General features: G+C 45.9%; 13 protein-coding genes and 1 pseudogene across 13 annotated transcripts in view; 5 read left to right on the top strand and 9 right to left on the bottom strand.

Annotated features, from left to right (window-relative positions):
- LOC129401772 (olfactory receptor 7A10-like) overlaps nt 1-447 on the bottom strand; it is a 930-nt gene extending 483 nt beyond the window's left edge. Inside the window, exon 1 of the mRNA XM_055124625.1 lies at nt 1-447. This exon is cut by the window's left edge and continues 483 nt beyond it. Coding sequence (XP_054980600.1) covers nt 1-447 — 447 coding nt within the window.
- Nucleotides 448-14,308: 13,861 nt separating this feature from the next.
- On the bottom strand, nt 14,309-15,256 carry LOC129401773 (olfactory receptor 7A10-like). Its single transcript, XM_055124626.1, has one exon. It carries the CDS (start codon nt 15,236-15,238, stop codon nt 14,309-14,311), a length of 930 nt encoding a protein of 309 aa, XP_054980601.1. The 5' UTR covers nt 15,239-15,256.
- A 7,965-nt stretch (nt 15,257-23,221) lies between these two features.
- Nucleotides 23,222-24,169, bottom strand: LOC129401774 (olfactory receptor 7A10-like). The gene has a single exon (XM_055124627.1). The coding sequence runs from the start codon at nt 24,149-24,151 to the stop codon at nt 23,222-23,224; it is 930 nt and encodes a 309-aa protein (XP_054980602.1). The 5' UTR covers nt 24,152-24,169.
- Nucleotides 24,170-30,453: 6,284 nt separating this feature from the next.
- On the bottom strand, nt 30,454-31,246 carry LOC101538126 (mortality factor 4-like protein 1; annotated as a pseudogene).
- A 6,613-nt stretch (nt 31,247-37,859) lies between these two features.
- Nucleotides 37,860-38,849, bottom strand: LOC129401775 (putative olfactory receptor 7A2). The gene has a single exon (XM_055124628.1). The coding sequence runs from the start codon at nt 38,847-38,849 to the stop codon at nt 37,860-37,862; it is 990 nt and encodes a 329-aa protein (XP_054980603.1).
- A 5,310-nt stretch (nt 38,850-44,159) lies between these two features.
- Nucleotides 44,160-45,134, bottom strand: LOC129401776 (putative olfactory receptor 7A2). The gene has a single exon (XM_055124629.1). It carries the CDS (start codon nt 45,132-45,134, stop codon nt 44,160-44,162), a length of 975 nt encoding a protein of 324 aa, XP_054980604.1.
- A 7,099-nt stretch (nt 45,135-52,233) lies between these two features.
- Nucleotides 52,234-53,199, bottom strand: LOC129401777 (olfactory receptor 7A10-like). The gene has a single exon (XM_055124630.1). The coding sequence runs from the start codon at nt 53,104-53,106 to the stop codon at nt 52,234-52,236; it is 873 nt and encodes a 290-aa protein (XP_054980605.1). The 5' UTR covers nt 53,107-53,199.
- A 13,083-nt stretch (nt 53,200-66,282) lies between these two features.
- LOC129401778 (putative olfactory receptor 7A2) lies at nt 66,283-67,272 on the top strand. Its single transcript, XM_055124631.1, has one exon. It carries the CDS (start codon nt 66,283-66,285, stop codon nt 67,270-67,272), a length of 990 nt encoding a protein of 329 aa, XP_054980606.1.
- Nucleotides 67,273-72,321: 5,049 nt separating this feature from the next.
- Nucleotides 72,322-73,353, top strand: LOC129401779 (olfactory receptor 7A17-like). Its single transcript, XM_055124632.1, has one exon. The coding sequence runs from the start codon at nt 72,322-72,324 to the stop codon at nt 73,351-73,353; it is 1,032 nt and encodes a 343-aa protein (XP_054980607.1).
- Nucleotides 73,354-79,690: 6,337 nt separating this feature from the next.
- On the top strand, nt 79,691-80,680 carry LOC129401780 (putative olfactory receptor 7A2). Its single transcript, XM_055124633.1, has one exon. It carries the CDS (start codon nt 79,691-79,693, stop codon nt 80,678-80,680), a length of 990 nt encoding a protein of 329 aa, XP_054980608.1.
- Nucleotides 80,681-92,934: 12,254 nt separating this feature from the next.
- LOC101536873 (olfactory receptor 7A17-like) lies at nt 92,935-93,888 on the top strand. Its single transcript, XM_004616730.2, has one exon. The coding sequence runs from the start codon at nt 92,935-92,937 to the stop codon at nt 93,886-93,888; it is 954 nt and encodes a 317-aa protein (XP_004616787.1).
- A 4,002-nt stretch (nt 93,889-97,890) lies between these two features.
- LOC101537137 (olfactory receptor 7A10-like) lies at nt 97,891-98,520 on the top strand. Its single transcript, XM_055124634.1, has one exon. It carries the CDS (start codon nt 97,891-97,893, stop codon nt 98,518-98,520), a length of 630 nt encoding a protein of 209 aa, XP_054980609.1.
- A 13,633-nt stretch (nt 98,521-112,153) lies between these two features.
- On the bottom strand, nt 112,154-113,143 carry LOC101537404 (olfactory receptor 7A10-like). The gene has a single exon (XM_004616732.1). The coding sequence runs from the start codon at nt 113,141-113,143 to the stop codon at nt 112,154-112,156; it is 990 nt and encodes a 329-aa protein (XP_004616789.1).
- Nucleotides 113,144-118,063: 4,920 nt separating this feature from the next.
- LOC101537667 (putative olfactory receptor 7A2) lies at nt 118,064-118,921 on the bottom strand. Its single transcript, XM_012934509.2, has one exon. The coding sequence runs from the start codon at nt 118,916-118,918 to the stop codon at nt 118,064-118,066; it is 855 nt and encodes a 284-aa protein (XP_012789963.2). The 5' UTR covers nt 118,919-118,921.
- Between the last annotated feature and the right edge of the window lie 2,975 nt (nt 118,922-121,896).

The raw sequence follows: 121,896 nt of genomic DNA on the forward strand, positions 1-121,896 counted from the left end.
GGAAGAATTCAAGAGACCCAGCACCCAGCACCCCAGGAGCAGAAGCCCACAGAGGCGAGAGTTCATGATGACAGTGTAGTGCAGGGGGTGGCAGATGGCCACGAAGCGGTCATAGGCCATGACGGTCAAGAGGAAGTCACCCAGGCTACCAAAGAGGTTGAAAAAGAATATCTGGGTGATGCAGCCTTCGTAGCTGATGGCTTTTCTTTGCAGCAGGATGTTCTGCAGCATTTTGGGGACGGTCGTGGAGGTGAAGCAGATATCTACCAGGGACAGGTTGCAGAGGAAGAAGTACATAGGCATGTGGAGGCAGGGGTCTGAGCTGGTAGCCAGGATGATGAGCAGGTTTCCCAAGACTGTGGTCAAGTACATGGACAGGAAGACCACATAGATGAGGGGCTGGACTTCTGGATCCTGGGAGAGTCCGAGGAGAAGAAACTCTGACATGTGTGTATTGTTTTCCGCTGCCAGAGTCTGGGTATAACTCCAGGAAAGGGGGACATGCATGACTCAATATCACCTTGCCTGCCTTATTCACAGATCTGAAGAACTACAATGCATGTTTCGAAGTCATGAAATACTATTGGATCATGAAGACTTTTTAAGAACCATTCAATCATTCTTCTTCTTGGAATGTATGATGTCACCTCGCAGATGAGTTTGTGTCCCAATGTAATTATTATCTATTGAGAGTTTGTTTTTTAAAAATTCAACTGAACACGTGCCACATGGACGTTTGCACCTAGGAAATGAAGTTGAGAACCTGTAGTATAAATATTTCTACAATGACCCATGCTTGGAAACTTGCCATAAATGGTGATGGGGGAGGGCAGCTGGGTTAGAGAAGACTCTGCTATGACAAATATAGTTGAAATTGATAACTCTGGACAAGAACTGAGTGCTGAAAGGAGGTAAAGGGACAAACATGATAACCTTTCTGGTAAGGGAGGAGGGGGACAAACTGCTTTCCATAGAGGCTGACTGGGGTAGTCACAGCAGGAGGGAAACTGGGGACATTGGTCTGGAGTCATACACTGGTGAAGGGACAGGTGATGGAATATTTTATCACTGAAACCCCTCTGTATATGTATATGTTACATGTATGTGCATAGCAACTGTGGACCTCATAGTGAGTCAATAAAAATTAAAAAACAACAAACAACCCCTACCCACCCACCCACCCACCCACTAAAGTTTCTACAATTCAGTGAAAGGGATAGCTACCTCAGCAAATTTTATTCTTATGAAATGATTCAGCTGGGAACAGGTGTTATGAAGGAAAAGAAAATAGATAAAAAAGTGACAGTAGCGGGGAACAGCTAGACTGATAACACAGAGGGTAGGGTGTTTGCCTGCACCGGCTGACTGGGATCAATTCACAGCATCGTATACGGTCGCTGAGCACAGCGAGGAATAATTCCTGAGTGCAGAGCAGGAGTAACCCCTGTGGATCGCCGGGTGTGAAGATGAAAAAAAAAAAGGAGATAGTGGTATTGTTTTCATGGACGTCAGGGAAGTCCCCTGACGTGGGTGTATTGGACAGAATGCCTGGTGCAGGCTGGAGAGAACAGGTTTGTGTGTGAGCCAAGTGTTCCCGAGGCCTGAGTTGGACTGATGGGGAACCGAGGATCTTGGGTGTTTCAGTTTCTGAAGTCAAAGAACGTGAATCATGTAGCTATGCGAAGGTGAATGATGACTAGGGTAGGAGTATACCTTGAGGGCGGGAGTCCTCTCTCTTCCTACTGAGTGCCCTGGGTGAGAAGCTTCCTCAGCTGCAGGATGAGTCTTTTGGTCCTCAGGAGTGAGTCTCACGGTCCCCCAGAGTTAAGCTCATTCCCCACGATCTCTTGAATTGATGAATTTCTGGCCCCTCTATGTGTGATTCTCCTCAGAAAATGTAAGAATTTCTGTGAAGTGCTTTCTCCCTCCCTCTCTCTCTCTCTCTCTCTCTCTCTCTCTCTCTCTCTCTCTCCCTCACACACACAAACAGGTGAATATTCTTAGCTTTGATTCTCAATATCTTTCCCAAAAACATTTCAGCCTTATTATTATCCTCACCTTGATGGGCTTCCTGAGTTTCCCTTAGACATCCGGATTCTTCTGTGGGTCCAGATAGTGGGGATAAAACCCTGACACCAGAAACACTATAGCAGGAGGGAGAAACACACTCATCCAGCCAGAATTTGGAATTAACTCCACATCAACACAAATCCTTTGCTTTCAGCCCACATGGAGTCACAATGAGAAACAGCGATGAAATCTTCTTTGCTCTCTCAGTCCACTCATTACACTCAGCTCCCTCTTGGCATCTAAGCCCCTGAGTCACGCTGCCCCAAGGGAAAACACTCCTGGACAGAGAGGAATTCTTCCTAATAAGTGTATGTCTCCCTTGAGAGCTCATTGGAGAAATCAAGTTTTCTTCCTCCCGCTCCACAAATTACTTTCTTGCCACGTCTGAAGTCTCCAGGCCGTACTTGGGTGTAATTTTTTCTCCACAAATCAAATGAGGAACGCATCTGAGAGGGTGGTGATAGGAGGGAAACTGGGTCATTGTTGGTGGGACATGTGCGATGGTGGAGCCATGGAGAGTGGAATTGTGTGTCTGAAACCTAATCATGAACCATTTTGTAACTGTTGTAACTGTGGATCTCACAGTGATTGAATAACAACAGAATGGAAAAAAGAACTTGGCAAAGCTGTGTTTGTTGAGTCTGACGATGGAGAATGGCTTTGACATGGGCTTGTGTGTGCCCAGCCACCCAACTGAATAGAAATGGACCCTGATTCTTCTGAGAGAAACTGAACCCGGGAAGTTCCATGTGTGGGTTTCTCAGTCACGCCTGAGAAGCATAACTCAGTTTCAAATCTCCTCCTTACTCACATAATGAAAACTACAATGCATGTTTTGAAGTCAAGAAATACTATTGGATCTTGAGGACTTTTTAAGAACCATTCACTGATGCCCTTTCTTGAAATTTCCTGGTATTCTCTTAGATAAATTTGCATCACAACTACATTATTGTCTACAGAGAATTTGTATAAGAAGTTTTCATGTCTATTAAAAAAACAAAGTGAGGGGCTGGAGCAATAGCACAGTGGGTAGCACATTTGCCTGCTCGCGGCTGACCCAGGTTCAATTCTCGCATCCCATATGGTCTGCTGAGCACTTCATGGGGTGATTCCTGAATGCCAAGCCGCGAGTAACCCCTGTGCATCGCCGTGTGTGACCCAAAAAGCAAACAAAAACAAAAACAACCCCCCCAATAACTGAAGACATGCCATATTTAGGGTTTTACCTAAGAAATGAAGTTGAGAACCTGAAGTATATGTTTCTACAGTAACACACACTTGAAAAATTGCCACAAGGGTTGATGGGGGAGGGCAGGTGGAATAGAGTAGGGACCAATATGATAGAGATAGTTGGAATTGATCACTCTGGACAAATACTGAGTGCTTAAAGGTGGTAAAGGGACAAATATGATAACCTTTTGGGTAAGGGTAGAGAGGGGCAAAGTGCTTCCATAGAGGCAGACTCAGGTAGCAGAGGGTAGTGCAGTAGGGAAACTGGGGACACTGGTGCTGGGAGTCGTACAATGGTGAAGGGACAGGTGATGGTACATTTTATCACTGAAACCCCCAAATGAACAACTTTTGGGGTAACTGTGTATCTCTCAGTGATTCAATAAAAATTAAAAGATAACCAACAACCCCAATCCACCCATCGAAGTTTCTACAATTCAGTGTTAGGGAAAGATACCTCAGCAAATTTTATTCTTATGAAACGGTTCATCTGGGAACAGGTGGTAGGAAGGAAAAGAACTATAGGGTTGACATCTGAGATTTACCCCTTATAACCCTTTGCTAAGTAGCTCTAAAAATTTTAGTTGCCAGAAGTCTCAGAGATCAAATAAAACACTGGTGAATATGGTTTGCAACAAATTTTATAACTCTAGAAACTCATATTTTAAGCTAAACCTTTTTCATGTACCCAATTATTTCAACTCACAAGATTCTCTAGGTCAGATATTCTAACAATCCAATACAGATGCAAACAAATATACATATTTAGACAATAGTTCTTCTACCTTAGTTATTTCAAATCATGACTTTTCTACAACAGATACTTTATTTTTTGTTTACTTATTTATTTATTTATTTTATTGAGTCACCATGTGGAAAGTTACAAAGCTTTCAGACTTAAGTCTCAGTTACACAATGCTTGAACACCCATCCCTTCACCAGTGCACATATTCCACCACCAAGAACCACAGTAAACCTCCCCCCCACCCCCCAACCCCACCTGTGTAGCTGATAAATTTCACTTTACTTTCTCTTTACTTTGATTACATTCAATATTTCAACAAAAAACTCACTATTATTGTTTGGAATTTCTGCCCCCCCCAAAATCAGACCTGCTGGAAAGGAAGCATTTGATAATTTGTTTTTCATTTCTGAGAATGAAGAGATATGAGGTCATGTGGCCACAATAGGGGCCGCGAGGTTTTGGATTTCTGTATTTTAGTAACTAAGCCCAGAGAAATTTCTGCCAGAAGTTGCATCATTGCTAGCTCGTACCTCTCTGCTACTTTATATTACACATATGAGTGCAATCTTTCTATGTCTGTCTCTTTCTTTCTGACTCATTTCACTCAACATGATACTTCCAGGTTGATCCACTTATATGCAAATCTCATGACTTCATCTTTTCTAACAGCTGCATAGCATTCCATTGTGTAGATGTACCAAAGTTTCTTTAACCAGTCATCTGTTTTTGGGCACTCCATTTTTTCCCAGATTGTGGATATTGTAAATAGTGCTCCAATGAACATAGAAATGCAAATGTCCCTCCTGCCGCCGAGATGTGATCCGGGGGCCCGCACATGTGCGGCCTCTCGGCAGCTGCATGAGCGTGAATCCAGACCCAACTAAACTACTTTGGCATGGGCAGCTCCACGCAGAATGTCTCCAGCCTGAGAACTAAGCCACGGCCCCATGCCCGCCCAGGAGGGGAAAGGTATTTCTCTCTCTCGCCTCTTCCTTTCCGGGGACGAAGGGCGTGGTGACCGCCATATTATGACGACTACAGATGGGGTTTACAAGCTTGCAATGATCCAATATCTGGAAGAAATCTCCCTGGACTTAGTTGTTAAAGTACAGAAATTCAAAGCCGCACGGTCACTACCACGGCCGCGCGACCTCATTTCTCTTCACAACAGGTCTGACTCTAGTTGGGTACTACTAACAATAATAGTGAAGTTTGTGTTGAAATATTGAATGTAACCAAAGAAACAGAAAGTAAAGTGAAACTTATCAGTTACAAAAGGGGGGGTGGCGGGATGGGAGGTGTACTGTGTGGGTTTTTTTTTTTTGGTGGTGGGATATGGGCACTGGTGAAGGGATGGTTGTTTCAGCATTGTATAACTGAGACTTAAGCCTGAAAGCATTGTAATTTTCCACATGGTGATCCAATAAAATAAAATTCTTATTATAAAAAAAGAAATGCAAATGTCATTTCTACTATACCTTTTTGACTCTCCGGGATATATTCCCAGGAGTGGTATTGCTGGGTCAATAGTGAGCTCAATTTCTAATTTTTTGAGAATCGTCCATATTGTTTTCCAAAAGGGATGAACAAGTCAGCATTCCCACCAGCAGTGAAGAAGAGTTCCTTTCTCCCCACATCCATGCCAACACCGGTTGCTTTTGTATTTTGGATGTGGGCCAGTCTCTGTGGTGTGCGATGGTATCTCATTGTTGTTTTGATCTGCATCTCCCTGATGATTTGTGATGTCGAGCATTTTCTCATGTGCCTCTCAGCCATTCGGGTTTCTTCTTGGGGGAAGTTTCTGTTCACTTCATCACCCCATTTTTTTTATCAGGTCGGCAGTTTTCTTCTTGTGGAGTTCAACCAGTGCCTTATATATCCTTGATATCAACCCGTTATCGAATGGGTATTGGGTAAATATCCTTTCCCATTCTGTAGGCTGTCTTTGTACGTTGGTCACTGTATATTTTGAGGTGCAGAAGCTTCTTAGTTTAAGGTAGTCCCATTTATTTATCTCTGTTTTCACTTGCTTGGCCAGTGGCATGTCAGCTTTGAAGATACCATTGACTACAATGTCATGGAGGGTTTTGCCGACCTTATCTTCAATGTACCTTAGGGATTCTGGTCTGATGTTAAGGTCTTTAATCCATTTTGATCTGACTTTTGTACATGATGATAGGTGTATATCTGAGTCCTTTTTTTGCATATAGCTGTCCAGTTTTGCCAGAACAATTTGTTAAACATGCTTTCCTTGCTCCACTTCACATTTCTTGCTCCCTTATCAAAGATTAGATGATCATATATTTGGGGTGGTGTGTCAGAATATTCAACCCTTTTTCATTGGTCTGCAGCTCTACAACAGATACTTTAACAATTCCACAATAATACAAACATGCTTTCAGACACAGAAAAAGGCTTTTGATTCTTACCAAACTTTGGTATAGCATAAGAAAATACTTGAACTGCCACTGTTTATGAAAATATGAGGAAACTTTATTTTAATGGCTTCTGTACCTCTATTGTTTGTAAAATGGCCTGATTTTTTTAATTGGTAGAAGCTTGTAAGATAAAGCCTTGCATTCTCTGAACTCTTATTTTACTTTAGTTTCTGGCTCTAATTCTGTAGCTTTTCCCAGATAGTACAAATACTGGAATTCAAAAGAATTTCAACTGTTAATAACTATTAATATTCTTCCAATAAGAAAGTTAGATTGAAAATTTCAATTAGAGACTCCAGAGACTGCAAACAGCAAGCAGGGTTTATTGTAAGACTGGCTAGCCGGGATTGAGCCACCTACGCGGACATGCAGGTTCAGCAGGTTGGTTAAGACCCCAAGCTTCTCCAAAGGAGATTTTTTTTTAATTTAAATTTTATTGAATCACCATGTGGAGGGTTACATAGTTCTCAGGATTATGTCAGTTATACAATACTCAAACACCCTTCCCTTCACCCTTGCCCATATTCCATCACCAACCACCCCATTATACCTCCCACCCCCTCCCGTCCCCCCAGTCCCTGCCCTTGTAAGTGATAAGTTTCACTTCATTTACACTTTATCTTGGTTACAGTCCATGTTTCAACACATAACTCACTATTGTTGCTAGGGTTTCCCCCCCAAAAAGAAAAGACAGTCCCACTGTCAAGGAAGCATTTGATGGCTCTCCATTGCGGAGAATGTAGAGATATTAAGTCCCGTTGTTTGTCACATAACTTTTCTATTTTCCCCCGCCCCTCGTCCCGTGCCACCGAGATCACGCCTGTTTGGTAAACACCACGCTGCATGACAAAGGTAATACAAACCAAAAAAGATGGTTATTTCCCGTCATCAGCCGGAGTGGGGCTCTGGCTTAGTTGATAGTCTGGTAGAATGTCTGCAAGCAGTTTCTGGAACCAAAAGTAATACGCTGGTATTGGCCCCGGCTCAAGATTCCACCAGTGTCCCACTGTTCCAAGTACATAATAATTTATTCCCTTGTATCCCATTCCCACGCCACCAGGTCCGTGTCAGCTTAATGGACATCGTACTATGGTTAACGCCACGCCACATTTCTTCCAGAGAAAGAAGGATATTTCTTCTTAGCCGGCGTGGGGATATGGCTTAGTTCAGTCTATAGAGATGGCTACCACTTTGGTAACCTTCAATATTTCAGCAAAAGACTTACTATTCTTGTTAGGATTTCCCACCAAAGTCCGACCCATTAAAAGGGAACCATTTCATATTGGTGATGATTAAATGACAATAGGTTGCGCGGCCATGGCAGCGGCCTCGCGGCTTTGAATTTCTGTATAAAGTCCAGGGAAAGTACAGCCAGAAGTTACACGTCGCTACAAACTTTAACCCTATTATGGTCCCCCCAAAGTCCAACCCATTACAAAGGAACCATTTCATATTGCTGATGATTAGATGACATTAGGCTGCCGAGGCCGCGTGGTTTTGGGTTTCTATATAAAGTCCAGGGAAAATTCTGCCTAAAATTCTATCGCTACAATCTTTTACCCTTCAACAAAAAACTTAGTACTATTGTTTGGAGTTTCCCCCCACGGTAAGCCCTGCCAAAAAGGAACATTTACATGTTGCTGACAATCAAGAGATATTAGGTCGTGTGGCTGCTATTGCAGCCGTGCAGTTTTGGATTTCTATATGAAGTCCAGGGAAAATTCTTTTGGTAATTGCATCACTCGCTGGCAGTGCCTGGGCAAGAAGCTCCGAGCACACAGTTTGGAGGCATTTTGGGGGCGCCGCTCGTGTCCAAAGTGGTTCAGTTGCCTCCAGGGTCGATCTCGCACGGGGCCGGAAAGGAGTGTCCCCACATGGCTCTGTGCTTAAGTATCGGCCGGCACAGGGCGGATCCGGAAGTCCCGCCCCATCAGCTTTCCTGGGCTTCCTGTAGAGTCTAAAAACCGGCTATTGCCTCGCTGCATTCAAAAAGAAAGAGTTGAGAGAGAACAGACCATACCCTGCTGGCAGTGCCTGGGCCAGAAGCTCCGAGCACACAGTTTGGAGGCATTTTGGGGGCGCCGCTCGTGTCCAAAGTGGTTCAGTTGCCTCCGGGGTCGATCTCGCGCGGGGCCGGAAAGGACCAAAGGAGATCTTATATAGATCTTCACCGGCCATTACAGCAGAGCCCGCTCATTTCATAGCCAATAGATTTCTAATAATACATACTTTCCTAACCAATCCATTTAAAAGGACATCACTCCTTAGTCTATAGTTTTAGAGATCACCATTTGCGTCAGTGCTTAGGAATGTACTGGTTTTTAGGGCAGTCATGGATCTTGTGAGAGGCATCTGGTTATCTGGTCTGACCACCACCCTTCTCGTGACTTGCAACTCGGGGTCCCTGTGTCCGAGTTCCTTGCTCAGGGGCAGAAAAAACAGTTATTTTGCAATGCAGGTTCCTGTAAACAGAGTCTTGAGAAAGCTAAATTAATTCCCGGGTCTGATTTGGGCTGTTCCTCACAGTAGGCACCACATTCTGATTAGAAATCTTTGTTTTAACCTGATCTAAGTTCCAAAAATACCTAGACGTTTTATTTTTTTTAATTTTTTGAAATTTTATTTTATAGAATCACCGTGACAAAAGTTACAAAGCTTTCAGGTTTAAGTCTCAGTCATATAATGATCAAACCCCTATCCCTTTACCAGTGCACCTGTTCCCCCACGAAGAACCCCAATATACCCCTCCAACACCCCCCCGCACCTGAGTGGCCAATGAGTTTCAATTTATTCTCTCTATACTTTGGATACATTCAATATTTCAACAGAGAACTGACTATTATTATATGGAGAATACCTAGACCTTTTAAATTGCTGGGCTTCATATCGCTCGAACATCCCTTGATTTTGTTTGCCCAGGTTTAAGAATTACTGACTTCAAACTAGCTCTGACACTCGAGTATCCAGACAAACAGACAGACAGACAATAAACTGATTAAAAACACCACATGTACATGTGCACACGTCTGCAGTTGATCAATCTATCTGACCCTTCAAAAATGGCAGGGAGAAAACTGACAGACTGAGAAAGAAGGGGGCAATCCCTAGGGCAAAGTTAAGCCCTGTCGGTCTTAACTTGCTTCCCCATTTCTCAGCCTGATTAGCCAGTTTCCTGCTTGTTAAAAATGGATCAAGAAAGCACTTTTGTTGATATAAGCTGACAAAACTTTTTCAAAGTTGTTAAAACCTAAGGTGGTCAGATGCTAGCATTTTTCTTTCTTGGTCAAGGCTAGTTCTGAGGCAGGGAGCTCATATCTTCTTATCAGACATGGGGATAGGCTGCCTTAGTGACACACTTCTTTGTTTCTGATATCAAACAGTTAATCATATGATCTTGCATTTTCCACTTCCCTGAGGCTTTTCAGATCACAAACACAGAGGTGCTCCAGGTGCTAGTTGACTGCCTGAGATGCCCCCGAGTTAGTTGCTCACTAATAAGTTCCCTTAAAGCCTTTAGCTTCTCTAAACTCAGCGGCAACTGTTCTGCCTATACTGGGGGTCCTCGGAGCCATGTAATTTTTGGAACCCGGGGAGCAGTGGCCTTTAGAATTGGGGGTGTTGATGATGAAACCGCTGTCGTTCTGGAGATCGGGTAACCTGGGCACCAGGCAAGAAGTCAAGGCCTTTGAGATTAGTCTCTGGCAATTTGTGGGCAGATGAACCCCGTGTTCCCATCGGGGTCTACCCATTGGACCAAATCAGTGGTCTCGAGGGTCAGCTGTCCTCCTCCTATCCCTTTCACCCCTGGTCCTCTTCTTAGATTTCATTCTGGGAGGGCTTCTTCAATCCTAATCATAGTCCTGTCCGCAGCTGTGTCAAGTTGCCCTTTGAACTCCTTACCATCCAACAGCACAGTTATCTTTGGTCTTACACCCCAGACAAAAGGGACACTCCAATTTATACTGGGCTCATTTCCCCCTTTTGCTGACAAGGCTGGGGGCTGCCCCTCCTGTAGTTTAAAGGCTCCTCTTTAAATGCCCTACATTGTGCTGCCCAGAGGTATCCTCGTCTGTATTTTGGGCATGGTGTCCGTGGGGCAGGTCGCTGTCTGAGAGGCCTCTGCCTAGGGGACCCATATTCTTTTCTATTGGGGCATTCCCTGCGGAAGTGCCCTTTTTCTCCACAGGCAAAACACTCTTGCAATTGGGAGAATCCTTGGGTAGGTTTTAGTGACATAAAGGCCTGAGAGAGTGCCTGCGTCACAGACTCCATTTGAGCTTGCAGTGCGCCTGCCAGAGTTTCTGCAAGGCCCTCATTCTGATTCTGCAAGGCTGCTACTAGCACCTGGGTCTGCTGTGTAGGGGATCCTAGGTCTTGAGTACCACATATCCAATTATCTATGGAGCCATTTTTCTTACCCGCACAAGCAGTCCTATGCTCCATAGTCATGCCATCCCATACCAATAGTTTGATAAACTGATCTCTCAGCTGCCCAGGGGAAACTTGCGCTGGATGCTTTTTTGGACCCTATCAACAAAGGTCAGGAGGTCTTCCCCCATTATTTGTCGCAATCCGCCCAGAGGAACCTCAGAGGGGCCTTCATCAAGGCTGATAACGCCAAGGGCGAACCTGATCTTGATAAGGATCCTGGATGGCTGCCTGCAGGGGGCCTGTGCTCCACTGATCTGCTGTCCCTGACAGCTGCCCACATGTTTTGGGGATGGGGGGGTTGGGCAGCCTCATTGCGGTCTGCCTGCGTGTGGCATTCTTCCTTTAAGAAAGCGCCCCATCTTATGAACTGGGTGCTGGGGAGCACTGCTCGACACAGAACTCTCCAGTCGGCAGTAGTGCAGGGCTGATGGGCTAGCCCCTGGAGAATGGTATCAGCCCATGGGGAGTTGGGCCTATTCTCAGCCACTGCCTTTTTTAACTCTTTCAAGTCCCCAGGTTCCCATGGATACGAAGCTGCAGGCCAGGCTCCCCCGCACCTCCCCCCCAGGTTGAGATGAACCTGGAAGGCCCAGAGGGGTTTCCAATAGTCATTCTCCAGTCTTGGGTCAAAAAAGGAGCAGAAGCTCCTTCTGGAGGGTCAGTGGGGCGAACAGGCTCAGGTCTATATCCCCCCAAAATTTCTTCAGCTATTTCATCTTCTATGTCCTGATCACTAAGGGGTACCCCTGAGACAGCTGCTTGTTTAGTATCTGGAGAGACCCACTCTCTTTCCTCCCAGAAGCATGCTTTTAAAGCTGCTATTGATGCATGCAAATCTGGTGGGGAACTTTTGCCTGTTTTTTTCTGTATGCCCCCTAACAAGCTTTTTTACTTGATCCCATGTTTCCCAGGAGAAGAGGTCCCCAGTGGGAACCCATGGAGCCATCTCAAGAATAGCGGCCCAGATCGTAGCTGCCCTATCTTCAGAGATTCCTAGCCCCCAGCTCTTTAGCAGATAATGTAGAGCTTTCAGAGCTGGGTGCTGCACCTTCTGAATGGAGTTGCCCATGATATTAGGGAATCTAGTAGGGTCAAAAAGGTCAGGATAGATGATGGTCCCACTAGCAGATCATCGAGGCAAAGGAAATAATACAGAGGAGAGGCTCAGCAGCGCCCTCAATACATGGTGACGGATGAAATGCTTGTTAACGAGTTCCTGCCAGTTGGACAGTTTTTCTTCTGCGGGGGATGCGAGTTTATCTGGGATTCGAGGCTATGATTCTCTAATCCTATCATGAGAGTCTGTAAGCGGCGAGCACCCTAATGGCATTTAAGCGCTCAACCCATGCAGCTGGGGAGAAAGGCGGTTGCTGCTAGACTAACGGAAGCAACGTTCGAAAATACACACAGCAAGAATGAGACAATACGCCAAAAAAAAAAAAAGATGATAAGAATGCCAGCATCATGCAGCGTAATACAGATACACAAAACAGATGCTAGGCACCCCAAAGGAGGGGGGAGAAGGGAAAACAAAGTGAGAATTGACCTAAACAGTCCTGTCCCAAGGAGGACTCTTCTGATAGCCTGACTTACTAGCAGGGGGCAGAGCTCAAGCTCCAGTTCATTCCCTCTTCCTGAATTATTTTACTGCATGGATTTGGGGTGGTCAGGGGGTCATACCTTGCTCCAGCGATGTCTGTGCTGCCCACGTCCACACTGTCTCTATTCAGGCTCCAGATGTCAGGGTCCTGGCCAGTCTACCCTGACAAACTGGAGTATGATCCCCTATGCTGCCGGACTTACTCCCTATGGGACAGGGAGAGGGAGAGGGGGAAGCTTCTGCCCAGCCCCGCTATGCACTGCAGACACCCCATTGCCACCACCAAGAAAGAACCATGGAGGGGGGGGAGAGCTAGAGGTCAAGCAGCTCTCATTTTATTAGCTCTCACACGGGATATTTATACACAATTTCAGGGCGTGTTTTGTGAACACCTGGTTATTAACGCTCGTCATGTACACTTTGCTGGGAACTTTACAAATGTTAGCGAATGATTTATGTTTCCCACTTTTCAAGACCGGGTATGTTAGCTCAGACAAGTGGTGACTTTCAGGTTTCATCCCATATCTCCTCAACCAGAACGCCTTTCTGGGTGGAGTGCTGGTACAGGGCCTTAGGCCCCTGTGAAGGGAGCCTGCTCCTGCTTCAAAAGGCAGGGGATTTGGCCAGGGTCTCAGGCTGGCTGCTGAGACCCCAACACTTACTCCTTGCTCAGCACTCAAGGAATTACTCCTGGAAGTTCTCAGGGAACCCTATGACATGCTTAGGATCAAACCCAAGTCAGCCTCATGCAAGGCCAATGCCCTCCCCACATGCTATCGCTCTGACCATATATGTTTTTAACATATCAAATACTGTGAAAATACATCCACAAAACCAAGCAAATGTAACAGATAAATATTTATTTACAAACAGTTATGTAAGGGGACTATGATTAAGCCACTCAAAATGTTAATGTCCCTTCGCAATTCACAAGGAAGACTCTTTGTACATAAAGAAAATAAAGTACATGGGGAACCGCAGGGCTTTTTAAAACGAATTGTTTGAGGACAAAGACACCTCACTAAACACAGCATCACAGACGAGCCTATAGAGACTCAACTATGTGAAAGACACGTGAGAGACCTGCAGAGCCTAGAAACCGCCTCCACATTGTACATGTAGTAACCAAAGCATTAGATGAAATCCTGGTCTTCTCTTGTGCTTGGTATCTGGCAGGATGAACTGGACCAGATGGTCCAAGGACACCAAGGCGGGAACTAAGAGGATAAACCCTTAGGAGCTTTTGCACGTAGCTACAGACTCAGCTTTCGTAGTTTCTGTGTTATTTCAGAAAATGATATTTCATCATCCTTAGGATTTATTCTAAAGGCAGTTATTTATATGCACATACATATTTGGGTAGGAAAACTGGGCAGAACATGACCAACAAAACTGTTCAGTTCAAGAAACTGCCAGGAGAAAACCGTTAGATGCTAGAAAGAGATGGAGGCTTAAGAGGAACGACATACACTGGACAATTGGAAGCCAAGAAAATAAAATTCCAGAGTTGAAGAGATCCTACAGTGGGTAGGGCACTTGCCTTACACGTGGCCCACCCATGGTTTATTCCCTGGAATCCCATATGTTTGGGTGAACACCAGCAGGAGGGGATTCCTGATTGTAGAGCTGGGAGAAAGCATGGAGCATCGTTGGCTGGGACCCAAACACTGAAAGGAAAAAAAAAGAGAGAAGAAAACTCCAGACAATCAGGGGAAGAGCTTGTCGTGTCTCAGTGTCTGAGCAAAAAGTCCCGAGTTCTTAATCAAGCTCAGAGATGCAATCCCAGGAAAGTCTTCAGTGAAGAACAATTGGCCTTTTTACAGTTCCCTGCACAAAAAACGTTTTCAGGGCCCTCTTGATGTCCTTGTTTCGGAGGCTGTAGATAAAGGGGTTCAGCATGGGGGTCACCACTGTGTACAGTACCGAGGCCACGGCACTTGGATATGCCCTTTCACTCACCGCAGAGCTCAGGTACACTCCCATGCCTGTGACATAGAACAAGGAGACCACGGAGAGGTGGGAGGCACAGGTGGAAAAGGCTTTGTACCTGCCCTGAGCAGACGTCATGCCACCGATGGAGGAAATGATTTTGGAATAAGAGTAAATAATACCGAGTAGAGGACCCCCACCCAAAAGGAGAGCTGCACAGTACATGATCAAGTTATTCAGGAAAGTGTTGGAACAAGCAAGTTTTATCAGCTGGTCGAGTTCACAGAAAAAATGAGGGATCTCCACCTTGGTGCAGAAGGACAGACGCAAGGACATTGAGGCTTGCATGGAAGAATTCAAGAGACCCAGCACCCAGCACCCCAGGACTAACAGCCCACAGAGGCGGGGGTTCATAATGACTGTGTAGTGCAGGGGGTGGCAGATGGCCACGAAGCGGTCATAGGCCATCACAGTCAAGAGGAAGTCATCCAACCCCATGAAAAGGATGAAGCAAGACATCTGCGTGAGACAGCCCGTGTAGGAGATGGTTCTGCTCTGCGTCTGGATGTTGGCCAACATCTTGGGTACAGTGGTGGAGGTGAAGCAGATGTCCACCAGGGACAGGTTGCAGAGGAAGAAGTACATGGGCGTGTGGAGGCGGGGGTCTGAGCTGGCGGCCAGGATGATGAGCAGGTTCCCCAAGACCGTGGTTAGGTACATGGACAGGAAGATCACATAGATGAACGGCTGGACTTTTGGCTCCTGGGAAAGTCCCAAGAGGAGAAACTCTGGCATGTGGGTGTTGTTTTCTGCTGCCAGAGTCCGGGTATAACTCCAGGAAATGGTGACACACATGACTCAGTTTCACGTCTCTGCCTTATTCACAGATCTTAAAACTACAATGAATGTTTTGCAGTAAAGAAATACTATTAGATCTTGAAGGCTTTTTAAGAACCATTTACTCATGCCCCTTCTTGAAATTTGCCAGGTCACCTCTTAGATGAATTTGCATCGCAACTAAATTATTCTCTATAGGGAGTTTGCATAAGGATTTTTTATGTCTATTAAAAACAAACTGAACACGCGCCATATTTAAGTTTTCACCTAAGAAGTGAAGTTGAGAACCTTAAGTATAAATATTTCTACAGTAACCGACGCTTGGAAATTTGCCACAAGTGGTGATGGGGGCAAGGTAGCTGGGATAGAGAAAGGACCACTATAATAAAGATAGTTGGAATTGATGACTCTGGTCAAGAACTGAATGCAGAAAGGAGGTAAAGGGACAAACATTATAACCTTTTTTTTGTGGGGGGAATCTTTCCATAGAGGCAGACTAGTGTAGCGGGGGAAAGGGCAGGAGTGTAACTGAGGAATTTGGTGCTGGGAAATGTACACTGGTGAAGGGACAGGTGATGGAACATTTTATCACTGAAACCCCCAAGTGAACAACTTTGTAACTGTATCTCACAGTGATTCAATAAAAATTAAAAACCAACCAACAACCCCCACCCACCCACCCAAGTTTCTACAATTCAGTGACAGGGAAAGTTACCTCAGCAAGTTATTTCCTTATGAAATGATTCCATTGCAAACAGAATATATGAAGGAAAGAAATTAGAGAAAAGTAGACAGCAGACAGGACATGGTATTATTTCTGTGAACATCAGGAGAGTCCACTCTCATGGGGCCACTTGACAGAGTGCCTGGTGGAGACAGGAGAGAACATGTTTGTGTGTGAGCTGAGTGTTCTGAGGCCAGAGCAGGGTTGAAAGACACTGAGGTAATTGAGGGTTTTATCTGCTGAGGTGAAAGAACGTGAATCATGTTGCTCTGCAAAGGTGAATGATGTCTAGGGTAGGAGCCTACCTTGAGGGTGGGAGTCCTCTCTCTTCCTGCCGAGCGCCCAGTGTGAGGAGCTCCCTCAGCTGTAGATGAGTCTTTTGGTCCTCACTGAGCGAGTATCAGGGTCCCAGAGTAGCACATCCTCCTCGATCTCTAGAATTGATGAAGTTTTGTCCCCTATATGTGTGATTTTCCTCAGAAAATGTAAGAATTTCTCTGAAGTGCTATCTCTCCCTCTCTCTCTCTCTCATGGACACACACACTAACAGGTGAATATACTTAGCTATGCTTCTCAATGCCTTTCCCACACATTTCAGCCTTCTTATTGACCACACCTGATAGGCTCTTTAGACATCGGAGTTTTCTGTGAAAACATGGTGGGGACAAAAACCTGACCCCAGACCAGTTCAGCAGGAAAGAGAGAAACTCCATCATCCAGCCAGAATTAGGAATTAACCCCACATCAACACAGATCCTTTGCTTCCAGGTCACATGGAGTCAGAATGAGAAACAGCAATGCGATCTTCTATGCTCTCTCAGTCCACTCATTACACTCAGCTCCCTCTTGGTACCTCAGCCCCTGTGTCAGGCTGCCCCATGGGAAAAGACTCCTGGACAGAGAAGAATTCTTCCTAATGAGTGTATGTCCCCCTTGGGAGCTAATTGGAGAACTCAAGTTTCCTTCCTCTTCTTCCACAATTACCTTCTGCCATATCACGAAATCTCCAGGACCTACTTGGTGTAATTTAGCTCCACAAATCAGCTGAAGAACCCATCTGCATGAAGTCCTTTGATGCTTCAAGGCATTGGCTTTTTGGTAGGGACGAGGCCTCATGGTGCCTGTAGAAATTTTCTCTACAACAACAGGATATCCGAGTCATCTCAGAACAAAACTGCGGCCTGAAAGTGGTGGCTTTTGTGGCATCTCTGACGGAAACAATGAGGAGAGGTCAGATCAATAGGACTGGAGGGAGTTTGTCTTGCATGCAGCTTACCCAGTTTCAATCCCCGGCATCCTATAGGGTTACCTGAGCACTGCCAGGAGTAATTCCTGAGTGCAGAGCCAGCAGGACTCCCTGAACACGCTGGTTGTGATGCCAAGAAGAACAAAAGAACAAAGAATTTCATTCTTCAATATCACAAGAGTAAAACCTCCCTTCTTATTTTTCTTTGGCTTAATTTCCCAACAAATGCAGTCCTTTCAACATCCTTTTATGAGCCCTAAATTATTCCCAGAAAGTCTTGTCCCAATAATCACTTAGTGGGACAGAAGGAAATAAGGTGCTCATGTGAAAAATTAGAAAAAGCTTCACTTGAACCATAATTCCCAAAAGGAGAATGAGAGAGATAAAGAGCAGAGACAGAAACAGAGAGACAGATAGAGGGGGAGAAAGAAGAAAAGTGTCTGCCATAGAGATAGACGAGAGGGTGGTGACAGGAGAGAAACTGGGGTCATTGTTGGTGGGACATGTGCACTGGTGGAGGGATCGGAGAGTGGAATTGTGTGACTGAGACCCAATCATGAACCACTTTGTAACTGTGTATCTCACAGTGATTCAATAAAAACAAAATACAAATAAAAACAGGCAAAGCTGCGTTTGTTGAGTCTGACAATGGAGAAACGGCTTTGACGTGGGCCTGCATGTGGCCAGCCATCCCACTGGGGTAGAAAAGGACCCTGATTCCTCTGAGAGAAACTGAACCCGGGAAGTTCTGTGTGTTGGTTTCTCAGCCACGCCTGACTGTGCTCAGGGATCACTGCTTGCTATGCTTGAGGTACCAGATGTGGTGCCGAGGATGTATCTGATCCGATGCTTACAGAGCAAGTGCCCTTTCCCCCCATGACCTATACAGTTCCCATCCCCCAACCTGAGACATTTTGGTATTAGTTCCATGAGTTTTTTTTATATTTCTAAGACTGTAGCACTGTCGTCCCATTGTTCATCGATTTGTTCATGCTGGCACCAGTGACTTCTTCATTGTGAGACTGTTGTTACTGTTTGGCATATCGAAGACGCCACAGGTAGCTTGCCACGCTCTGCCATGCGGGTGGGATACTCTCATTAGCTTGCTAGCCTCTCTGAAAGGGATGGAGGAATCAAACCCACGTAGTTCGCGTGCAAGGAAAATATCCTACATGCTGTGCTATTGTTCCAGCCCCTCAAAGTTTTAACATCAGAAAATTTGATAATATGTTTTCGGAGTGACGGTGGTGGTGGTGGTTTGGGCCACCACTGGCAGTTTTCAGGGATTACTCCTGGCTCTGTGTCCAGGGGTCACTCCTGACAGAGTTCACAGTATCATTTTTGTGAGCGATGATTGTGGGTCAGCCCTGTGAAATGCAAGTTACCTAGCGGATGTAGTGCTCTCTTGCCTCAGAAAATATGTTTTAGTTGCCTGCTTTATTGGGGGGGGCTACTTTAGTGATACTCAGGGTTTTGTCTTGCTCTTTGCTTCATAATCACTCCTGGAAGGGTTTGGGAACCCTATGGGGTGCTGGAGATTGAACCCATGCTGGCCACAGGCAAGACAAATACCCTGCCAGCTCTTCTGTGTCTCTGCCCCCAGATAATGACTGTGTGTGTTTTTTAAAAATTTGCTTTTTGTTCCACACTTGATGATATTTAGGGCTTACTACTGGCTCTGCACTCAGGAATTACTCTGGCATTGCTTGGGAAACCCTATGAGATGCTTAGGATTGAACCCAAGTCACCCTCTTGGAAGGTCAATGCCCTTCCCCTCTGTACTGTCGCTCTGGCCAATATATGTTTTTAAAATATCAAATACTGCAAAAATACATTCAAAAGTCTGGTGATAGTAATAGATAAATATTTATTTACAAACAGTTATGTAAGGGGACTACGGTTGAACCTCTCCAAACATTAACTTCTGTTTGCAATTCACAAGGAAGACTCTTTCTACATAAAAAAGACAAAGTACATGGGGTACTCTGGCCAGTTTATTCTGAATTATTTGAGGCCTGAAGAAACCATTTCTACACACAGCATCACAGACGAGCCTTGTAGAGACTCAGCTCTGTGGAAGACTCATGAGAGACTATTAGAGGCCAGAAACTCTCTCCACATCCTGCAATTAGTAATCAAAGCATTAGATGAAATCTCGGGCTTGTCAACATGCTTGGTATCTGGCAGGAGAGAACTGGACTGGATCGTCCAAGGAAACCAAGGCAGGAACTAAGAGGATAAGCCATTAGGAGTATTTGGATGTAGCTACGGACTCAGCTTTTGTAGTTTCTGTGTTATTTCAGAAAATGGTATTTCATGATCCTTCAGATTTATTCTAAAGGCAAGTATTTATATACACATACATATTTGGGTAGGAAAACTGGACAGAACATAACCAACATAACTGTTCAGTTCAAGAAACCGCCAGGAGAAAACCGTTAGATGCTAGAAAGAGATGGAGGCTTAAGAGGAACGACATACACTAAACAATTGGAAACCAAGAAAATAAAATTCCAGGCCTGGAGAAATATGGATAGGGCCCTTGCCTTACACGTGGCCTACCACGGTTTATTCCCTAGAATCTCATATGCTTGGGTGAGCACCAGCAGGATGGGATTCCTGAGTGCAGAGCCCGGAGTGAGCCTGGAGCATCGTCGGGTGGGACCCAAAAACTGAAAGGAACAAAAAAAGAGAGAAGGAAACTCCAGACAATCAAGGGAAGAGCTAGTCATGTCTCAGTTTCTGAGCAAAGAGTCCCGAGTTCTTAGTCAAGTTAAGAGCTGCGATCCCAGGAAAGTCTTCAGTGAAGGACAATTGGCCATTTTGTGGTTCCCTGCACAAAAAGCGTGTTCAGGGCCCTTTTGATGTCCTTGTTCTGGAGGCTGAAGATGAAGGGGTTCAGCATGGTGTGACCACCGTGTACACACCGAGGCCATGACATTTGGATATAGGTGTGATAAGGCCCCAAGGAACTAGGGTGTTTCAGGTGCTGAATTGAAAGAACCTGAATCATGTTGCTATGTGTAGTTGAATTATGACTAGGGTAGGAGCCTACCTTGAGGGTAGGAGTCCTCTACTTCCTGCCTCATGGCATCTGTACAAATTTCTCTACAATAGAAGTGTATAAAAATAAAAAGAAAAGGCGCGGGCGAGGGAAGGGACGCCTCACCGCACCGAGCCAGGCACAGGGCCTAGGGCAGCCGAGCCAGGCACAGGGCCCAGGGCAGCCGCCGTCTCTCAGGCCACCCGAGTTCGGTAGCCTCCGGCCGCTTCCCCACCCCGGGGAGGTTGATGGCGATGATGTGGCAGGCGAAGGAAGAAACAGAGCCAAGATGGTTGGTCTCACTTGCAGTTTATTCCAATCTTCCCTCTATACCCTCTCCGCCCCCTCACCTTCTCTCAGAACCCCTTTTATTGATCATGGCCCTTCCAAAGGGCGCAATACATTGATGTCACCAAAGGCACCAAAAGATCTTACAGGAAGAACATTGAGGCAACATAATTCTCTTGTATCTGCAGGCCTTTAATCTAGGCCCCCCCCCCCCCAGAAAGAAGATACAAAACCAAAACTGAAGCCTTCCTTGGGCTGCAAGCACTCGAATTTACATCCCAAAGACCGGGCTGGGCTGCAGCAAGAAATCTACATGTCAATTACAAACTAGCCAGCACCTGAAATTTACATCCCAAAGACTAGGCTGGGCCAGAGCCTGGAATCTACAATGTCAAGTCAAGCCTGGCTAGCACCTAAGATCTGCGTGTCAAAGATCAGCTAGGCTTCTGTGACAAAAGGGAAACTGCCTCTGAAATTATCTCCAGAAGGCAGCTGAAAAAGGGGAAATATTCCAACATAGAAGGACATCTGAGTAATCTCAGAAGAATACCGGGGGTATGCAGGTGGTGACTTTTGTGGCATCTCTGACGGAAATAATGAGGAGGGGTCAGAGCGATAGGATAGCATGGAGGGAGTTTGTCTTGCACGCAGCTTATCCAGGTTCAATTCCTGGCATCCTTTAGGGTCCCCTGAGCACTGCCAGGTGTAATTCCTGAGTGCAGAGCCAGGAGGAATCCCTGAACACTGCTGGGAGTGATGCCAAGAAGAACAAAAGAACGACGGATTTCATTCTTCAATATCACAAGAGTAAAACCTCCCTTCTTATTTTTTTCGGCTTAATGTCCCAACAAATGTAGTCCATTCAACGTCCTTTTATGAGCCTTAATCTCTGTCCTAGAAGTCTAGTCCCAATAATCCTATAGTGACAGAAGGAAATAAGGCGCTGGTGTCAAAAATTTGAAAAAAAAAACTGCACTTGAACCATAATGCCCAAAAGAAGAGAGAGAGAGAGAGAGAGAGAGAGAGAGAGAGAGAGAGAGAGAGAGAGAGAGAGAGAGAGAGAGAGAGAGAGAGAGAGAGAGAGAGGAAGAAAGAGAGCAAAGACAGAACAGAGAAGACAGACAGAGGGGGCAAAAGAAGAAAAGTGTCTGCCATAGAGATAGACAAGAGGATGGTGACAGGAGGGAAACTGGGGTCATTGTTGGTGGGACATGTGCACTGGTGGAGGGATAGGGAGTGAAATTGTTTGAGTGAGACCCAATCATAGACCACTTTGTAACTGTGTATCTCAAAGTGATTCAATAAAAACAAATTGGAAAAAAGAACCTGACAAGGCTGCGTTTGTTGAGTCTGACGATGAAGAAATGGCTTTGACGTGGGCCTTTGTGTGGCCCCCACCCACTCTGGGATAGAAAAGGACCCAGATTCCTCCGAGAGAAAGTGAACCCGGGAAGTTCCGAGTGTGGGTTTCTCAGCCATGCCTGACTGGGCTCAGGGATCACTCCTTGCGGTGCTTAAGGGACCATATGTTGCCAAGGATAGAAACCAAACTGGGGTGCCAGACATTAAGGTGTAGCCAACCCGCCTTCTGCAGATAGAATCCCGGCGACACTGAGATTTTACTAACATGGCTCCAGTATGTGGGACTGGGATATCTCTCCAAACCACGTGGCCACTTAAGCGGCCATGTGACCATTCCTGATATACAAAACAAAAACAAAAACAAAAAACAAAAACCCACACTCAGGAATGACTCTGCTACCCCTGCGTGTCCATTACCCAGAGGCACAGAAACCAATCTCAGAATGCAGCGGCTGCTGGCAGTTATACTCCTAGACAGTGAACTGAGTTACGACCTGTGCAGCCCCGGGAGGGGAAGGGTTTCTGTCCCTCGGCCTTTTCCCTTTGCATGGTGACCACTACCATACAGAACCAACTGGAAAGAAAGGTAGGAGCTTTCAGTGATGCGACTCATGGGGAATCTTGCGATGGGGGGCGGGGGGCAGAACCAGCCCTGCCTCCTACCCAAATGAGACCCCGAGTGGTCACCCACGAACAGCTCCTTCGCTTCTGTACAGCCATGTTTCCAGAGGCACGCAAACCAATCTTGAAATACAGCTGCTGCTGGCAGAAATACCTCTGGACTTAATACCAGAAACCCAAAACGGGGCGGCTGCTTTCATAACCGTGCAACATCATATGCTCTTTGTTATTGACAAGAAAAACATACAATCTAATGATGCCATTTCAACAGGTCTGACTATTGAGGGAAAAATTCCAAGTAATGATAATGAGTTTTCTGTCGAAAATTGAAAGTAATCAAAGTAAGGAGAGAATGAAGTGAAAATCATCTGCCACACAGGCAGAGGGAGAGTAGGAGTGGGGGTATGCAAGGATTCTTGGTGGTGGAATATGTGCACTGGTGAAGGGATGGGTGTTTGAACATAGTATGACTGAGGCTTGACTAAGAAAGCCCTGTAAGTGTTCTCACGGTGACTCGGTTAAAAAAATAAATTATTAAAAGAAGGAGAGAGAGAAGGAAACTCCAGACAATCAAGGGAAAAGCTGGTCATGTCTCAGTGTCTGAACAATGAGTCCGTGTTCATAGTCAAGCCCAGCGCTTTCATCCCAGGAAAGTCTTCAGTGAAGGACAGTTGGCCTTTTTGCAGTTCCCTGCACAAAAAACGTTCTGAGGGCCCTCTTGATGTCCTTGTTCCGTAGGCTGTAGATGAAGGGATTCAGCATGGGGGTGACCACTGTGTATAGCACCGAGGCCACGGCACTTGGATATGCTGTTTCACTCACTGCAGAGCTCAGGTACACTGCCATGGTTGTGACATAGAACAAGGAGACCACAGAAAGGTGGGAGGCGCAGGTCGAAAAGGCCTTGTATCTGCCTTGAGCAGATGCCACACCATGGATGGAGGAAACAATCTTGGAGTAAGAGTAAAGAATACCGAGTAAAGGACCCCCACCCAGCAGGAGAGCTGAACAGTACACAACCAAATTATTCAGGAAAGTGTCAGAACAGGCAAGTTTTATCATCTGGTTGAGTTCACAGAAAAAGTGAGGGATCTCCACCTTGGTGCAGAAGGACAGACGCAAGGACACTGAGACTTGCATGCAAGAATTCAAGAGACTCAGCACCCAGCACCCCAGAACCAGCAGCCCACAGAGGCGGGGATTCATGATGACTGTGTAGTGCAGGGGGTGGCAGATGGCCACAAAGCGGTCATAGGCCATCACCGTCAAGAGGAAATCATCTAGGATACCAAAGAGGATGAAAAAGAATATCTGGGTGATGCATCCTTCATAGCTGATGTCTTTTCTTTGTAGTAGGATGTTCTGCAGCATCTTGGGAACAGTGGTGGAGGTGAAGCAGATATCCACAAGGGATAGGTTGCAGAGGAAGAAATACATGGGCGTGTGGAGGTGGGGGTCTGAGCTGGCAGCCAGGATGATGAGCAGGTTCCCCAAGACCGTAATCAGGTACATGGACAGGAAGATCACATAGATGAGGGACTGGACTTCTGGCTCCTGGGAAAGTCCCAGGAGGAAAAACTCTGACATGTGGGTGTTGTTTTCTGCTTCCAGAGTCTGGGTATAACTCCAGGAAAGGGGGACAGGCATGACTCAATACCACCTTGCCTGCCTTACTCACAGATCTGAAAAACTACAATGCATGTTTTGATGTCAAGAAATACTATTGGATCTTGAAGACTGCTTAAGAACCTTTAACTCATGCCCCTTCTTGAAATTTCCCAGCTCAACTCACAGATGAATTTGGGTCCCAACTCAATTATTCTCTATAGAGAGTTTGCTTTTAAAAATTCAACTGAACACGTGCCATATTGAAGGTTTCACCTAGGAAATGAAGTGGAGAACCTGAAATATCAATATTTCTACAATGACCGATACTTGGAAACTTGCCACAAATGGTGATGGGGGAGGGCAGCTGGGATAGAGAAGAAATCGCTATGACAAAGATAGTTGGAATTGATGACTCTGGACAAGAACTGAGTGCTGAAAGGAGGTAAAGGGACAAACATGATAACCTTTCTGGTAAGGTAGGAGGGGAGTAAAGTGCTTTACATAGAGGCAGACTGGGGTAGTGACGCTGTGGGCACGAAGGAAACTAGAAACTTTGGTGCTGGGAGTAGTACACTAGTGAAGGGACAGGTGATGGAACATTTTATCACTGAAACCCCCAAATGAACAACTTTGTATATGCTATACATATAACAACTGTGTATCTCATAGTGATTCAATAAAAATTTTAAAACAACCAACAACCCCCATCCACCCACCTAAGTTTCTATAATTCAGGGACAGGGAAAGATACCTCAGCAAATTTTATTCTTATGATATGGTTCAGCTAGGAACAGGTGGATTAAGGGAAAAATGAGAAAAAGGAAACAGTGGCAGGGCTGGGGTGATAGTACAGAGGGTGATGTGTTTGTCTTGCACGAAGCTGACCCAGGTTTGATTATCAGCATCTCATATGGTCCTCTAAGTACCGCCAAGGGAAAGGTTGCAGAGGAAGAATTACAAGGACGTGTGGAGGTGGGGGGTCTGAGCTGGCCTCCAGGATTATGAGCAGGTTCCCCAAGACTGTGGTCAGGTACATGGATAGGAAGATCACATAAATGAGGGGCTGGAGTAATTCCTGAGTGCAGAGCCAGGAGTAACCCATGTGCATTGCCGGGTATGACCCAAAAAGCAAAAAACAACAACAACAAAATGGAGACAGTTGTATTATTTTCATGGACCTCAGGGAAGTTCACTGACATGGGAACATTGGACAGAGTGCCTGGTGGAGGCTGGAGAGAACACGTTTGTGTGTGAGGCAAGTGTCCTGAGGCCAGAATAGGTGTGATAGGGCCACAAACAACTTGGGTGTTTCAGTTGCTGAGTGAAAGAGCATGAATCATGTTGCTATGCAAAGGTGAATGATGCCTAGGGTAGCAGTCTACCTTGAGGGCGAGAGTGTGAGTTGCTTCCTCTGCTGTAGGATGTGTCTTTTGGTCCTCCTGACTGAGTTTCATGGTCCCCTAGATTAAACACATTCTCCTCGATCTCTAAATTAATGAATATCTGGTCCCTGTATGTGTGATTATCCTCGGAAAATGTAAGAATTTCTGTGAAGTGCATTTCTCTCTCTCTCTCCCTCTCTCTTTTTCTCTCTCTCACAAACATGCTAACAGGTGAATGTTATTAGCTTTGATTCTCAATATCTTTCCCTCACATGTCAGCCTTATTATTTGTCTTACCTGGGTGGGCATCCTGAGTCTCCCTTGGACATCCGGATTCTTCTGTGAATACAGATAGTGGGATAAAAACCCCTGACCCCAGGCAAGTTCAGCAGGAGGGAGAATAACACCGTCATCCAACCAGAATTAGGAAATAACCTCACATCAACACAGATCCTTTGCTTCCAGGTCACTTGGAGTCACAATGAGAAACACTGATGCGATCTTCTATGCTCTCTCAGTCCACTCATTACACTCAACTCCCTCTGGCACCTCAGCCCCTAAGCCAGGCAGTCGCATGGGACAAGACTCCTGGACAGAGAGGAATTCTTCCTAATGAGTGTCTGTCCCCCTCGGGAGCTCATTGGAGAACTCAAGTTTTCTTCCTCTTGCTCCACAAATTATCTCCTTGCCATGTCTCTAAATTTCCAGGCCATACTTGGGTGTAATTGGCCTCCACAAATCAGCTGAAGAATGCATCTGCATGAAGTCCTTTAATGCTTCAAAACATTTGTTTTTGGGTGGGGACAAGGCCTCATGGCGCCTGTAGAAATTTCTCAACAATAGCAGGATATCCAAGACTTCTCAGAAGAAAACTGGGGCCTGTAATTGATGTTTTTTGTGGCATCTCTGTTGGAAATAGTGAGGAGGGGCCAGAGCGATAGGACAATAGGACAGCAGGGAGGGAGTTTGTCTTGCACGCAGCTTACCCAGGTTCAATCCCCGGCATCCCATAGGGTCACCCGAGCACTGCCAGGAGTAATTCATGAGTGCAGAGTCAGGAGGAACCCCTGAAAATTACTGAATGTCATGCCAAGAAGAACAAAAGAGGAAGAATTTCATTCTTCAATATCATAAGAATAAAACCTCCCTTATATATTTATTTTTCACTTAATTTTCCAACAAAAGTAGTCCATTGAACATCATTTTATGATCCCTAAATTTATTTCTAGAAAGTCTAGTCCCAATAATTCCTAGTGGGACAGAAGGAAATAAGGAGTTGGTGTCAAAAATTTGAAAAAGCTGCATTTGAGCCATAACGCCCAAAAAGAGAGAGAGAGGAAGGGAGGGAGTGTTGGTATACAACATCCCATAATCTCAGGCCTAGCTAGGCCTGGATGTAAATGGTTTATGTTTTGGTTACTGTAACTTTAAATGGCAGTTACTGTTTCCGTTGGTTGATTTGCATATTCGCCTATGTGGCTGAATATGATTGGTTTGTATGTTAATTTAATAAATAAAAGGAGGTTGAACAGGCTGCTCTCGGGCAGGCCAGAACATCAAACCTCCGGAGGCAGTCCCGTGATCCTCCCCCAAAAATGTATATTTCTTCCACCAGTAAGGTGCCTCTAACTCTCCCGTAAAATTGCAACATTGTTGCAACAAGGGAGTCAGTGAGAGAGACTCTGAGAGAGACAGAGATATAGAGAGACAGAAAAAGGGAGAGAGAAGAATGTCTGTCATCGAGGTAGACTGAAGGGGGTGGCGGGAGGAAAACTGGAGTCATGTTGGTGGGACGTGTGCACTGGTGGAGGGATGGAGAGTGGAATTATGTGACTGAGACCCAATCATTTTTTTTTTTTTTTGCTTTTTGGGTCACACCCGGAGATGCACAGGGGTTACTCCTGGCTCTGCACTCAGGAATTACTCCTGGCGGTGCTCAGGGGACCATATGGGATGCTGGGATTCGAACCTGGGTCGGCCGCGTGGAAGGCAAACACCCTACCCACTATGCTATCGCTCCAGCCCCGAGACCCAATCATAAACCACTTTGCATTATGTATCTCACATTGATTCAATAAAAAAACCCATAAAAACAGGCAAAGCTGCATTTGTTGAGTCTGATGCTGGAGAAATGACTTTGACGGGGGCCTGCGTGTGGCCCCCACCCACACTGGGATAGAAAAGGACCCTGAATCCTCCAAGAGAAACTGAACCTGGAAATTTCCGTGTGTGGGTTTCTCAGCCATGGCTGACTGTGCTCAGGGATCACTCCTTGCATTGCTTGAGGTACCATACGTGGTGCTGCGGAAGGGACCTGATCTGATGCTTACAGAGCAAGTGCCCCCCCCAACCATTACTGATAGTTCCCCACCCTCAATCTGGGATGTTTTGGTATTAGTTTCATGACAGTTTTTTCGAAGTTCTAAATCGGAAAATTCGATAATATGTTTTCAGAGTGAAGGTGGTGGTGGTGGTTTGGGCCACCACTGGCAGTGCTCAGGGCTTACTCCTGGCTCTGTGCTCAGGGGTCACTCCTTACAGGGGTTGAGGGACCATATGTGTGAGCGACTTATTTTTGTCAGCCCTGTGCAAGGCAAGTTCCCTAGCCGATGTAGTGCTCTTGCATCAGAAAAATATATGTTTTAGCTTGCCTGCTTTTGGGGGGCTACTTCAGTGATTACTCAGGGTTTAGTCCTGGCTCTGTGTTTCAAAAACACTCCTGATGGGGATTTGAGAACTCTATGGGTGCTGGGGATCGAACTCAGGCTGGCCACAGGCAAGACAAATCGACTCCCAGCTGTGCTATGTCTCTGCCCCCAGACAATGTGTGTCTTGTTTTTTTAAATTTGCTTCTTGGTCCACACCTGGTGATGCTTAGGTACTACTCCTTACTCTGCACTCAGGAATTAGTCCTCTCAGTGCTCGGGGAACCCTCTGGGATGCTGAGGATCGAACCCTAATCAGTCTTGTGCAAGGCTAATGCCCTTGCTGCACTATCGCTCTGGCCAATAAATGTTTTTTGTTTTGTTTTGTTTTTGCTTTGGTCACACCTGACAATGCACAGGGGTTACTCCTGGCTCTGCACTCAGGAATTACTCCTGGCGGTGCTCAACGGCCTATATGGGATGCTGGGAATCGATCCTGCGTTGGCCGCGTGCTAGGCAAACGTCTTACCCGCTGTGCTATCGCTCCAGCCCCTGGCCAATAAATGTTTTTAAAATATCAAATTCTGCGAAAATACACCCAAAAGCCTGGCGAATGTAACAGATAAATATTTATTTACGAACAGTTATGTAAGGGGACTAACTTTAAGCCACTCCGAACTTTAACTTCCACTCGCAATTCACAAGGAAGACTCTTTCTACATAAAGAAGACATAGTACATGGGGAAACACGGTCTGTTTATTATGATATGTTGGAGGACAAAAGAAACCATCACCACACACAGCATCACAGATGAGCCTGATAAGAGACTCAGGTTCATGGTAGACCCTCGAGAGCCCAGCAGAGCCCAGAAACCCCTCTCCACATCATGCATGTAGTAATCAGAGTTATAGATGAAATCATTATCTTCTCGATGTGCTTTGTCTCTGGCTGGACAGAACTGGTCCCAAGGGTCCAAATGAAAAGAAATGGGCAGTATGATGATGACTGCTTATTAGCACTTACACTTATCTTTGAGGTCAGCTTTCATAACTGTCTTATTTTCATGTGGCTTAATATCTAAATGAGATATACTGCCTTATTTCCTTTTACTTCAGACAGTGATATTTCAAAATCCACAGGGTTACTTTTTTTGAAACTTAAAGAAAAATTTATTGAAGATATGAGAAACAATTCCTAAAAGATTGACTTTTCCAGAAAACTGCAGCTACACAAGGCATTGCATCTACCATGGCAAACGTGCATTGACACAAACACAAACACAATGAAACAAGCCACTGATCTATTTCCGGCAGATATTTCTCTGGACTTACTTACTAAAATACAGAAATCCAAAACCGTGCGGCCGCTAGTGCGGCCGCTCGACCTCATATCTCTTCATTCTCAGCAATGGGAAACAAATTATTAAATGCTTCCTTTTCAGCGGGTCCAACTTTGGGGGGAGAAACTCCAAAAAATAATAGTGAGTTTTTTTGTTGAAATATTGAATGTAATCAAAGTAAAGTGAAATTTATCAGTTACACAGGTGGGGTAAGGGGCTGGAGAGGTGAGGGATGGGAGGGAGGTATACTGGGATTCTTGGTGGTGGAATATGTGCACTGGTGAAGGGATGGGTGTTCGAGCATTGTATAACTGAGACTTAAACCTGAAAGCTTTGTAATTTTCCACATGGTGATTCAATAAAAGAGTAAATTAAAAAAAAAACAAGCCACTGTTTTGCAATTCGAGCCAGGGGAAGATGCCTAAGGAACACCCTGGATAACCTGCAAAGGGTGGGCTCGTTAAGCACTGTTTACTTTTCTTTTTCTTTTTTTTTTCGTTAAGCACTGTTTAAAAAAAGGGGGAGCACAAGTGGGCGCAAGTGTTCAGGTATATACACTGAATCGAAGCTTTGGCACTAGCAGAGCTTTTGTCACAGAGCATTAACACATAATATCACAGTGCTTAGTGTCAAAGGAATAGGACCACCAGCATTCACAAGCAGCTTTGTCAACCAGGCAATGAAACACTAGGGTGTAGCTCTGTATCGTCCGTCATTGAATACACTGGTGGCAACTTCGAAATTTTTTTAAAAAAAAGAGAGAAAAAGGGAGCTGTAACCCCTTTTATTTTCTGAGTTTAAACTGAAACAGAAAACAAACATCAATATTGTTATACATCAAAGTACAAGTGTACAAGAGGACTAAGAACCGAAGTGTGTTACAGAGATCCAAACACCGTGAGTGTGTCTGGCCCTCACACTGCTTTCCGGTGATACTCAGGAGGCACCACTAAGTAATCGCTGGCACTAAACAGAGATGCAGAATTCTTCACCAAGTACGTTAGAAAATCATGAATTCAGTAATTCAGTAATAAAGCAAGGCTCTTCTCATCCAGAGGCGTATAGACCAACATTGCTCCAATTCTTATGAACAATCTCCGCAGGTGTGGTGCCCCATACACCTGGGACATGGGGGCATGAGGGTGGTCTGCCAGGATCTCAGCATCTCTCAAACTTTTACAGGAGCTGAGTGTCCAACATCACATTGAAGTACTCTTTGATCCCTGCCACAACTTCGTTGACAGCATACTCTTTATTATCTGTGTTTCCACGAGATTTCTTATAATTTGCATAATCCTCTAGAATGGAATCCACATTTTTTTTTTTTGGCAGGGAGATAGAAAAGCTGCTTCTGTCGAGTAATTAAGTCCCAGTCATCAACCAGCCATGGTTTTAGTTCTTCAGGAATTTTTACTTTAACTTCAACTCTGTTCATGAAAGAGTTGGATCTACTCGAGCTCTTTTCTTCTGAGGAGGTTGAAGTGTCTCACTGGTACTGCCTCCATCTCCATTCTCAGGAGCTTTCTGTTTGTTCTCTTTTTTTTTTAAACTTCGACGTTTTTCTGTTGGAGCCCAGTTGTCTTCTTTCCTGGGGCAGCCCTTCTCATCTTCCCCTCGGCATACTGCTCCTGATTTGCTTTTTGAAGTTCTTGCTGTTTCTGCAGATTGGATTCTACATATTTGAGCACTCTGCTTTCTGGAACCCATTCATCCCAATTTTTATTCCAGCCACTGTAATGTATAAAGTATGTTGGTATACAACATCCCATAATATCAAGCCTAGGTACGCTTGGATGTAAACATCGTTTTTCTGTTACTGTTACTTTAACTGACTATACTTCCCAGTGTGTAACTGACTTTGATACTGTTTCCGTTGACTAAGTTAATTTGCATATTGTGCCTATGTGGCTGAATATCATTGGTTAGTACATCAACCTAGTTAATAAAAGGGGCTGAAGAGGCTGCTCTCTGGCACCCACAACACAAAAACCTCCAGAGACAGTTATGTGATCCTCCCAAAAAGTGTATATTTCTTTCGCGGGCATGTCTTAAACGCCTCGGACTGTCTAGTTAAACCTTATTGCAACATTGTTGCAACAAAGTATTTCACTTGTTTGTCCTTTATAGCAACCTTTGCACACTTTGCTCCATGAAAAAACAGCACTCGCTAACCCTCCTGGAATTTAGGCTTCGGGTCCTGCTTAGGCGCCATTTATAAGTGATTCACCCCCTCCTCCTGCTCCCGCCACCGGACTCCCACCCCCTGTACGCCACCCCACCCAGAGCTGCTTCAGCCGCGCCATCAGCCCTGCTGGCTCTAAATCCCCTGCGCGATTCCACAGGGTTACTTTCGAGGGAAAAAGAAGTGTTAGTAGAACATGCACGTTTGGGTAGAAAATCTAGTGAAAACATTCAGACAATTCGGTAGAGTTCAAGAACAACCAGTATGGGCCTGGACAGTGGGTAGGGGGCCTGCGTTGCAACAGTTCGATTCTCTGCAACCCAAAGGGTCCCCTGAGCCTGCCAGAACTAAGCCTTGAAAATCACCACATGTGGTACCCAACTCCTCAAAAGCCATCAAAGAGAAAAACTGATACTAGAAAGAGCCTAAAGCTTCATATGAGCAGCATACATAAAACAATTTGAAGGTAAGAGATTTGAAATTCTAGGCAATCAATTGAAATGTCTCCAATTTCTGAACAAGCAATCCCAATTGCTTAGTCAAGCTCAACACTTTGATCCAAGGAAAGTCTTCAGCGGAGTACAATTGACCGGTTTGCAGTTCCCTGCACAAAAAATGTTTTCAGGGCCCTCTTAATGTCCTTCTTCCAGAGGCTGTAGATGAAGGGTTTCAGCATGGGGGTGACCACTGTGTACAGCACCAAGACCACGGCACTTGAATATGCCCTTTCACTCACTGCAGAGCTCAGGTACACCCCCATGCCTGTGATATAGAACAAGGAGACCACGAAGAGGTGGGAGGCACAGGTGGCAAAGGCCTTGTACCTGCCCTGAGTGGACGCCACACTACGGATGGAGGAAATATCTTGAAGTAAGAGTAAATAATACAGATTAAAGAACCCCCACCCAGGAGGAGAATAGCGCAGTACATGATGAGGTTATTCAGGAAAGTGTCGAACAAGCAAGCTTTATTAGTTCGTTGAGTTCACAGAAAAAGTGAGGGAACTCCACCTCAGGGCAGAAGGACAGACGCAAGGACACTGAGACTTCTATGGAAGAATTCAAGAGACCCAGCACCCAGCACCCCAGGACCAGCAGCCCACAGAGGCGGGGATTCATGATGACCGTGTTGCGCAGGGGGTGGCAGATGGCCACGAAGTGGTCATAGGCCATGACGGTCAAGAGGAAGTCATCCAGGATACCTACGAGGATGAAAAAAGAATATCTGGGTGATGCAGACTTCGTAGCTGATGGCTTTTCTTTGCAGAAGGATGTTCTGCAGCATCTTTGGGATGGTGGTGGTGGTGAAGCAGATGTCCACTGGGGACAGGTTGCAGAGGAAGAAGTACAAGGGCATGTGGAGGTGATGTTCTGAGCTGGCAGCTAGGATGATGAGCAGGTTCCCCAAAACCGTGGTCAGGTACATGAACAGGAAGATCACATAGGTGAGGGACTGGACTTCGGGCTTTTGGGAAAGTCCCAGGAAAAGAAACTCTAACATGTGGGTGTCGTTTTCTGCTTCCAGAGTCTGGGTATAACTCCAGGAAAGGGGGACACACATGACTCATTATCACCTTGCCTGCCTTATTCACAGATCTGAAAAGCTACAATGCATGTTTTGAAGTCAAGAAATACTATTAGATCTTGAAGACGTTTTAAGAACCATTCACACATGCCCCTTCTTGAAATTTCCCAGGTCACCACTCAGATGAATTTGAATCCCAACTCAATTATTCTCCATAGAGAGTTTGCTTTTAAAAATTCAACTGAACATGTGCCATATTGAAGGTTTCACCTAGGAAATGAAGTTGAGAACCTGAAGTATCAATATTTCTACAGTGACTGATACTTGGAAACTTGCCACAAATGGTGATGGGGGAGGGCACCTGGGATCGAAAAGAAACGGCTATGATGAAGATAGTTGGAATTGATGACTCTGGACAAGAACTGAGTGCTTAAAGGAGGTAAAGGGACAAACATGATAACATTTTGGGTAAGGGAGGAGGGGGCAAAGTGCTTTTCATAGAGACAGACTAGGGCAGCAGGAGGCAGGGCAGGAGGGAAACTGGGGACCATGGTTCTGGGAGTCGTACACTGGTGAAGAGACAGGTGATGGAACATTTTATCACTGAAACCCCCAAACGAACCACTTTGTATATGTTATATGTATATGTATAACAACTGTGTATCTCTCAGTGATTCAATAAAAATTAAAAAACAACCAACAACATCTACTCACCTACCAAAGTTTCTACAATTTGTGACAGGGAAAGATACCTATCAAATTTTATTCTTATGAAACGATACAGCTCGGAACAGGTGGTATGAAGGAAAAGAAAATAGAGAAAAAGGAGACAGTGGTGGGTGGCTGGAGTGATAGCACAACGAGTAGGGTGTTTGCATTGCAAAAGGCCAATCTGAGTTCGAGTCCCAGCATCCCAAATGGTCCCTTGAGCACCATCAGGAGTAATTCCTGAGTGCAAAGTCAGGAGTAACCACTGTGCCTGGCCGGGTATGACCCAAAATGCCAAAAAAAAAAATCCCAAATTTTATTCTGTGAAATGATTCAGCTGGAAGTGGTGGTATGAAGGAAAAGAAAATGTAGAAAAAGGAGACAGTGGTGGTGGGGGGTTAAGTGATAGCACAGTGGGTAGGGTGTTTGCCTTGCACGCGGCTGACCTGGGTTCGATTCCAAGCAACCCATATGATCCCCTGAGCACCGCCAGGAGTAATTCCTGAGTGCATATCCAGGAGTAAACCCTGAGCATCACCAGGTGTGATCCAAAAAGCGGAAAAAGTAAAGAAGACAGTGGTATTGTTTTTATGGACATTAGAGAAGTCCCCTGACATGGTTTCATAGGAGAGAGTGCCTGGTAGAGGCTGAAGAGAACATGTTTTTGTGTGAGCCAAGTATCCTGAGGGAGGAGTAGGTGTGATAGGGCCCCAAAGAACTTGGGTGTTTCAGTTGCTGAATTGAAAGACCGTGAATCATGTTTCTATGCGAAGGTGAATGATGACTAGGGTAGGAGACTACTGTGAGGGCGGGAGTCCTCTCTCTTCCTGCAGAGTACCCAGTGTGAGGAGCTTCCTCAGCTGCAGGATGTCTTTTGGTCCTCACGAGTGAGTCTCAGGGCCCCCCAGAGTTACGCACATTCTCCTCGATCTCATGAATTAATGAAGTTCTGGCCCTCTTGAAGGGCTCCCTCTTGGTACCTCAGCCCCTGAGTAAGCCGCCCCATGGGAAAACACTCCTGGATAGAGAGGAATTCTTTTTAATGAGTGTCTGTCCCCCTGGGAAGCTCATTGGAGAACTCAAGTTTTCTTCCGATTATACCAGAAATTACCTCCTCGCCACATCTCTAAATATCCAGGCCTTTATTGGGTGTAATTTTTATCCACAAATCAGATGAAGAACGCATCTAGGTTAAGTCCTTTGATGCTTCACTGCATTGGCTTTTGGGTGGGGACAAGACTTCATGGCGCCTGTAGAAATTTCCTCTAAAATAGCAGGATATCTGAGGCATCTCAGAAGAAAGCTGGGGCCTGCACGTGGTGGCTTTTGTGGCATCTCTGATGGAAACAATGAGGAGTGGCCAGAGCGATAGGACAGCAGGGAGGGGGTTTGTCTTGCATGCAGCTTACCCAGGTTCAATTCTCGGCATCCCAGAGGGTCACTTGAGCACTGCCAGGAGAAATTCCTGAGTGCAGATTCAGGAAGAACCCCTGAATATTGCTGGGTGTGATGCCAAGAAGAACAAAAGAATGTAGAATTTCATTCTTCAATATCACAGAGTAAAACCTCCCTTAAATATATATTTTTGACTTAATTTCCCAATAAATACAGTCCATTCAACATCCTTTTATGAGCCCTAAACTTATTTCTAGAAAGTCTTGTCCCAATAATTCTTAGTGGGACAGAAGGAAATAAGGAGTTGGTGTCAAAAATTTGAAATAGCTGCATTTGAACCACAATGTCCAAAAGGAGAGAGAGAGAGAAGGATAGAGAGGGAGAGAGAGGCAAAGACAGACACATAGAGAGACAGAGATACAAAGAGAGACAGAAAAAGGTAGAGAGAAGAATGTCTGCCAAAAGGTAGACTGAAGGTGGTAACAGAGGGAAACTGGCGTCATTGTTGTTGGAACATGTGCACTGGTGGAGGGATGGAGAGTGAATTGTGTGACTGACACCCAATCATGAACCACTTGTACCAAGTATCTCACAGTGATTTAATAAAAACAAAATAAAAATAAAAACAGGCAAAGTTGTGTTTGTTGAGTCATACAATGGAGAAATGGCTTTGATGATTACCTGTGGGTTGTCAGCCACACATACAGTATGATAGAAAAGGACCCTGATTCCTCTGAGAGAAACTGAACCCATGCCTGAATGTGCTCAGGGATCACTCCTTGTGGTGCTTGAGGGACCGTATGTGGTTCCGCGAAAGGGGCCTGATCTGATGCTTAAAGAGCAAGTGCCCCCCTCCCCATGACCTAAATATCCCAACCCCCAACCTGGGATGTTTTGGTATTAGTTTCATGAGAGAGTCTTTTCAAAGTTTCAATATCTGAAAATTCTATAATATGTTTTCAGAGTGACGGTGGTGGTGGTTTCGACCACCACTGGCAGTGCTCAGGGCTTATATCTGACTTGGTGCTCAGGGGTCACTCCTGACAGGGGTCAAGGGACCATAGGTGTGAGCATTTGATCGTGGGTCAACCCCATGACAGTAAGTTCCCTAGCCGATCTAGTGCTCTCTTACCTCATAAAATATATGTTTTAGCTTGCATGCTTTGGGAGGGGGGTGCTACTTCGGTGATATTCAGGGTTTAGTATTGGCTCTGTGCTCAGAGATCACTCTTGGAAGGGTTTGGGGAAACCTATTGGGTTCTGGGGATTGAACCCAGGCTGGCCACAGGCAATAAATGCCCTCCCAGCTGTTCTGTGTCTCTGCCTCCAGATAATGTGCTGTGTTTTTTTAATTGGCTTCTTGGTGCACACCTGGTGATGCTTATGGCTTACTCCTTGCTCTGCAATCAGTAATTACTCTTGGATATGACCGAGGAACCCTATAGGATGCTGAGAATCAAACCCGAGTCAATCTCCTGCAAGGCCAATGCCTTCCCTGTTGTACTATCACTCCGGCCAATATGTTTTTTAAAATATAAAATACTGTGAAAATACATACAAAAGCCTGACGAATGTAACATAAATATTTATTTACAAACAGTTATGTAAGGGGTTATAGTTAAGCGTCTCCAAACTTAAACTTCCCTTCAAAATTCACAAGACAGACTCTTTCTTCATAAAGAAGACAAAGTATTTGGGGAACTGCAGGCTGTTTATTATGAATATTTTGAGGACTAAAGAACAATAGCTACACACAGCATCACTATGAGCTTATAGAGACTCAGCTCTGTGAAAGACACGAGAGTCCTGAAGAGCCCAGAAAACCCCTTTACATCGTGTGTGTAGTAATCAAAGCTTTAAATGAAATCCTGGGCTTCTCAATGTGCTTAGTAACCGGCAGGAGAGAACTAGACTGGATGGTTGAAGGAAACCAAGGTAGGAACTAAGAGGATAAGCCCTTAGGAGCTTTTGCACATAGCTACGGACTCAGCTTTCATAGTTTCCGTGTTATCTAAGAAAATAATATTTCATCATCCTTAGGATTTTTCTAAGGCAGGTATTTATATGCACATACATATTTGGGTGTGAAAACCAGGTAAAACATAAATAATATAACTTTCAGTTCAAGAAACAGTCAGGAGAAAACCGTTAGATGCTAGAGTCGAAGGCTTAAGAGGAACGACATACACTAGACAATTTGATGGAAAGAAAATAAAATTACAGGCCTGGAGTCATCCACCAAGGTTAGGGCACTTGCCTTACACGTGGTCCATCCACGGTTTGTTCCCTGGAATCCATATGCTTGGGTGAGCACCAGCAGAAGGGGATTCCTGAGTACAGAGCCCGGAGTGAGTCTGGTGCATCATCTGATGGGACCCAAAAACTTAAAGGAAAAAAAAAAAGAGAGAAGGAATCTCCAGAAATCAAGGGGAGAGTTAGTGGTGTGTCAGTGTCTGAGCAAAAAGTACCGAGTTCTTAATCAAGTTCAGAGCTGCGATCCCAGGAAAGTCTTCAGTGAAGGATAATTGGCTGTTTTGCGGTACCATGCACAAAAAATGATTTCAGGGCCTTCTTGATGTCCTTGTTACGGAGGCTGTAGATGAAGGGGTTCAGCATGGGGGTGACCACCATATACAGCACCGAGGCCACAGCACTTGGATATGCTCTTTCACTCACCGTGGAGCTCAGGTAAACCCCCATGCTTGTGACATAGAACAAGGAGACTACGGAGAGGTGGGAGGCACAGGTGGAAAAGGCCTTGTACCTGCCCTGAGCAGACGCCACACCGCGGATGGAGGAAATGATCTTGGAGTAAGAGTAAATAATACCGAGAAGAGGACCCCCGCCCACTAGGACAGAAGCACAGTAAATGACCAGGTTATTCAGGAAAGTGTCGGAACAAGCAAGCTTTATCAGCTGGTCGAGTTCACAGAAAAAGTGAGGAATCTCTACCACGGGACAGAAGGACAGACGCAAGGACACTGAGACTTCCATGGATGAATTTAAGAGACCCAGCACCCAGCACCCCAGAAGCAACATCCCACAGAGACGGGGGTTCATGATGACTGTGTAGTGCAGGGGGTGGCAGATGGCCACGAAGCGGTCATAGGCCATCACGGTCAATAGGAAGTCATCGAGACTTATAAAGAGGATGTAAAAGAATATCTGGGTAATGCAGTATTCATAGCTGATGGCTTTCCTTTGTGTCTGGATGTTCACTAGCATCTTTGGGATGGTGGTGGAGGTGAAGCAGATGTCCACTAGAGACAGGTTGCAGAGGAAGAAGTACATGGGCGTGTGGAGGCGGAGGTCTGAGCTGGCAGCCAGAATGATGAGCAGGTTCCCCAAAATTGTGGTCAGGTACATAGACAAGAAGATCACATAGATGAGGGGCTGGACTTCCGGATCCTGGGAGAGTCCCAGGAGGAGAAACTCTGAAATGTGGGTGTCGTTTTTCGCTGCCAGAGTCTGGGTATAACTCCAGGAAAGGGGGACACGCATGACTCAGTTTCACGTCTCTGCGTGACTCACAGATCTGAAAACTACAATGCATGTTTTGATGTCAAGAAATACTATTGGATACTGAAGACTTTTTAAGAACCAATCATTTATGCCCTTTCTTGAAATTTCCCAGGTCAACTCTTAGATGAATTTGCATCGCAACTAAATTATTCTCTATAGAGACTGCATAAGAAGTTTTCATGTCTATTAAAAAACAAACTGAGGGGCTGGCGCTATAGCACAGAGGGTAGCGCCTTTGCTTTGCACGCGGCCGACCCAGGTTTGATTCCCAGCATCCCATATGGTCCGCTGAGCACCGCCAGGGGTAATTCCTGAGTGCAGATCCAGCAGTAATCACAATGCATCGCCCTGTGTTACCCAAAAAGCAAAACACAAAACAAAACAAAACAAAACAAAAACCAAACTGAATACATGCCACATTTAGGGTTTCACCTAAGAAATGAACTTGAGAACCTGAAGTATAAATGTTTCTACAGTTACACACACTTGAAAACTTGCTACAGTGGGTGATGCGGGGAAGGCAGCTGGGATAGAGAAAGGACCACTATGATAAAGATAGTTGGAATTGATGACTCTGGACAAGATCTGAATGCTGAAAGGAGGTACAGAGACATACATGATAACCTTTTGGGTAAGGGAGGAGGGGGGCAAATTGCTTTCCATAGAGGCAGACTGGGACACTGGGGGGCAGGGCAGGAGGGAAACTGGGGATTTTGGTGATGGGAGTTGTACACTGGTGAAGGGACAGGTTATGGAACATTTTATCCCTGAAATCCCCAAATGAACAACTTTGTTGCTGTGTAGCTCACAGTGATTCAATAAAAATTAAAAGACAACCAAAAACCCCAACCCACCCACCCACCCAATTTTCTACAATTCAGTGGAAGGGAAAGATACATCAGCAAATTTTATTTTTATGAAATGGTTCAGCAGGGAACAGGTAGTAGGAAGGAAAAGAAAATAGAGAAAACAGCTGCAGTGGACAGGACATGGTATTGTTCCCAAGGACATCAAGGGAAGTTCACTGACATGGGGGAATTGGACAGAGTGCGTGGTGAAGGTTGGAGAAATCATGTTTATATGTGAACCAAGTGTCCTGAGGCCGGAGTAGGCATGACAAGGCCCCGAGGAACTTGGGTGTTTCAGGTACGATCATGAATCATGTTTCTATGTGAGGGTGAATGTTGACTAGGGTAGGAGCCTACCTTGAGGGCAGAAGTCCTCTCTCTTCCTGCTGAGCGCCCGGTGTGAGGAGCTTCCTCAGCTGAAGGATGAGTCTTTTGGTCCTCACGAGTCAGTCTCAGGGTCCATCAGAATTAAGCACATTCTCCTCGATCTTTTGAATTGATGAAGTTCTGGTCCCTGTATGTGTGATTCTCCTCAGAAAATGTAAGAATTTCTGTGAAATGCTCTCTCTACCTATCTCACACACAACCACAAAACACGCTAACAAGTGAATATTCTTAGCTTTGATTCTCAATGTCTTTCCCAAAAACATGTCAGACTTATTATTGTCCTCACCTGGGTGGGCTTTCTTAGTTTCCCTTGGACATCCGGATTCTTCTGTGGATGCAGATAGTGGGGACAAAAACCCTGACCCCAGACCAGTTCAAAAGAAAAGAGAGAAACACTGTTCTCCAACCAGAATTAGGAACTAAGCCCAGATCAACACAGATTCTTTGCTTCCAACCCACATGGAGTCACAATGAGAAACAGCGATGTGATCTTCTATGCTCTCTCCATCCACTCATTACACTCAGCTCCCTCTTGGTACCTCAGCCCCTGAGCCAGGCTGCCCCACGGGGAAACACTCCTGGACAGAGAGGAATTCTTCCTAATGAGTGTCTGTCACCCTCGGGAGCTCATTGGAGAACTGAAGTTTTCTTGCTCTTGCTCCACAAATTACCTCCTCTCCATGTCTCTAAATCTAGAGGCCCTACGTGGGTGTAATTTTTCTCTACAAATCAGATTAAGAACGCATCTTAATTAAGTCCTTTGATGCTTCACTGCATTGGCTTTTGGGTGGGGACAAGGCTTCATGGCACCTGTAGAAATTTTCTACAGATGCAGGACATCCAAGGCATCTGAGAAGAAAACTGGGGCCTACAAGTGGTGGCTTTTGTGGCATCTGTGATGGAAACAATGAGGAGTGGCCAGAGTGATAGGACAGCAGGGAGGGAGTTTGTCTTGCATGCAGCTTACCCAGGTTCAATCTCTGGCATCCCATAGGGTTCCCCCAGCACTGCCAGGAGTAATTCCCGAGTGCTGAGTCAGGAGGAACCCCTGAACATTGCTGGGTGTGATGCCAAAAAGAACAAAAGAGCGAAGAAATTCATTCTTCAATATCACAAATGTAAATCCTCCCTTACATATATTTTTCACTTAATTTCCCAATAAATGCAGTCCATTCTACATCCTTTTATGAGCCCTAAACTTATTTCTAGAAAGTCTCATCCCAATAATTCTTATTGGGACAGAAGGAAATAAAGAGTTGGTGTCAAAAATTTGAAAAATCTGCAGTTGGAATTTAATGTCCAAAAGGAGAGAGATATAGAGAGGGAGAGAGGGAGGGAGAAAGAAACTGAGAGATACAGAGATACAGAAAGATACAGAGAACGGAGAGAGAAGAATGTCTGCCATAAGTTAGACTGAGGGGGTGCTGGGAGGGAAATCGGGGTCATTGTTGTTGGGACATATGCACTGGTCTAGGGATGGAGAGTGGAATTGTGTGACTGAGAACCAATCATGTACCACTTTGTACTGTGATTCTCACACTGATTAAATAAAAACAAATTTCAAATAAAAACGCAGAACTGCATTTGTTGAATCTGAAAATGTAGAAATGGCTTTGGCATGGCCCTGCATATGGCCAACCACCCACACTGGGATAGAAAAGGACCCTGATTCCACTGAGAGAAACTGAACCCGGGAAGTTTTGGGTGTTGGTTTCTCAGCCACGTTGACGGTGCTCAGGGATCACTCCTTGTGGTGCTTGAGGAACCATATGTGGTGACAGGGATGGGATCTGATCTGATGCTTCCAGAGCAAGTGTGCGCCCCATCCCCACCATGAATTATAGTTCCAAACACCCAACCTGGGATGTTTTGTTGTTAGTATCATGAGCTTGTTTTCAAAGTTCTAACATCGGGGATGTGAGGGCTATCTGGCTGCGACATCTGTCACCCCATTGATCGCCAGGGTTGATTCGGCAGATCTGGCTGGCTAGGCGGGTGTCCCCTTCCTCCCTCACCGCTCCATGTGCGTCCCTCCTGAAGCTGTGCACTCGTAGAAGAGGATGGCCTTCCCCGAATAGAGACGGACCGGTCTTCGGTCGAAGGTATACGAGTAGCTGCGCTCCCCTGCTAGAAACTCCAAACAAGCTCTCAAAGTTCTAACATCGGAAAATTTGATAATATGTTTTTTGAGTGACAATAGCAGTGCTCAGGGATTATTCCTGGCTCAGTGCTCAGGGGTCACTCCTAACAGAGGTTGAGGGACCATATATGTGAGCGATTGATCGTGTGTCAGCCCCAGTAAAGGCAGTTCCCTAGCCAATGTAGTGCCTCTTGCCTCAGAAAATATATATTTTATCTTGCCTGCTTTTGGGGGGGTTACTTCAAGTGATACTCAGGGCTTAGTCTTGCTCTTACTTTGGAATTACTCCTAGACAGTTTGGGGAACCCTACAGGGTGTGGGGATCGAACCCAGGCTGGCCACATGGAAGACAAATGCCCTCCCAGCTTTTCTATTTTTCTGCCCCCCAGATAATGTGTGCTGTGTTTTTTAAATTTGCTTCTTGGTCACACCTAGTGATGCTTAGGGCTCACTCCTTGCTCTGCACTCAGAAATTACTCCTGTCAGTGCTCAGGAATCCTATGAGCTGCTGAGTTTAGAACCCAAGTCAGTCTCGTGCAAGGCCAATGCCCCCCTCCCTGTACTATTGCTGCGGCTAATATGTTTTAAATATATAAAATACTGTGACATACATCCCAAGGCCTGGCAAACGTAATAGATAAATATGTATTTGTACACAGTTATGTAAGGGGATTATTGCTAGGCCTCTCCAAACGTTAACTTCTCTTCCCACATCACAAAGAAGACTCTTTCTCCATAAAGAAGACAAAGGACATGGGGAACTGTGGCCCGTTTATTATGAATTGTTTGAGGACAGAAGAAACCATCAGTACACACAGCATCACAGATGAGCCTTATATTCAGCACTGTGGTAGACCCGCAAGAGAACAGCAGAGCCCAGGAACCCCCCTCCACATATGCCTGTAGTATTCAAAGTTTTAGATGAATCCTGGGTTTTAATGTGCTTGGTATCCGGCAGGAGAGAACTGGACCGGATAGTCCAAGGAAACCAAGGCAGGAACTATGAAGATAAGCCTCTAGAGCATTTGAACTTATCTAAGCAGTTTTATAGTACGTGTTTTTTCAGAAAGCGGTATTTCATCATCCGTAGGGATTTATTCTAAAGGGAGTTATCTATATGCACATACACATTTGGGTAGGAAAACAGGGCAGAACATAACCAACATAACTGTTTAGTTCAAGAAACAGTCAGGAAGCACAGCGGCCGCTCAACACCTTTATTGCAAACCACAACAGCTAATTAGAGAGAGAAAACAGAAGGGAATGCCTTGCCACAGTGGCAGGGTGGGGTGGGGGGGAGATGGGATTGGGGAGGGTGGGAGGGACACTGGGTTTACGGGTGGTGGAGAATGGGCACTGGTGAAGGGATGGGTTCCCAAACTTTGTATGAGGGAAGTATAAGCACAAAAGTGTATAAATCTGTAACTGTACCCTCACGGTGATTCTCTAATTAAAAATAAATAAATTTAAAAAAATAAATAAATAAAAATCTAACAATAAAAAAAAAAGAAACAGTCAGGAGAAAACCATTAGATTCTAGAAAGATCCAAAGGCTTAAGAGGAACAATATACACTGAAAAATTTGAAACCAAGAAAATAAAATTCCAAAGATGGAGAGATCTTACAGTGGATAGGGTGCTTGACTTACACGTGGCCCACCCAAATTTTATTCCCTGGAATCACATATTCTTGGGCGAGCACCAACAGGAGGAGATTCCTGAGTACAGAGCTGGGATAGAGCCTGGAGCATCGTCGAGTAGGAACCAAAAACTGAAAAGAAAAAAAAAAGAAAAGAAGAAATCTCCAGACAATCAAGGGAAGAGCTAGTCCTGTGTCAGTGTCTGAGCAAAGAGTCCCCAGTTCTTAGTGAAGCTCAGTGCTACAATCCCTGGAAAATCTTTAGTGAAGGACAATTTATCGTTTTTCAGTTCCTTGCACAAAAAACGTTCTCAGGGCCCTCTGGATGTCCTTGTTCCGGAGGCTGTAGATGAAGGGGTTCAGCATGGGGGTGACCACCATGTACAGCACCGAGGCCACGGCACTTGGATATGCCCTTTCACTCACTGCGGAGCTCAGGTACACCCCCAGACCTGTGACATAGAACAAGGAGACCACGGAGAGGTGGGAGGCACAGGTGGAAAAGGCCTTGTACCTGCCCTGAGTGGACGACATGCCAAGGATGGAGGAAATGATCTTGGAGTAAGAGTAAATAATACCGAGTAGAGGTACCCAGCCCTCCAGGACAGAAAGACAGTACATGACCAGGTTATTCAGGAAGGTGTCAGAACAAGCAAGTTTTATCAGCTGGTTGAGTTCACAGAAAAAGTGAGGGATCTCCACATCAGGGCAGAAGGACAGACGCAAGGACACCGAGGCTTCCATGCAAGAATTTAAGAGACTCAGCACCCAGCAGCCCAGCACCATCCTGCCACAGAGGCGGGGATTCATGATGACTGTGTAGTGCAGGGGGTGGCAGATGGCCACAAAGCGGTCATAAGCCATGATGGTCAAGAGGAAGTCGTCCAGACTTATGAAGAGGACGTAAAAGAATATCTGGGTGATGCAACCTTCGTAACTGATGGCTTTCCTTTGTGTCTGGATGTTCACCAGCATCTTGGGGATGGTGGTGGAGGTGAAGCAGATGTCCACCAGGGACAGGTTGCAGAGGAAGAAGTACATGGGCGTGTGGAGGCGGGGGTCTGAGCTGGTGGCCAGAATGATGAGCAGGTTCCCCAAGACTGTGGTCAGGTACATGGACAGGAAGATCACATAGATGAGGGGCTGAAATACCGGCTCCTGGGAAATTCCCAGGAGGAGAAACTCTGAAATGTGGGTATCGTTTTCCGCTGCCAGAGTCTGGGTATAAGTCCAAGAAAGGGGGATATGCATTACTCAGTTTCATGTCTCTGTCTGACTCACAGATCTGAAAACTACAATGTACATTTTGAAGTCAAGAAATATTATTGGATCTTGAGGACTTTTTTAGAACCATTCACTCATGCCCCTTCTTGAAATTTCCCAGGTCACCTCTTAGATGAAATTGAGTTGAAACTAAATTGTTCTCTATAGAGAGTTTGCATAATAATTTTCCATGTCTTTTAAAAAAACAAACTGAAAAAAAACCGAACACATGCCATATTTAGGGTTTCACCTAAGAAATGAACTTGAGAACCTGAAGTATAAATGTTTCTACAGTAACCCACACTTGAAAATTTGCCACAAGGGGTGATGGGGGGAGGGCGTCTCGGATAGAGAAAGGACCACTATGATAAAGATAGTTGGAACTGATGACTCTGGACAAGGACTGAGTGCTGAAAGGAATTAAAGGGACAAACAAACATAATAGCCTTTCCGGTAAGGGAGGAGGGGGGCAAAGTCCCTTCCATAGAGGCAGACTGGGGTACTGATGCTGCTGGGCAGGAGGGAAACTAGAAACTTTGGTGCGGGGAGTCGTACACTGGTGAAGCGTCAGGTGATGGAACATTTTATCACCCAAATGAACAACTTTGTAACTGTGTATCTCACAGTGATTCAATAAAATTAAAATACAACCTACACCCCCCCCCCCGCAATGTTTCTACAAATCAGTGACAGGGAAATATATCTTAGCAAATTATGTTCTTATGAAATGATTCAGCTGGGAACACTTTGTCAGAAGGAAAAGAAAACAGAGAAAAAGGTGACAGTGGTATTATTTTCATGGATAACAGGGAAGTCCACTGTCATGGGGGCACTGGACAGAGTGCCTGGTGGAGGCTGGAGAGAACGTGTTTGTGTGTTAGTCGAGTGTCCTGAGGCCGGAGCAGACTTGAAAGACACTGAGGAACTTGAGGGTTTCATCTGCTGAAGTGAAAGAACGTGAATCAATAAAGGTTTTGAGCGGCCATCGTGTTCCATCTATAGTCTACTTTCAGCACGCATCTCCCATCCCATGAGGGTCCTCCAACCAAACTTTACTTGGTGTTCCCTTCTCTATCTCAGCTGCCTTTTCCCCCAACGTGTGAGGCTGACTTCAACACCCAAAAGGATAGAGAGAACAAAAGGGAATTCCTTGCCACAGAGAGGCGGGATGGGGTGGGTGGGGGGAATGGAGTTTGGGAGTGGGAGGGATAATGGGTTCATCTCTGGTGGAGAATGGAACCTGGTTGAGGGATGGGTTCTCGAGCATTGTATGAGTGAAACAGAAGCACGAAAATATAAAATCTGTAACTGTACTCTCACGGTGATTCACTAATAAAAAATAAATAAAAAACAAAACGTGAATCCTGTTTCAATGCTAAGGTGAATGATGACTTAGGTAGAAGCTTACCTTGAGGGCGGGAGTCCTCTCCCTGCTGAGCACTCGGTGTGAGGCGCTTCTTCAGCTGCAGGATGAGTCTTTTGCTCCTCATGAGTGAATCTCAGGGGCCCACAGAGTTAAGCACATCTCCTCTATCTCTTGAATTGATGAAGTTCTGGCCCCTGTATGTAAGAATATGTAAGAATTCTTAAGAATTCTCTTAAGAATATGTAAGAATTTCGTTGATGTGCTCTCTCTCCCCTTCCTTGTCTCTCCCTCTCTCTCTCTCATGCACACAAGCATGCACATGCTAACAGGTGAATGTTCTTAGCTTTGATTCTCAATGTCTTTCCCACACATCTCAGCCTTATTATTGGCCTCACCTGTTAGGCTCCCCGAGTATCCCTTTGACACCCGGATTCTTCTTGTGGATGCAGATAGTGGGGACAAAAGCCCTGACTCTGACCGGTTCAGCAGGAGGTAGAGAAACACCTTCACCTGGAAAGAATTAGGAATTAACCCCACATCAACACAGTTCGTTTGCTTCCAGTGTACATGGAGTCACATTGAGAAACAGGGATGTGAACTTTAATGCTCTCTCCATCCACTCATTACACTCAGCTCCCTCTTGGTACCTCAGTCCCTGAGCCAGGCTGCCCCGTGGGTAAACACTCCTGGACTGACAGAAATTCTTCCTAATGAGTATCTTCCCCCTCGGGAGCTCATTGAAGAACTCAAGTTTTCTTCCTCTTGCTCCACAAATTACCTCCTTTCCATGTCTCTAAATCTTCAGTCCCCACATGGATGTAATTTTTTCTCCACAAATCAGCTGAAGAACGCTTCTGAATTAAGTCCTTGGATGCTTCAAAGTATTGGCTTATTGGTGCATACAAGGCTTAATGGCGCCTGTAGAAATTTTCTCAACATAGCAGGACATCCGAATCATCTCTGAACAAAACATTGGCCTGCATTTGGTGGCTTTTGTGGCATCTCTGATGGAAACAGTGAGGAGGTGCCAGAGAGATAGGACAGCAGGGAGGGAGTTTGCATTGCTTGCGACTTACCCAGGTGCAATCCCCAGTATCCCATTGGGTCCCACGAGCACTGCCAGGAGTAATTCCTGAGTGCAGAGCCAGAAGTAACCCCTGAACACTGCTGGGTGTGATGCCAAGAAAGAACAAATAAATGAGGAATATTGTTCTTCAATATCACACGAGAAAAACCTCCCAATATATAATTTTTTTACTTAATTTCCCAAACAATGCAGTCCATTCAGCATCATTTTATGAGCCCTAAACTTATTTCTAGAAAGTCTAGTCCTAATAATTCTTAGTGGGAAGGTTGTACATAAGGTGCTGGTTTCAAAATTTTGAAAAAGCTGCATTTGAACCATAATGCCCAAAAGGAGAAAGAGAGAGAGAGAGACAGAGAGGAAGAGAGAGAGAGAGCAAAGACAGAACAGAGAAGACAGACGGGGCGAAAGAAGAAAAGTGTGTGCTATAGAGATAGACAAGAGGATGGTGACAGGAGGGAAACTGGGGTCATTGTTGGTGGGACATGTGCACTGGTGGAGGGATGGGGAGTGAAATTGTTTGAGTGAGACCCAATCATAGACCACTTTGTAACTGTGTATCTCAAAGTGATTCAATAAAAACAAATTGGAAAAAAGAACCTGTCAAAGCTGCGTTTGTTGAGTCTGACGATGAAGAAATGGCTTTGACGTGGGCCTTTGTGTGGCCCCCACCCATTCTGGAATAGAAAAGGACCCAGATTCCTCCGAGAGAAAGTGAACCCGGGAAGTTCCGAGTGTGGGTTTCTCAGCCATGCCTGACTGGGCTCAGGGATCACTCCTTGCGGTGCTTAAGGGACCATATGTTGCCACGGATGGAAAATGATCTGATACTTAGAGAGCAAGTATTTCCCCCCTCACATCCCCATGACCTATATAGTTCCATTCCCCTATCCTGAGATATTTTGGTAAAACTTTCATGAGTTTTTTCAAAGCCTAGCACTGTAGCATTGTCGTCCCATTGTTCATCGATTTGCTCGTGCAGGCACCAGTAACGTCTCCATTGTGAGACTTGTTGTTACAGTTTTGGGCATATCGAATATGCCACGGGTACCTTGCCAGGCTCTGCCGTGTGCAGGATACTTTCATTAGCTTGCCAGGCTCTCTGAATGGGACGGAGGAATCGGACATGGGTTGGCCTCATGCAAGGCCAATATCCTATGTGCTGTGCTATCGCTGCAGCCCTTCAAAGTTCTAACATCGGAAAATTCGAAATATGTTTTCGGAGTGATGGTGGTCGTGGTGGTTTGACCCCCCACTGGCAGTTTGCAGGGATTACACCAGGCTCTGTGCTTAGGGGTCACTCCTGACAGGGGTCAAGGGATCATTTGTGTGAGCGATTGATTGTGGGTCAGCCCCACGAAAGTCAAGTTCCATAGCAGATGTAGTGGCTCTTTTTCCTCAGAAAATATATGTTTGGGCCGGAGCGATAGCACAGCGGGTAGGGCGTTTGCCTTGCACGCGGCCGATCCGGGTTCGATCCCCGGCATCCCATATGGTCCCCCAAGCACCGCCAGGAGTAATTCCTGAGTGCAAAACCAGGAGTAACCCCTGAGCATCGCTGGGAGTGACCCAAAAAGCAAAAAAAAAAAGAAAAAAAAAGAAAATATATGTTTTAGCTTGCCTGCTTTGGGGGAAAGCTACTTTAGTGAAACTCAGAGTTTAGTCTTGCTCTGTGCTTTGGAATCACTCCTGAAAAGGGTTGGGAAATACTATGGGGTGCTGGGGGTTGAACTAGGCTGGCCACAGGGAAGATAAATACTATCCCTGCTGTTCTATGTCTCTACCCCCAGATAATGTGTGTGTGCTTTTTAATAATTTGCTTCTTGGTCCATACCTGGTGATGCTTAGGGCTTACATGTCAGGGTCCTGGCCAGTTGACCCCGAAAAACTGGAGAATGATCCCCAAGCTGCCGGACTTACTCCCTATGAGAGACAGAGTGGGAGAGGGAGAAGCCTCTGCCCAGTCCCTCTGTTCATCGCGGACACCCCACCGCCGCCACCGAGGAAGAACCACGCAGAGGGGGGAGAAGTAGAGGTCAAGGAGCTCTCATTTTATTAGCTCTCACATGCTATATTTATACACAATTTCAGGGCGGCTTGGATATTGTGAACACCTGGTTATCAACACTTGTCATGTACACTTTGCTGGGCCCTTTACAGATGTTAGCTAATGATTTATGTTTCCCGCTTCTCAAGGCCGGATATGTTAGCTCAGATAAGTGGTGACTTTCAGGTTTCATACGATTATCTCCTCAACCAGAGCGCCTTTCTGGGTGGAGTGCTGACACAGGGCCTTGGGCCCCTGTGAAGAGAGCCTGCTCCTGCTTCTAAGGGCAGGGAATTTGGCCAGGGTCTCAGGCTGGCTGCTGAGACTCCAACATTTACTCCTTGCTCTGCATTCAGGAGTTACTCCTGCAGTGCTTGGGGAACACTATGGCATGCTTAGAATCGAACCTGAGTCAGGCTATGCAAGGCCAATGCCCTCCCCGCTGTGTTATCGCTCTGACTATATATGTTTTTAACATATTAAATACTGCGAAAATACATCCACCAAACCAGGCGAATGTAACAGATAAATATTTATTTACAAACAGTTATGTAAGGGGACTATGATTAAGCCACTCTAAACATTAACTTCCCTTTGCAATTTCCAAGGAAGACTCTTTGTACATAAAGAAGACAAAGTACATAGGGAACTGCAGCCTGTTTATTACGAATTATTTGAAGATAAAGAAACCATCACCACACACAGCATCACAGATAGCCTGATAGAGACTCAGCTCTGTGGAAGACCTGCAAAGAGAGCAACAGAGCCCAGAAACCCCTTCCACATCGTGCTTGAAGTAATCAAAGCATTAGATGAGATCCTGGTATCTTGTGCTTGGTATTCGGCAGGAGAGAACTGGACCGGATGGTCCAAGGAAACCAAGGTGGGAAACTCAGAGGATAATCTCTTAGGAGCTTTTGCACGAAGCTACGGACTCAGCTTTTATAGTTTCTGTGTTATTTTAGAAAATGATATTTCATCATTCTTAGGATTCATTCTAAAGGCAGGTATTTATATGCAGATACTTATTTGGGTAGGAAACTGGGCAGAACATAACCAACATAACTGTTCAGTTCAAGAAACAGCCAGGAGAAAACCATTCGATGCTAGAAAGAGCCGAAGTTTAAGAGGAACGGCATACACTGGACAATTAATTGGAAGCCAAGAAAATGAAATTTCAGAGCTGTAGAGATCATACAGTGGGTAGGGTGCTTGCCTTACACGTTGCCCACTCACAGTTTATTCCCTGGAGTTCCATATGCTTGGGTGAGCACCAGCAGGAGAGGATTCCTGAGTGCAGAGCCGGGAGTGAACCTGGAGCATCGTCGGCTGGGACACAAAAACTGAAAGGAAAAAAAGAGAGAGAAGGGAGTCCAGCCTCCAGCCCGCCCCTGCTGCCAGAAGTCACGCCCTCAACCCACCCTTGGCGCCATCTTGCCACAGTAGCCAGCAGTGAAGAATCCGGGCCTGCAGGCACCGCAAGCCAGAGAATCCTCTGACCTCAGACCGGGTCAACCACACTGGGGTGCCAGACATTAAGGTGTAGCCAACCCGCCTTCTGCAGATAGAGTCCCGGCGACACTGAGATTTTACTAACATGGCTCCAGTATGTGGGACTGGGATATCTCTCCAAACCACGTGGCCACTTAAGCGGCCGTGTGACCATTCCTGATATACAAAACAAAAACAAAAACAAAAAACCCACACTCAGGAATGACTCTGCTACCCCTGCGTGTCCATTATCCCAGAGGCACAGAAACCAATCTCAGAATGCAGCGGCTGCTGGCAGTTATACTCCTAGACAGTGAACTGAGTTACGACCCCGTGCAGCCCTGGGAGGGGAAGGGTTTCTGTCCCTTAGCCTTTTCTCCTTTGCATGGCGACCACTACTATACAGAACCAACTGCAAAGAAAGGTAGGAGCTTTCAGTGATGTGACACATGGGGAATCTAGCGATGCGGGGCGGGTGGCAGAACCAACCCTGCCTCATGCCCAAATGAGACCCTGAGTGGTCGCCCATGAACAGCTCCTCTGCTCCTGAACAGCCATGTTTCCAGAGGCACACAAAGCAATATTGAATTACAGCTGCTGCTGCCAGAAATACCTCTGGACTTAATACCAGAAACCCAAAACGGGGCGGCTGCTTTCATAACCGTGCAACATCATATGCTCTTTGTTATTGACAAGAAAAACATACAATCTAATGATGCCATTCCAACACGTATGAGTATTGAGGGAAAAATTCCAAGTAATGATAATGAGTTTTCTGTCGAAAATTGAATGTAATCAAAGTAAGGAGAGAATGAAGTGAAAATCATCTGCCACACAGGCAGAGGGAGAGTAGGAGTGGGGGTATGCAGGGATTCTTGGTGGTGGAATATGTGCACTGGTGAAGGGATGGGTGTTTGAACATAGTATGACTGAGGCTTGACTAAGAAAGCCCTGTAAGTGTTCTCACGGTGACTCGGTTAAAAAAATAAATTATCAAATGTAGGAGAGAAAGAAGGAAACTCCAACAATCAAGGGAAAAGCTGGTCATGTCTCAGTGTCTGAGAAATGAGTTCCGCGTTCAGAGTCAAGCCCAGCGCTTTCATCCCAGGAAAGTCTTCAGTGAAGGACAATTGGCCTTTTTGCAGTTCCCTGCACAAAAAAACGTTCTGAGGGCCCTCTTGATGTCCTTGTTCCGGAGGCTGTAGATGAAGGGATTCAGCATGGGGGTGACCACCGTGTACAGCACCGAGGCCACGGCACTTGTATATGCCGTTTCACTCACTGCAGAGCTCAGGTACACCACCAGAGTTGTGACATAGAACAAGGAGACCACAGAGAGGTGGGAAGCACAGGTGGAAAAGGCCTTGTACCTGCCTTGAGCGGATGCCACACCATGGATGGAGGAAACAATCTTGGAGTAAGAGTAAAGAATACCGAGTAAAGGACCCCCACCCAGCAGGAGAGTTGAACAGTACACGACCAAGTTATCCAGGAAAGTATCAGAACAGGCAAGTTTTATCATCTGGTTGAGTTCACAGAAAAAGTGAGGAATCTCCACCTTAGTGCAGAAGGACAGATGCAAGGACACTGAGACTTGAATGCAAGAATTCAAGAAAGTCAGCACCCAGCACCCCAGAACCAGCAGCCCACAGACGCGGGGGTTCATGATGACCGTGTAGTGCAGGGGGTGGCAGATGGCCACAAAGCGGTCATAAGCCATGACGGTCAAGAGGAAGTCATCGAGACTTATGAAGAGGATGTAAAAGAATATCTGGGTGATGCAACCTTCGTAACTGATGGCTTTCCTTTGTGTCTGGATGTTCACTAGCATCTTGGGGACAGTGGTGGAGGTGAAGCAGATGTCCACCAGGGACAGGTTGCAGAGGAAGAAGTACATGGGTGTGTGGAGGCGGGGGTCTGAGCTGGCGGCCAGGATGATGAGCAGGTTCCCCAAGACTGTGGTCAGGTACATGGACAGGAAGATCACATAGATGAGGGGCTGGACTTCCGGATCCTGGGAAATTCCCAGGAGGAGAAACTCTGAAATGTGGGTATCGTTTTCCACTGCCAGAGTCTGGGTGTAAGCCCAAGAAAGGGGGACACGCATGACTCAGTTTGATGTCTCTGTCTGACTCACAGATCTGAAAAATACAATGCACATTTTGAAGTCAAGAAATACTACTGGGTCTTGAGGACTTTTTAAGAACCATTCACTCATGCCCCTTCTTGAAATTTCCCAGGTCACCTCTTAGATGAAATTGAATTGAAACTAAATTGTTCTCTATAGAGAGTTTGTATAAGAATTTTTCATGTCTTTTAAAAACACAAACTGGAAAAAAACTGAACACATGCCATATTCAGAGTTTCACCTAAGAAATGAACTTGAGAACCTGAAGTATAAATGTTTCTACAGTAACCCACACTTGAAAATTTGCCACAAGGGGGGAGGGCGTCTTAGATAGAGAAAGAACCACTATGATAAAGATAGTTGGAATTGATGACTCTGGACAAGAACTGAGTGCTGAAAGGAGTTAAAGGGACAAACAAACATAATAACCTTTCCGGTAAGGGAGGAGGGGGGCAAAGTGCCTTCCATAGAGGCAGAATGAGCAGCTGGGTGCAGGGCAGGAGGGAAACTGGTACTGGGATTTGTACACTGGTGAAGCATCAGGTGATGGAACATTTTATCACCCAAAATGAACAACTTTGTAACTGTGTATCTCACAGTGATTCAATAAAATTAAAATACAACCTACCCCCCCCCGCAATGTTTCTACAAATCAGTGACAGGGAAATATATCTTAGCAAATTATGTTCTTATGAAATGATTCAGCTGGGAACACTTTGTCAGAAGGAAAAGAAAACAGAGAAAAAGGTGACAGTGGTATTATTTTCATGGACAACAGGGAAGTCCACTGTCATGGGGGCACTGGACAGAGTGCCTGGTGGAGGCTGGAGAGAACGTGTTTGTGTGTGAGTCGAGTGTCCTGAGGCCGGAACAGACTTGAATGACACTGAGGAACTTGAGGGTTTCATCTGCTGAAGTGAAAGAACGTGAATCAATAAAGGTTTTGAGCGGCCATCCGTGTTCCATCTATAGTCTATTTTCAGCACGCATCTCCCATCCCATGAGGGTCCTCCAACCAAACTTTACTTGGTGTTCCCTTCTCTATCTCAGCTGCCTTTTCCCCCAACGTGTGAGGCTGACTTCAACACCCAAAAGGATAGAGAGAACAAAAGGGAATTCCTTGCCACAGAGAGGCGGGATGGGGTGGGTGGGGGGAATGGAGTTTGGGAGTGGGAGGGATAATGGGTTCATCTCTGGTGGAGAATGGAACCTGGTTGAGGGATGGGTTCTCGAGCATTGTATGAGTGAAACAGAAGCACGAAAATATAAAATCTGTAACTGTACTCTCACGGTGATTCACTAATAAAAAATAAAATACAAAGAACGTGAATCATGTTTCAATGCTAAGGTGAATGATGACTTAGGTAGGAGCTTACCTTGAGGGCAGGAGTCCTCTCCCTGCTGAGCACTCGGTGTGAGGCGCTTCTTCAGCTGCAGGATGAGTCTTTTGCTCCTCATGAGTGAGTCTCAGGGGCCCACAGAGTTAAGCACATCTCCTCTATATCTTGAATCGATGAAGTTCTGGCCCCTGTTTGTGTGATTCTCTTAAGAATATGTAAGAATTTCGTTGAAGTGCTCTCTCTCCCCTTCCTTGTCTCTCCCTCTCTCTCTCATGCACACAAGCATGCACATGCTAACAGGTGAATGTTCTTAGCTTTGATCCTCAATGTCTTTCCCACACATCTCAGCCTTATTATTGGCCTCACCTGTTAGGCTCCCTGAGCCTCCCTTCGACACCCGGGTTCTTCTTGTGGATGCAGATAGTGGGAACAAAAACTCTGACCCTGACCGGTTCAGCAGGAGGTAGAGAAACACCGTCACCCAGCATGAGTTAGGAATTAACCCCACATCAACACAGATCCTTTGCTTCCAGTGTACATGGAGTCACATTGAGAAACAGGGATGTGAACTTTAATGCTCTCTCCATCCACTCATTACACCCTGGTCCCTCTTGGTACCTCAGCCCCTGAGCCAGGCTGCCCCGTGGGTAAACACTCCTGGACTGACAGAAATTCTTCCTAATGAGTGTCTACCCCCTCGGGAGCTCATTGGAGAACTCAAGTTTTCTTCCTCTTGCTCCACAAATTACCTCCTCTCCATGTCTCTAAATCTTCAGTCCCCATTGGGTGTAATTTTTCTCCACAAATCAGCTGAAGAACGCTTCTGAATTAAGTCATTTGATGCTTCAAAGTATTGGCTTATTGGTGCATACAAGGCTTCATGGCGCCTGTAGAAATTTTCTCAACATAGCAGGACATCCAAGTCATCTCAGAACAAAACATTGGCCTGCATTTGGTGGCTTTTGTAGCATCTCTGATGGAAACAGTGAGGAGGTGCCAGAGAGATAGGACAGCAGGGAGGGAGTTTGCATTGCTTGCGACTTACCTAGGTGCAATCCCCAGTATCCCATTGGGTCCCACGAGCACTGCCAGGAGTAATTCCTGAGTGCAGAGTCAGAAGGAACCCCTGAACATTGCTGGGTGTGATGCCAAGAAAGAACAAATAAATGAGGAATTTCGTTCTTCAATATCACATGAGAGAAACCTCCCAATATATAATTTTGACTTAATTTTCCAAACAATCCAGTCCATTCTACAACCTTTTATGAGCCTAAACTTATTTCTAGAAAGTCTAGTCCTAATATTTCTTAGTATGAAGGATGTACATAAGGTGCTGGTGTCAAAATTTTGAAAAAGCTGCATTTGAACCATAATGCCCAAAAGGAGAAAGAGAGAGGGGTGGGACAGAGGAAGGGAGAGAGAGAGAGGGGCAGAGGGAGGGAGAGAGAGACAGAGAGAGACAGAGAGAGACAGATCAAGGGAGAGAGAAGAATGTCTGCCATAGAGGTAGACTGAAGGGGATGGCAGGAGGAAAACTGTGGTCATTGTTGGTAGGACATGTGCACTGGTGGAGGGATGGAGAGTGAATTGTGTGACAAAGACCAATCATAAACCACTTTTTTTTTGTTTTTGGGTCACACCCAGGCATGCACAGGGGTTACTCCTGGCTTTTTACTCAGGAATTACTCCTGGCGGTGCTCAGGGGACCATATGGGATGCTGGGATTAGAACCCGGGTTGGTCGCGTACAAGGCAAACTCCCTACCCACTGTGCTATCGCTCCAGCCCCGATCTTTTTAATTATTTTTTATTTATTTATTCTTTATCATGAACCACTTTATACTATGTATCTCACAGTGATTCAATAAAAACAAAAACAAATGGCAAAGCTGCGTTTGGTGAGTCTGACGATGGAAAAATGGCTTTGACGTGGCCCTGCATGTGGCTAGCCACCCACACTGGGATAGAAAAGAACCTGATTCCTCCGAGAGTAACTGAACCTAGAAGTTCCTGGTGTTGGTTTCTCAGCCATGCCTGACTGTGCTCAGGGAAGACTCCTTGCATTGCTTGAGGACCATATGTGGTGCCTAGGAAGGGACCTGATCTAATGCTTAGAGAGCAAATGTCCCCCACCCCCCGATCTACATAGTTCCCTTACCCCTGGGATATCTTGGTATTAGTTTCATGAGAGTTTTTTCAAAGCTCTTACATCGGAAAATTTGATATTATGTTTTCGGTGTGACGGTGGTCGTGGTGGTTTGGGTCAGCACTGGCAGTGCTCAGGGCTTACTCCTGGCTCAGTGCTCAGGGGACATTCCTGGCAGGGGTCCTGGGATCATATGTGTGAAAGTTTGATTGTGGGTCAGCCCCGTGAAAGGCAAGTTTCATAGCCAATGTAGTGCTCTCTTGCCTCAGAAAATATATGTTGTAGCTTGCCTGCTTTTGAGGGGGACGCTACTTCGGTGAGACTCAGGATTTAGTCTTGCTCTGTGCTTCATAATCATTCCTGGAAGGGGTTGGGGAACACTATGGGGTGCTGGCGATCGAATCTAGGCTGGCCACAGGGAAGACAAATACCCTCCTGCTGTTCTATGTCTCTGCCTCCAGATAATGTGTGTGGTGTGTTTTTTAAAAATTTGCTTTCTGGGCCATACCTGGTGATACTTAGGGATCACCCCTAGGTCTGCACTCAGGAATTACTCCTGGCAGTGCTCAGGGAACCCTATGGCATGCTTAGGATCAAACCCGTGTCAGCCTCACGCAGGCCAATGCCTTCACCACTGTACAATCGCTCCGGCCAATATATGTTTTTAAAATATCAAATACTTAGAAAATACATCCAAAAGTCTGGTGAATGTAACAAATATTTATTTAAAAATAGTTATGTCTTTCCGGCCCCGTGCGAGATCGACCCAGGAGGCAACTGAACCACTTTGGACACGAGCGGCGCCCCCAAAATGTCTCCAAACTGTGTGCTCGGAGCTTCTGGCCCAGGCGCTGCCAGCGAGTGATGCAATTACCAAAAGAATTTTCCCTGGACTTCATATAGAAATCCAAAACCGCACGGCTGCAATAGCAGCCGCGAGACCTAATATCTCTTGATTGTCAGCAACGTGTAAATGTTCCTTTTGGCAGGGCTTAACGTGGGGGGAAACTCCAAACAATAGTACTGAGTTTTTTGTTGAAGGATAAAACATTGTAGCGATAGAATTTTAGGCAGAATTTTCCCTGGACTTTATATAGAAACCCAAAACCGCGCGGCCTCGGCAGCCTAATGTCATCTAATCATCAGCAATATGAAATGGTTCCTTTGTAATGGGTTGGACTTTGGGGGGACCATAATAGGGTTAAAGTTTGTAGCGACGTGTAATTTCTGGCTGTACTTTCCCTGGACTTATACAGAAATTCAAAGCCGCGAGGCCGCTGCCATGGCCGCGCAACCTATTGTCATTTAATCATCACCAATATGAAATGGTTCCCTTTTAACGGGTCGGACTTTGGTGGGAAATCCTAACAAGAATAGTAAGTCTTTTGCTGAAATATTGAAGGCTACCAAAGTGGTAGCCATCTCTATAGACTGAACTAAGCCATATCCCCACGCTGGCTGAGAAGAAATATCCTTCTTTCTCGGGAAGAAACGCGCCGTGGCGTTAACCATAGTATGATGTCCATTAAGCTGACATGGACCTGGTGGCATGGGAATGGGATACAAGGGAATAAATTATTATGTACTTGGAACAGCGGGACGCTGGTGGAATCTTGAGCCGGGGCCGATACCAGCGTATTACTTTTGGTTCCAGAAACTGCTTGCAGACATTCTACCAGACTATCAACTAAGCCAGAGCCCCACGCCAGCTGATGACGGGAAATAACCATCTTTTTTGGTTTGTTTTCCCTTTGTCAGGCAGCGTGGTGATTACTAAACAGGCATGATCTCGGTGGCACGGGACGAGGGGGGAAAAAAATAGAAAAGTTATGTAACAAACAGCGGGACTTAATATCTCTACATTCTCAGCAATGGAGAGCCATCAAATGCTTCCTTGACAGTGGGACTGTCTTCTCTTTTTTTGGGGGAAACCCTAGCAACAATAGTGAGTTATGTGTTGAAACATGGACTGTAACCAAGATAAAGCGTAAACGAAGTGAAACTTATCACTTACAAGGGCGGGGACTGGGGGGGCGGAAGGTATAATGGGGTGGTTGGTGATGGAATATGGGCACGGGTGAAGGGAAGGGTGTTTGAGTATTGTATAACTGACATAATCCTGTGAACTATGTAACCCTCCACATGGTGATTCAATAAAATTTAAATTAAAAAAAACAAAAAACAAAAAAAATACTAAAAGAAATCCTTCCGCAAAAAAAAAAATAAAATAAAAATAGTTATGCAAGGGGACTATGGTTAAGCCTTTCCAAACTTTAACTTCCCTTAGGAATTCACAAGGAAGTCTCTTTCTACATAAAGAAGACAAAGTACATGAGGAACTGCGGCCTGTTTATTATGAATTGTTTGAGGACTGAAGAAGCCATCACTATACACAGCATTACAGATGAGCCTTATAGAGACTCAACTCTGTGAAAAACTCACATGAGACCATCAGAGCCCAGAACCCTCTCCATATGCTACGAATAGTAATCAAAGCATTAGATGAAATCCCAGGCTTCTCAATATGTTGGTATCTTGCAGGAGAGAACTGGACCAGGTGGTCCAAGGGAACGATGGTGGGAACTAAAGGGATAAGCCATTAGGAGCATTTGTACGTAGCTACAAACTCAGCTTTCATAGTTTCTGTGTTATTTCAGAAAACGATATTTCATCACCCCTAGCACCTATTTTAAAGGCAATATTTTATGCACATACATATTTGGGTAGGAAAACTGGGCAGAACATAAGCAACATAACTCTTCAGTTCCAGAAACCGCCAGGAGAAAACTGTTAGATGCTAGAAAGAGACGAAGGCTTAAGAGGAACGACATACACTGGAGAATTTGAAGCCAAGAAAATAAAATTCCAGGCCTAGAGAGATCCTACAGAGGGTTCAGCGCTTGCCTTACACATGGTCAAGCCACGGTTTATTCCCTGGAATCCCATATGCTTGGGTTAGCACCAGCAGGAGGGGATTCCTGAGTGCAGAGCCGGGATTGAGTCTGAATCATCATCGGATGTGACACAAAAACTGCAAGGAAAAGAAAAAGAGAGAAGGAAACTCCAGACAATCAAGGGATGAGCTAGTTGTGTGTTACTGTCTGAGCAAAGAAACCGAAGTTCTTAGTCAAGTTCAGAGCTGAGATCCCAGGAAAGTCTTCAGCGAAGGACAATTGAACATTTTGCAGTTCCCTGCACAAAAAACGTTTCCAGAGCCCTCTGGATGTAATTGTTCCGGAGGCTGCAGATGAAGGGGTTCAGCAAAGGGTGGCCACTGTGTATAGCACTGAGGCCACAGCACTTGGATATGCCCTTTCACTCACCGCGGAGCTCAGGTACACCCCCATGCTTGTGACATAGAACAAGAAGACCACGGAGAGGTGGGAGAAGCAGGTGGAAAAGGCTTTGTTCCTGCCCTGAGCGAACGTCATGCCATGGATGGAGGAAATGATCTTGGAGTAAGAGTGAATAATACCGAGTAGAGGAACCCCACCCAGCAAGAGAGCTGAACAGTACACAACCAAATTATTCAGGAAAGTGTCTGAACAAGCAAGTTTTATCAGCTGGTCGAGTTCACAGAAAAGGAGAGGCATCTATCTACACATCAGGGCAGAAGGACATTTCCAAGGACACTGAGACTTGCATGGAAGAATTCAAGAGACTCAGCATCCAGCACCCCAGGACCAGCAGCCAACATAGGTGGCGCTTCATGATGACCGTGTAGTGCAGGGGGTGGCAGATGGCCACAAAGTAGTCATAAGCAATTACGGTCAAGAGAAGCCATACAGGATACCAAAGAGGATGAAAAAGAATATCTGAGTGGTGTAGCCTTTGTAGCTGATGGCTTTTCTTTTCAGTAGGATGTTATGCAGCATCTGGGACAGTGGTGGAGGTGAAGCAGATGTCCACCAGGGACAGGCTGCAGAGGAAGAAGTACATGGGCTGTGGAGGCGGGGGTCTGAGCTGGTGGCCAGGATGATGAGCAGGTTCCCCAAGACCATGGTCAGGTACATGGACAGGAAAATCACATAGATGAGGGGCTGGACTTCCAGCTCCTGGAAAATTTCCAGGAGAAGAAACTCTGACACGTGGGTATCGTTTTCCGATGCCAGAGTCTGGGTATAAGACCAAGAAAGGGGGACACATATGACTCAATATCACCCTGCCTGGCACTGTTTACAATAGCCAGAATCTGGAAAAAACCCGAATGCCCCAAAACGGATGACTGGTTGAGGAAACTTTGGTACATCTATACAATGGAATACTATGCAGCTGTTAGAAAAAAGGAAGTCAAGAATTTTGTAGTTAAGTGGATGGGCATGAAAAGTTTCATGCTGAGTGAAATGAGTCAGAAAGAGAGAGACAGACATAGAAAGACTGCACTCATCTATGGTATATAGAATATCAGAGTGGGAGACTAATACCCAAGAACCGTAGAAACAAGTACCAGGAGGTTGACCCCATGGCTTCGCGGCTGGCCTCACGTTCCGGGGAAAGGGCAACTCAGAGAAGCGATCACCAACTACATTGTAGTTGAAGGCCATGTGGGGGAAGGGAGTTGCGGGCTGAATGAGGGCTAGAGACTGAGCACAGCGGCCACTCAACACCTTTATTGCAAACCACAACAGCTAATTAGAGAGAGAGAACAGAAGGGAATGCCCTGCCACAGTGGCAGGGTGGGGTGGGGGGGATGGGAGTGGGGAGGGTGGGAGGGACGCCGGGTTTACGGGTGGTGGAGAATGGGCACTGGTGAAGGGATGGGTTCCCGAACTTTGTATGAGGGAAGTATAAGCACAAAAGTGTATAAATCTGTAACTGTACCCTCATGGTGATTCTCTAATTAAAAATAAATAAATTATAAAAAAAAAACTTCAAGGTGAAAAGAGAAGATGACCTGTTTGAAGAAATGGAAAGGAGCTCAGTGAGTCTGGTGTGGGAGAATGGGAGAGGCAGTAGTCTCATCTTTGTTTTCTTTTCACGTTGATCTTACTTATCCAATGTGTAGTGCATATCTGCTGTGATCGGCCTCTGTAGGCCGGGTGTCAGTGAATATAATTATTTCTGGGATTTCCCCTTCCTCCTTCTCTTTTAATTAAAAAGACAGTAATATTAAAAATGTGTCATTTTCTAGATGTACAAAAAAAAATCACCCTGCCTGCCTTACTCACGGATCTGAAAAACTACAATGCTTGTTTTGAATCAAGAAATACTATTAGATCTTGAAGAATGTTTAAGAACCATTCACTCATGACCCTCTTGAAATTTCCCAGGTCACCCCTTAGATGAATTTGCGTCCCAACGAATTATTCTCTATAGAGAGTTTGCTTTTAAAAATTCAACTGAACACGTACCATATGAAGGTTTCACCTAGAAAATGAAGTTGAGAACTTGAAGTATCAATATTTCGACAATGACACAAGCTTGGAAACTTGCCACTAATGGTGTGGGGAAGGGCAGCTGGGATAGAGAAGAAACCACTATGACAAAGGTAGTTGGAATTGATAACTCTGGACAAGAACTGAGTGCTGAAAGGAGGTAAAGGGACAAACTTGATAATCTCTCGGGAAGGGAGGAGGGGGGCAAAGTGCATTCCACAGGGGCAGACTGGGACATCGGGAGGCAGAAGAGGAAGGAAACTTGGGACTTAGGTGCTGGGAGTAGTACACTGGTGAAGGGACAGGTGATGGATCATTTTATTACTGAAACCTTCAAACCAACAACTTTGCACATGTTATATGTATTTGTATAACAACTGTGTATCTCACAGTTCTTCAATAAAAACTTAAAAACAACCAACAACCCCCCCACCCACCACGAAAGTTTCTACAATTCAGTGACAGGGAAAGATACCTCCGCATATTTTATTCTTATGAAATGATTCAGCTGGTAACAGGTGGTATGAAAGAAAAGAAAATAGAGGAAAAGGAGACCGTGGAGGGGGGCTTGAGTGATAGGATAGAAGGTAGTGTGTCTGTATTGCATGCGTCCGACCGGTTACATTCCCAGCATCCCATATGGTCGTCTGAGTACCGCCAGGAGTAATTCCTGAGTGCAGAGCCAGTAATAACTTTTTGCATCACTGAGTGTGACCCCCCAAAAATAAAGGGGACAGTAGTAGTATTTTCAAGGACATCAGGGAAGTTCACTGACATGGGGAAATTGGACAGAGTGCTTGCACACATAGGCTGGAGAGAACATGTTTGTGTGTGAGGCAAGTGTTCTGAGGACAGAGTAGGCTTGATAGGGCCCCGAGAAACTTAGGTGTTTCAGTTGCTGAAGTGAAAGAACGTGAATCATGTTGCTATGCGAAGTTGAATGATGACTTGTAGGAGCCTACCTTGAGAGCAGGAGTCCTCTCTCTATCTGCCGAACTCCGGGGTTGAGGAGCTTCCTTAGCTGTAGAATGAGTCTTTTGGTCCTCTCGAGTCTCAGAGTCCCCCAGAATTAAGCACATTCTCCTGATCTCTTGAATTGATGATGTTCTGGCCCCTGCATGTGTGATTCTTCTCAGAAAATGTAAGAATTTCTGTGAAGTGCTCTCTTTAGAGGTCTATCTCGATTTGGCCCTCCCAACGATGTCACAAAGGGGGCTCTTTCAGGGTCAGGCGAATGAGATCCAGCTTGTTACTGGATTAGCATATGAATACACCATGGGAAGCTTGCAAGGCTTTCCCATGTGGGCAGGAAACTCTCAGAATCTTGCCAGTTTCTCCCAGAGGGAGAAGTAGGCTAGAGGATATCGCGCTGCCGCTTTGTGGCCGCACGCTTCTGAGAGCTTGCTTTTAAGTCTCTCTCTGGATGTTGGTCGTTGATGGGATTACGCACACCTGGCTTCCTCTGCCGGTACCTTCATTCATGAGGCCTGTCCGAACGTGTGGAGAGGGGCCTCGAGCATGGCTGTAGCTAGGTTCCGGTGGTCTTTGGCTGCTGGGAGCTCTGCTCAGGTGGGGAGGGAAGCAGGAGCCCATCCCCTCCGAGAGGCCCTGGGGAAGACAGCGAGGCAGAGAGTCTCTTGCCCGCACACCTGGCTGTCTTCCCCGGGGTCCCTCGGGGGAAATATATATATATGTATATAAATATAAATATAAATATATATATATAAGCATGAAAGGATTTAATCCAGATGCGTTCTTCAGCTGATTTGTGGAGAACAATTACACCAATTACACCCAAGTAGGGCCTGGAGAAAATTTGTGGAGGAAGAGGAAGAAAACTTGAGTTCTCCGATGAGCTCCCGAAGGGAACAGACACTCGTTAGGAAGAATTTCTCTCTGTCCAGGAGTGTTTTCCCATGGGGCAGCCTGGCTCAGGGATTGAGGTACCAAGAGGGAGCTGAGTGTAATGAGTGGATGGAGAGAGCATTAAAGATCACATCCCTGTTTCTCATTGTGACTCCATGTGACCTGAAAGCATAGGATCTTGTTGCTGTGGGGTTAATTCCTAATTCTGGCTGGATGACAGTGTTTTTCTCCATCCTGCTGAACGGATCTGGGGTTCAGGTTTTTGTCCCCACTATCTGCATCCACAAAAACAATCCAGGTGTCAAAGGGAGACTTAAGGAGCCTATCAGGTGAGGCCAATAAGAAGGCTGATATGGGGCTGGAGCAATAGCACAGCGGGTAGGGCGTTAGCCTTGCACGAGGCCAACCCGGGTTCGATTCCCAGCATCCCATATGGTCCCCCGATCACCGCCAGGGGTGATTTCTGAGTGCAGAGCCAGGAGTAACCCTTGTGCATCGCCGGGTGTGACCCAAAAAAAGCAAAAAAAGAAAAGGCTGATATGTGTGAGAAAGACATTGAGAATCAAAGCTAAGAACTTACACCTATTAGCGTATGCATGCTTGTGTGTGAGAGAGACATGGAAGGGGAGATAGAGAGAGGGGAGAGAGAGCACTTCAACGAAATTCTTACATTTTCTGAGGAAATCACACATACAGGGGCCAGTACTTCATCAATTCAAGAGATCGAGGAGGATGTGCTTAACTCTGGGGGACCCTGAGACTCACTCATGAGGACAAAAAAACTCACCCTGCAGCTAAGGGAGCTCCTCACACCGGGTGGTCTGCAGGAATGAGAAGACTCCAGCCCTCAAGGTAGGCTTCTACCAAAGTCATCATTCACCTTCGCATAGCAACATGATTCAAGTTCTTTTTAAAAATTTATTTTTTATTAGTGAATCACCATGAGGGCACAGTTACAGATTTACATATTTTCGTGCTTGTGTTTCAGTCACAAAATTCTCGAGAACCTATCCCTCCACCAGTGTCATTCTCCAACAGAGATGATCCCAAAATCCCTCCCCCTCCAAACTCCATTCCCTTCCCCTCACCCCACCCTGTCTATGTGGCAAGGAATTCCCCCCCTTTTTTTAAATCTCTCTCCTTTGGGCTGTTGAAGCCAGTCTCACAAGCTGGGGAAATCTGGGGGAAAAGGCAGCAGAAACAGAGAAGGGAACACCAAGTAAAGTGTGGTTGGAGGACCCTCTCAGGATGGGAGATGCATGCTGAAATTAGACCTTAGATTGAACACGATGGCCACTCAATACCTCTATTGATTCATGGTCTAAAACTGCAGCAGATGAAACCCTCAAGTTCCTCAGTGTCTTTTAAGTCTGCTCTGGCCTCAGGACACTTGACCCACACACAAACATGTTCTCTCCAACCTCCACCAGGCACTCTGTCCTGGAGGGACATGGAGGCACAGTGCCCCCATGACAGTGGACTTCCCTGATGTCCATGAAAATAATAACACTGTCTCCTTTTTCTCTATTTTCTTTTCCTTCCTACAAAGTGTTCCAAGCTGAATGATTCTCAGGGGACCATAAGAATATAATTTGCTGAGATATCTTTCTCTGCCACTGAATTGTAGAATGGTTTCATGGTGGGATGTTGGTTGTATTTAAATTTTTATTGAATCACTGTGAGATAAATAGTTACAAAGTAGTTCATTTGGCTGATAAAATGTTCCATCATCTGTCCCTTCACTAATGTATGACTCCCAGCACCAAAGTCCCCAGTTTCCATAGTACCCTAACTCCCACTGTCCAAGTCTAGCTCTAGGGAAAGCACCTTGCCCCCTCCTTTCTTACCCGAAAGGTATTCATGTTTGTCCCTTTACCTCCTTTCAGCACTCAGTTCTTGTCCAGAGTCATCAACTCCAACTATCTTTATTATAGTGGTCCTTTTTCTATCCCAGCACCCTCTCCTTATACCCCATGTGGCAAGTATTCAAGCATGGGTTACTGTAGAAACATTTATACTTCAGGTTCTCACCTCATTTCTTAGGTGAAATCCTAAATATGTGGCATGATCAGTATGTTTTTTTAATAAGCATGAAAAATTCTTATGCAAACTCTCTATAGAGAATAATTTAGTTGCCATGCAAATTCATCTAAGAGGTGACCTGGGAAATTTCAAGAAAGGGCATAAATGATTGGTTCTTAAAAAGTCTTCAATATCCAATAGTATTTCTTGACTTCAAAACATCCATTGTAGTTTTCAGATCTGGGAGTAAGGAAGAATTGTGAAACTGAGTCATGCATGTCCCCCTTTCGTGGAGTTATACACAGACTCGGGCAGCAGAAAATGATACCCACATGTCAGAGTTTGTCCTCCTGGGACTTTCCCAGGAGCTAGAAGTACAGCCAGTCATCTATGTGATCTTTCTGTCCATGTACCTGGCCACGGTCTTGGGGAACCTGCTCATCATCCTGGCCACCAGCTTAGACACCCGTCTCCACACGCCCATGTACTTCTTCCTCTGCAACCTGTCCCTGGTGGACATCTGCTTCACCTCCACCACCGTCCCGAAGATGCTAGTGAACATCCAGACACAAAGGAAAGCCATCAGCTACGAAGGCTGCATCACCCAGATATTCTTTTACGTCCTCTTCATAAGTCTGGATGATTTCCTATTGACAGTCATGGCCTATGATCGCTTCGTAGCCATTTGCCACCCCCTGCACTACACGGTCATTATGAACCCCCAACTCTGTGGACTGCTGGTGCTGGGGTGCTGGGTGCTGGGTCTCTTGAATTCTTCCATGGAAGCCTCAGTGTCCTTGCGTCTGTCCTTCTGCCCCGAGGTAAAGATCCCTCACTTTTTCTGTGAACTCAACCAACTGATAAAACTTGCTTGTTCCGACACTTTCCTGAATAACCTGGTCATTTACTGTGTTTCTGTTCTGCTGGGCGGGGGTTCTGTACTCGGTATTATTTACTCTTACTCCAAGATCATTTCCTCCATTCGTGGCGTGGCATCGACTCAGAGCAGGTACAAGGCCTTTTCCACATGCGCCTCCCACCTCACTTTGGTGTCCTTATTCTATGGCACAAGCATGGGTGTGTACCTGAGCTCCGTGGTGAGTGAGAGGGCATATCCAAGTGCCGTGGCCTCGGTGCTTTACATGGTGGTCACCCCCATGCTGAACCCCTTCATCTACAGCCTCCGGAATAAGGATATCAAGAGGGCCCTGAGAACTTTTTTTGTGCAGGGAACTGCAAAACGTTCAATTGTCCTTCATTGAAGACTTTCCTGGGATCTCATCTCTGAGCTTGACTAATAACTGGGACTCTTTGCTCAGACACTGACACACAACTAGCTCTTCACTTGATTGTCTGTTTCCTTCTCTCTTTTTTTTCCCTTTCTGTTTTTGGGTCCCACCCGACGATGCTCCAGACTCACTCCTGGCTCTGTACTCAGGAATCCCCTCCTGCTAGTGCTCACCAAGCATATGTGATTCTAGAGAGTAAACTGTGGTTGGGCCACGTGTAAGGAAAGCACCCTACCCGCTGTAGGATCTCTGCAGCTCTGGAATTTTCTTTTCTTTTTTTTTCTTTTTGGGTCACACCTGGCGATGTACATGGGCTACTCCTGGCTCATGCACTCAGGAATTACTCCTGGCAGTGCTCAGGGGACCATATGGGATGCTGGGAATTGAACCCGGTCGGCCATGTGCAAGGCAAACGCCCTACCTGCTGTGCTATCACTCCAGCCCTCAAGGAATTTTTTTCTTGGCTTCAAATTGTCCTGTATATGTCTTCCTCTTAAGCCTTCAGCTCTTTCTAGCATCTAACGATTTTCTCCTGACTGTATCTTGACCTGAACAGTTTTGTTGGTTATTTTCTGCCCATTTTTCCTACCCAAATATGAATATGCATATAAATACCTGCCTTTTGAATAAATTCCTAAGGATGATGAAATATTGCTTTCTGAAATAATACAGAAACTATGAAAAATGGCTCCATAGATAAGTACAAATGCTACTAAGGGCTTATCTTCATAGTTCCCGCCTTGGTTTTCTTGGACCATCCAATCTGGTTCTCTCTACCAGAAACCAAGTAGATTGAGAAGCCCAGGATTTTATCTGAAGCTTTGAGTACTAAACACATTTGTGGAGGGGGGGTGATAGTCTCTGCTGGGTTCTCGCGGGTCTACCACAGTGCTGAGTATAAGGCTCATCTGCGATGCTGTGTGTAGTGATGGTTTCTTCTGTCCTCAAACAATTCATAATAAACTGGCCACAGTTCCCCATGTCCTTTGTCTTCTTTATGGAGAAAGAGTCTTCCTTGTGAATTGTGAAGAGAACTTAACGTTTGGAGAGGCTTAACTATAGTCCCCTTACATAATTGTCTGCAAATAAATATCTGTTACATTCGCCAGGCTTTTGGATGTATTTTCACTGTACTTCATATTTAAAAAACATATATTGGCCAGAGTTATAGTACAACAGGGAGGGCATTGGCCTTGCAGGAGGCTGATTCAGGATTGATCCTAAGCATGCCATAGGGTTCCCCAAGCACTGACAGGAGTAATTCCTGAGTGCAGAGCCAGGGTTAAGCCCTAAGAATCACCAGATGTGGACCAAGAAGCAAATTAAAAAAAACACGACACATATTATCTGAGGACAGAGACAGAACAATTGGGGGGGCATTTGTCTTTTGCTTGGCCAGGTTGGGTTGGATCCCCAGCACCCTATAGGGTTCCCCAACCTCTTCCAGGAGCACAGGGTGAAACTAAACCCTGAGTATCACTGTAGTAGCCCCCCCCCCCCCAAAAAAAAAAGCAGGCAAGCTAAAACATATATTTTCTGAGGCAAGAGAGCACTACATTGGCTAAGGAACTTGCCTTTCACGGGGCTGACCCACGATCAGTCACTCACACATATAATCCCTCCACCCATCAGGAGTGAACCCTGAGCACCAAGCCAGGAGTAAGCCCTGAGCACTGCCAGTGTCACTCTGAAAATTTATTATAGAATAATCTGATGTTAGAACTTTGAAAACACACTCATGAAACTAACACCAAAACATCCTATGTTGGGCATCAGTAACTACAGGTGGGGGGGGGGCACTTGCTCTGTAATTCTCAGATCAGGTCCCATCCACGGCACCACATATGGTCTGTCAAGCACCGCAAAGAGTGATCCCTGAACATAGTCAGACGTGGCTGAGAAACCAACACCCGGAACTTCCTAGCTTCAGTTTCTATCAGTGGAATCAGGGTTCTTTTCTATCCCAGTGTGGGTGGCTGGGCACATGCAGGGCCACATCAGAGCCATTTCTCCAGTGTCAGATTCAACAAATGCAAGACAAGATCCAGTGTGGCTGCACAAAATCAGATCCTCAGCTCCTAAAAGACAGATCCCGGAGGCATACTAACCACTTTTGGCACCCAGCGGCATCTTACAGAAATGCATCTAGACTGTGAAGTGAGCTATAACCCCATGCCACCCCGGGAGGGAAAAGGTTTTTTTCTGTCGGTCTTTTCTTTCAGCGACTTCTGGCAGAAATCTCTCTGGACTTAATTACTAAAATATCAGAAATCTAAACTTCTGTAATCAGCGTCCTATTCTATCCCAGTGTGGGTGCCTGGACACATGAAGAACCATGTCAAAGCCATTCCACCATCGTCAGACTCAACTAAGGAAGCTTTGCCTGTTTTTATTTTTATTTTGTTTTTATTTAATCAGTGTGAGATACATAGTACAAAGTGATTCATGTTTGGGTCTCAGTCACAAAATTCCACTCTCCATACACTACAAGTATGCCATTTTATTTTTGTCCAGGAGTGATTATACTTGGTAAATAAAGAAAAGATATTAATGAAAAGTCATCTTGCAAATGATTTTTCAGAAATTCCCTTCCCTACCTTCCTCTGCCCTTCACTCCCCTCCACTGCCCTCCCCTGTCCTCCCCTGCCCTTCCCTGCCCTACATGCCCTACCTTCCCCTCCTCTCCCCTACCTTCCCCTCCCCTTCCCTCCCCTCCCCTTCCCTTCCCTCCCCTTCCCTTCTCTTCCCTCCCCTTCCTTCCCCTCCCCTCCCTCCCCTCCCCTCCCCTCCCCTTCCTAATTCCTTCCCTACTATTTTCTTCCCATCCTTTCCCTTCTCTTCTGTGCCCTTCCGATCCCTTCCCTTCCTATCCGCTTCCCCTTCCCCTTCCCTGTTCGCCTTCCCCTTCTCTCTTCCTTTCCCTTCCACCATTTAAACTCAGGTTTCCTGCATGTATCACATATGTTTGTCTATTGGGAGGGGAGGGAAGGAGAGGAGAATTTCTGAACATGGAAACATACACTGCTAGGGAAAAGCAATCACGTTGTACACCTGTATGTTTGTCATATCTCAGCGAAAACATTTTCAACAAACTTCCAGAGCTCATGTGAGTACAGAACTATTGGACACTTATCATCAGATATAGAAAACAGAAAAATAAGTGAAAATACAGGAGTCACTGAGGAGGGCAGAGACAAAAAGTTAGTGTGATTAGAAGCAAGAACTCAAGGTGGCCTGACAGTCATATTACTCTGAAGATGGGAAGGAAGACTTTGTGTTGTGTAACATAAGAAAGAAACTCCTTGTTATTGTTGTCAAGGGGTCACAAAAGTCAGGACTTGAGGGCCCAAGTTTTGTTATAAAAGGCTCTGCTGCCCTGCTATATTTTGTAAGAAATTGTCTACAGACACCATGAGGTCTTGACCCCTCCCCACCGAGTAAACAATTTGAGGCAGCAAAAGACTTAATCAAGATGTGTGCTCAGTCCCAGTCATGGGCAAAGCTTTCACTCAGGAGAAAACAAGGGGCTTGGAGACTCAGAGACATGGCGAGGAGGTGATTTGTGGAGCGAGAGGAAGAAAACTTGAATTCTCTGATTGCGGAGCTCCCAGGGAAACAGACACTCATTAGGAAGAATCCCTCTATGTCCAGGAGAGTCTTCCCATGGGGGCAGCCTAGGCTCCCTGTGGTATCCAGAGAGAGAAAGGAGGGTGATGAGTGGAAGGAGAGAGCATTAAAGATCTCGGCTCAAACTTCTCACTGTGAGTGCATGACGGCTGGAGCAAAGCATCTGGGTTGTTGGCGGGATTGTTCCTAATTTTGACTGGACAAAGGGTTTTTCCTTCCTTTTGCTGACTGGTGGGGATGGAGCTGTTGTTGCCATCATCTGTCACATGGAGAGGAATCCAAACGTTCCCATCGAGACTTTCAAGTCAGGGAGCCCCTTCAGGTGAGGCTGACACTCCAACTGATCCTTTGTGAGAGAGAGTCTGTGAGAGTCACAGCTCAGAACATTCAACTGTGGTCCTCTGCGTGTGTGTATGTGTGTGAGAGAGAAACAGAGAGAGAAAAAGAGAGAGACAGAGACAGGGAGACAGATACAGAGAGACAGACAGAGACTTGTAGACTAAAATCCCTCTTCAGAGGAGTACTTACATTTCCTGAGGAGAATCATACACAGTGTAGAGGTGAAAAGTAAATCAAAGTAAAAAGGATGATGCCCACCTCTATGGGACCCAGAGAAGATCTGTTCAGTGAGGACCAACAGGCGCTTCCTACAGCTGAGGAAGCTCCTCACAGCAGGCACTCGGCAGGGAGAGGAATCTCACGCTCAAGGTGGGCCCCTGCCTTAGCCATAATTCTCCTTCACATAGCGACATGATTTACGTTCCTTCACTTCAAAATCTGAGACACCCAAGTTCCCCAGGGTCCTATCACACCTAATCTGGCCTCAGGACACTCGGCTAACACACAAACCTATTCTCTCCAGTCTCCTCTGGGCACTGTGTCCAATGCCTCTATGTGAGTGGACTTCCCTGATGTCAATGGAAAAAAATACCATGTCCTGTCCACTGTCTCCTTTTTCTCTATTTTCCTTTGCATCCTGTCACAATTGAGTGATGGAGAAAGATACCACAGCAAATTATATCATACAAAGAGACGAATACAATCACTCCATATGAATATGCTGAGGTATCTCTCCCCATCACTCAGTTGTACAAACTTTTGTACTTCTGATTCTCATATTATTCCCTAGGTGATATTAAAAACAAGGTGCATATTTGATTGATGTTCCAAAAAGACATGAAAAATTCTTGTGAAAACTCTCTATGGAGAACTGTTTGGTTGGGACACATTTTGACTCTGGATGCAACAGAGAAGGGGTACGGAATTTCAACACTGACCTCAATCATCTCAGACAATATCACAGTGTCTTCGAAGTCATATAATATTTCTTGACATTGAATTATATATTGTAGACTGGCAAATCTGTGAATAAAGAAGGCAAGGTGAAATTGAGTCATGCCTGTCACACTTTCCTGGAGTTATACCCGGACTCTGGCAGTGGAAAACGATACCCACATGTCAGAATTTCTCCTCATGGGACTTTCCCAGGAGCCGGAATTCCAGCCCCTCATCTATGTGATCTTCCTGTCCATGTACCTGATTACGGTCTTAGGGAACCTGCTCATCATCCTGGCCACCAGATCAGACCCCCGCCTCCACACGCCCATGTATTTTTTCCTCTGCAACCTGTCCCTAGTGGACATCTGCTTCACCACCACCACCATCCCCAAGATGTTGGTGAACATCCAGAGGAGGAGCCAAGCCATCTCCTATGTGGGCTGCATCACACAGATGTCTTGCTTCATTCTTTTCGCGGGGTTGGACGACTTCCTTTTGACCGTCATGGCATATGACCGCTTTGTGGCCATCTGCCACCCCCTGCACTACACAGTCATCATGAACCCTCGCCTCTGTGGACTGCTGGTGATGGGGTGCTGGGTGCTGGGTTTCTTAAATTCTTCCATGGAAGCCTCAGTGTGCTTGCGTCTGTCTTTCTGCACTGAGGTGGAGATACCTCACTTTTTCTGTGAACTCGACCAGTTGATAAAACTTGCTTGTTCTGACACTTTCCTGAATAACTTGGTCATGTACTGTGCCGCTCTCCTGCTGGGTGGGGGTCCTCTTCTCGGTATTATTTACTCTTATTCCAAGATCATTTCCTCCATCCGTGGTGTGGCATCTGCTCAGGGCAGGTACAAGGCCTTTTCCACCTGCGCATCCCACCTCTCCGTGGTCTCCTTGTTCTATGGCACAAGCATGGGGGTGTACCTGAGCTCCGCGGTGAGTGAGAGGGCATATCCAAGTGCTGTGGCCTCGGTGCTTTACACAGTGGTCACCCCCATGCTGAACCCCTTCATCTACAGCCTCCGGAACAAGGACATCAAGAGGGCCTTGAGAATGCTTTTTGTTCAGGGAACTGCAAAACGTTCAATTGTCCATCACTGGATGGACAATTTTGGATTGTCCATCCTTGGATCAAAGCGCTGAGCTCGGGACTCTTTGCTCAGACTCTGAAATACGACTAGCTCTTCTCTTGGTTGACTGGAGATTCCTTCTCTCTCTTTTTTTCCCTTGCACTTTTTGTTTCCCAGCCGATGATGCTCCAAGCTCACTCCTGGCTCTGCACTCAGGAATCCCCTCCTGCTGGTGCTCACCCAAGCATATGGGATTCCAGAGAATAAACCGTGGTGGGCCACGTGTAATGCAAGCGCCCTACCCATATCTCTCCAGGCCTGGAATTTTATATTCTTGACTACAAATTCTCCAGTGTATGTCGTTCCTTTAAGGCTTTGTCTCTTTCTAGCATCTAACGTTTTTCTCCTGGCGGTTTCTTATATTGAACAGTTATGTTGGTTATGTTCTGCCCAGTTTTTCTACCCAAATATGTATGTGAAAATAAATACCTGCCTTAGCAATAAATCCTAAGGATGATGAAATATAATTTTCTGAAATAACACAGAAACTACAAACGCTGAGTCCGTAGCTACGTCCAAATGCTATCCTTTCATTTCCCGCCTTAGTTTCCTTGGACAATCCTGTCCTGCTCTCTCCTGCCAGATACCAAGCACATTGAGAAGCCCAGAATTTCATCTAATGCTTTTATTACTACACGCACGATGTGGAGGGGATTTCTAGGATCTGCAGGTCTCTTGCGGGTCTTTCACAGAGCTGAGTCTCTATAAGGCTCATCTGTGATGCTTTGTGTAGTTATGGTTTCTTTTTTCCTCAAACAATTCATAATAAACACGACACGGCTCCCCATGTACGTTTTCTTCTTTATGTGGAAAGAGTATTCCTTGTGACTTGCGAAAGGAAGTTAAAGATCGGAGTGGCTTAAGCATAGTCCCCTTACATAACTGTTTGTAAATAAATATTTATCTGTTACATTCGCCAGGCTTTTGGATGTATTTTCACAGTATTTGATATTTTAAAAACATATATTGGCCAGAGTTATAGTACAACAGGGAGGGCATTGGCCTTGCAGGAGGCTGACTCGAGTTTGATCCTCAACATCCCATAGGGTTACCCGAGCACTTTCAGGAATAATTCCTGAGTGCAGAGCAAGGAGTACGCACTAAGCATCACCAGGTATGGACCAAGAAGCAAACTACAAAAACAAATTTAAAAAACACAACAGCAATTTTCGGAGGCAGAGATATAGAACAGCTGGGAGGGTATTTGTCTTCTCTGTTGCACCTGGGTTCGATCCATAACACCCGATTGGGTTCCCCAAGCCCTTCCAGAGTGATTCTGAAGCACAGAACCAAGACTAAACCCTGAGTATCACTGAAACAGCCCCCGCAAAAGCAGGCAAACTAAACATATTTTTTGAGACAAGAGAGAACTAGTTCTCTAGGGAACTTGCCTTTTACGGCTGACCCATGATCAATCATTCACACATAAGGTCCCTCAACCCCTGTCAGGAATGACCCTGAGCCAGGAGTAAGCCCTTATCACTGCCAGTGGTGGCCCAAACCACAACCAACACTGTCACTCCGAAAACATATTATTGAATTTTCCGATGTTAGAACTTTGAAAAAACTCATGAAACTAAGACCAAAACATCCAAGGTTGGGGGAAGGGAATAAAGGTCATGGGGAGGGGGGACACTGGCTCTGTAAGCATCAGATCAGGTCCCATCCCCAGCACCACATCTGGTCCTCAAGCACTGCAAGGAGTGATCCCTGAGCACAGTCAGGCGTGGCTGAGAAACCAACACCCCAAACTACCCAGGTTCAGTTTCTCTTAGAGGAGTCGGGGTCCTTTTCTAACCCCTTGTGGGTGGCTGGCCACACGCAGGCCCACGTCAAAGCCATTTCTCCATCACAGACTCAATAAAAACAGTTTTGCCAGTTTTTATTTTTATTTTGTTTTTATTGAATCACTGTGAGATTCATAGTACAAAGTGGTTCATGATTGGGTCTCTGTCACACAATTCACTCTCCATCCCTCCACCAGTGCACATGTCCCACCAACAATGACCCCGGTTTCCCTCCCACACACCCTTCAGTCTACCTGTATGGCAGACATACTTTTCTCTCCTTTTTTCTGTCTCTCTCCATCTCTCTGTCTCTCTCTGTCTCTCTCTCCCTCCCTCTATCCCTCTCTCTCTCTCTCCTTTTGGGAATTATGGTTAAAATGCAGCTTTTTCAAAATTTTGACACCAGCTCCTTATTTCCTTCCGTCCCACTAAGTATTATTGGGACTAGACTTTCTAGAAAGAAGTTTAGGGCTCATAAAAGGATGTTGAATGGACTGCATTTGTTAGGAAATTAAGTAAAAATATATATTAGGGAGTTTTTTCTCTTGTGATATTGAAGAACAAAATTCCTCACTCTTTTGTTCTTATTTAGCATCACACCCACCAATGTTCAGGGGTTCCTCCTGGCTCTGCACTCAGGAATTACTCCTGGCAGTGCTGGGGGGACCAAGCATCCCATAAGGATCCCCAGGCACTGCCAGGAGTAATTCCTTAATGCAGAGCCCGGAGTAAGCACTAAGCATCACTAGGTGTGGACCAAGAAGCAATTTTTTTAAAAAACACAACACATATTATCTGGGGGCAGAGACATAGCACAGCTGGGTGGGCATTTGTCTTCCCTGTGGTCAGCCTGGGTTCAATCCCCAGCACCCCATAGGGTTCTCCAAACCGTTCCAGGAGTGATCCCTGAGCACAGAGTCAAGACTAAACCCTGACTATCACTGAAATACCCCCCCCAAAAGCAGACAAGCTAAAACATATATTTTCTGAGACAAGAGAGCACTACATCAGCTAAGGAACTTGCCTTTCACGGGGCTCACCCACGATCAATAGCTCACACATATGGTCCCTCAACCCCTGTCAGGAGTGACCCCTGAGCACTGAGCCAGGCGTAAGCCCTGAGCACTGCCAGTGGTGGCCCAAACTACCACCACCATTGTCACTCTGAAAACGTATTATCGAATTTTCTGATGTTAGAACTTTGAAAATACTCCCATGAAATTAATACCAAAACATCCCAGGTTGGGGGCTGGGAACTTTAGGTCAAGGGGGAAGGGAGCACTTGCTCTGTAAGCATCAGATCATGTCCCATCCGCGGAACCACATATGGTCCCTCAAGCACCGCAAGGATTTATCCCTGAGCACAGTCACGTATGCAGAGAAACCAACACCCAGACCTTCCCAGGTTCAGTTGCTTTCAGAGGAATCAGGGTTCCTTTCTATCCCAATGTGGGTGGCTGGCCACGTGCAGGGCCATGTCAGAGCCATTTCTCCATTGTCAGACTCAACAAATGCAGCTTTGCCAGTTTTTATTTATATTTTGTTTTTATTAAATCGCTGTGAGATACATACTAAAAGTGGTTCATGATTGGGTGTCAGTCACAAGATTCACTCTCCATCCCTACACAGTGCCCATGTCCCACCAACAATCACCCCAGTTTCCCTCTGCCACCCCCTTCAGTCTATGTCTATGGCAGACATTCTTCCCTCTCCCTTTTTGTGTCTCCCTTTGTATCTCTGTCTCTCTCTGTCTCTCCCTCCCTCCCTATTTCCCTCTCTGTCTCTCTCTGTCTCTCTCTCTCTCCTTTTGGACATTATGTGTCAAATGCAGCTTTTTCAAATTTCAGACACCAACTCCTTATTTCCTTCTGTCCCACTAAGAATTATTGGGATGAGACTTTCTAGAAATAAGTTTAGGGCTCATAAAAGAATGTTGAGTGAACTGTATTTATTGGGAACTTAGGTTAAAATATATAAGGGAGGTTTTACTCTTGTGATAGTGAAGAATGAAATTCTTCATTCTCTTGTTTTTTTGGCATCACACCAGCAATGTTCAGGGGTTCCTGCTGACTCTGCACTCAGAAATTACTCCTGGCAGTACTCAGGGGACCCTATGGGATGCTGGGGATTGAACCTTGGTAAGCTGCATGCAAGACAAACCCCCTCCCTGCTGTCCTATCGCTCTGGCAACTCCTCATTGTTTCCGGCAGAGATGCCACAAATGCCACCACGTGCAGGCCCCACTTTTCTTCTGAGGTGCCTCGGATGTCCTGCTATTGTAGAGGAAATTTCTGCAGACGCCATGAAGTCTTTTCCCCACCCAAAAGCCAATGCTTTGAAGAATCAAAGGACTTAACCCAGAGGCGTCCTTCATCTTATTTGTGGATAAAAATTACACGAAGAAGGGCCTGGAGATTTAGAGACATGGTGAGGGGGTAATTTATGGAGCAAGAGCAAGAAAACTTCAGTTCTACAATGAGCTCCTCAGGGAGACAGACACTCATTAGAAAGAATTCCTCTCTGTCCAGGAGTGTTTTCCCATGGGGCACCTGGCTCATGGGCTGAGGTACCAAGAGGGAGTTGATTGTAATGAGTAGACTGAGAGAACATAGAGGATCATATCACTGTTTCTCATTGTGACTCCATGTGGTTGGAAGCAAAGGATCTGTTTTGATGTGGGGCTAATTCCTAATTCTGGCTGGATGATGGTGTTTCTCTCCCTCCTGCTGAACTGGTCTAGGGTCAGAGTTTTTGTACCCACTATCTGCATTCACAGAAGATTTCGGATGTCCAAGGGAGACTCATGAAGCCCACCAAGGTGAGGCCAATAATAAGGCTGACGTGTGTGGGAAAGACATTGAGAATCAAAGCTAAGAACATTCATCTATTAGCGTGTGTGTATGTGTGTGTGTGTGTGTGTGTGTGTGAGAGTGCATGTATGAGAGGGAGAGGGAGAGAGAGGGAGAGAGAGAGCACTTCACAGAAATTCTTACATTTTCTGAGGAGAATCACACATATAGGGGCCAGAACTTCATCAATTTAAGAGATCAAGGAGATTGTGCCTAACTCTGGGGGACCCTCAAACTCACTCATGAGGAACAAAAGACTCATCCGACAGCTGAAGAAGCTCCACACACCAGGCAATCAGCAGGAAGAGAGAGGACTCCCGCCTTCAAGGTAGGCTCCTACCCTAGTCATCATTCACCTTTGCATAGCAACATGATTCATGTTCTTTCAATTCAGCACCTGACATCCCAAAGTTCCTCGGGCCTTATCATGCCTTCTCCAGCCTCAGGACCCTTGGCTTATACATAAATATGTTCTCTCCAGCCTTCACCAGGCGCTCTGTGCAATGCCCACACGTTAATGGACTTCCCTTGATGTCCTTGGAAAAAATACCATGTCTTGTCCACTCTAGCTGTATTCTCTGTTTTCTTTCCCTTCCTATTCCTGTTTCCCGCTGAACAATTTTATAAGAATAAAATTTGCTGAGGTATTTTTCCCTGTCACTGAAATGTAGAAACTTGGGTGGGTGGTTGGGTGGGTTGGGATTTTTGATTCTCTTTATTTTTTATTTAAACACTGTTAGCTACACAGTTACAAAGTTGTTCATTTGGGGATTTCAGTTATAAAATGTTCCATCACCTGTCTCTTCACCAGTGTACAACTCCCAGAACCAAAGTCCCCGTTTCCCTCCTGCCCTGACCCCAGTGGCCCCAGTCTGCCTCTATGGAAAGCACTTTGCCCCCCTAATCCCTTACCCAAAAGTTTATCATATTTGTCCCTTTACCTCATTTCAGCCCTCAGTTCTTGTCCAAAGTCATCAATTCCAACTCTCTTGATCATAGTGGTCCTTTCTCTATCCCAGCTGCCCTCCCCGCATCACCACAGGTGGCATGCTTTCAAGCGTCCATTACGGGAGAACCATTTATACTTCAGGTTCTCAACTTCATTTCTTAGGTGAAACCCTAAATATGGCATTTGTTCAGTTTATTTGTTTGGTTTTTTTGGGTCACACCCACGATGCACAGGGGTTACTCCTGGCTCTACACTCAGGAATCACCCACGTGGTGCTCAGTGGACCATATGGGATGCTGGGGATTGAACCTGGATCGGCCAACTGCAAGGCAAATGCACTACCCGCTCTTCTATTGCTCCAGCCCCTAGTTTGTTTTTTTAATAGACATGAAAACTTCTTATGCAAACTCTATAGAGAGTAATTTAGTTGTGATGCAAATTCATCTAAGAGGTGACCTGGAATATTTCAAGAAAGGGCATGAGTGAATGGTTCTTAAAAAGTTTTCAAGATCCAATAGTATTTCTTGACTTCAAAACATTCATTGTAGGGGCTGGAGCGATAGCACAGTGGGTAGGGCCTTGCACGCGGCCGACCCCGGTTCTAATCCCGGCATCCCATATAGTCCCCTGAGCACCGCCAGGGGTAATTCCTGAGTGAAGAGCCAGGAATAACCCCTGCGAATCACCGGGTGTGACCCAAAAAAACCAAAAAAAAACATTGTAGTTTTCAGATCTGTGAGTCAGGCAGAGACGTGAAACTGAGTCATGCGTGTCCCCATTTCCTGGAGTTATACCCGGACTCTAGCAGCAGAAAACAACACCCACATGTCAGAGTTTCTCCTCCTGGGACTCTCCAAAGAGCTGGAAGTCCAGCCCCTCATCTATGTGATCTTCCTGTCCATGTACCTGACCACGATCTTGGGGAACCTGCTCATCATCTTGGCCGCAAGTTCAGATCCTCGCCTCCACACGCCCATGTACTTCTTTCTCTGTAATCTGTCCCTGGTGGACATCTGCTTCACCTCCACCACAGTCCCCAAGATGCTGGTGAACATCCAGACACAAAGGAAAGCCATGAGCTACGAAGGCTGCATCACCCAGATATTCTTTTACGTCCTCTTCATAAATCTCGATGACTTCCTCTTGACCGTGATGGCCTATGACCGCTTCGTGGCCATCTGCCACCCCCTGCACTACACGGTCATCATGAACCCCCGCCTCTGTGGGATGCTGCTTTTGGTGTGCTGGGTGCTGGGTGTCTTGAATTCTTCCTTGGATGTCTCAGCGTTCTTACGTCTGTCCTTCTGCCCCGAGGTAAAGATCCCTCACTTTTTCTGTGAACTCAACCAGCTGATAAAACTTGCTTGTTCCGACACTTTCCTGATTAACCTCGTCATTTACTGTGGTGTTCTCCTGCTGGGCGGGGGTCCTCTTCTCGGTATTATTTACTCTTACTCCAAGATCATATCCTCCATTCGGGGCATGGCATCCGTTCAGGGCAGGTACAAGGCCTTTTCCACGTGCGCCTCCCACCTCTCCGTAGTTTCCTTGTTCTATGTCACAAGCATGGGTGTGTACCTGAGCTCTGCCGTGAGTGAGAGGGCATATCCAAGTGCTGTGGCCTCGGTGCTGTACATGGTGGTCACCCCCATGCTGAACCCCTTCATCTATAGCCTCCGGAACAAGGACATCAAGAGGGCTCTGAAAACGTTTTTTGTGCAGGGAACTGCAAAACGTTCAATTGTCCTCCACTAAAGACTTTCCTTGGATCGCAGTTCTCAGCTTGACTAAGAACTTGGTACTTTCATGACTTCACCTCTCCTAACAGCTGCATAGTATTCCATTGTGTAGATGTACCAAAGTTTATTTAACCTGTCCTCTGTTTTAGGGCACTCGGTTTTTTCCCATATTTTGGCTATCGTGAACAGTGCTGCAATGATTATATAGATGGATAAACATAGAGAGTATCATGCTAAGTGAAATGAGTCAGAAAGAGAGAGACAGACATAGAGGGACTGCAATCATTTGTGGAATGTGGGGTAGCATCACATGAGGCTGACACCCAAGGATGGTAGATACAATGGCCAGGGGGATTGCCCCATAGCTGGAAGACTACTTCATGAGCGGAGGAGAAAAGGCAGATGGAATAGAGAAGAAATCACTAAGAAAATGATGGCTGGAGGAACCAGTTGGGATGGGAGATACATGCTGAAAGTATATAATGGACCGAACATGATGACTTCTCAGTGTCTGTGTTGCAAGCTATAATGCCCAAAAGTAGAGAGAGAGTATGGGGAATATTGTCTGCCTTAGAGGCAGTGGGAGGGTGGGAAAGGGATATTGGTGGTGGGGAATGTGCACAGGTGGAGGGATGGGTGTTTGATCATTGTGAGATTGTAACCCAAACATGAAAGCTTGTAACTATCTCATGGTGATTCAATAAAATTTAAAAAATTAAAAAAAAAGAACTAGGTACTTTTTGCTCAGACACTGCCACAGGACTAGGCCTTCCCTTAAATACCTGGAATTTTCTTCTCTCTTTTTTTAAATTTTTGGGTTACAGACAATGATTCTCCAGGCTCACTCCCAGCTCTGCACTCAGGAATCCCCTCCTGCTGGTACTCACCAAGCATATGTGATTCTGGAGTAAACCGTGGGTGGGTCACGTATAAGGCAAGCACCCTACCCTCTGTAGAATCTCTCCAGCCCTGGAATTTTATTTTCTTGGCTACAAATTCTCCAGTGTGTGTTATTCCTGTTAAGCCTTAGGCTCTTTCTAGCATCTAGCGGTTTTCTCCTGGCTGTTTCTTGACCCAAACAGTTTTGTTGGTTATGTTCTGCCCAGTTTTCCTACCCAAATATGTATGTGCATATAAATACCTGCCTTTAGAGTAAATCCCTAAGGATGATGAAATATCGCTTTCTGAAATAACATAGAAAGTATGAAAGCTGGCTCCATAGATAAGTGCATATGGTCCTAAAGGCTTATCTTCATAGTTCCCGCATTGATTTCCTTAGACCATCCAGTCCAGTTCTCTCCGCCAGATACCGAGCACGTTGAGAACCCCAGGCTTTCATCAAAAGCTTTGAGTACTACATGTATATGTGGAGGGGGATTTCTGGGCTCTGCTGAGTTCTTGCGGGTCTAGCACAGTGCTGAGTATAAGGCTTATCTGTGATGCTGTGTGTAGTGATGGTTTCTTCTGTCCTCAATTCATATTAAACAGGCCACGGTTCCCCATGTACTTTGTCTTCTTTATGTAGAAAGAGTCTTCCTTGTGAATTGCGAAGGGAAGTTAACGTTTGGAGAAGCTTAACCATAATCGCCTTACAAAACTGTTTGCAAATAAATATTTATCTATTACATTCGCCAGGCTTTTGGGTGTATTTTCACAGTATTTTATATTTTAAAAACATATATTGGCCAGAGTGATTGTACAGCGGGGAAGGCATTGACCTTGCACGTGGCTGACTCGGGTTCCATCCAAAGCATGCCATAGGGTTCCCAGAGAACTGCCAGGAGTAATTCCTGAGAGCAAAGCCAGGGGTGAGGCATAAGCATCACCAGGTTTCGCCCAAAAAGCATTTTTTTTTTAAAAAAAACACACAACACATTATCTGGAGGCAGAGCCATAGAACAGCAGGAGAGTATTTGTCTTCTTTGTGTCCAGCCTAGGTTCGATCCCCAGCACCCCATAGGGTAACCCAACTACTTCCAGGAGTGATTCTGAAGTAAAAAGCAAGACTAAACCCCAAGTATCACCGAAGTAGCCTCCCCCCACCAAAATCAGACAAGCTAAAACATATATTTTCTGAGGCAAGAGAACACTACATCGGCTAGGGAACTTGCCTTTAACGGGTCTGACCCAGCATCAATCGCTCACAAAAATGATTCCTTGACCCTTGTCAGAAGTGACCCCTGAGCACAGAGCCAGGAGTAAGCTCTGAGCACTGCCAGTGGTGGCCCAAACCACCACCGCTTCTATCACTCCGAAAACATATTATCGAATTTTCGGATGTTAGAACTTTGAAGGGCTGGAGTGATAGCACAGCAGGTAGGACATTTACCTTGCACATGGCCGACCTGGGTTCGATTCCTTCGTCCCTTTCAGAGAGCCTGCAAGCTAGTGAGAGTATCCCATCTGCATGGCAGAGCCTGGCAAGCTACCCGTGGCATATTCAAAATGCCAAACAGTAACAACAAGTCTCACAATGGAGACGTTACTGGTGCCCAAACGAGCAAATCAATGAACAATGGAACAACAGTGCTAAAGTGCTATTACTTTGAAAAAATTCATGAAACTCGTACCAAAATATCCCAGATGGGGGAAGGGAACTATGGGGGAAAGAGGACACGTGCTTTGTAAACATCAGATCAGGTCCCATGCGTGGCATCACTAATGGTCCCTCAAGCACCTCAAGGAGTGATCCCTGAACACAGTCAGGCGTGGCTGAGAAACCCACACATGAAACTTCCTGGGGTTCAGATTCTCTCAGAAGAATCAGGGTCCTTTTCTATACCAGTGTGGGTGGCTGGCCACACGCAGGCCCACGTCAAAGCCGTTTCTCCATTGTCAGACTCAACAAAAGCAGCTTTGCCAGGTAATTTTTTTCATTTTTGTTTTTATTGAATCACTGTGAGATACACAGTTACAAAGTGGTTCATGATTGGGTCTCAGTCACACAATTCCACTCTCTATCCCTCCACCAGTGCACATGTCCCACCAACAATGACCCCCCTTTCCCTGTCACCACCCTCTCGTCTATCTCTATGGCAGACACTTTTCTTCTTTCTCCCCTCTCTCTGTCTATCTCTGTCTCTGTCTAGGCTCTCTCTCTCTCTCTCTCTCTATCTATCTATCTATCTATCTATCTATCTATCTTTCTATCTATCTATCTATCTCCCTCTCCCTCCTTTTGGGCATTATGATTCAAGTGCAGCTTTTTCAAATTTTTGACACTAGCACGTATTTCCTCCTGTCCCTCTAAAGGACTATTGGGACTAGACTTTCTAGGAATAAGTTTAAGGCTCATAAAAGGATGTTGAGGGGCTGGAGCAATAGCACAGTGGGTAGGGCGTTTGCCTTGCACACAGCCGACCCGGGTTCGATTCCCAGCATCCCATATGATCCCCTGAGCACCGCCAGGGGTGATTCCTGAGTGCAGAGCCAGGAGTAACCCCTGTGCATCGCCAGGTGTGACCCAAAAAGAAAAATAAAAGACGTTGAATGGACTACACTTGTTGGGAAATTAAGACAAAAAAAATGATAAGGAAGGTTTTACTCCTTTCAGTCCAGGGAGGGGCCGGGCCCACTCTGTATCCTTTGCCTCCCGAGAGCTCTCAGGGCTCTTCAGGCTGTTGCCTCCAGTGGGCCCAAAGCTGCCAATTCTTTCCTGGCCACCAGCTGCCCCAGCGTCGACACCCTCCACCCATTTGATGATTTGTGTGTGTGTGTGTGTGTGTGTGTGTGCATTTTTGGAGGCGTTGTTTGGGGTTGTTGCAAATATAGCGGGGTGTGGAACTGCTGCTTCGAGTGATTGGGGCCCCCAGGATTCTTAACCCCCCTAAACAGGCTGTGACCCTCGTGCTGAGAAGCTTGTGGGGTGGGAGTGGGGGAAGCGTGGGCAACCCTACAATATCAATAGCCTTGCAAGTGCCCGGAGCCGGGCTCGGGGGAGTTGGAATCAGCTCCCATGTGTGGCTTGGGAATCCAGAACCAGGAGCCTGCTGAAAATACAAACAAACAAACAAACAAAAAAAGTCCACTGTGCAAGTGAAGCCCTAGGCAGTTTGTAAGTGTTGCAGTGACTGGGGGAAAACAGGTCATGAGAGAGAAATCTGGTATGCAAAAAGGAAAAAAAAACACAAGTAAATGCAATCCCAGGCAGCACCCAGGATGAAGTCCACAGGCAAGGGGATGATTGGATGGGTCCCTGGCAAAAGACCTCAGGAAAGAGAAAAATATATATATATTTAAATTTGGGGGCCATACCCAGTAATGTTCAGGGCTTACTCCTGGCTCTGCATTCAGGGATCACTCCTGGCAGTGCTGGGGGGCTATGGAATGCCAGGAATTAAACCTGAGACAACCATGTGCAAGGCAAGTGCCCTTCCCGCAGTGCTATGGCTCCAACCCCACAGAAGAAATCTTTGCACTTTTTTTTTTCCCTTCCCTACCCAGACAAGAAAGGCTTCTCCTGAAAGTCAAGTTTCTGTTGGCATCTGCCCTTGCTGAGGCGTGAATTTCTATGAGAACCAGGAGGGGAAGGTTGGGGTGTGTGGCAATCAGTGAATAAACTGGGCTCCAGTCGTCTCTGCCCTGCAAGTGGGTTGGGGGCAAACTTGGCTTGGTTATACATGGAGGCAAAGGGAAGCCATCTTGGAATTTATTTCTGTTTGATGGATTGGCGCCCATGGGAAAGGCTAAGGTGCATGTGCCTCTGTGCACATAAATAAGACAGGACATAGCACTGTGCAGATGAGTACACGCAGAATGCATAATTCGTAGTGGTATAGTGGTAGAGAAATAGGTTTCCTTGCATTCTATATTGCAGCAATGTGTGGTCTAAGTTGAAATAGACCATTTGCATGGATATAATAATGTGCTTCTGTGTGCATAGATCTGGATATGTTTGTATGCGAGTGTGTGTGTTATTCTAAAGAATAGGATGATTCTATAACGTTACTCAAGTTTATTAGAATTGCATTTTTCTTTTTTTATTGTCGGTTTTGGAACCATGCCTGGCTGTGCTCAGGGCTTCTTTACTGCTGGCTCAGCACTCAGGGATCCCTCCTGGATGTTGTTAGGGGACCCTCGGGGGTGCCCCTCATTGTTCCATCACCCCACCCTCCTGCGGTGTGGGATTGCCTACTCCGGAAACTGCACCATAGAGCAAGAGAACGCAAAGGGGCAGGAGAGAGAGTAACAGAACTCTGGGGTTTATTGCTAGCCTTGCACGTGGCCAACTGGGGTTCAATCCCTGGTGCCCCATCATGCCTCCTGAACCCCACCAGGAATGATCACTGAGCAGAGTCAGGAGTGAGCCCTGAGCACAGCTGGGTGTGGCCCCTAAAAGAGAAAAATGAAAGAAAACAAGGAAATGCTCCAATGCCTTCTGGGTTCTCCCAGGCCAGTGCTAATGACGGGCATGCCTGTGTTTCACATGTGCATGTGTGCAGGGGGTGTGTGCATGTTGGGTGCCTGTGTGTGATGCCTCTCAGTAGCCCCATGTCTCTGTAGATCTTTGCCCCCTTCGCTCGTGGCAGGAGGCAGGAGACAACTTCCTGGACCTCCCCGGGCCTGTTCACAAAGGCTGACGCTGCACCCCAGGATGGCGGCCACTGTGATGCCACTGACATGTGGTGAGTGCTGGGGGTCTGGGTAGGGGTGGGAGGGGCGCCTGATGGAGTCACACCATGATCCTCTCAGCAAACGATGGAGGCTCATTGGGATCCTCCATGAGGATATAAATGAGTGTCACCCTCAGGAGTCCAGGATTCTGCCTGAATGCAGAGAAACCCAGGACCCTCCTTTCTGGTCGGAGTATGAAGTGGTGGGGCAGGGGTGGGAGGTGTCCTGGGGGAGGTAGACACACAGTGAGGGGCGATCCACTGCAGGTCAGGATGCACATGTGATGGCTGGCGCACCTGCAGCTCCATGTGGTTTCTTCTCCAGCACAGTCCACTGTGTTCTCGACCTCTGCTCGGAAAAGAAGCCCAGAGAAGGAGGCTCTGGGCAGTGGCTTTCGGGTGAGGTGGCTCCAGGTAAGACCTGCACAGTCTCCCCAAGCATGCTCCTGTAATCACGAGTATAAGAGAGTATGTACACACACTCTCAGTGTGGGGAGGAGAGAGACTGTGTGTGGTGTGTGTGTTTTGTGGGGGCAGGTGTCCTTACCCCAGTTTCATTCCTTTGTTCCTTTGCTCAGAAGCAGAGAGAACGTGTATGTGTGTATCTGTCTCTGTCTCTGTGTGTGTCTGTCTTGTGTCTGGGTCTGTGTGTGTGTCTGCCTGTGTCTGCCTGTGTGTGTGTCTGTGTCTGTATCTGGGTGTATATCTGTCTATCTGTGTCTGTGTCTGTGTGTGTCTGTGCCTGTGTTTTTGTGTGTTTGTGTGTCTATGTCTGTGTGTGTCTTCACATCCTTTAGGCCTCCTGGTGGCTGCCCTGGGCTGTCCATTCTGGGTGTCTAGCCTCACTTACCCATGGGCAGTTTCCACCCAGATTTCTCCCTGCATCATGGCCCTCAGGGCTTGGTAAAGCCATGGCAGTGGACGGTGTCTGACTCACAGACATTTCTGGACCACAGGGAAATGACTCATCAATTTTACCTGGTATTTCTGTGCTTCTGACCCTGGGATGTTCCTGCTTAAAGCTCCCAATTTTTTCCTACACCCACCTGAGGCAATTCCTGCTGACCATGGGGGCTAAGGTGCCTCCTGCAGACCTTGGGACTGAGTGTCAGCAGAGGTAGCCGAACCTGGCCCCCTGCCTGACCATGCTGTGCAGGGGGAGGGTTGGGGGGTGCCCCTGACCGGAACTCCTTCTACCTCAATGCAGCAACGGTAGCCCTTGGCTAAGCCACACTGTGTCCACTTAGGCCTCAGTGAGCGTCACGGACGTAGCGGTAGAATTCACACAGGAAGAGTGGGCGCTTCTGGTGCCATCCCAGCGTACCCTATACCGGGACGTGATGCTGGAAACCTGCAAGAACCTGACCGCGCTGGGTAAGCTGCCCCCCACCAACCAAGGTACCCCGCATTCTGCTGTGAAGACTCACAGGGCTCAGCCAGGAGATGCCCCGTGCACCCTGGGCTCAGGTGGGGTGACACCCCCCTCCCGTCCCTTTCCATTGCCGCAGAAGAGAGCTTTGCCAACTGCAGGACTTTGTGGCTTCCTCGCTTTCGGGCTGCCAGTATATAGCCGGGTGCCAGGCAGCCCTTTTGGGTCTCCACACTGAACTCATCGTCATGTGTGACTCCCCGTCCCCCCGTCCCTCCTCACTGGGTGTGTTTGGGGCAGAGCTTCCCTTCCCTTAGGATGGAGCTTCCCTATAGGGCGGGGCTTCACTTCCCTTTGGGCGGAGCTTCCTTCCCTTGTAGCGGGAAAACTATAAAACGCTACTCCATGAAATAAAAGAGGACATGAGGAAATGGAAACATATACCCTGGTCGTGGATAGGGAGAATCAATATTGTCAAAATGGCAATACTTCCCAAAGCATTATACAGATTCAACGTGATCCCTATAAGGATACCTATGACATACTTCAAAGAAATGGATCAAGCAATCTTGAAATTCATATGGAACAATAAACGCCCACGGATAGCTAAAACAATTCTGGGGGAAAAGATGATAGGAGTTATCACAATCCCCAACCTTAAACTTTACTACAAAGCGGTAACAATTAAAACAGCATGGTACTGGAACAAAGGCAGAGCTGCAGACCAATGGAACAGAGTGGAATATCCCAACACAACCCCAAATGTATGATCATCTAATCTTTGATAAGGGGGTAAGAAAAGTGAAGTGGAGCAAAGAAATCCTCTTCAACAAATGGTGCTGGCAAAACTGGAAAACCACATGCAACAGAATGGGCTTAGACATCGACTTGACACCATGAACAAAAATAAGATCAAAATGGATTAAAGACCTCAACATCAGACCACAATCCATAAGGTATATCGAAGACAAGGTCAGCAAAACCCTTCAAGATGACACAGAACTAAGCAATCAAGTAAAAGCAGAGATAAACAAATTGGACTACATTAAACTAAGAAGTTTCTGCACCGCAAAAGACACAGGGACCAGAATACAAAGGCAATCTACAGAGCGGGAAAGGATATTCACCCAAAACCCATCCGATAAAGGATTGATATCAAGGGTATACAAAGCACTGGTTGAACTCTACAAGAAGAAAACATCCAACCCCATCAGAAAATGGGCCGAAGAAATGAACAGAAACTTTTCCAAGAAAGAGATACGAATGGCTAAAAGGTACATGAAAAAATGCTCTGCATCACTAATCACCAGGGAGATGCAGATCAAAACAACCATGAGATACCACCTCACACCACAGAGAATGGCACACATCCAAAAGAGCAAAAGCAACCGCTGTTGGAGAGGATGTGGAGAGAAAGGGACCCTTCTACACTGCTGGTGGGAATGCCAACTGGTCCAGCCCCTTTGGAAAACAATATGGACGCTTCTCAAAAAATTAGAAATTGAGCTTCCATTTGATCCAGCAATACCACTTCTGGGAATATATCCTGGAGAAACAAAAAAGTATAGTCAAAATGACATCTTCACTTATATGTTCATCGCGGCACTGTTTACAATAGCCAGAATCTGGAAAAAACCCGAGTGCCCGAGAACAGATGACTGGTTAAAGAAACTTTGGTACATCTATACAGTGGAATACTATGCAGCTGTTATAAAAGATGAAGTCATGAACTTTGCATATAAGTGGATCAACGTGGAAAGTATCATGCTAAGTGAAATGAGTCAGAAAGAGAGGGACAGGCATAGAAAGATTGCACTCATCTGTGGAATATAAAATGGCAGAGTAGGAAACTAATACCCAAGAATAGTAGTATATAATACCAGGAGGTTGGCTCCATGTATTGGAAGCTAGCCTCACACGCTGGTGGAAATTCATCCCAGATAGAGAAAGGAACACCAAGTAAAATGTGATTGGAGATCCTGCACGGGGAGGGAGATGCACGCTGAAAGTAGACTAGAGATCACTCAATGATGGCCACTCAATACCCCTATTGCAAACCACAACATCTAAAAGGAGAGAAAGAGAAAAAATTGGAATGCAGTGCCACAGAGGTGGAGTGGGATGGAGGGGATGGATAGGAGGTGGGAGTGATACTGGGTTTATAAGTGGTGGAGAATGGACACTGGTGGAGGGATGGGCCCTCAAACATTGCATGAGGGAAAAACAAGCACGAAAATGTGTGAATCTGTAACGGTACCCTTACTGTGACTCACTAATTAAAAAATCAATAAATTATTTTTAAAAATTTTTAAAAAGAAAAGAAAAAATAGAAATAGAGTCAGGAAACGACAAATAACAAAAGGTAATAGCAGAAACACAGCTGGGCTTCCAAAGGAAAAACATCGCAGAGAGCAGAAGGAAGAGGACGGGGCTGGAGGTCCGTGGGACAGTGCTTGGCACATTAAACTCTGCTGTTACTAATCTTGAAAATCATGGGCCCTTGGACCTGGAATGATAGCACAATGGGTAGGGCATTTGCCTTGGACACAGCTGACCGGGGTTCAATCCCTGGCATCCCATAGGGTCCCCCAAACACTCTAAGGAGTAATTCCTGAGTGCAGTCAAGAGTAACCCCTTAGCATCACCGGATGTGATGCAGGAAGGAAGGAAGGGAGAGAGGAAGGGAGAGAGCAAAGAAGGAAGAAAGGAAGGAAGGAAGGAAGGAAGGAAGGAAGGAAGGAAGGAAGGAAGGAAGAAAGAAAGGAAGGAAGGAAGGAAGGAAGGAAGGAAGGAAGGAAGGAAGGAAGGGAGGGAGGGAGGGAGGGAGGGAGGGAGGGAGGGAGGAAGGAAGAGAGGAAGGAAGGAAGGGAGGGAGGGAAGGAGGAAGGAAGGAAGGAAGGAAGGAAGGAAGGAAGGAAGGAAGGAAGGAAGGAAGGAAGGAAGGAAGGAAGGAAGGAAGGAAAAAAACATAACAGGCCCTCCAATATAATTGGGGCAAAGACTCAACAACCCCACTTTGTGGCTGGAGCAATAGCACAGCGGGTAGGGCCTTTGCCTTGCACGCGGCCGATCCGGGTTCGATTCCCATCATCCCATATGGTCCCGTGAACACCGCCAGGGGTGATTCCTGAGTACAGAGCCAGGAGTCACCTCTGTGCATTGCCGGGTGTGACCCAAAAAGCAAAAAAACAAACAAACAAACAAACAACCCCACTTGAGGTGGGGAATAGAAACCTTATGGCGATATGAAGATGGCATGTCCCACCCCAAGTTAACGTTTTGCAGAGTCAATGGGCTTTGTGCAGACACGTTCTTTGGCTTGACTTGTGGAGAATACTTTAGACTTAGTATTCAAACAAGTGTCAGGAGGGATTGAAGACAAATCTGGAAGGGAAATGGTTTATGAAGAAGCAATACAAAAAAATAAATTGGACTCACTTGAGCCTCATGATGCTCTCTTGAGAAAAGAGTCTCATTATGGGAAAATTCCTTTCTGTCCAAAACATTTCCTCCCCATGGGGGAATCACAAGCAGCTTAGATTGGGAAGACAAGAGGGACCATTATAATGAGTGGAGCTGGGAGCTCGCCATCTCCTCACCTCCAGCCTCTCAGTGTGAGTAAACTTGTGCTGGAAGCAGCAGAGTTTGGTTCATCCGTTCCGCCCTGGCTGGGGACAGAGCTTTAGTTCCCACTGTCTGCCGCCCAGGGAGGAATTGGAACATCCATGTAAAGACCTCAGAGCTCCCAACCAGGTGAGGCCAGCGGTCCAGGTGACTGATTGTGGAAAGGTCAGAAAGCAAGCAAGCCAAGAAGCCAGAGCGGTAGCACAGCACAGCGGGGAGGGCGCTTGCCTTGCACGCGGCCAACCTGGGTTTGATCCTCGGCATCCCATATGGTCCCCTGAGCGCTTCCAGGAGTAATTCCTGAGTGCAGAGCCAGGAGAAACCCTTGAGCATCACTGGTGGGACCCAGAAAAGAAAAAAAGCTGAAAACACTAACCCATTGTCGAGAGGGGGGGGGAAAGAGAGAGAGAGAGAGAGAGAGAGAGCGTGTGTGTGTGTGTGTGTGTGTGTGTGTGTGTGTGTGTGTGTGTGTGTGTGTAGAGTCCCACCATCATCTAGGGATCAGAGCTAAATCGGGGAGGATGTTGTTGAAACCTCATAGTGGGCGAGGTACGTCTTAGCTTCAGAAGCTCCTGGCTCTGGCTAAGAATAGGACATTCTGCACTCAGCCTGTCTCCACCGCCCTCTTTATATCTGATTCATCTATGTTACAAACAAGTCTTCCCTTTTTGACTTGACCTAAGGCAATGCCTCCATTCCTCAGGGCCTTTTCACTGCCTGCTTTCTCGATGAGAGACAGATCCACATGTGAGCAAGGTCCCCCTCTCTCCCTAAGAGTCCCTATCCGATGGCGTCTTATAGCCAGGACTTCCCTAATTACCGTGGAAAGATGCACCATTTTCTCTCCTTTGTCTCTGCTTTTTATTTCTTCATACCAGGAGTGACCAGCTGAATCACCACCAGGTGATTATTAGCTGATTTTCTTTGCTTTTTTTTTTTTTGGCTGCGGGGCGGGGGGAGGGGTCACACCCAGCGATGCACAGGGGTTATTCCTGTCTCTGCACTCAGAAATTGCTCCTGGAAGTGTTTGGGGGACCATATGGGATGCTGGGGATCAAACTCGGGTTGGCCACGCAAAAGGCAAACGCCCTCCCCACTGTTCTATAACTCCAGCCCCAGCTGATGGTTTCTTTCCGCTCATTTTATGGTGGGGACATTTGGTCCTTGGCACATTGCATTCATTGCCATTTTAAGGATTGGAAGGTGGTCGCTTAAACTTTGTGGCAATTCCATTTCTGTTCTCCCAATTCATGAAAGAACTCTTCCTCACCCTCCAAAAAATATAGCCCAGAGAGACAGGGTAGCGAGACAAAACTTTCATGGGGATTTCACCAAGGGTACAACCCAATAAGATAAATATATGATTTAAAGGAGTTTATTGAGTATTTATTTATTTATTTACTTTTGCTTTGGGGGGTCACACCCAGTGGGGTGACTCCAAGATCTGCATTCAGAAATTACTCTTGACAGTGCTCAAGGGACCCTATGGGATGCCAGGGATAAAACCCGGGTCAGTCCTGTGCCAGGCAAATCCCCTGTACTATCGCTCTGGCCCCAACACTTTTATTTTTGATACACATTACAGCTTTCTGATTCGTGAGCTCTGCAGGCGATGTGAAATTGAGTCATATTCTCCCCCTCATTCCTCGAAATTGTGCCCAGCCCATGGCGGCAGGAAATGATACCTACACTTCAGAATTTATTCTCCTGGGACTTTCAGAGGAGCCGAAACTCCAGCCTCTTGTCTTTGTGATCTTCCTGTCCATGTACCTGGTCACCGTCCTGGGGAACCTGCTCATTGTCCTGGCCGTCCTCTCGGCCCCCCACCTCCACACCCCCATGTACTTCTTCCTCTGCAACCTGTCCCTGGTGGACATCTGCTTCACCTCCACCACCATCCCCAAAATGCTGGCCAACATCCAGACGCGGAGCCGAGCCATCTCCTACGCGGGCTGCCTCACACAGATGTCTTGCTTCATCCTTTTCGCGGGGTTGGATGACTTCCTCTTGACAGTGATGGCCTATGACCGCTTCGTGGCCATCTGCCACCCCCTGCACTACACAGTTATCATGAACCCCCGCCTCTGCGGGCTGCTGCTGCTGGGGTGCTGGGTCCTGGGCCTCCTGAATTCTCTGTCTGAAGTCTTGGTGGCATTGCGTCTGTCCTTCTGCCCTGAGGTGGAGATCCCACACTTCTTCTGTGAACTCAACCAGGTGGTTAAGCTCGCCTCTTCTGACACGTTTCTTAATACCGTGGTCATGTACTGTGCGTCAGTTGTGGTGGGAGGGGGACCATTGCTGGGCATCCTTTACTCGTACTCGAAGATCACTTCTGCCATCCGTGGCATGGTGTCAGCTCAGGGCAAGTACAAAGCCTTTTCCACCTGTGCCTCTCACCTCTCCGTGGTGTCTCTGTTCTACGGGACTCTCATGGGTGTGTACCTGGGCTCTGCTGTCACCCAGAGCTCACAGTCCACGGCCATCGCTTCGGTGATGTACACAGTGGTCACACCCATGCTGAACCCCTTCATCTACAGCCTCAGGAACAAGGACATCAAGAGGGCCCTGAAAATAGTTTTTGTGAGGGGAACAGCCATAGGGCGAGGTGCTCTGCACTGAAGAATTTCCTGTGTGTGGACAAGGCAAAACTTGTCACCAGATATTGGGGTCCAGAGAGCTAGGACGGCAGAGAGGTTGCTAACCTTGCACACGGCCAATCTGGTAGTTTGATCCCCGGCATCCCACAGGGTTTCCCGAGTCCCTCTAGGAGTGATCCCTGGGGAAAGAACTAGAAGTCCTGAGCACGACTGGGTATGGCCCAAAATAACAAAACTGAATAAAGCTGACTTTCAATGTCAACAACGCACATGCTAAGAATCGTTTATTCTAGTTGTTGTCACTTTGGTTCATGTTGGCCAGTTATCCCTTGCAGAATTCCAGATGAGTTATTTCCTATAATCCCTTTCTAATGAAAGGCCTTGGGATAGTGGGGAGCTTTTCTGCACTCTCCTGTCCTCTCCTGGGTTTGTAGACCGTGATGAGTGTCTCTGTGGGTTTGGAAGCTCATCAGTAATACAGGGAATATTTATGGTGCCATCTGACAAAAAAATTACTACCATTCCTCACATGCTTTGTCTTCTGTGTACAGAAAAAGGTCGTCAATGAGAATTGCTCTGAGTTTATTTGTATGTATGTAGGGCATCTCTGTGCAGGGCATCTGTATCCATCTAGAACACTGATTCCTATCAGCTAGGAGGGGAATTGACACTGCTTACTTCAACTGTCATTTCTTGCCTCTCGGAATATATTGGGGGCCAAGAGTTGGCATGTGACCCCCCCTTTTAAGAAGTGCTATGATGGGGTTGAAGTGATAGCACAGCGGGAAGGGCATTTGCCTTGCACACAGCTGACCCAGGTTCCATCGCGGCATCCCATAGGGTCTTCCCAGTACCACCAGGAGTAATTCCTGAGTGCAGAGCCAGGAGGAACTCTGAGCATCACTGGGAGAAAGAAATAATGAAATAAAGAAAGGGGAAAAAGCAAGCAAGAAAAGAAAGAAAGAAAGAAAGAAAGAAAGAAAGAAAGAAAGAAAGAAAGAAAGAAAGAAAGAAAGAAAGAAAGAAAGAAAGAAAGAAAGAAAGGAGGAAGGAAGGAAGGAAGGAAGGAAGGAAGGAAGGAAGGAAGGAAGGAAGGAAGGAAGGAAGGAAGGAAGGAAGGAAAGAAACAGAGAGAAAGAAAAATGCTATGACTATTCTGAACCATATACTACTGGATTTTTGTTTCCTTCTAACTTATTAAAATACACACAATTTTTATGTAGCAGGTAAGCCGCAAGCAATGCAAACTCCTTCCCTGCTGTCCTATCGCTCTCACTCTTCTCATTGTTCCGTCAGAGATGCAACAAAAGCCAGCATTTGCAGGCCAAAGTTTTGTTCTGAGAGGATTAGGATATCCTGCTATTGTTAAGAAAAATTCTACAGGCTTCATGAACCCTTGTCCGCAACAAGAAGCCAATGCTTTAAAGCATCGAAGGACTAAATCTAGATGCATCCTTCAGCTGATTTGTGGAGAAAAATTACACCCATGTAGGGCCTGGAGATTTAGAGACCTGGCGAGGAGGTAACTTGTGCAGCAATAGAAAGAAAACTTGAATTCTCCAATGAGCTACCCACAGGGTAGACACACATTAGAAAGAATTCCTCTCTGTCCAGGAGTATTTTCCCATGGGGCAGCCTGGCTCACGGGCTGAGGTACCAAGAGGGAGCTGAGTGTAATGAGTAGACTGAGAGAGCATAGAAGATCGCATCGCTGTTTCTCATTGTGATTCCATGTGGGCTGGAAGCAAAGGATCTGTGTTGATGTGGGGTTAATTCCTAATTCTGGCGGGATGATGGTGTTTCTATCCCTCCTGCTGAACTGGTCAGGGATCAGGGCTTTTGTCCCCACTCTCTGCGTTCACAGAAGAATCCAGATGTCCAAGGGAGACTCAGGAAGCCCACCGAGGTGAGGCCAATAATAAGGCTGACATGTGTGGGAAAGACATTGAAAATCTAAACTAAGAACATTCATCTATTAGCGTGTGTGTGCCTGCATGTGTGTGTGTCTGTGAGAGAGAGAGAGAGAGAGAGAGAGAGAGGGAGAAAGAGAGCACTTCACAGAAATTCTTACATTTTCCGAGGAGAATCACACATACAGGGGCCAGAACTTCGTCAATTTAAGAGATCGAGGAGATTGTGCCTAACTCTGGGGGACCCTCAAACTCACTCATGAGGAACAAAAGACTCATCCTACTGCTGATGAAGCTCCACACACCAGGCAATCAGCAGGAAGAGAGAGGACTCCCGCCCTCAAGGTAGGCTCCTATCCTAGTCTTCATTCACCTTCGCATAGCAACATGATTCATGTTCTTTCAATTCAGCACCTGACATACTAAAATTCTTCGGGCCTTATCATGCCTACCCAGCCTCAGGACCCTTGGATCACACATAAATATGTTCTCTCCAGTCTTCACCAGGCACTCTGTGCAATGCCCCCACGTTAATGGACTTCCCTTGATGTCCATGGAAACAATACCATGTCTTATCCACTCTAGCTATATTCTCTATTTTCTTTTCTTTCCTATTCCTGTTACCAGCTGAACCATTTCATAAGAATAAAATTTGCTGAGGTATCTTTCCCTGTCACTAAATTATAGAAAATTGGGTGGGTGAGCTGGTTGGGATTTTTGATTCTCTTTAATTTTTATTGAATCACTGTTTGCTACACAGTTACAAAGTTGTTCATTTGGGGATTTCAGTGATAAAGTGTTCCATCACCTGTCCATTGGCCAGGGTATGACTCCCAGTACCAAAGTTCCAAGTTTCCCTCCTGCCCTGCCCCCCCCCCGTGGCCCCAGTCTGCCCCTAGAAAAGCACTTTGCCCCCCTCCTCCCTTACCCAAAAAGTTATCATGTTTGTCCCTTTTGCTCCTTTCAGCACTCATTTCTTGTCCAGAGTCATCAATTCCAACTATCTTTATCATAGTGGTTCTTTCTCTATCCTGACTGCCCTCCCCCCATCACCCCTTGTGGTAAGTTTTCAAGCGTGCATTACTGTAGAAACATTTATACTTCAGGTTCTCAAGTTCATTTCTTAGGTGAAACCCTAAATATGGCATGTGTTCAGTTTTTTGTTTTTGTTTTTGTTTGGCTTTTCAGTCACACCTGGCAATGCACAAGGGCTACTCCTGGCTCTACACTCAGGAATTGTTGGAATATTTCCCCTTTTTCAGCTGCTTTCTGGAGTTAATTTCAGAGGCAGTTTCCCTTTTGTCACAGAAACCTAGCTGATCTTTGACACGCAGATCTTAGGTGCTAGCCAGGCCTGACTTGACACTGTAGATTCCAGGCTCTGGCCCAGCCTAGTCTTTGGGATGTAAATTTCAGCTGCTGTCTAGTTTGTAATTAACATGTAGATTTCTTGCTGGTGCCTTTGGAAGGCGGTTTGGAGAGAAGGTGAGGGCGGGGAGTGTAGAGAGGGAAGATTGGAATAAACTGCAAGTGAGACCAACCATCTTGGCTCCGTTCCTTCCTTCACCTGCCATATCATCGCCATCAACCTCCCCGGGGTAGGGGAAGCAGCCGGAAGCTACCGAACTCGGGTGGCGGGAGAGACAGCAGCTGCCCTGGGCCCTGTTCCTGGCTCGGTGCAGTGAGGCGTCCCTTCCCTCGCCCGCGCCTTTTCTTTTTATTTTTATACAAGGAATCACCTCTGTGGTGCTCAGCGGACCATATGGGATGCTAGGAATCGAACCTGAGTCAGCCGCGTACAAGACAAACGCGCTACCCACGCTGCTACTGCTCCAGCCCCTAGTTTGTTTTTTTAATAGACATGAAAATCTCTTATGCAAACTCTCTATAGAGAATAATTAAGTGCGACGCAAATTCATCTAAGAGGTGACCAGGGTTATTTCAAGACAGGGCATGAGTGAATGGTTCTCCAAATTGCAATAGTATTTCTTGACTTCAAAACATGCATTGTAGTTTTCAGATCTGTGAGTAAGGCAGAGACATGAAACTGAGTAATGCGTGTTCCCCTTTCCTGGAGTTATACCCAGATTCTAGCAGCGGAAAACGATACCCACATGTCAGAGTTTCTCCTCCTGGGACTCTCCAAGGAGCTGGAAATCCAGCCCCTCATCTATGTGATCTTCCTGTCCATGTACCTGACCACAGTCTTGGGGAACATGCTCATCATCCTGGCCGCCAGCTCTGACCCCCGCCTCCACACGCCCATGTACTTCTTCCTCTGCAGCCCGTCCCTGGTGGACATCTGCTTCACCTCCACCACCGTCCTGAAGATGCTGGTGAACATTCAGACACAAAGGAAAGCCATCAGCTATGAAGGCTGCATCACCCAGATATTCTTCTACATCCTCTTCATAAATCTCGATGACTTCCTCTTGACAGTGATGGTCTATGACCTCTTTGTGGCCATCTGCCACCGCCTGCACAACACGGTCATCATGAACCCCCACCTCTGTGGGAGGATGGTGCTGAGGTGCTGGGTGCTGGGTCTCTTGAATTCTTCCATGGATGTCTCAGCGTCCTTGCGTCTGTCCTTCTGCCCCGAGGTGGAGATCCCCCACTTTTTCTGCGAACTCAACCAGCTGATAAAACTTGCTTGTTCCGACACTTTCCTGATTTACCTGGTCATTTACTGTGGTGTTCTCCTGCTGGGCGGGGGTCCTCTTCTTGGTATTATTTGCTCTTAGTCTAAGATCATTTCCTCCATTCGTGGCATGGCGTCCTCTCAGGGAAGGTACAAGGCCTTTTCCACGTGCGCCTCCCACCTGCCCGTGGTCTCCTTTTTCTATGTCACAAGCATGGGGGTGTACCTGAGCTCTGCCGTGAGTGAAAGGGCATATCCAAGTGCTGTGGCCTCGGTGCTGTATATGGTGGTCACACCTATGTTGAACCCCTTCATTTATAGTCTCCGGAACAAGGATATCAAGAGGGCCCTGAAAACGTGTTTTTTGTGCAGGGAACTGCAAAACGGCCAATTGTCCTTCACTGAAGACTCTCCTTGGATCTCAGCTCTCAGCTTGACTAAGAACTCGGAATTCTTTGCTCAGACACTGAAACAGGACTAGCTCTTCCCTTGAATGTCTGGAATTGTCTTCTCTTTTTTTTTTTCTTTACAGTTTTTCGGTCCCAGCTGACGATGCTCCAGGCTCACTCCCACCTCTGCACTCAGGAATCCCCTCCTGCCTGTGCTCTCCAAGCATATGTTGTTCTAGGGAATAAACCATGGTGGGCCGCGTGTAAGTCAAGCGCCCTACCCTCTGTAGGATCTCTCCAGCGCTGGAAAATTTATTTTCTTGGCTAAAAATTCTCCAGTGTATGTCGTTCCTCTTAAGCCTTAGGCTCTTTCTGGCATCTAACGGTTTTCTCCTAGCTGTTTCTTGAACTGAACAGTTATGTTGGTTTTGTTCTGCCCAGTTTTCCTATATGTATATGCATATAAATACCTGCCTTTAGAGTAAATCCCTAAGGATGATGCAATAGTGCTTTCTGAAATAACACAGAAACTATAAATGCTGGATCCATAGATAAGTGCAAATGCTCCTAAAGACTTATCTTTATAGTGCCCTCCTTGGTGGTTTTCTTGGACCATCCAGTCCAGTTCTCTCTGCCAGATACCAAGAACTTTGAGAACCCCAGGATTTCATCAAGAGCATTGAGTACTACATACATATGTGGAGGTAGGTTTCTGGGCTCTGCTGGATTCTTGCTGGTCTACCCTAGTGCTGAGTATAAGGCTCATCTGTGATGCTGTGTGTAGTGATGGTTTCTTCTGTCCTCAATTCATAATAAACCGGCCACGGTTCCCCATTTACTTTGTCTTGTTTATGTAGAAAGAGTCTTCAGCCCCTGCACCCTTCGACCCTGCAAGAAACTGCTCCCAAGTCGGCATTCTGCTGGCTTGGACCCCTACCCCCACTTTGTTGCCGCTGCCAGTCAACCTCAGTGCTGCCCTAATTCACAGGTCCTGCCCAGATTGTGGGGGCGTGTCCTTACTTACATCAGGAGGCGTGGCCTCAAAAAGGGGCATGGCCTCCCTCCAAAGCGGCTGCCACTAACATAGCCACAGATGTTTCTCCCCTCTCAATGCATTGCTCACTTATGTCACAATTTATGTAACCTACTCCCTTGAAGAATATCGCGGCTTTCTTATAACTATATACCAATCGTCAACTACCCTATCCCATCCTAACTTCATAGAAACTGTCAGTGAACACAAGAGGTTACACAAAAAACCTTTATAAAGAGATTACAGCCTCAAGTCTTCAATAGGGGCCCTACATAAGCCAGGAAGAGCGCCTGAGGGTAAGACCTATAACAACATGAAGAAACAGCGAAAATTCCCACCACCAGGAGAGAATGAAAAAAAAAATTAAAGAAGCCTCAACAGGGATGCCCACAAATACAGCCTCCTCTCAGATAGAGAATTCAAGAGAGGAAATCGTGAAGATGATTGACAATCTCAAAGCAACTATGAAATAGACATCCAATAAATTCAGGGAGGATATGAACTCAGCATTGGAACGGACCACCAAGATAATACAGGAATAAATGAGAGCAGAAATCTCAAAGCTATGAACAGAAGTGACTCAAAGGAATTGGTAGATGAAATAAAAAACTCAGTAGGAGCCCTCAACAGTAGAATAACCTCAGCCGAAGACAGAATCAGTGAGCTTGAGGATGAGCTACAGAAAGCATATAGGCAACAACAACAATGGCAAAAGACCTCAAAATGGCTCTAGGGCGAATCAGAGTCCTAGGGGGATGACCTCAAGAGGAACAACATAAGAATCATGGGAGTACCAGAAGCACAGGGAACTAATCCCAATGAAAAAATCACAGTCAAAGACATCATGGGATGCAGCTAAAGCTGTGTTAAGGGGAAAATTTATAACCCTACAAGCATTTCTCAGGAGGGAAGAAAAGGGCCTACATAGATGGCTTGACTTTGCAGCTCAAGATCTTAGAAAAGGACCAGCAGAAGGAGCTCAAACCAGAGCGAAGGAAAGAAATAATAAAACTTAGAGCAGAAATTAATGACATGGAAACCCAAAAAACAATCCGAAAGATCAATGAAACAAAGAGCTGGTTCTTTGAGAAAATAAATAAGATCGATAAACCACTAGCAAGACTCACAAAGAAAGAGAGAGAATATATATATATATATATAACATATATATATACTTCCATATATTCCAATATGGAAGAATTTAAGAGACCCAGCACCCAGCACCCCAGAAGCAGCAGACCACAGAGACAGGGGTTCATGATGACTGTGTAGTTCAGGGGGTGGCAGATGGCACAAAGCGGTCATAGGCCATCACGGTCAAAAGGAAGTGGTCCAACCCCGCAAAAAGGATGAAGCATCTGTGTGAGGCAACCCGCATAGGAGATGGCTTGGCTTCCCATCTGGATGTTCACCAGCATCTTTGGGATTGTGGTGGTGGTGAAGCAGATGTCCACCAGGGACAGGTTGCAGAGGAAGAAGTACATGGGCGTGCGGAGGCAGGGGTCTGAGCTGGCGGTCAGGATGATGAGCAGGTTCCCCAAGACCATGGTCAGGTACATGGACAGGGAGATCACATAGATGAGGGGCTGGACCTTCAGCTCCTGGCAAATCCCAGGAGGAGAAACTATGACATGTGGGTATCGTTTTCCGCTGCTAGAGTCCGGGTATAACTCCAGGAAAGAGGGACACACATGATTCAGTTTCATGTCGGTGCCTTACATACAGATCTGCAACTACAATGCATGTTTTGAAGTCAAGAACTACTATTGGATCTTGAGGACTTTTGAAGAACCAATCACTCGTGCTGCTTCTTGAAATTTACCAGGTCACATCTTAGATGGACTTGCATCGCAACTTAATTATTCTCTATTGAGAGTTTGCATAAGGATTTTTCATGTCTATTAAAAAACAAACTGAACACGTGCTATATTTAGGGTTTTGCTGAAGAAATGAAGTTGAGAACCTGAAGTATAAATATGTCTACAGTAACCCATGCTTGAAAACTTGTCAAAGGGGTGATGGGGCAGGGCAGCTGGGATAGAGAAAGGACCACTATGATAAAGATAGTTGGAATTGATGACTCTGGACAAGAACTGAGTACTGAAAGGAGGTAAAGGGACAAACATGATAATCTTTTGGGTAAGAGAGGAGGGGAAAAATGCTTTCCATAGAGTCAGACTGGGGCAGCGGGGGGCAGGGCAGGATGGTAACTGGGAAATTTGGTGCTGGGCATTGTACAGTTGTGAAGGGACAGGTGATGGAATATTTTATCACTGAAACCCCCAAATTAACAACTTTGTAACAGTGTATCTCACAGTGATTTAATAAAAATCAAAAACTAACCAACACCCCCCCCCCGTCACCCACCAAAAGTTCTAGAGTGAAAGGGAAGTTACTTCAGCAAATTATGTTGTTATGAAATGATTCAATTGGGAACAGGAATAGGCCGGAAAGGAAAATAGAGAAAAAGGGGACAGTGGGCAAGGAATGGTATTGTTTCCATGGAATCGAGGACGTTCACTGTTATGGGGCCATTGGCCAGAGTTCCTGGTGGGGACAGAGAAAACATGTTTGTGTGTGAACTAAGTGTCATGAGACCAGAGCAGGCTTCAAAGACCCTGAAGAATTTGAGGGTGTCATCTATTGAAGTGAAAGAATGTGAATTATGTTGCTATGTGAAGGTGAATGATGACTAGTGTGGAGCCTACCTAGAAGGCAGGAGTCTTCTCTCTTCCCATGTGAGCCCAACGTGAGGAGATTCCTCAGCTGCAGGATGAGTGTTTTGGTTCTCACTGAGGAGTCTCAGGGTCCCAAGTTCTGCCCCTATATGTGTGATTCTCTTCAGAAAATGTAAGAATTTCTCTGAAGTGCTTTCCCTCTGTCCCCCCTTTCTCTCTCTCTCTCTCTCTCTCTCTCTCTCTCTCTCTCTCTCTCTCAGGCACACACATATGCTAACAGGTGAATGTTCTTAGCTCGGCTTCTCAATGTCTTTCCCACATATTTCAGCATTATTATTGTCCTCACCTGATAGGCTCCCTTGGCTACCTGGATTCTCCTGTGGATGCAGATAGTGGAGACAAAAACCCTGACCCCAGACCCATTCATCAGATGGGAATGAAACACCGTCATCCAGCCAGAATTTGGAATCAACCCCACATCAACACAGATCCTTTGCTTCCAGGTCACGTGGAGTCACAATGAGAAACAGCGATGTGATCTTCTATGATCTCTCAGTCCACTCATTACACTCATCTCCCTCTTGGTACCTTAGCCCCTGAGCCAGGCTGCCCCATGGGAAAACACTCCTGGACAGAGTGGAATTCTTCCTAATGAGTGTCTGTCCCATCAGGACCTCATCGGAGAACTCAAGTTTTCTTCCTATTGCTCCACAAATTATCTCCAGGCCCTACTTGGGTGTAATTGTTCTCCACAAATAAGCTGAAGAATGCATCTGGATTAAATCCTTTCATGCTTCAAAGACTTGCCTTTTAGGTGGGGACAAGGCTTCATGGCGCCTGTAGAAATTTTCTCTACAATAGCAGGACATCTGAGGTGTCTCAGAAGAAAACTGGGGCCTGCAAGTGGTGGCTTTTGTGGCATCTCTAATGGAAATAATGAGGAGGGGCCAGAGCAATAGGACAGCAGGGACAGAGTTTGCATTGCTTGCGGCTTACCCTGGTTCAATCCCCCGCATCCCATCAAGTCCCCCGAGTACTGCCTGGAGTAATTCCTAAGTGCAGAGCCAGGAGAAACCCCTGAACATTGGTGGTGTGATGCCAAAAAAGAACAAAAGAGTGAGGAATTTTGTTCTTCAATATCACAAGAGAAAAAAACTCCCTAATATATATTTTTACTTAATTTCTTAACAAATGCAGTCCATTCAACATCCTTTTGTGAGTCCTAAACTTATTTCTAGAAAGTCTAGTCCCAGTAATTCTTAGTGGGACAGAAGGAAATAAGGAGTTGGTGTCAAAATTTTGAAAAAGATGCATTTGAACCATAATGCCCAAAAGGAGAGAGAGAGAAAGAGAGAGAGAGACAGAGAGAGATAGAGATAGAGAGAGAAACCCTGATTCCTCTGAGAGAAACTGAACCCGGGAAGTTCTAGGTGTTGGTTTCTCAGCCACACCTGACTGTGTTCAGGGATCACTCCTTGCAGTGCTTGAGGGACCAGATATGGTGCTGGGGATGGGACCTGATCTGGTGCTTACAGAGCCAGTGTTCCCCCTCCCCATGACCTTTTTAAAATTTTTTATTTTTATTTTTATTTATTTATTTTGGTGAGTCACAGTGAGGGTATAGTTACAGATTCACACCTTTTCGTGCTTGTTTTTCCTTCATGCAATGTTCGAGAGCACATCCCTCCACCAGTGTCCATTCTCCACCACCAATGAACCCAGTATCCCTCCCACCCCCGATCCCATCCTCCCCCACCCCACCCCGCATCTGTGGCACAGCATTCCAATTTGTTCTCTCTCTCTCTCTCCTTTTGGCTGTTGTGGTTTGCAGTAGGGGCACTGAGTGGCCATCGTGTTCAGTCTCTAGTCTACTTTCAACACGCATCTCCCTCCCCGTGCAGGATCTCCAATCACATTTTACTTGGTGTTCCCTTCTCTATCTGGGATGAATTTCCACCAGCGTGTGAGGCCAGCTTCCAATACATGGAGCCAACCTCCTGGTATTATATACTACTATTCTTGGATATTAGTCTCCTACTCTGTTGTTTTATATTCCACAGATGAGTGCAATCTTTCTATGCCTGTCCCTCTCTTTCTGACTCATTTCACTTAGCATGATACTTTCCACGTTGATCCACTTATATGCAAAGTTCATGACTTCATCTTTTCTAACAGCTGCATAGTATTTCATTGTATAGATGTACCAAAGTTTCTTTAACCAGTCATCTGTTCTCAGGCACTCGGATTTTTTTCCAGATTCTGGCTATTGTAAACAGTGCCGCGATGAACATATAAGTGAAGATGTCATTTTGACTATACTTTTTTGTTTCTCCAGGATATATTCCCAGAAGTGGTATTGCTGGATCAAATGGAAGCTCAATTTCTAATTTTTTGAGAAGCATCCATATTGTTTTCCAAAGGGGCTGGACCAGTTGGCATTCCCACCAGCAGTGTAGAAGGGTCCCTTTCTCTCCACATCCTCTCCAACAGCGGTTGCTTTTGCTCTTTTGGATGTGTGCCATTCTCTGTGGTGTGAGGTGGTATCTCATGGTTGTTTTGATCTGCATCTCCCTGGTGATTAGTGATGCAGAGCATTTTTTCATGTACCTTTTAGCCATTCGTATCTCTTTCTTGGAAAAGTTTCTGTTCATTTCTTCGGCCCATTTTCTGATGGGGTTGGATGTTTTCTTCTTGTAGAGTTCAACCAGTGCTTTGTATACCCTTGATATCAATCCTTTATCGGATGGGTTTTGGGTGAATATCCTTTCCCGCTCTGTAGATTGCCTTTGTATTCTGGTCCCTGTGTCTTTTGCGGTGCAGAAACTTCTTAGTTTAATGTAGTCCAATTTGTTTATCTCTGTTTTTACTTGATTGCTTAGTTCTGTGTCATCTTTGAAGATACCTTTAGCATCGGTGTTCATCAGGGATATTGGTGTATAGTTTTCTTTGTTAGTGATGTCTTTGTTTGCTTTTGGTATTAGGGAGATATGTGCCTCATAGAAACTGTTCGGGAGGTTTCCTGTTTTTTCAATTTCCTGGAAAAGCTTGAAGAGAACTGGCAACAAATCCTCTTTAAATGTTTGGAAGAATTCGCCAGTGAATCCATCTGGACCTGGGCTTTTGTTTTTGGGGAGACTTTTGATTACAGTTTCGATTTCCTTAAGATTTATGGGCCTGGGGCCGGAGCGATAGCACAGCGGGTAGGGCGTTCGCCTTGCACGCGGCCGACCTGGGTTCGATCCCCGGCATCCCATATGGTCCCCCAAGCACCGCCAGGAGTAATTCCTGAGTGAAAAGCCAGGAGTAACCCCTGAGCATCGCTGAGTGTGACCCAAAAAGCAAAAAAAAAAAAAAGATTTATGGGCCTATTCAGGTAATCTAAGTCTTCTTGGTTCAGTCTTGGGAGATTGTAAGAATCAAGGAATTCGTCCATTTCTTTTTGGTTCTCTTGTTTTGTGGCATACAGACTTTCAAAGTAGTCTTTGATGATCTTTTGAATCTCCTTGATTTCTGTTGTGATCTCCCCCTTTTCATTTCTGATTCGGTTTATTAAGGTTCTCTCTCTCTCTCTCTTTCTTTGTGAGTCTTGCTAGCGGTTTATCGATCTTATTTATTTTCTCGAAGAACCAGCTCTTCGTTTCATTGATCTTTCGGATTGTTTTTCGGGTTTCCATATCATTCATTTCTGCTCTAAGTTTTATTATTTCTTTCCTTCGATCTGTTTGGATTCCTTTTGCTGGTCCTCTTCTAAGATCTTGAGCTGCGAAGTCAAGCTATCTATATAGGCCCTTTCTTCCTTCCTGAGAAATGCTTGCAGAGCTATAAATTTTCCCCTTAACACAGCTTTAGCTGCATCCCATAGGTTCTACTAGCTTGTGTCTTTATTATCATTTGTTTCAATGTATTTTTTTATTTTCTCCTTGATTTCCTTCATGACCCACTCATTGTTCAACAGTGAGTTGTTTAATTTCCAGGTGTTTGATTTGGTTCTCCGCGTCTGTGTGTGATTAACTTCCATCTTTAGCGCATCATGGTCTGAGAAGATAGTTGATACAATTTCTATCTTCCCGATTCTATTAAGGTATAGTTTGTGACCCAGAACATGGCCTATTTTGGAAAATGTTCCGTGTGCGCTGAAAAAGGATGTATATTCTTTCTTTTTGGGGTGTAAAACCCTGTATAGGTCTATTAGCCCTGTTTCCTCCATTTCTTCCTTCAGAGCCATTGTTGCCTTGTTGAGTGTTGTTTTTGTCGATCTATCCAGAGGTGATAGGGCAGTGTTGAAGTCTCCAACTACTGTCGTGGCGCTAGTTATGTCCCCTTAAATTCTGTTAGGACCCTCCCCATGACCTTTATTCCCTTCCCAAAACCTTGGATGTTTTGTGTTAGTTTCATGAGTTTTTTTTTTAAGTTCTAACATCAGAAAAATTGATAATATATTTTCGGAGTGACGGTCGTGGTGGTTGTTTGGGCCACCACTGGCAGTGCTAAGGGCTTACTCCTGACTCGGTGCTCAGGGTCACTCCTGACAGGGGTCAAGGGATTATTGGTATGAGCAATTGATTGTGGTCAGCCCCGTGAAAGGCAAGTTCTTTAGCTGATGTAGTGCTCTCTTGCCTCAGAAAATATATGTTTTAGCTTGCCTGCTTTGGGGGGAGCTACTTCCGTGATACTCAGGGTTTAGTCTTGATTCTGTGCTTCAGAAATACTATGGAAGGGGTTGGGGAACCATAAGGGGTGCTGTGGATCGAACCCAGGTGCCACAGAGAAGACAAATGCCCTCCCAGCTGTTCTATGTCTCTGCCTCCAATAATGTCTGTCGTGTTTTTTTAATTTATGTATTTTATTGAATCACCATGTGGAAAGTTACAAAGTTCTCAGGTTTATGTCTCAGTTATACAATACTCAAACAGCCATCCCTTCACTCGTGCCCATATTCCACCACCAAAAACCCCAGTATACCTCCCACCCCCCGCGCCCCACCCCCATCCCCGCCTGCGTAATTGATAAATTTCACTAAATTTTCTCTTTACCTTGATTACATTCCATATTTAAACACAAAACTCACTATTGTTGGAGTTTCCCCCCAGGAAAGACAGCCCTATCGCCAAGGAAGCATTTGATAATTAGTTTTCCCTTGCTGAGAATGGGGAGATATGAAGTCCCGTTGTTTCAAGAACATAAATTTTTTTTTCTTCCTCCTTCCCACGCCACCAAGTTCGTGCCTGCTTAATAAATAGTCTTCATAATATGGCTGATGCCACACCGCCCAATGAGAAAAAAGGATATTTTCCGTCCTCAGCCAACGTGGGGCTATGGCTTAGTTCACAGTCTAGGGACATGGCTGCAAGCAGTTTCTGGAACCAAAAGTAGTCTAGTTGGCCTCTGGATTCTGGTTGATCAGCAGCAAAGCGGCCGCACAAAAGTGTGGCCACCCGGGTCGAATCTCGGCGGAGTGTGCACTGGTATCGGCCCAAGACTACCCAAGTGTTGGAATATTTTTCCTTTTTCAGCTGCCTTCTGGAAATAATTTCAAAGGCAGTTTCCCTTTTGTCACAGAAGCCTAGCTGATCTTTGACATGCAGATTTTAGGTGCTAGCCAGGCCTGAATTGACATTGTAGATTCCAGGCTCTGGCCTAGCCTAGTCTTTGGGATGTAAATCAAGTGCTTTCAGTCCAAAGAAGGCTTCGGTTTTGGTTTTGTATCTTCTTTCCGGGGGGCCTAGATTAATGGCCTGCAGATGTTCTTCCTGTAACATCTTTTGGTGCCTTTGGTGACGTCAATGTATTGGGCCCTTTGGAAGTGCCATGATGAGTAAAAGGGGTTCAGAGAGAGATACTAGAGAGGAGAGACTAGACAAGGAGGCGGCGGTAGATCCAGAGAGAGGCCGGAGCTGGGAGTGCGGGAGATGGAAGATTAAAGATTGAATAAACAGTAACTAATCAGCAACCAGCATGGTCCTTGTTCTTCCTTCGCCTTTCCTTGACCACTGGCCGTCCCGATCCAGTCCACACACTACAGTTCCAGGGCACCGAACATGGGCGGTGAGACAGAGCCGCCCGGAGAGCCCGCGAGTGCACTTCCCCCTCGGCGAGCTTTAGTTTTACACACCCAAGCGTCCCACTGTTCCAAGTACTATAGTTTTTTTTTCCTTCCCCTTCCGCGCCACAAGTTTGTGCCTGCTTTATGGACCTCATAATATGGTGGACGCCACAAAGCGTTTCTCCCTGAAAAGGGAAAAGAACCGAGAAAGGAGGACATTTCCTCTCCTCGGCCGGCGTGGGGCTATGGCTTACTTCACAGTCTAGAGAAATGGCTACTACTTTGATTACCTTCAATATTTCAAAAAAAAAAAAACTCACCATTATTGTTTGGAGTTTCCCCCCACAGTCAGACCTGCTAAAAAGGAACCGTTTCACGTTGCTGACAATTAAGAGATATTAGGTTTTTTGTATGCAGTCCAGGGAAAATTCTGCCAGAAATTGCATCACTGCAAGCTTTTACTTCCCTTTTGTGGTGCTCATATGATGGAGAAGCCTGGAGAGAGAAACCCTTCCCCGCTGGCGCCGCATGGGGCCATGGCTCGGTTCACAGTTTGGAGGCATTTCTGCGAGCTGCTTGTGTCCAAAGTAGTTCAGTTGCCTCCGGGATCGTGCTCGAGCAGCAGCTGAGAGACCATACCCGCATGGCGCTGCACTTAAATATCGGCAAAGGGCGGGTCCAGCAACCCTGCCCCCTGGGATCTCCCGCGCATCCCGCAGTAGGAAACTGGACTGGATGGTCCAAGGAAACAAAGGCAGGAACTAGGAGGATAAGCCCTTAGGAGCATTTGCACGCAGCTACAGACTCAGCTTTTGTATTTTCTGTGTTATATCAGAAAATGATATTTCATCATCATTAGAATTTATTCTAAATGCAGGTAGTTATATGCACATAAATATTTAGGTAGGAAAACTGGTCAGAATATAGCCAACAATAACTGTTCAGTTCAAGAGACAGCCAGGAGAAAACCATTAGATGCTAAAAACTGCTGAAGGCTAAGAAGAACGACATACACTGGAGAATTTGAAGCCAAGACAGTAAAGAGCTGTAGAGATCCTACAGTGGGAAGGGTGCTCTCCAGAGCTTTAGAGATTCTATAGTGGGTAGGGTGCTTTCCTTACACATGGCCCAGAGCCATGGTTTATTCCCTGGAATCCCATATGTTTGGGTGAGCACCAGCAGGAGGGGAATTCCTGAGTGCAGAGCCGGGAGTGAGCCTGGAGCATCATCGGCTGGGACCCAAAACGTGCAAGGAAAAAAAAGAGAGAAGGAAACTCCAGTAAACCAAGCGAGGAGCTAGCCACCCACATTGGGATAGAAAGGGACCCTGATTCCTCTGAAAGAAACTGAACCTGGGAAGCTCTGGGTGTTGGTTTCTCTGCACACGTGGCTGTGCTCAGGGATAAATCCTTGTGGTGCTTGAGGGACCATATGTGGTTCCGCGGATGGGACCTGATCTGATGCTTACAGAACAAGTGCCCCTTTCCCCCATGAACTAAAGTTCCCAGCCCCCAATCTGGGATGTTTTGGTATTAATTTCATGGGAGTATTTTCAAAGTTCTAACATCAGAAAATTCGATAATATGTTTTCAGAGTGACAATGGTGAATTGTGTGATAGAGACCCAATCATGAACCACTTTGTACTATGAATCTCACAGTGATTCAATAAAAACAAAATAAAAATAAAAACTGGCAAAGCTGTTATTATTGAGTCTGTGATGGAGAAATGACTTTGACGTGGGCCTGCGTGTGGCCAGCCACCCAGAAGGGGTTAGAAAAGGACCCCGACTCCTCTGAGAGAAACTGAACCCGGGTAGTTTGGGGTGTTGGTTTCTCAGCCAAGCCTGACTGTGCTCAGGGATCACTCCTTGCAGTGCTTGAAGACCGGATGTGGTGCTGGGGATGGGACCTGATCTGATGCTTACAGAGCCAGTGTCCCCCCTCCCCATGACCTTTATTCCCTTCCCCCAACCTTGGATGTTTTGGTATTAATTTCATGAGTTTTTTCAAAGTTCTAACATCGGAAAATTCAATAATATGTTTTCTGAGTGACGGTGGTGATGGTGGTTTGGGCCAACACTGGCAGTGCAAAGGGCTTACTCTTGGATCAGTGCTCAGGGTCCCTCCTGACAGGGGTTGAGGGACCATATCTGTGAGTGATTGATCATGGGTCAGCCGTGAAAGGCTAGTTCCCTAGAGAATAATTGCTCTCTTGCCTCAGAAAATGTTTTAGTTTGCCTGTTTTTGCGGGGGCTACTTCAGTGATACTCAGGAATTAGTCTTGGTTCTGTGCTTCAGAATCACTCTGGAAGGGCTTGGGGAACACTATCGGGTGCTATGGATAGAACCCAGGTGCAACAGAGAAGACAAATACCCTCCCAGTTGTTCTCTGTCTCTGCATCCAAAAATTGCTGTCGTGTTTTTTTAATTTGCTTTTGTAGTTTGCTTCTTGGTCCACACCTGGTGATGCTTAGTGCATACTCCTTGCTCTGCACTCAGGAATTATTCCTGGCAGTGCTGGGTAACCCTACGGGATGCTGAGGATAGAAACCGAGTCAGCCTCCTGCAAGGCCAATGCCCTCCCTGTTATACTATCACTCTGGCCAATATATGTTTTTAAAATATCAAATAGTGAAAAAATACATCCAAAAGCCTGGCGAATGTAACAGACAAATATTTATTTACAAACAGTTATGTAAGGGGACTATGAAGACGCCACTCTGAACTTTAACTTCCCTTTGCAATTCACAAGGAAGACTCTTTCCACATGAAGAAAACGTACATGGGGAACCGTGGCCTGTTTATTATGAATTGTTTGAGGACAAAAGAAACCATAATTACACACAGCATCACAGGTGAGCCTTATAGAGACTCAGCTCTGTGAAAGACCCGCGAGAGACCTGCAGATCCCAGAAACCTCCTCCACATCGTGCATGTAGTACTCAAAGCATTAGATGAAATTCTGGGCTTCTCAATGTGCTCGGTATCTGGCAGGAGAGAACAGGACCGGATTGTCCAAGGAAACCAAGGCGGGAACTAAGAGGATAGCATTTTCAGTAGCTATGGACTCAGTTTTCGTAGTTTCTGTGTTATTTCAGAAAATTATATTTCATCATTCTTAGGATTTATTCCTAAGGCAAGTATTTATATGCACATACATATTTGGGTAGGAAAACTGGGCAGAACATAACCAACATAACTGTTCAGTATAAGGAACCACCAGGAGAAAACCGTTATATGCTAGAAAGAGACACAGGCTTAAAGGAATGACATACACTGGAGAATTTGTAGTCAAGGATATAAAATTTCAGGCTTGGAGAGATATGGGTAGGGCGCTTGCATTACACGTGGCCCAGCCACGGTTTATTCTCTGGAATCCCATATGCTTGGTTGAGCACCAGCAGGAGAGGATTCCTGAGTGCAGAGCCAGGAGTGAGTTTGGAGCATCATCGGCTGGGAAACAAAAATTGCAAGGAAAAAAAGAGAGAGAAGGAATCTCCAGTCAACCAAGGGAAGAGCTAGTCATATTTCAGTCTGAGCAAAGAATCGCGAGTTCTTAGTCAAGCTCAGCGCTTTGATCCAAGGAAAGTCTTCAGTGAAGGAGAATTGGCCGTTTTGTGGTTCCCTGCACAAAAAACGTTCTCAGGGCCCTCTTGATGTCCTTGTTTCTGAGGCTGTAGATGAAGGGGTTCAGCATGGGAGTGACCACCGTGTACAGCACCGAGGCCACGGCACTTGGATATGTTCTTTCACTCACCGCGGAGCTCAGGTACACCCCCATGCTTGTGCCATAGAACAAGGAGACCACGGAGAGGTGGGAGGCGCAGGTGGAAAAGGCCTTGTACCTGCCCTGAGCGGATGCCACGCCACAGATGGAGGAAATGATCTTGGAATAAGAGTAAATAATACCGAGTATAGGACCCCCACCCAGAAGGAGAGCTGCACAGTACATGACCAGGTTATTCAGGAACGTGTTGGAACAAGCAAGTTTTATCAACTGGTCGAGTTCACAGAAAAAGTGAGGTATCTCCACCTCAGTGCAGAAAGACAGATGCAAGCACACTGAGGCTTCCATGGAAGAATTCAAGAAACCCAGCACCCAGCACCCCATCACCAGCAGTCCACAGAGGCGGGGGTTCATGATGACTGTGTAGTGCAGGGGTTGGCAGATGGCCATGAAGCGGTCATAGGCCATGACGGCCAAGAGGAAGTTGTCCAACCCCGCAAAAAGGATGAAGCAAGACATCTGTGTGATGCAGCCCACATAGGAGATGGCTTGGCTCCCCGTCTGGATGTTCACCAGCATCTTGGGGACGGTGGTGGTGGTGAAGCAGATGTCCACTAGGGACAGGTTGCAGAGGAAGAAGTACATGGGCGTGTGGAGCCGGGGGTCTGAGCTGGCAGCCAGGATGATGAGCAGGTTCCCCAAGACCGTAATCAGGTACATGGACAGGAAGATCACATAGATGAGAGGCTGGAATTCCGGCTCCTGGGAAAGTCCCAAGAGGAGAAACTCTGACATGTGGGTGTTGTTTTCTGCCGCCAGAGTCTGGGTATAACTCCAGGAAAGTGGGACAGGCATGACTCAATTTAACCTTGCCTGCTTTATCCACAGATTTGCAAGTCTAAAATATATAATTCAAAGTCAAGAAATATTATTTGACTTGAGGACACTGAAATATTGTCTGAGATGATTCAAGTCAGCATTGAAATTCTGTACCCCTTCTCTGATGCATCCAGAATCAAAATGTGTCCCAACCAAACAGTTCTCCATAAAGAGTTTTCACAAGAATTTTTCATGTCTCTTTGAAACATCAATCAAATATGCACCTTGTTTTCAATATCACCTAGGGAATAATATGAGAAACAGAAGTACAAAAGTTTGTACAACTGAGTGATGGGGAGAGATACCTCAGCATATTCATATGGAGTGATTGTATTTGTCTCTTTGTATGGAATATAATTTCTGTGGTATCTTTCTCCATCACTCAATTGTGACAGGATGAAAAGAAAAATATAGAAAAAGGAGACAGTGGACAGGACATGGTATTTTTTCCATTGACATCAGGAAAGTCCACTCACATAGAGGCATTGGACACAGTGCCCAGAGGAGACTGGTGAGAATAGGTTTGTTGTGAACCGAGTGTTCTGAGGCCAGAGTAGGTGTGATAGGGCCCTGGGGAACTTGGGTGTCTCAGCTTTTGAAGTGAAAGAACGTGAATCATGTTGCTATGTGAAGGAGAATGATGGCTAAGGCAGGGGCCCACCTTGAGGGCGAGAGTCCTCTCTCTTCCTGCCGAGCGCCTGCTGTGAGGAGCTTCCTCAGCTGTAGGATGCGCCTTTTGGTCCTCACTAAACAGGTTTCCTCTGGGTCCAATACAGTTGGGCACATCATCCTTTTTACTTTGATTTACTTTTCACCTCTATGCTGTGTATGATTCTCCTCGGGAAATGTAAGCACTGCTCTGAGGAGGGATTTCAGTCTACAGGTCTCTGTCTGTCTCTCTGTATCTATCTCTCTGTATCTCTCTTTCTCTCTTTCTGTATCTCTCTCTCACACACACATGCAGAGGATCACAGTTGAACGTTCTGAACTGTGACTCTCGCAGACTCTCTCACAAAGGATCAGTTGGAGTGTCAGCCTCACCTGAAAGGGCTCCCTGACTTGAAAGTCTCGATGGGAACGTTTGGATTCCTCTCCATGTGAGAGATGATGGCAACAACAGCTCCATCTCCACCAGTCAGCAAAAGGAAGGAAATACCCTTCGTCCAGTCAAAATTAGGAACAATCCCGCCAACAACCCAGATGCTTTGCTCCAGCCGTCATGCACTCACAGTGTGAAGTTGGAGCCTAGATCTTTAATGCTCTCTCATTCCACTTATCATACTCATTTCTCTCTCTGGATACCATAGGGAGCCTAGGCTGCCCCCATGGGAAGTCTCTCCTGGACATAAAGGAATTCTTCCTAATGAGTGTCTGTTTCTCTGGGAGCTCCGCAATCAGAGAATTCAAGCTTTCTTCCTCTCGCTCCACAATTTACCTACTCATTACATCTCTAAGTCTCCAGACCCCTTGTTTTCTCCTGAGTGAAATCTTTGTCCATGACTGGGACTGAGCACATATCTAGATTAAGTCTTTTGCTACCCCAAATTATTTGCTTGGTGGGGGGGTCAAGACTTCATGGTGTCTGTAGACAATTTCTGTCTTCCAAAATATAGCAGGGCAACAGAGTCTTTTCATAACAAAACGTGGTCCCTCAAGTCCTGACTTTTGAGACCCCCTTGACAACAATAACAAGGAGTTTCTTCCTTATGTTACACAAAGCAAAGTCTCCCCCTGTTCTACAGAGCAAAACGACCATCAGGCCACCTTGAGTTTTTGCTTCTAATCACACTAACTTTTTGTTCCTGCCCTCCTCATTGAGTCCTTGATTTTCACTTAGTTTTCTGTTTTCTATACCTGATGATAAGTGTCAAATAGTTCTGTACTCACGTGAGCTCTGGAAGTTTGTTGAAAATGTTTTCGCTGAGATATGACAAACATACAGGTGTACAACGTGATTGCTTTTCCCTAGCAGTGTATGTTTCCATGTTCAGCAATTTCCCTCTCCTTCCCTCCCCTTCCAAGAGACAATCATATGTGATACATGCAGGAAACCAGATTTGAAATGGGGGAAGGGAAAGGAAGGGAGAAGTGGAAGGCAAACGGGGAAGGGGAAGGGGAAGCGGATAGGAAGGGAAGATATGGGAAAGGAAGGGAAGGGAAGGGAAGGGAAGGGAAGGGAAGGGAAGGGAAGGGAAGGGAGGGAAGGGAAGGGAAGGGAAGGGACTGGGAGGGGAGAGGAGAGGAGAGAAACACTTCATACTATGTATCTCACACTGATTAAATAAAAACAAAATAAAAATAAAAACAGGTAAAGCTTCCTTAGTTGAGTCTGACGATGGTGAAATGGCTTTGACGTGCTCCTTCATGTGGCCAGCCACCCACACTCCGATAGAATAGGACCCTGATTACACAAGTTTAGTTTGGATTTCTGATATTTTAGTAATTAAGTCCAGAGAGATTTCTGCCAGAAGTCGCTGAAAGAAAAGACTGAGACAGTGGGGCTGGAGCGATAGCACAGCGGGTAGGGTGTTTGCCTTGCACGCGGCCGACCCCGGTTCTAATCCCAGCATCCCATATGGTCCCCTGAGCACCGCCAGGGGTAATTCCTGAGTGAAGAGCCAGGAGTAACCCCTGTGCATCGCCGGGTGTGACCCAAAAACAAAAAAAAAAAAGAAAAGAAAAGACTGAGAGAGAAAAACCTTTTCCCTCCCGGGGTGGCATGGGGTTATAGCTCACTTCACAGTCTAGATGCATTTCTGTAAGATGCTGCTGGGTGCCAAAAGTGGTTAGTATGCCTCCGGGATCAGTCTTTTAGGAGCTGAGGAGCTGTTTTTGTGTGGCCACACTGGATCTTGTCTTGCATTTGTTGAATCTGACACTGGAGAAATGGCTCTGATGTGGCCCTGCATGTGCCCAGCCACCCACACTGGGAGGAAAAAGAACCCTGATTCCACTGATAGAAACTGAAGCTGGGAAATTCCGGGTGTTGATTTCTCAGCCACTTCTGACTGTGCTCAGGGATCACTCTTTGCGGTGCTTGACGGACCATATGTGGTGCCGCGAATGGGAACTGATCTGATGCTTACAGAGTAAGTGCCCCCCACCCCATGACTTATAGTTCTCAACACCCAACATAGGATGTTTTGGTGTTAGTTTCATGAGCGTGTTTTCAAAGTTCTAACATCAGATTATTCGATAATAAATTTTCAGAGTGACACTGGCAGTGCTCAGGGCTTACTCCTGGCTCGGTGCTCAGGGATCACTCATGACGGGTTGAGGGATCATATGTGTGAGCGATTGATCGTGGGTCAGCCCCGTGAAAGACAAGTTCCCTAGACAATGTAGTGCTCTCTTGCCTCAGAAAATATGTTTTAGCATGCCTGCTTTGGAGAGGGGGGCTACTTCAGTCATACTCAGGGTTTAGTTTCACTCTGTGCTCCTGGAAGAGGTTGGGGAATCCTATGGGGTGCTGGGGATGAACCCAATCTGGCCAAATGCAAGACAAATGCCCCCCCAATTATTCTATGTCTCTGCCCCCAGATAATGTGTCGAGTTTTTTTAATTTGCTTCTTGGTTCACACCTGGTGATACTTAGAGCTTACCCCTGGCTCTGCACTCAGGAATTACTCCTGTCATTGCTTGGGGAACCCTATGGTATGCTTAGGATAGATTCTGAGTCAGCCTCCTGCAAGGCCCATGCCCTCCCCTTCGTACTATCGCGACTGCCAATATATGTTTTTAAAATATGAAATACAGTGAAAATACATCTAAAAGCCTGGCGAATATAACAGATATTTATTTGTAAACAATTATGTAAGAGGACTATAGTTAAGCCTCTCCAAACGTTAAGTTCTCTTCACAATTCACAAGGAAAGACTCTTTCTCCATAAAGAAGACAAAGGACATGGGGAACTGTGGCCAATTTATTATGAATTGTTTGAAGACAGAAGAAACCATCACTACACACAGCATCGCAGATGAGCCTTATACTCAGCACTGTGGTAGACCCGCGAGAACCCAGCAGAGCCTATCACCACCCCTCCACAAATGTGTTTAGTACTCAAAGCTTTAGATAAAATACTGGGCTTATCAATGCGCTTGGTTTCTGGTAGAGAGAACTGGATTGGATGGTCCAAGAAAACCAAGGCGGGAACTACGAAGATACGCCCTTAGTACCATTAGTACTTATCTATGGAGCCAGTTTTTATAGTTTCTGTGTAATTTCAGAAAGTAATATTTCATCATCCTTAGGGATTTATTCTAAAGGCAGGTATTTATATGCATATTCATATTTGGGTAGGAAAAATGGGCAGAAAATAACCAACAAAACTGTTCGGGTCAAGATACAGTCAGGAGAAAACCGTTAGATGCTAGAAAGAGCTGAAGGCTTAAGAGGAAGACATACACAGGACAATTTGAAGCCAAGAAAAAAAATTCCTTGGGGGCTGGAGTGATAGATAGCACAGCAGGTAGGGCGTTTGCCTTGCACACGGTCAACCTCGGTTCAATTCCCAGCATCCTATATGGTCCCCTGAGCACTGCCAGGAGTAATTCCTGAGTGCATGAGCCAGGTGTGACCCAAAAAGAAAAAAAAAAGAAAAGAAAATTCCAGAGCTGCAGAGATCCTACAGTGGGAAGGGTGCTTTCCTTACACGTGGCCCAACCACGGTTTACCCTTTAGAATCACATATACTTGGTGAGCACTAGCAGGAGGGGATTCCTGAGTACAGAGCCAGGAGTGAGTCTGGAGCATCATCGGGTGGGACCCAAAAACAGAAAGGGAAAAAAAGAGAGAAGGAAACAGACAATCAAGTGAAGAGCTAGTTGTGTGTCAGTGTCTGAGCAAAGAGTCCTGAGTTCTTAGTCAATCTCAGAGCTGCTATCCCAGGAAAGAATTCAGTGAAGGACAATTGGCTGTTTTGTGGTTCCCTGCACAAAAAACGTTCTCAGGGCCCTCTTGATATCCTTGTTCCGGAGGCTGTAGATGAAGGGGTTCAGCATGGGGGTGACCACCGTGTACAGCACCGAGGCCACGGCACTTGGATATGCTCTTTCACTCACCGCGGAGCTCAGGTACACACCCATACTTGTGCCATAGAACAAGGAGACCACAGAGAGGTGGGAGGCACAGGTGGAAAAGGCCTTGTACCTGCCCTGAGTGGACACCATGCCACGGATGGAGGAAATGATCTTGGAATAAGAGTAAATAATACTGAGTAAAGGACCCCCACCCAGCAGGAGAGCTGCACAATACATGACCAAATTATTCAGGAAAGTGTCGGAACAAGCAAGTTTTATCAGCTGGTCGAGTTCACAGAAAAAGTGAGGGACCTCCACCTCAGTGCAGAAAGACAGACGCAAGGACACTGAGGCTTCCATGGAAGAATTCAAGACACCCAGCACCCAGCACCCCAGTACTAGAAGTCCACAGAGGCAGGGATTCATGATGACTGTGTAGTGCAGGGGGTGGCAGATGGCCACAAAGCGGTCATAGGCCATCACAGTCAAGAGGAAGTCATCCAGGATACCGAAGAGAATGAAAAAGAATATCTGGGTGATGCATCCTTCATAACTGATGTCTTTTCTTTGTAGTAGGATGTTCTGCAGCATCTTGGGGATGGTGGTGGAGGTGAAGCAGATGTCCACCAGGGATAGGTTGCAGAGGAAGAAGTACATAGGCGTGTGGAGGCGGGGGTCTGAGCTGGCGGCCAGGATGATGAGCAGGTTCCCCAAGACCGTGGTCAGGTACATGGACAGGAAGGTCACATAGATGAGGGCCTGGAATTCTGGCTCCTGGGAAAGTCCCATGAGGAGAAATTCTGACATGTGTGTGTCATTTTCTGCTGCCAGAATCTGGGTATAACTCCAGGAAAGTGGGACAGGCATGACTCAATTTCACCTTGCCTGCTTTATTCACAGATTTGCAAGTCTACAATATATAATTCAAAGTCAAGAAATATCATTTGACTTTGAAGACATTGAAATATTGTCTGAGATGATTCAGGTCAGTGTTGAAATTCCGTACACCTTCTCTGATGCATCCAGAATCAAAATGTGTCCCAACCAAACAATTCTCCATAAAGATTTTTCACAAGAAATTTTCATATCTCTTTGGAACATCAATCAAATATGCACCTTGTTTTCAATATCACCTAGGGAATCAGAAGTACAAAAGTTTGTACAACTGAGTGATGGGGAGAGATACCTCAGCATATTCATATGGAGTGATTGTATTTGTCTCTTTGTATGGAATATAATTTTCTGTGGTATCTTTCTCCATCACTCAATTGTGACAGGATGAAAAGGAAAATAGAGAAAAAGGAGACAGTGGACAGGACATGGTATTTTTTCCATGTACATCAGGGAAGTCCACTCACATAGAGGCATTGGACACAGTGCCCGGAGGAGACTAGAGAGAATATATTTGTGTGTGAGCCGAGTGTTCTGAGGCCAGAGCAGGTGTGATAGGGCCTTGGGGAACTTGGGTGTCTCAAATTTTAAAGTGAAAGAACGTGAATCATGTTGCTATGTGATTGAGAATGATGGCTAAGGCAGGGGCCCACCTTGTGAGTGAGAGTCCTCTCTCTTCCTGCTGAGCGCCTGCTGTGAGGAGCTTCCCCAAGTGTAGGATGCGCCTCTTGGTCCTCACTGAACGGGTCTCCTCTGGGTCCCATAGAGTTGGGCACATCATCCTTTTTACTTTGATTTACTTTTCACCTCTATGCTGTGTATGATTCTCCTCGGGAAATGTAAGTACTGTTCTGAGGGGGGATTTCAGTCTACAAGTCTTTGTCTGTCTCTCTGTATCTATCTCTCTCTGTCTCTCTCTTTCTCTCTCTCTGTATCTCTCTCTCTCTCACACACACACACACACACACACACACACACACACACGCAGAGGACCACAGTTGAACATTCTGAGCTGTGACTCTCACAAACTCTCTCACAAAGTTAGAGTGTCGGCCTCACCTGAAGGGGCTCCCTGACTTGAAGGTCTCCATGGGAACGTTTGGATTCCTCTCCATGTGACAGATGATGGCAACAATAGCTTCATCCCCACCAGTCAGCCAAAGGGAAGGAAATACCCTTCGTCCAGTCAAAATTAGGAACATTCCCGTCAACAACCCAGATGCTTTGCTCCAGCCGTCATGCACTCACAGTGTGAAGTTGGAGCCGAGATCTTTAATGCTCTCTCCTTCCACTCATCACCCGCCTTTCTCTCTCTGGATACCTCAGGGAGCCTAGGCTGCCCCCATGGGGAGACTCTTCTGGACATAGAGAGATTCTTCCTAATGAGTGTCTGTCTCCCTGGGAGCTCCGCAATCAGAGAATTCAAGTTTTCTTCTTCTCGCTCCACAAATCACCTCCTCGTCACATCTCTAAGTCTCCAGGCCTCTTGTTTTCTCCTGAGTGAAATCTTTGTCCATGACTGGGACTTAGCACATATCTAGATTAAGTCCTTTGCTGCCTCAAATTATTGGCTTGGTGGGGATTCAAGACCTTATGGTATCTGAAGACAATTTCCATATTCCACAATATCAGGGCAGCAGAGTCTTTTCATAACAAAACGTGGTCCCTCAAGTCCTGACTTTTGAGACCCCCTTACAGCAATAACAATGAGTTTCTTCCTTATGTTACACAACACAAAGTCTCCCTTCCCTTCTTCAGAGTAAAATGACCGTCAGGTTATCTTGAGTTCTTGCTTTTAATCACACTAACTTTTTGTCCCTGCCTTCCTCAATGACTCCTGTATTTTCACTTAGTTTTCTGTTTTCTATACCTGATGATAAGTGTCAAATAGTTCTGTACTCACGTGAGCTCTGGAAATTTGTTGAAAATGTTTTCACTGAGATATGACATACATATAGGTGTACAACGTGATTGCTTTTCCCTAGCAGTGTATGTTTCCATGTTCAGAAATTCCCCTCTCCTTCCTTCCCCTCCCAAGAGACAAATATATTTGATGCATGCAGGAGACCTGAGTTTAAATGGGGGAAGGGAATGGAAGGGAGAAGGGGAATGGGAAATGGGGAATGGGAAGGGGAAGGAGAAGGGAAGGGAAGGGGAAGGAGAAGGGAAGGGAAGGAAGGGCAGGGGAGGGCAGGGGAGGGCATGAGAGGACAGAGGAGGGGAGGGAAGCGAATTTCCAAAAAAGTCATTTTCCGGATGACTTTTCATTAATCTCTTTTCATTCTTTACCAAGTATAGTCACCCCTGGACAAAAATAAAATGGTAAATGTGTAATATATGTTTTGAGACACCATTTCTGCATTTCTTTGATACATTTAGGAGATGCTGACTTTATTTCCAAAGAAATCCAAATCCACTCACCAGCCCCTCCATGACAAATATGGACTTCAAGCCTCATGAAACTGAATTCATCAAAATTCTGTAACCAATCCAAGAAAGAAATAGACACTTAAATGGCCTCATGTCACAACCCAGTAGAGCATGCACTCTGTCCTCTATTCCCCATGAATCTTTAAATGACATGTTTGGGGGGATGCTGTTGAGCCATACCCAGAGGGGTTACCCCAGCACCCAAGGTGTGTTGGAGATCTGGGTTTAATTACAGTGGAAGTCAAGTGCCTTAAGCCCTGTACTACCTGGTCCCTAAATTAGACATGTCACTACATGCTATATAAATATTGTGTGTGTTAGAAGAAAACAAAAACCAGGTGGTATCTAGTTCAGAATAGTCATAGCATCTTTCTTTCCTTTCTTTCTTT

The sequence above is a fragment of the Sorex araneus genome, chromosome 2 (assembly GCF_027595985.1).
Source record: "Sorex araneus isolate mSorAra2 chromosome 2, mSorAra2.pri, whole genome shotgun sequence".
Classification (NCBI taxonomy): Eukaryota; Metazoa; Chordata; class Mammalia; order Eulipotyphla; family Soricidae; genus Sorex; species Sorex araneus.

Bases quoted from the DNA above. Each gene is read 5' to 3' on its own strand.
- LOC129401773 (XM_055124626.1), bottom strand. From the start codon at position 15,238: ATGCCAGAGTTTCTCCTCTTGGGACTTTCCCAGGAGCCAAAAGTCCAG.
- LOC129401774 (XM_055124627.1), bottom strand. From the start codon at position 24,151: ATGTCAGAGTTTTTCCTCCTGGGACTTTCCCAGGAGCCAGAAGTCCAG.
- LOC129401775 (XM_055124628.1), bottom strand. From the start codon at position 38,849: ATGCGTGTCCCCCTTTCCTGGAGTTATACCCAGACTCTGGCAGCGAAA.
- LOC129401776 (XM_055124629.1), bottom strand. From the start codon at position 45,134: ATGCATATCCCCCTTTCTTGGACTTATACCCAGACTCTGGCAGCGGAA.
- LOC129401777 (XM_055124630.1), bottom strand. From the start codon at position 53,106: ATGTACCTGACCACAGTCTTGGGGAACCTGCTCATCATCCTGGCCGCC.
- LOC129401778 (XM_055124631.1), top strand. From the start codon at position 66,283: ATGCATGTCCCCCTTTCGTGGAGTTATACACAGACTCGGGCAGCAGAA.
- LOC129401779 (XM_055124632.1), top strand. From the start codon at position 72,322: ATGCCTGTCACACTTTCCTGGAGTTATACCCGGACTCTGGCAGTGGAA.
- LOC129401780 (XM_055124633.1), top strand. From the start codon at position 79,691: ATGCGTGTCCCCATTTCCTGGAGTTATACCCGGACTCTAGCAGCAGAA.
- LOC101536873 (XM_004616730.2), top strand. From the start codon at position 92,935: ATGGCGGCAGGAAATGATACCTACACTTCAGAATTTATTCTCCTGGGA.
- LOC101537137 (XM_055124634.1), top strand. From the start codon at position 97,891: ATGTCAGAGTTTCTCCTCCTGGGACTCTCCAAGGAGCTGGAAATCCAG.
- LOC101537404 (XM_004616732.1), bottom strand. From the start codon at position 113,143: ATGCCTGTCCCACTTTCCTGGAGTTATACCCAGACTCTGGCGGCAGAA.
- LOC101537667 (XM_012934509.2), bottom strand. From the start codon at position 118,918: ATGTACCTGACCACGGTCTTGGGGAACCTGCTCATCATCCTGGCCGCC.